At 45.5% G+C, this 115,095-nt stretch overlaps 4 protein-coding genes and 1 pseudogene across 8 annotated transcripts in view; 2 read left to right on the top strand and 3 right to left on the bottom strand.

Moving 5' to 3' along the window:
• Positions 1–2,513: 2,513 nt before the first annotated feature.
• COQ5 (coenzyme Q5, methyltransferase) lies at positions 2,514–18,696 on the bottom strand. Its single transcript, XM_032310834.1, has 7 exons — positions 18,472–18,696; positions 13,167–13,316; positions 10,623–10,844; positions 5,840–5,946; positions 3,668–3,756; positions 2,774–2,885; positions 2,514–2,695 (listed from the first exon to the last, which is right to left on the bottom strand). The coding sequence occupies exons 1-7, from the start codon at positions 18,671–18,673 to the stop codon at positions 2,594–2,596; spliced, it is 984 nt and encodes a 327-aa protein (XP_032166725.1). The 5' UTR covers positions 18,674–18,696; the 3' UTR covers positions 2,514–2,593.
• Positions 18,697–21,264: 2,568 nt separating this feature from the next.
• On the bottom strand, positions 21,265–21,997 carry LOC116571521 (annotated as a pseudogene).
• Positions 21,998–24,109: 2,112 nt separating this feature from the next.
• On the top strand, positions 24,110–66,083 carry RNF10 (ring finger protein 10). Of its 4 annotated transcripts, none has more exons than XM_032309615.1 (17): positions 24,110–24,291; positions 37,034–37,230; positions 45,476–45,675; positions 46,839–46,929; positions 49,693–49,877; positions 49,958–50,094; positions 53,750–53,910; positions 55,546–55,671; positions 55,906–56,167; positions 56,377–56,510; positions 57,938–58,055; positions 58,292–58,393; positions 59,842–59,997; positions 61,944–62,044; positions 64,843–64,900; positions 64,997–65,155; positions 65,794–66,083. In XM_032309615.1, exons 1-17 carry the CDS (start codon positions 24,135–24,137, stop codon positions 65,868–65,870), a joined length of 2,421 nt encoding a protein of 806 aa, XP_032165506.1. In that variant the 5' UTR covers positions 24,110–24,134; the 3' UTR covers positions 65,871–66,083. The 4 variants fall into 4 exon arrangements, with proteins under 4 accessions (XP_032165506.1, XP_032165505.1, XP_032165508.1 ...); XM_032309614.1 differs by having other exon boundaries at positions 55,891–56,167; XM_032309617.1 differs by lacking the exons at positions 61,944–62,044; positions 65,794–66,083 and having other exon boundaries at positions 55,891–56,167.
• A 1,849-nt stretch (positions 66,084–67,932) lies between these two features.
• On the bottom strand, positions 67,933–71,132 carry POP5 (POP5 homolog, ribonuclease P/MRP subunit). The gene is made up of 5 exons (XM_032310947.1): positions 71,027–71,132; positions 70,793–70,935; positions 68,775–68,924; positions 68,509–68,592; positions 67,933–68,407 (listed from the first exon to the last, which is right to left on the bottom strand). Exons 1-5 carry the CDS (start codon positions 71,044–71,046, stop codon positions 68,295–68,297), a joined length of 510 nt encoding a protein of 169 aa, XP_032166838.1. The 5' UTR covers positions 71,047–71,132; the 3' UTR covers positions 67,933–68,294.
• A 38,037-nt stretch (positions 71,133–109,169) lies between these two features.
• CABP1 (calcium binding protein 1) overlaps positions 109,170–115,095 on the top strand; it is a 20,929-nt gene continuing 15,003 nt past the window's right edge. The window contains exon 1 of one of the 2 annotated variants that reach the window (XM_032310748.1): positions 109,170–109,938. In XM_032310748.1, coding sequence (XP_032166639.1) covers positions 109,297–109,938 — 642 coding nt within the window. In that variant the 5' untranslated portion in view covers positions 109,170–109,296. Of the gene's footprint in view, positions 109,939–111,355 lie in introns of those variants that run through there. The other variant, XM_032310749.1, reaches the window with a different exon arrangement.

Genomic DNA, 115,095 nt, shown 5'->3' with positions numbered 1-115,095 from the left:
CCCACGCTCCTCTTGGGAAGATGCAAGGAAGGTCCTGGCATTCTAACCATGTTTTGAGTGTTCACAGGAGGTAACGCTTTTCGTTTTAAACTTTGGATCTCTGAGATGCAATTAGGATTTCTGAGCAGCCAAGCTGCTGCTACATAAGGGGAGGATAGTAGTTGAAATGACTCCATCTTAAGGACAGCATTAGGTTGTAACATTTTGGGGAGATTATTACTACTAGAACTTGGGGTTTTAGGAATCGTAGTGAAGTTGAGCTTGGTTAGGAGTGGGAGCGTTTCAGAGTAGAGAGGCAAAAAAATGTTTATTGGCGGCAATTAAAATGGGAGAAAAATTTTCCCCCTGCTTTTTGTAGGAAAGAAGGATGAGGTTCTGTGGAACGGGAGTATAACTGAGGTGATTTAGGTTTCTATTTATATGAACATACTGAAGATGTTCCCATAATTCATCTTTTTTCTAGCTCCTTTCCCTTTTTAGTGACTTAGCTATAGTTCTATTTGAAGCCCCCCAAAGCTGGATCGTTCTTGTTCCATTAGCCCTACTTCCAGATAGTCTTCTGGCAAGTAGACCCTAGAGTTGACGTAAGTCCACAGTGGCTGGGCCTTGGGGGTATTAATTTGATCAGACCTGTATCTACTGCCTGGAAGTGGCCGCTTTTAACTATTTAATTTTTTAAAATTCAGATACGAAAAAAAAACCACTTTGCCAGGGAGATAGAATTGGGTTGATGGTTTATGAAATTCCCTGAGCGTCTGCTCCTTGTTAATTCTAATTTCAAAGACCAATAGGCTCCAGCTGGCTGAAAAAAAGTAAGCTAATTTTTTTTTAAGGTTTAGCACTTTGTCAAATGCTCTTTTCTCTTCTTTGAGATGGTTGTATATAGATAACTGAAAGCTTTTCAATGACAGAGCAAGGAAGATCTTGTGAGTGAAGGTACATAAATGACCCCTACTCTGCTGGCCCTAGAGGCAGCATGTCTAAAGGCTTTTGAAATAGACTTGAACTAAGTTACCCACAATTACCAAATGGCCAGCCAAGTCACAAGTTGCTTTCTGCAATGTCTTAGCAAAGTCCCTTAAAAACCATGGGCTTAATCCACATTCAGAACATTTGGGGCCTCATTTTATTTATTTATTTTTATTTAAAGGTTTTATTTATTTACTTAAGAGAGCACAGTAGGCAGAGCAGCAGGCAGAGGGAGAGGGAGAAGCAGGCTGTCTGCCAAGCAAGGAGCTGAATGTAGGGCTTGATCCCAGGACCCTGGGATCAGGACCTGAACTGAAGCGAGCCATTTAACCGACTGAGCTTCCCAGGCACACCTGTTTTGTTTTTTTTTTTTTTAAAGATTTTATTTGACAGAGACGGCGAGAGAGGGAACACAAGCAGGGGGAGTGGGAGAAGGAGAAGCCGACTTCCCGCTAAGCAGGTAGCCCAATGCGGGGCTCCATCCCAGGACACTGGGATCTTGACCTGAGCTGAAGGCAGACGCTTAAATACTGAGCTGCCCAGGTGCCCGCTTAGGCCTCATTTTAGCATCAAACGTTGGACTGTATTAAGGAGACGAGCTCTGCCCAGCTCTACCACTTAGTACCAAGGAAAAAAAAGGGGTTAGGCTAGATCATTTTCAAACTTTTTTTTTGGGGGGGTGCTACAAAACCCTCCAAATGTATTCTGATAAAGGAGTTCTCCATATAAAACACGAAAGCAGGGGGTGCCTGGGTGGCTCAGTCGTTAAGCGTCTGCCTTTGGCTCAGGTCATGATCCAGAATCTTGGGATCGAGCCCCACATCGGGCTCCCTGCCCAGCAGGAAGCCTGCTTCTCCCTCTTCGCTCCCCCTGCTTGTGTTCCCTCTCTGTCAAATAAATAAATAAAATCTTTAAAAAACAACAACAAAAAAAAAAACAAAAAAACACCAAAGCAGGAGTTTCCTGGAACATTTATTTATTCTTTCACCAAAGGTTTGTTTTCTTCGTGACAGGCACTGAGGATCTAATAGTAGTTTTCGGTAGAAGAGGACTGAGTGATGACAAAAATGTATTTCCCTCACACTCCCCCTGTCCCAAGAAGAAATAACAAATACACACATTGTAAACTCATTCAGTGGTTCAGTTCATAATTCTAATTGTGATTGTTAGCACTCCGACTTGGGCCTTCGTTTTTGGCCCCAGACTTAGTCCTGAGAGGCTGACTCAGGTACAGCTAGGACACGTTTTGGTTCAAATCATCATTGGGTTCAAATGAGTCATCATCCCTGTGGAAGGCAGCACCAGCAGAGAAGCTACAAACACTTCCAAAAGGAGAAGTACTGCTGGTTTTTACCTTAACCACACATCGCGCAGTCAATAAAAATTAGGAGCTGAGCAAAAAATACAGAGCAAATACCTCTGGGAGAAGCCCTGAAGCAGCTTCTAGTGAAACGTGCAGTAGAATCTGTTTCTTCCACGTTGGGACTGGTCACGTCAGAGCATGAGCCTAAGGCACACGTCCTTAAGAGGGGATGTTCTGCTGCCAGTCTCACTAGCCAGATTATCCTCCAGTTCCAGGCTTTTGACAGGATGTGACTGTTCACACTCCAGAATGGTAAAGGAGTTACAGTTTGAAGCCAGAATGAATAGCCACGATGCCTGATGTGAGACTTTCATAAGTCACTTTTTCAAAACCTGCATCTTGTATCATCTCTTTGAACTCCTCCTAAAACGCAAAGATACAGCAAGGATCACCTGGATTTAAACTCTAGGGCCTTTGTTGTAAAATATCAAGGTTTTGTACCTGAGATGGGAACTGTCGGATACTTTCTACAAGATATTGGTAGGACTTCCAATCTCCTGCAATGACCTCTCCCAGGACAGGAATGACCTGGAAGCTATATAGATCATAAAGCCTAAACACAAAGGCAAAAGAGTAAGATTAGAACATGCCCCCTGATAAGAAGCAAGAAGGTTTAAGCCTGAAGTTATAAATTCAAATGCCTATAGGGGTCAAGTACCTGAAAGTAATGTGGGCCAAGTGCAAGACCAGTAGGGACTAGTGAGGAGGTGGTGACAGGTACAGTTAGAAAATAGCATAAAAGTGGAGAAGGGGCAGGTACTACTCAGCTCTGACTACTGCCATGTGGGAATAAGTGCTCAGCGTTGCCCTATGTGATTCCTCAAGTGAAGCTGGAAACTCACATTTTTATGTGAAACTTCCTCATTTTTAAATATGAACATCTAAGTCAATCTTTTTTTAAAGGTTTTTTTGTTTTGTTTTGTTTTTTTATTCAACACAGAGAGAGAGAGATCACAAGCAGGCAGAGAGCAGGCAGGCCGAGAGAGGGAAGCAGGCTCCGGCTCTATCCCAGGACCCCAAGACCGCAACCCAAGCTGAAAGCAGAGGCTCAACCCACTAAGCTACCCAGGTGCCCCTAAGTCAATTTCTTAAAATACAAAATACATCCGTGGGCCAACTTGAGCTTCTGGTTGCTGGTTTGAAACTTTTTTGGCTTAGGTATTCAGAACTGGCTGACTTCTGAGGTGGCACTGGCCATAGATAGGGCTATTGTGTGCCTTAGAGACTCTGAACTGTGAGCTTCATGGTTATCACTTACTGGCTATTTCTGTCCAGTTTGGGGATGGAAAACCCTTGGCTAGACAATGAGAATAAAGCCCTGTTAACAGTACCAACCTGGATACGAGGGGATTGTTCACTTGACTAAACTCCAGACAGAGAAATCGTCCTCCTGGTTTCAGCACTCGATGGGCTTCCTGGAGTGCCTGAGCAAGACAAGGAACAAGAGAACACACTCCTCAGCAGAACTCAATTCCATGAGGCCAAAACAGCTTTAACTTTGATGGGCATTATAAAAGTTAGCATTTCCTATAGCATGCACATAGATCCCTTGTGCATTCTCAGTGGGTAAGCTGTAGCAGCAGAGATAACCCGACAATATCCTAAATTTTACAGGCATTCTGCTGCCCGTGAAGAGAATGTTACTTGGAGTACTTAGATTGGGACCACATGACGGCCAATTGGAGTACTCAGATTGGGACCACATGACGGCCAATTTCACAAACTGTCATTTATTAAAATCTTATTTCAGGATTTTCTTTTTTTTCTTTCTTTATTTTTTTAAGTAAACTCTTTACCCAACATGGGATTTGAACTTAAAACCCGGAGATCAAGAGTTGCACCCTTTACTGGTCGAGTCAGCCAGGTGCCCCTACAATTACTTATGTAAATCACAATGGATATCCTCTTTGATCTAGGAATTTTACTTCAAGGAACCTCTCTCACGGAAATGCATCTGTTATAGGGGCACCTGGGTGGCTCAGTCCATTAAGCATCTGACTTTTGATTTTGGCTCAGCTCAGATCATAAGATCGGTCTCTGTGCTGGGCGTGGAACCTGCTTAAGATTCCTCCTCTGCCCCTTCCCACCATCCAAAGAAGAAAAAAGGAAAAAGAAATGCATCTATTGTAGAGATGACATGCACACACGTTATTACCTGCAGCGCTGTTTGAACAGCACAAGATTAGAAGCATCTTAATTATTGAGAGACTAAATTATGGAATATCTATATAAATGGAATCTATGCAGCTATTTAGAAAAAGGAAAAGCCAGGGCTCTTCATGTACTGACATGGAAAAATCCCCCAAGATATATTTTTAAGGGGAAAAAAAAAAGCAATGGGCAAAATGTATCATATGCTAATATTTATACAAAAGAAGAAGAAAAAGAAAAACGTTTATTATTCACAAAACTTCTTTGCAAAGGTATATAAGAAACTGGTGATTGGAGGAGGGAGAAGAGGCACTGCATGGTTGGTACACATGGGTGGGAGGCATACTTTCACTGACATGTCCTTTTTTTTTTAAAAGATTTTATTTATTTGACAGACAGAGATCACAAGTAGGCAGAGAGGCAGACAGAGAAGGGGAAGCAGGCTCCCCGCTGAGTAGAGCGCCCGACGATCCCAGGGACCCTGAGGTCAAGGCCTGAGGTGAAGGCAGAGGCTTTAACCCACTGAGCCACCCAGATGTCCCTGACATGCCCTTTAGTACTTTGAACCTATTCAAAAAAATTTTTTAATTAGAAGAAATAATAAACTGGCTGCATACAAGGGGCAAGTCACAAAAACCAAGCTCAAGTACACCATAAAGATGTCTCACTGAAAGCAGAGGAACCAGGTAACTGGAGCCCGTGATTACAAAAACAAAACGTGGTGCCTTGCACATGGTCTTCAAATACTCTGGGATAGAATACTGAAGGAGAAATGAAGAGCTGCATCAGGGAGTGTCTGGCCAGATCAGTCGGTAGATACATTTGATCTCAGGGTTGTGAGTTGGAATCCCACGTTGTGTGCAGAGATTACTTAAAGATAAAATCTTTAAAAAAAAAGAACAGCTGCATCAGATTAAGAGCTAAATGTTCCCTTCTCCCTGTAGAGGAACCCATGACTCTAGATATCTTCTGCCAAAATAAGTGTTCGAGTGCCTTCTGTGTTGGCCTTGGAAATGCCTCTGATCTGCAAACTCACTGGGTCAGACAACTTCACAAGTGAGTGGTAACAGATGGAAAGTCAGAGCATGACTGACAGCTCAAAGATGTGAATACCAACCCAAGCAACAAATGCTTCTATGGGGATCTGCTCTGTGGTTTGTTTTTTTTTCCCCTTCATTTTTGTGACAAGGAAAATTGGCAACTTCAAGGAATGAGGCCCCCAAGCCTGAAAAAGTCATTCCATTCAAAAGCTGGTGGAGAGAAGAGTCTCTCCCTCTTTTCTCATTTTCTGTGGGGCTGCTCTAGGAGATCGAATAGCACAAGAGTCACACAAGCTAAAGACGCAGCCATATATACCTGAATAATGTGTGTGACATTCCGGATCCCAAAGGCGATAGTGTAAACATCAAACTTGTCATCATCAAAGGGCAGTTCTTCAGCATCTCCCAATACCCAAGCAAGTCCTGAAAGAGAAAATCATTTCTGGGCTCAGCATGAGCTGCTCAATTGCACCCAGTGAACTGTCAAACCTGAGGAGGGCATTGTGGGAATCCCCCAATTTGGAGTCAGCCAGGCAGAAGTGTGGGCAGCCTGGACACCCCACTCATGGCTGACTTCTCAAGTGGGGGCCGTCTGTGCAACCTGTGACTGATTCTGGGAGTCAGTGTCAGAATTGAACTGAATTGTTGGACACCTACTTGGTGTGGGAGAACTGGAGAGCAGTCTGGCGCTGGGCAAATACCATATGTGTGGTATTGGAAACCATCACATGCCTGCTTTCATCACTGGGTTCCTGGCGGCTGTCATTGAGGTGCTGTCTTGGCCTGAGAATCTGAATTTCTTCAAGTTTAGCAGGAAGCTCTTTCCCCAGGGGTCTCAGGGTAGAACCTGATGAATATTTAGTTATGCCCACCCTGAAGCAATTTTTACCCAACTAACTGTTTTGTGTAAAGTACCATGGTTAGGATCCCAGGTCTGGGGTTTAGACTGCCAGAGCTTTAATTCTAGCATCACCATTTATTAGCTGTATCATCTCGAATAAACTACTTTGCCTTGGTTTCCTCATCTGTAAGATGGAGTTAATAATAGTACTAACTTCAGAGGGTGATTGGAAGTATTTTTTTAAAGATTTTATTTATTTATTTGACAGACAGAGATCATAAGTAGGCAGAGAGGCAGGCAGAGAGAGAGGGGGAAGCAGGCTCCCTGCTGAGCAGAGAGCCCAATGTGGGGCTCGATCCCAGGACCCTGAAACCATGACCTGAGCCGAAGGCAGAGGCTTTTAGCCCACTGAGCCACTCAGTTGCCCCTCTTTTTTTTTTTTTTTTTTTAATTTTATTTATTCATTTGAGAGAGAGACAGAGCACAAGCAGGGGGAGAGGCAGAGGGAGAAGCAGGCTCCCAGCTGAGCAGGGAGCCAACATGGAACTCGATTCCAGGACTCTGAGATCATGACCTGAGCTGAAGGCAGATGCTTAACTGACTGAGCCACCCAGGTGCCTTGACTGGAGTATTCTAAGTATGGAATTTAGCCTAGTTATACTGGTTCTACTGAAGAATCAAAGTGTCTAGACAATTTTTGTCTGGTCACAAATTCAGAAAACACCCAAGGGAACCCTATAACAGGGTAGCTATGTCCACTAAAGGATCCTGATTCAGCTTTAAGATTAGTCAGCTTGCAGCAAATTAGACATAAAATGCAATATAGAAGGAAGGCTCTATAGAGGAAAGTAAATGAAAACCTCCCTGGAAAAGCAAAGTGGCGGTATTTAACAAAACCCTTAAAAATAACCATACACTGGGGTGCCTGGGTGGCTCACCAGTTGGTTAAGCGTTGGACTCTTAGTTTTGGCTTAGGTCGTGATCTGGAGATCGTGGAGGTCTAGAGATCCAGCCCCGCGTGGGACTCCGTGTTCCATCTCTCTCCCTTTCCCTTTGCCCCTCCCCTAGCTCAAAACACACACACTCTCTCTCTCTCAAATAAATAAATGAATCTTAAAAAAAAAAAAATAACCATATCCTTTGAACCAGCTCTTTGATTTTTAGGAGGATGACCCTGATATCATCCTCAGGGCAACTGTCTGATGGCAGGGTCTGTACTATCTCTTCACATACATTATCTTATCACATTCTCATACTACCGCCATGGAATAGCTCTTATTTTCATCATCATGTTTTAGAGAGCCAAGTTGAGTATTAGGCAGCTTGTCCAAGGTCACCCAGATGGATTGGAACTCAGGTTGTTTTATCCCAGAGCCTGTGTTTCCTTCTTATCTATTTATTTTTTATTATCTATCTATTTATTTATTTGACACACAGAAATTGCAAGTAGGCAGAGAGGCAGGCAGAGAGAGAGGAGGGGAAGCAAGCTCCCTGCTGAGCAGACAGCCTGATGTGGGGCTCCTTCCCAGGACCCTGAGATTGTGACCTAGGCCAATGGCAGAGGCTTAACCCACTGAGCCACCTAGGCACCCCGAGCCTGTGTTTTCAATAGCTGTGGTATATTACCTCCTAATATGGTTTTTATTCTCCCAATTTATAGATAAGGGAATTGAGATCTGGAGAGTTTAAACACTTGTCTGAGGTTATGTAAAAGGGAAAAATGAACAAATGCATGCAAAAATTTACAAATAAAGATGTCACAACGCTGTGCTTTTTTTTTTTTTTAAAAAGATTTTATTTATTTATTTGACAGAGAGAGAGATCACAAGTAGGCAGAGAAGCAGGCAGAGAGAGAGGGGGAAGCAGGCTCCCTGCTGAGCAGAGAGCCCGATGGGATGCGGGGCTGGATCCCAGGACTTCTGGAATCATGACCTAAGCTGAAGGCAGAGGCTTTAACCCACTGAGCCACCCAGGCGCCCCAATGCTGTGCTTTTTAAGCAAGAGCTTTAGAAAAAAGTGAAGGATCAATTGGGGTTGCTGGTTATGTAAACTGGTGATGTGAATCTTTGTCATTCACATCCGTACGAGAGAAAATCATAAAGAAGGACTTTAAGGAATTTTTAATGACATGGAAAGATCTCATGATACAATACTGAGTTAGGGCAGGATACTAAATTGTATATACAGGAAGTCTTCAATTTTATAAAAAGGAAATTATTAGGAAAAGCTAGGAAGGATATACATTAAAATACTAGGAGCATTACTTGATGTTGGAATTATAGGTAACATTTACTTTCCTCTTAATACCTTTGCAAAATCCAAAATTTCTCTCAAATCTATCACTTTTATAACCTATCAAATAATTTAAAAAATATATTTATTTTCTTATTTGAGAGAGAGTGTGTGCATACATGAGAGCACAAGCGGGGGGGTGGCAGAGGGAGAGGGAGAAGCAGGCTCCCCACTGAGCAGGAAGCCAGAGGCAGGGCAGAGGCTGGAAGTCGATCCAGGACCCCAGGATCATGACCTGAGCTGAAGGTAGACGCTTAACCAACTGAGCCCAGGCGTCCCTCAGATAACTTTTTTTAAAGCTCCTGCCCTCAGAACTTCCATTTGGGGAGGAAGTGCTCCACAGAAGATGTAAATCAAACACACAAGAGTGCTACACATAAATATGTCTTTCTCATTAACTTACTCTCCCAAATTAATTTCTAGAATTCTTCTTAGTATCAACTCTTTTCATGGTATAATTTTTACAAAGACATCATTGTTGGACACTGATAAAGCAAGGAGGAAAGATAAGGAAAACGGGCCTATGCAGCACTTAATAATTCATTCGCCAGTGGTTTTGTCTTGGCAGTGAGGAGAGGCTGAAGGGCAAGCTAGCTATGGAAGGGATGATTCCAGAAATGGAACACTGCCTATCACTTCGATCTTTGTTCTCCATTCTTTATGGCTGAGCACCAGAGGGAAGGGAAACACGTTTTTCAGCAGGAGTAAGGAAACATAGTGCCTTTGTCTAAAAACACTAGGGGCTGTCTGCTTTTGGATCAGCACTAATGGTTAACAAAAGAGCCCTTTATCTTGGAGGCCAAGTGGGTGGTGGTCCGTCTAGGCAGTTCGTTCTAGGAGTGGGGGGTGGAGGAGGAAGAATTGAACTAAAATAACCATAGTCACTTCTGGTGGGGGAGGGGGGAGCACAGGAACGCTGATGTTGACCCGAGGGACTCTTATTTTCTTTGTCCCAGACCACTGCCTCATGGTAGCTGCCTGCAGTGCTTGGCCAGCTGGGAAGAGGGCAGTGCAGCGGCTTTGGAAAGCTGGCGCAGCTGCCACATCCTGACTTCTACTTGAGAAAGTTGGGGGGAAAATATTTTAAAGGGTGAAAACAGGGGCGCCTGCATGGCTCAGTGGGTTAAAGCCTCTGCCTTCAGCTCAGGTTGTGATCCCAGAGTCCTGGGATCGAGCCCCGAATCAGGCTCTCTGCTCAGCCTCTCTGCCTGCCTCTCTGCCTACTTGTGTGATCTCTGTCAGTCAAATAAATAAATAAATAATATATTTTTTTAAAAAAGGGTGAAAACAAACAGCAAAATGTGAAATCTACATCTTTAAGCTAGGGCACAAATTGTTCATTTTCAGGCTGTAAATTGTTCATTTACAGGACACTGGGGTCAGCAGGGAGTTGCTGGGAACTGAAGGCAAAACTTCCATCTCAGGGTCAAAGAGCTAAGATCCCAAGACTCAACTCTAATTTGGGATCTGCCACTTAAGAGTTGTGTTACTTGGACAAAGGCACTTTACTCAAGCAGCACTTGGGGCTTTGGTTATCCGCCCTGTCACATGGGGCTGGTAATCAAGCTACCACCCCAGGTTGGCGAAATAATGTACATAACAGAGGTGTTTGGGTGGCTCAGTGGGTTAAACCTCTGCCTTCGGCTCAGGTCATGGTCTCGGGATCCTGGGATCAAACCCCCACATCAGGCTCTCTGCTCAGCAAAGAGCCTGCTTCCTGGGCCCCCACTCTCTCTCTGCCTGCCCCTTGCCTACTGTCTGTCAAATAAATAAATAAAATCGTAAAACAACAACAACAACAACAACGTACATAACACCCTGCAAACTGGATTCAGGCACACAAATTATCTTCGACTCTGGCCTAGCTACATGTTTTTGAAAATAAAGCCCTTCAACATTTATATATCCCATCATATTTCATAAACACACAAACATTTCCACTGTGTCTACTTCTCACAAGACTTACCAGCTTTGTGTCCTTGAGCACGGGCTTTCTGCTTTCCAACCTTTAGCATCTCCTTGTTGATGTCACAGACCACTACCCGGGAACCGCCCAAGGGGTCCTCTTCATTTTGGTACTTTCTAGCAATTTCTTCCCAGGATAAATTTTGCTGGGCCCGTAACTGCCGCTTCAGCTTTCCCTTGTGCTGTGCCTCGACATAATTAAGGAAACGGAATGCAATGTCACCTGTAGGAAGCCAACAGGAGGAGAGATGCAAACACAAACACAAACAAAGCAAAACCCCAACATTTCCAAAACCCAAACAGAGCAACAAAGGTACAGGACTTGGCAGTGTACAAAAATTGAAGTTTCTCTTAATTTCTCTGGTAAATTAAAAGGGAAAAAAAAAACCAGCAATTTTTTTTAACTTCTCTTTTTTTTAAAAAGATTTTATTTTTAAGTAATCTCTCTACCCAATGTGGGACTCAAACTCATGACCTCAAGATCAAGAGTCCCATGTTACACTGATTGAGCCAGGCAGGTGCCCTGTTAACTTAAAATATTCTTAAAAATCCTTTAAAAAATTGCATAATGCATGGACACATTCTTGCTATAAAAGACACACCCAAATATTTAAACTAAAACAGAAACGTTGGCTTCTCTCTCCGTACCCTCTCCAGAGCTAAGCAGTGTTAAGTGCTAGTGCTCAGCCCTTCTAGTCTTTGTCTAAGAATTGTTGCGAAAGCAACACGAGGGTACCGTTACCAGCAAGGATCCCCTCGCCCACCACTTCCCATGCCTAGTTCAGCTCTCCAGACACTGTCTTTCTCAACCCTCTCAGCTGTGTCTTATGTTGGTTCCAGCTCGTTCTTTATTTACCAAATTTATGCTATCTCGCCCATCCTGTCTGCTTGGCTCTATCTTTCTAATATGTTTAGATCACATTTCATAGTCCCTCATAGATTCCTTTGTAAACTAGAGTAACAGACTCTTATTTCTATTTCGTCAATTACAAATGGTACCTCTTGACTCCTTTCAACCTTCTACTGTGAGCACTTTTATACCGTCAAGACCAACTGATAACACACTGTTTGTTCTGAGGCTATAATTACTTCTGTGCTTTGTTGGTTGGAGTCTAAAAGCTGAAAAGTGTGTATGTTACTGTAATCAGGTAAATACTATTTGGGCCAAGACAGTGCTTTCTAGGAGCACACTGCCTTTCTTATAATGTTGTTTGTCTTTGTTTCTCTTAGACTAGTTGTAAGAAATATACCCTTAAGTTCTTCTACTCTCTCCAACCAATTAGGTATTCTCCAGTCCCTTTCCTATATGTTCAAATATTTTATATGAAATGACTTAAAAACATATACAAGGATCATATTAGACACATAGTTGTACAACCTTTCTTTCTCTTCCCACTGAATATGTCTTTGAAAACTTTCCATCAGTATTTATAGGTTTTCCACATTCTTTTAAATAGCTACAGGATAGTTCATAGAATGGATGTATCTTAATTTAAAACAATTTCTTTACTGAGGCAGAAATAGGTTATTTCCCAGTTTTCACTACTACTAAAAATGATGCAGTGAGCATATCTGTAGCTACATATTTTTAAAATGTCTTTTTAAATATATGGGATTACCTTCCAAGTAGATTTTCTAAACGGGCAGTTGGCAGCATGCAGTAATCATGTAGGTGAAGGCACAGATGTAGGCAGGTCTGACCAAACCCTTTCTGAAGCTATATCTTTGTGCAAGGTTTTTCTTTTTCTTTTTCTAAAGACTAGATATGGAGAATTGGAATTGTGGGATCCTAGACTATAAAGATTTTAGATTTTAACAGATTCTGTTAAATGGTCCTTCACTGAGCGAGGTGTCTTACCACCTTCCCAGTTTCCACCAGGGAGAGGACCACATCAACAAAGTCACACATAAACATGTTTCACACATGCAGATGGTTCTACTGTCATTTCTTATTCTATATTATCCTATTGGTATAGATTATCACGTAATTACATGACCCATTATTCTAATGTAATTTAACATGTACATGTACATTAGCCATGTACATCACCAAGATGCGTGAGTGAAACCCATGATGTTTTTCTCCCCAGATACCTAGTGTGCACCAAGTAACAAAGGACCGTGGATAAACAACTAAGCTTTGGATTTCTGATATGATTGTGGATTAGGGAGAAAAGTTTGCCTAGAAAGCTTATGGAATATGAGAATGGGCATATTCTCCCCCTACCCAAAGAAAGGGGGAAAGTGGATTAAAGGTTAAACAGAAAAATAAATTCATTCACACGGCGAAATGTCCCTGGAGTAAAAGAGTGAACTCTTTACTTTGTAGCCCTGTGCATTTTAGAAAAATGATGGGCATAAAGCTGATATGTTATGCTTTTTGAGTGACATTTGGTTAGAAAGAGTAAACCTTTCTTAGAAGTGTACTGACTTTCAATTACCACCTTCAGCCTAATGGTAGATAAACTAGCTCATTCCAACAAGAGACACTTGATTTCTACAAAAGGTACTCAGTGATATTCAAGGATACTCGACTGGACATTACCTGTGCCTCCAGCAACATCGAGCAGCTGGGTCCCAGGAAATGGGTGCATCTTCCAGACCAGCATATCCTTCCAAATACGATGGATACCAAGACTCATCATATCATTCATTACGTCATACTTCTTGGCCACACTTTCAAACACATGATAGACTGACACAGGAGAAATACAACACAATTGTGCTATTAACAAGATTAACTTAGGAAGTCCTAAATGAAAGGGGATGAAACTTTTCTCCCCTGAAGTTGCTGGTCTTTGTCAGGTGTAGTTAAGCTAGACTGCTTGATGCCCAAATCTACCCCTTAATCTCTTTTTAATAAAGGCTTAAGTTACTTCATCTAAGAAACCAACCTCTTTTCTGCTGTCTTAGTTACCTTTATCTAGGACCACTACCCCATAATAATGCCATGCACCTGCTTGGCACTAAGTTAGGTTTCCATTTCTTAGAGGATGGGGGAGGTATGGAATTTTTATTTTATTTTGCTGTTATTATAATAGAAAACAATAAAATCATTAGAAATACATGACTAATGGATGGGAAGGTGTCAACTCATCCCTCCCTGGATCACAGAGAAAAACCTCAGGTACAATTTGGTGGGCAGATGAGTGGCAAGATGTGAGTGAGGGCCAAGCCACACTGCAGAGGGCCCTTGTAAATCTCAGAGGATCAAGAGAGAATGTGGAATCTGGCCTAGTGGGAGAAGGAATTTACTATATAAGGCATTTTAAAGCACAGGCTACATTTAACTTCTTTACACCTGCTTCTCCGCCCATAAGATGAAAAGCTCAGTGCCAGCTCCCGATCACCCTGCCATAAGGCTGAATTAGGTAATGAAGGAGAGATGCCTTGAGTTTCTCAGATGTAATCTGCTGCATAGATCTAAAACATCATTATCCTCTGCTGATTTAGCACTACAGAGCTCTTCCTGAACTCAATCTTGAATGCCTCTCTCAACCCCGGGATCTCCAAGCTTGCTTTTTTGTTTTGTTTTGTTTTGTTTTGGGGGTATTCATGGACACTATAGCTCAACCTATTGAGTATAAGGAATCTTTGCTTTGCATGGTTCTGATATACATGAATTTCAGGGACTGTGGTTTAGTTAGGTAACACCAATCCCCCAACAACATCATTCATGTGCAATGGTGTATTAACTGTGAAGTAAGTGCATAAAGCACAAACTTCTCTGGTAGTTCTTCAGCCCATAAATCACTCCGTAAATAATTGACATGCATCATGGTCAGTAACCAATCCTATCACTTCTTTCGGTTAGCACTTGGTAGGTCACTACACATCAGTCATTCAGTTCACACACAGACAGCAAAGCATGTAGTTGTGTTACCTCCTTATCTCTCAGTTGTGAATACGTGATATTTTACAAAACTAGATAACTGAAAGAGGGAACTGGCCAACAAAAATGAAAGCACAGCAAAGCAATGAAAAGTGGTAATTCTGTAAGTGAAACGTCCATGGGGTTATAGGGGAAACAGCTGACTGTGGCAACGTGATGCTGGAGAGACTCTAGATATGCAGCTGGAAGAACTATGTGAAGATGAACTTACGGACAACAATGAGGATGTGGGGGCGCCTGGGTGGCTCAATGGGTTAAAGCCTCTGCCTTTGGCTTGGGTCAGGATCCCAGGGTCCTGGGATTGAGCCCCGCATCGGGCTCTCCGCTCAGCAGAGAGCTGCTTCCCTTCCTCTCTCTCTCTTCCTGCATCTCTGCCTACTTGAGATCTCTGTCTGTCAAATAAATAAATAAAATCTTTATTTTATTTATTTTTTTTTAAAGATTTTATTCATCCATCAGAGAGAGAGAGAGGGAGAGAGCGAGCACAGGCAGAAGCAGAGAGAGAAGCAGGCTCCCCGCCGAGCAAGGAGCCCGATGTGGGACTCGATCCCAGGACGCTGGGATCATGACCCAAGCCGAAGGCAGCTGCTTAACCAACTGAGCCACCCAGGCGTCCCAATAAATAAAATCTTTAAAAAAAAAATGAGGATGTGGTAGTGATGAAAAGGTTGAATATGTCCCAGAGGAAATGATGCCAGCAAAAAAATCTCACACTAGAGGAATTCTTAGAGATATTTCATGACAGTGAAGGCATAAAATGTTACAAGCAGATTGAAATTTAGAAAGGAGTATGGCAATTTGCCAAGACACAGATAAGATGCTTGCTCCCTATTGTAAATTATATGACCAGAAGGTAGCAAACACTGTTCAAACTACTTTTGGTACATTTTTTTAGGAAGGAATAAAACAACTTAATGTTTCTAGTTTTTAATTCGAATTTTAATTTAATTAAAAAAACAAACTTAAGGGGCATCTCCTGGGTGGCTCAGTTGTTAAGCATCTGCCTTTGGCTCAGGTCATAATCCCAGGGTCCTGGGATCGAGCCCCACATTGGGCTCCCTGCTCAGCAGGAAGCCTGCTCCTTCCTCTCCCTCTCCCACTCCCCCTGCTTGCATTCCTTCTCTCTCTGTCTCTGTCAAATAAATAAATAAAATCTTTAAGAAAAAAAACCCTTAAAATTTAAAAATTCTAATTACATTAAGTTAAAATTAAATCTTAATTTTATAGTTTGTTAAATAAATATTAACTTTACTACTTATTTCATTTCTCTATACATTTATAACTAAGAGTAAGAAAGTTTTTTTTTTTGTTTTGTTTTTTTAAAGATTGTATTTATTTATTTGACAGACAGAGATCACAAGTAGGCAGAGAGGCAGGCAGAGAGAGAGAGAGAGAAAGAGGGAAGCAGGCTTCCTGCGGAGCAGAGAGCCTGATGCGGGGCTCGATCCCAGGACCCTGAGCTCATGACCCGAGCCGAAGGCAGCAGCCCAAACCACTGAGCCACCCAGGCGCCCCGAGTAAGAAAGTTTTTGATGTTCAATAATTTTTAAATTTTTTTTAAGTAAACTTTCTGCCCAAAGCAGGGCTTAAACTCATGACCCTGAGATCAAGAGTCATGCTCCACTGACTGAGCCACCCAGCCACCCACTATGTTCAATAATTTTTAGAGGTCATAGAACAGTTGTAATTTTTCCCATTGATTATTAATATCATTGTGCATGATTTCAGTGCACATGGCCATTTTTACAGTCCTGCACTACTGAGCAGAGGAAAGACTGCCTGTACTTCAATGTTGGGTCCCATCTGGGAGATACATATTTAGTTCATGGTGGGTACCTCTTCCTTGCTTATGTGTGTGAAATGTCATTATATTCTGTAAAGTACAACACAGAGGTTAAGCATTATTATCATTTTGGAAGCAACCCACCTGGACTCAAATCCCCAGCTCTACCACTTACTAGTAGAATCTTCAGCAAGTGACTTACCATCTCTGTTTCAACAGTTTCTTCATCTATGATATCAGGCTACTAGTCTCTACCTTATAAGGTTGTATTTTTTTTTTTTTAAGATTTATTTATTTATTTGACAGAGAGAGACCACAAGTAGGCAGAGAGAGAGGAAGGGAAGCAGGCTCCCTGCCTAGCAGAGAGCCCGATGTGGGGCTAGATCCCAGGACCCTGGGATCATGACCTGAGCCGAAGGCAGAGGCTTTAACCCGCTGAGCCACCCAGGCGCCCCATAAGGTTGTATTTAAAAGAATTAATGAAAAGTATTCCAAAAAGTTTCAAGTCCTTGGGGCGCCTGGGTGGCTCAGTGGGTTAAAGCCTCTGCCTTCAGCTCAGATCATGATCCCAGGGTCCTGGGATCTAGCCCCACATCGGCTCTCTGCTCACCGGGGAGCCTGCTTCCCCCTCTCTCTCTGCCTGCCTCTCTGCCTACTTGTGATCTCTGTCAAATAAATAAATATAATCTAAAAAAAAAAAAGTTTCAAGTCCTTAATAAAAGTTTACTATCATTTTACTTGGATTTTCTTATTTCACAAGCAGTTATTAAGCTTTTAATGTGCATCAGGCGCTGAAGATCTAGACATCAATGAGCCACCGTTCTAGCATTCCGGGGATTCACAGCCCAGTGAAATAGATGTTATTTTATTTTTAAAAAAGATTTTATTCATTTATTTGAGAGAGAATGAATGAGAGAGAACATGAGAGAGGAGAAGGTCGGAGGGAGAAGCAGACTCCCGAAGGAGCTGGGAGCCCGATGTGGGACTCAATCCTGGAAGTCCAGGATCATGACCTGAGCCGAAGGCAGTAGCTCAACCAACTGAGCCACCCAGACGCCCCTAGATGTTATTTTAAAATCAATATTCGAAGAGTTCCAGTAGAGCTATGTATTTAGTAAGGCTGAGGTAAGACATAAGACAACGTGAGTAGCCTTTAAGAGGGTGGGATATTCCACTGTAAATTCTTTCTCTTTATTTCCTGGGTGACCACAGGCCAAGTGAAGGAAACTCTCAGAGCCTCACCATATCCACTTGTTAAATGGGCTTAAAACTTACCCCATTATGAATGGTACAATTGGAATTTTAAAACAGTCCTTTCCTTTCCCATGCCTATAGCACAATGCTGGGCACAAAGCAACTGCTCAACAATATCTAACCTTTACTGGGCAATTACGAAGTGCCAGGCATTGTTTTAAATATTTTAATATATTAAGTAATCTAATCCTCATTATATCTAAGAAAGATTACTATTATTCCTACTTAAACAATTTGGAGGCTGAGGCACAGCAAAGGTTTCCTCCTTCCTTTCTATTAAAAAATGGTCCTACCTTTGGGACGCCTGGGTGGCTCAGTGGGTTAAGCCTCTGCTTTCCGCTCAGGTCATGATCTCAGGGTCCTGGGATTGAGCCCTGCATTGGGCTCTCTGCTCAGCAGGGACCCTGCTTCCCCCTCTCTCTCTGCCTACCTGTGATCTTTCTCTCTGTCAAATAAATAAATAAAATCTTTAAAAAGAAAATGGTCCTACCCCTTGGCAAGAGGTGAAGAACATGAGCTCTGCAGTCACAGATTTGGAATACCGGTTCCGCCACTTACAATATTAAATTGGGCAACTTCTCGTTTAATCTCGAAGTCTCAATTCCCTCCTGTGTAGCTTGGAGATAACAATACCATTGTTTGGAGGCTGAAATGAGAATTGGGAATAATATCTGCATGGTGCCTGGCACATCATAAACACCCAATTTTTGGAATTTAGTGATAATTACTGTGTTTAACCATAAGTGGCATCTAAGCTCTGCGGGGTCAGGCTGGGAGGGGGGGTGGCGGGGGTGCTCTCTGGAGGTCAGGACTGCACAGCTTACGTCATCCGAGTCAACAGGACGTTAATTCAACTCCTAGCTGAGCAGAAGAAACTAGATCGCAGACAGATCCCTCCATCCGCCCTCTCGCCCCTTTCACCTTTGTCCCCCTTCTCCTCCTCCGACACAGTCTCAAACCCGAAATGTGTTTCCGTTGCCTGCTTCTCTTGGGACAAGTGCCGCACACCCAGCGGGCCCCTAGGCCAGGAGCTACGAAACCCGGGGAGCGGGCAGCATCGCATCACCCGCGACCATCTAAGACCGCAGTAGCTCCACAGAGCGCAGCTCCTGTTGGTCGCCATCTTGGCAGTAGGGTGACAGCGCCCGGACAGTACGTAGGGTTGCATCACTAGAGGGCCAACGGCGGCCGGTAGGAGACATTATTAGCCGAACGCGTCCTGAAACCCTTTCTTAGGGAGCTATGTGTGTGACCTCTGGGATCTGGAGGCTGCTTAGTTTTTGAGTACTGGAAATCCCTTCTTCTCCCTCTTCCCGCTTTGAATCTAGAATTCACCAGAATGAAGGGTCCTTATGATAAGGCCACAATCACTTCCCAGCGGCCATATCCCTGAATATTTTCAACCAGCCGTATGAAAGCTAACTCACAAGATATCCTGTAACTCTTGCTTTCTGGTGCAGAAGTAGGAAACTGAAGTATACGGTGTGGTTACAAGGCAGAGGTAACAAGGTCGATTCTCTTAAACTTTGATGGGCCTAAGAATTACTGGTTTGAGCTTTAAAATGCAGATTTGGTGGCCGCCAGGTTGGCTCAGTGGATTAAACCTTTGACTTTTGATTTCGCTCAAGTCATGATATTAGGGTCGGAGGATCAAGCCCCCGTAGGGCTCCATGCTGGACATAGAGTCTGCTTGGGATTTTGTCTCTCTCTCTCTTCTCTCGAAAAGAAAAGAAAAAAAGCAGGTTTCTGGGCCAAATATCAAGAGATTTTGAATCCATACATTAGAGATGGGCATTGGGAATCTTCATTGAACAAACTTCTGTGGTGATTCATTCATTCATTCTTTCTTTTCTTCCCCCCCCCCTCAAGATTTATATCTTGGGGGATAGGCACAGGGAGAGGGAGAGAAAGAATCCAAAGCAGGCTCCACACCCAGGGCAGAGTCCCATACAGGGGTGAATCTCAGGACCTGAGATCATGACCTGAGCCAAAACCAGGAGTGGAATGCTCAACCCACTGAGCCACCCAGGAGATCCACAGACTTATGTGGTGATCCTGATGCAAGGAATTTGCAGACCATTCTTGAGAAACATGTGCTAGATGACTCTGAAAAATAAATGTTCAGGGCGCCTGGGTGGCTCAGTGGGTTGAGCCGCTGCCTTTGGCTCAGGTCATGATCTCGGGGTCATGGGATTGAGTCCCGCCTCGGGCTCTCTGCTTAGCAGGGAGCCTGCTTCCCTTCCTCTCTCTCTGCCTGCCTCTTGCCTACTTGTGATCTCTCTCTCTCTCTAACAAATAAATAAATAAAATCTTAAAAAAAATAAATGTACAAAAGGCTGTTCTTTGGTCTTTATATTTTATGTACCTAAGAAGTTTATAAATGGAAAGGAAAGCTCTAGTGTCTATTTAGTGAGTCAGACCCAATCACCACTCACCCTCCCTCTTCTGCTGTCACAAAGCTACACTTCTAGTGCCAACTGGCATAGCATGTATATTTACTTCAACCCCAGATTTTCATGTTTTTTTTTTTTTTTTTTATGGAAAGGGTAATGTAGACCATCTTGCGCAAAAGAGGATGGAGGTGGTAAGTTTTGCTTGGATTTCTATATGTTTCTGCTTTGATTCTCCTTTTAAATATATGTTGCCTGTAAATATTTCACAAGGAGAAAGCGCCAAGGACCCTAAGAAACTATTTTAAAAACGAAAAATCTCTTCCTGGTTTAATGTGTAGTCTGACAGATGGACACCTACTGCTTTCTTTTTGGAAGAGCTACATGGGTTTTTCTTCTTTCCCTCTCTTTTATTTTTAAAAGTGATAGAAAGAAGGAATGATTCATTCACGTAATTAGAGTTCTCACATCATTGTTAAGGGAAATAAAAATTCATCAAGGAGGGGCGCCTGGGTGGCTCAGTGGGTTAAGCCACTGCCTTCGGCTCGGGTCATGATCTCAGGGTCCTGGGATCAAGTCCCACATCGGGCTCTCTGCTCGGCAGGGAGCCTGCTTCCCTCTCTTTCTCTCTGCCTGCCTCTCCATCTACTTGTGATTTCTCTCTGTCAAATAGATAAATAAAATCTTTAAAAAAAAAATTCATCAAGGAAACTTAGTATGTCTTCCATATCTAGTCATACATAAGAATGGACCTCAGGCTTTGGGGCTGTTCCTCCTAGACATCAAAGTTAGGTTCCAAACCAACATTATGTATTTGTTCTCATTTCAATATGACTTGCGGAGGAAAAACCTGCAAGAGGTGAAGCAGGGCAAGGAATGATGAAGGCCATTTTAAGGAAATTTAAAAATGTGAAATTAGTATCTAATTTTCCTTATTCCAGTTAAAACTGTTAATTTCAAGAAACTGACTTATACATACATTACTTATTAATGTTTTGTATTGCATGCAATGATGGATAAGGAGCTGAAAAGGACTCAATTAGGGGAATTCTAGGATTTTGTCTATTTATTTTTTCATATAGGACTGCTGAAATTCCACTCATCCTTCTTCTATGCTCAGTTCAAGCGACACCTCTCTGGGAAGCCCTCCTCTACCCTCTCCCCCCCAGCTGTTTGTATACCTCTCCTTGGAGCTTTTGCTATAGTCAGCATTTTGTGTTAATTTTATTATAGCTCTTGTTACCATCTTCCCTTGTAGTTTTCTTCCCTACTCTCTCCCTCCCTCTCTCCTTTTCTTTCTTTTGGGTGAATGATATGTTTTTGTTTACAAGTGAAACTCTGGGGATTCAAAATTAACATCCTTGCTAGTGAGCTTGTTACAGAGAGCAGGAAAAGTTTCACCCTTGTGTTCCACATTGTTCCGCTATGTTTTATCCAAATGAACTTTTGTGAGTTGGCTGCCATCCAGTTTCACATGGATTCTCTTGCCCATAGTTTTACTTGGGAAGACTAAGCCCTCCAGGATTGTTTGTTTGTTAATTTATTTATCAAAAAAGATTTTTAAATTTATTTGACAGTAGGCAGAGAGGCAGGCAGAGAGACGGGGGGAAGCAGGATCCCCGCTTAGCAGAGAGCCTGATGCAGGGCTGGATCCCAGGACCCCGGGATCATGACCCAAGCTGAAGGCAGAGGCCCCAACACACTGAGTCACCCAGGCGCCCCAGCCCTCCAGGATTGTATCATGCACAGCTGTCAGAGTTGAACACTTGCTTTTTTTTTTTTTCCACAGCTTTTTTGAGTTGGCTCAGGCAACTCTGGGCGATAAAGACATCGCACTTCCCACTGAACTTTTTCTCCAGTTTATGAAATATCTGGACTTGGATTTTCTGGAAAGATTTCAATTGAGGAATGGGAACAAAAATTATAGTAGCTTTCTGATCACCAACTTAAGTTTCCTTGTCTGTTGTTATATTCAACTCCCTTAGCTGGGCCTTGAGTTTTGAGTTCAATTGCAGCTGAAGGAGAGCTTAGGAGATGCTAGACTCTTCTGTAGCCATTGGTTTCGTGATATTTTGGCTCAAACGGAACATGGCCTCTCTCTTTGGTGAGCACTGCCTAACCACTGTAGTTTCTTATTTGCTTAATTCACTTAGGAAACAATGAGTTTATTAAAGGCCTCAATCCGAATATATTTTTGGGTTTCCTTGTGCTCAGCGCAGTGCCTGGCATATAATAGGTTTCTAACGAGCTGTGGTTAGTCTGAAAAATTACTTGTTCCTCTCTTTAACAATGTGTGTATGTGATCCTACAAATCTCAAACTGCTATGGTTGAAAGGAATCATTAATAATTTTCTAAAGCACAGATGGCTGTGGTGAGATTTCCTAAGTTTCAATGTCCGTATTTGTAAAAATGAAGAACTGCTTATCTCATAGGTGGTTGAGAACACCACATATTCACTATGTGATGGTGGGTAACTGATATAAGCTTTTGGAACCAGTTTCCTTGTCTTTAAATTTGAGTTAATGTGAGGATTAAGTGTGGTAATCCATATAACCCACACGGCAATGCCTGCTAATGATAAGCATTCAATGATAATCCTATTAACGATGAAATGAAATATTAACAATGACATATATATTTTTTCTTGAGAGAGAGAGAAAGCACGTGCAAGTGGGGGAGGGGAGGAGCAGAGTGACAAGGAGACAGAATCTTTTTTTTTTTTTTTTTTTTTTTTTTTTTTTAAATATTTTATTTATTTATTTGACAGAGAGAGATCACAAGTAGGCAGAGAGGCAGGCAGAGAGAGAGAGAGGAGGAAGCAGGCTCCCTGCTGAGCAGAGAGCCCGATGCGGGACTCGATCCCAGGACCCTGAGATCATGACCTGAGCCGAAGGCAGCGGCTTAACCCACTGAGCCACCCAGGCGCCCAAGGAGACAGAATCTTAAGGAGGCTCTGCAAGCCTGGAGACTGAGGTGGGGCTCCATCTCACAACCCTGAAATCATGATATGCGGGGAAACCAAGAGTCAGTTGCTAAACCCACTGAGCCACCCAGGTGCACTGACGATGGCTTATATTAATAAATGACTTATTAAGAATGAAATGAAGTGCTGTATGAAGAAGTGCTGTAAAGTTATATTATTTATTTTTTTTTTAAGATTTTATTTATCCATTTGACAGAGAGAAATCACAAGTAGACAGAGAGGCAGGCAGAGAGAGAGAGAGGGAAGCAGGCTCCCTCTGAGCAGAGAGCCCGATGTGGGACTCGATCCCAGGACCCCGAGATCATGACCTGAGCTGAAGGCAGTGGCTTAACCCACTGAGCCACCCAGGCGCCCCTGTAAAGTTATATTAAATGTAGGGTTTTGTCATTATTTTTACCCTTATTCTTATTGGGAGATAAAATAAGAGCCATAAATACCTTGATATTGATACTAGAATAAGAACTATAAATGAACCAAATAAAAAAATTCCACAGGCATTCCAATGTTTGGATTCGTTATTAGTACTGGTGCATGTTATATTATTATGACTGGTGCATATTTTATTATTATGCACATTAGCATACTCGTTATAAAACCTGAACTACAAGTCCCATCATTCTTTCAAAGGCGGGGCGGGGGGAACCCGGCCCCAGAATAACTGGGTCCGGATGTAGATAGAAAACTACGTTTCCCAGAGGGCGTCACTCCCACATCGCCACTATATATATAGTCCATCCGGGTTCTTCGAGATGCTGTTTGGCGACTCGTCGCCATTCCCGGAGCACCTCGGCCTCGGCCTAGAGGCGAGTGTCGGTCGCTGTGTCGGAGACACACGTCCCCGACACCAAGACAGCCAGCCCTCTCCCCTGCCCCGCGGCGGGAGAGCGTGTCCGGCCGGCCGGCGGGGCTCGCGCACCCTCCCTCGCCTCCCCTTCCCCCGCAGCCTCCGCCCCGCCAGGCCCGGCCCGGACCTCCGAGCCCCGGCCTCCTCCTCCTTCTCTGTCACCACCGCCGCCGCTGGGCTCGACAGCCCCGCCCGCCGCTTCTCTTTACAGTTTGAGAAGCCGAGGAAGGAAACAGGGAAAAAATGTCGCCATGAAGACCGAGAACCGCTGCCGCCGCCGACCCCCGCCGGCCCCGAACGCCATGAGCCTGGGTCCCCGCCGCGCCCGCTCCGCTCCGACCGCCGCCGCCGCCGAGGCCCCCGTTGATGCCGCAGAGCTCCCCCAACGCCGCCGCCACCGCTTCCGACATGGACAAGAACAGCGGCTCCAGCAGCTCCTCCGCCTCTTCGGGCAGCAGCAAAGGGCAACAGCCGCCCCGCTCCGCCTCGGCGGGGCCGGCCGGCGAGTCTAAACCCAAGAGCGGTAAGGGCGGTGGGAGGGAGGGGGGCGACTGCCCCTGCGGCTGGGGAGGATCCTCGCTCTGGTGTCTGCTGGGTCACCCAGGGACAGCCCACTTTCTATTATCGTTTCCTACCTTTGTCCCCTTTTCCGTGGCTCCAATTATTTGAAAATTAAAACTTAATGGGCACTGTACAGCGTCGTTTACGTGAATCCTTGCATTAACCTTGCATTAACACACGAAACAGATGGGTGAAGTAGGTGCTATTCTTATCCCCATTTTGCGGATGAGGAAACTGAGGTTCAGAAAAGGTAAGGTCGCTCAGCCAGTATGTGCCTCACGGCGGGCCTTAAGACCTGGTTGTCTGACTCACCAGTCCAAGCTCCTAAACCACCAACTTGTTCTACCCTTTAATGTTGAGTTAGCATTGGATGGCATTCAAGTTTAAACAGTGGAGGGTGGGGCCCAAGGACTTTTCAAACTCAAATTTCATATTTAATAACCTGGTTTCAGATCCATCTCTCTGTTGAACAGGATTCGTCCTCAGATGGCTTTGTTCCCTGTGGAGTAGTGGTTAAGAGCATGGGCTCTGTTTCAGTCTTTTTAGATCTGCCAGAACTTGAGCTTCCAAGTTTCCTTTTCTGTAAATGTGGAGATGATTAGAATTAAATAAATTAACTTAGGGAGCAAATGAACTAAGAGCTTAGAAGAATACCTGACACCTATTATCCACCAAATAAATACACATCATGCCTATTTCGCTGTGTAGGTTAGAGGCCTTTTACAGGGAAGATTTTGTCATTTTTGTAGTTATGTTTCTCAGTATTATGACCATCATGGTGATGATAGCTACCATTTATTGAGGGCTTACCATGTGCCAGCGAGTGGGGTACGTTTATGCCTCTGTTATTTATACTACAGTTATTAACCTGTCCAGTATGGTGGAATTGTTCTTTTTTTCTTAATTTTATTTTATTTATTTGAGAGAGAGAGATCACAAGTAGAGAGGCAGGCAGAGAGGGGAAAGCAGGCTCCCTGTGAGCAGAGAGCCTGATGGGGGGCTCGATCATGACCTGAGCTGAAGGCAGAGGCTTAACACACTGAGTCACCCAGGCACCCCGGAATTGTTCATTTCTAAAGAAGGAAAAAGCCAAGAGGCCAGGAGTTTAGGTGTTCGCAGAGTCTGGAATCGAATGTTCTCCATCTTACTTCAAAGCCTGTGTACAAATCTCTGCTATTTTTTTTTTTTTTAATTTTTTTTAAATTTTATTTATTTCTCAGAGAGAGAGAAGGGGAGAGAGCGGGCACAGGCAGACAGAATGGCAGGCAGTGGCAGAGGGAGAAGCAGGCTCCCTGCTGAGCAAGGAGCCCGATGTGGGACTCGATCCCAGGACGCTGGGATCATGACCTGAGCCGAAGGCAGCTGCTTAACCAACTGAGCCACCCAGGCGCCCCGAAATCTCTGCTATTTTGTGTTGTGATTATATCAGCAGGAGTAGGAAGATGTTTTCAGTGGAAGTGGAGATATGTGGCAGACAGGTGAAGATTTGAAGTCTCCAAATGTGGAGGTCCAGTTTAAAACTTTTTAAGATTTAAAAACTATAAGGCTTAAATGCAAAGAGGAAAATCACCTGTAAGGCTGACTTGAGTTCAGAATTGATCTGTTGGATATAGCAAACTTTTTTACGTGGTACGCTGAGTGCTTCTAGAAACTAATTGTGGAATTCCAGGTGGAGTCCAGTTGTCTTATCGTAAGAGAATGCCTTAAATATCTAAGCAGGGATTAGTGTGGACTTTCAGGCAGTATTATGTAGATTAATTTGGGGGTTTTGTACTTGTGTAGCTTTATCACAGATCGCTCTAGAGATAGAGGGTAGCAGGCCCTCTTGGCCAAAACTGCTGGTTTTGTGTGGTCTGAGTATTTCTCAGTGTGGTTGATAAATAACTGCTTTTGCACTCTATTCCCAGATGTAAAGATAAAGATGGTGATTTTCTAGCTATCTAGATTGTCAACTAATTTTTCTGGGCTTGCAGTAAATGCCTTGAGTTTATTCTCAAGTGAGTCAGTAGTGAAAGTTTGTGACAATCCAAACAAGAAAACTGAAGTATTTTAAAGCATTTTACTTTGTCCCTGACTTTGTATATGTTATTAGAACTAACTGATTACCCAAGAGGTTGATAGACACTTCTGTTATAGTTTGACCAGAAAATACTTGTCAGGGTTAATGTTTCAGATAAACTTGATAGAATACTTATTGTTGGATTCATTCTGACTAAAGTGATTTCTTTTTATGACAAATACTGTAGAATGCTCTTAAAACACTTGTTCACCTTCTTAATTTAAAGCTTCTGAGGAAGGAAGTAAAAACTCCTGTAAAGGATTTTTTGCTAAGTTTTATAAAATATAGTGTGCCCTCTGGTAGCATTAGGTTTTGTTTAGTATGTTAGAAAACTTGTGCATGTTTGCCATTGCCAGTGCCTACTTTCCTGGCTACTGCTGTGTACCTTTAGCAAATAGGTAGGATAGGTTTGTAGTTGATCAGCCATAATCCACTGCATGCATTTAGGAACAGATCAAAGGCAGAATAAGTAGATATTAAAAATGGCTTAGGAAACGCTGGATATTAGCTAACTTTTAAGGTTGAATTGAAGAATAGCATAAGCTCCATTAAGAACATTATAGCTAAGACCATGGCAGCAGACATTATTTAGGACCTCTTACACAGTGATTCTAGGGAGTTGCTCTAACAAAACGGTAGGCCCAAATTCAGCATAATTCCATAAGAGGTTTCTGTAGTATTTCAGAAGTTGACCCAACACTTCATGTACTCGATTCTGCTGGAAACTGTTGAAAGGACCTCTTGAGTTTCAAAGTACTGAGTTGAAGAAAGAAAGGGGAAGTAAGGTGAAAATACATAACTTGCCTTCTTTTGTCAAAGTAACAAGAATAAGGATTATTCAGATTTTAAATATTTAATTCCCATTTCCTCTCTCCTTTCCCTACTTCAGGTGAAAAAACCCCTGTCTGTTCTGTTTTCTAAACTGCATGACAGAAATGGTCATTTGCTTCCTAGTTACATGTTTAATACACTTGAGTCTTTGTTCCTGCAGTTGGCTTAAGTTTATGCACGCCGGAAATAGGTAAATTTGGCTCCTGGGATTTACTTGATCTTTTCTGCCAGAGTGGCATACCACAGTTTCTTTGCTTTGGCTAATTGCTTCAAACATTCACATAACACTCCTTTTCTTAGGTATATTCCTACAGCTTTGTTCCAATAGTTCTAAGATACAATTCTAAGAACACTTAACAGTGAATAGCCTAGGAATATGGCCCAGAGGAGAAAGGTGGTTTAGGGTTTGGGGAAAGTCATTTAGAAGGAGCAAAGAAAGTAAAAAGAGGCAGGAGAGGTTATGCAGTTTATGGACAAACAATGGACCCTGGCCCAGAACCAGGCTCTTGCCCCATTCCCCTGGGTGGGGGATATACTATCATGGAGGTTAAGGGAAGGTCAGGTATTATGAAGCAGTTATTTTGAGGTTGGTGAATCGAAGCACTATCCTGACACACTTCCTCTTATTCCGGTACCAGGAGCCAGATTACTAGTGGTAATCTGCCTTGAAGAATGCTTCTGGGCTGTAAATGGACCTGGAGATTTTTGATGGCTTTGAAAATTGAGGTGACTTGAGCCTTTAATAAAAACCACTTAGAGAAGTCATAAGAATTTCCGGGCCTTTTGGCTGAAGTCCTTGGTTTATATGGCTTTGTTGGTAGTCTAGGGGGTGCTTTTGACAAGAATGATTTAGATATATTAATAATAGTAGTCTAACTTTGTGCTAACCACTGTGGTAGGCATTTTACAGAAGTTTTCCCTTAATCTTCATGACATTATGAGGAGTTGGGTAGAGGATAAGCCTCAGATCATGGACAAGAAAACTGAGGCTTTAGAGGGGGGTGAGAGTGATTTGTTCAAGTGTTTTTTGTTTTTTTTTTTTTAAGAGAGGGAGAGATGGGGAGGGCTGGGGGGAGAGCAGAGGGAGAGAGAATTTTTTTTTTAAGATTTTATTTATTTATTTGAGAGAGAGATAGTGAGAGAGAGCATGAGAGAGAGAGAGAAAAGGTCAGAGGGAGAAGCAGACTCTCCATGGATCTGGGAGCCTAATGTGAGACTTGATCCCAGGACTCTGGGATCATGACCTGAGCTGAAGGCAGTTGCTTAACCAACTGAGCCACCCAGGCGCCCGAGGGTTTTTTCTTTTTCTTTCTTTCTTTTCTTTTTTTTTTTTTTAAATCCATCCATACTTCCTTCTTTCCTTCTTTTTAAAAAGAATTTCTTTATTTGACAGACAAAGCGAGAGAGGGAACAGGCACCCTGAGAGAGAGAATCCTTAGCAGGCTCTGTGCCCAGTGTGGAGCTCTACGTGGGGCTCGATCACACCCCTGAGATCATGACCTGAGCTGAAATCAGGAGTCAGATGTTTCACCTACTGACCCACGCAGGTGTCTCTCAAGTGAATTCTTAGGAGGTCTGAGGCAGGGGCACCTGGGTGGCTCAGTTGGGTTAAGTGTCTGCCTATGGCTCAGGTCATAATCTCAGGGTCCTGAGCAGGGAGCCAGGTTTTCCCTCGCCCTTTGCTGCTCCCCCTGCTTATGCTCTGTCTCTGTCAGATAAATAAATAAAATCTTAAAAAAAAAAGTTCTAGGCAGTATTTATAAATTGCCCTTTGTATGCAGGTAACTTGGCACTTGCCATTCTTTTTTAACATAAGACATGGTTTATTATATTTTTAAAAATTTTTTAATTTTATTAACATATAATGTATTATTTGCTTCAGGGTTACAGGTCTGTGAATCCTCAGTCTTACACAATTCACAGCACTCACCATAACACACATCCTCCCCAATGTTCATCACTCAACACCCTGTCCCTTCTCTCCCCTCCCACCCCCAGCAACCCTCAGTTTGTTGGCATGTGTCATTTTTTTTTTTTTAAGGTTTTATTTATTTATTTGACAGAGATCACAAGGAGGCGGGGGGGGGGGGAAGCAGGCTCCCTGCTGAGCAGAGATCCCGATTCGGGGCTCAATCCGAGGACCCGAGACCATGACCTGAGCCGAAGGCAGAGGCTTAACCCACTGAGCCACCCAGGTGCCCTGGCACGTGTCATTTTTTATACCACTTCTCTCTTTCTTTCATTAAGAATTACTAATTTCAGCTGGATTTAATTCGTTGTCAGTTGTTTCTATAGTAAGGCCATATGTTGCCCCTCCAGGGGTGCTTGTCAACTACTCCGAGTGATGGGTAAGCAACTTGCTTGTGATTACAGCATGAATCAGCAGCAGAAACTTCCTGGCTGGTTTTCTGACCTCTAGGTTGTGCCACCTGTTAGAACTAGAGCTAGAAATGTTGATGATGCCAAATTATTTAACTGTGGAAAGATTTTGGCCTTTAATTTGGCAATGGAGGGAAAGACTGAGATGTGTTATTTGGTAGAGACCTTTCTGTTAGGGAGATGTGGAAGAACTGAGACATGGATTAAGGTTTCAAGTCTCTTGTTGACTCTGTGATCCTGAGTTCTGGATTTGAGTCATTTAACCAACAGTCTTGTCCCTTTTAGAATGTGTCTTGATAGTCGTCCTCTGTAGTTCTCAGCTCTGGCTTGTGCATCAGAATTTCTTGAGGCTCTTTTTTATTTTATTTATTTATTTATTTATTTAATAGGGATGTGTGGAGCTCTTCCCTAGGGATTCTTTCTGATTTTTTAAAAAATATTTTATTTATTTATATGACAGAGAGAGGCACAGCAAGAGAGGGAACAGAAGCAGGGGGAATGGGAGAAGCAGAAGCAGGCTTCCCTGCTCCCAGGACCCTGGGATCACAACCTGAGCCAAAAGCAGACACTCAACAACTGAACCACCCAGGCGCCCCTCTTTCTGATTTTTTAGGTCTAGATTGGGTTCCTGGGCCCTGGCATCCAGTTTTAAAAGTCTCTGCGAGTGAGTCTTCTGTGCAGCCAGGACTGAGAACCACCACTTGGAAATTTAAAACTTATAGTGGAGAATATGTTTCTGCCAGGAACTTGACTTTTTCCAAAATCTGAAGCAGATCATCTTTATTGCTGTCTCCTTTCAGAGAAAAGAGGACAGATTCTACCCCCCATGTTATTCATATGTGTGTCCTGACAAGTTGTCTATGAGATATACCAAAAACCATACTCCGAATTTTATCTCTGGGTCACAGGCCTGACTGTACCTTCAGTCTTTAGCTGCCTGTTGCCTGGGTCTGGAGATAAAGCCAGACTCTCACTTCAGTTATCTAACTTCATACTTTTAGGCGACTGGAAGACAAGATGATGGAGTTTGTTTGAGCAGCTAAAATCGTGATACATATGTGGTCATTTTGTAATCTGTTTTAGAAATGAGCAGTTCCCTGTCCATCAGAGAGCAGTTCTGTAAATGTGATGAAACTTTCCTTGCCTGTGTGGTAATAAGTGAAGAAATAAAAATAGAACTTTCTTGTTCAAATGTAGAATCTGGCTTTACCTAAATCTATGTAACTATTAGGTGCTTGTATTGAAAGTATTAGGGTCAAATGCAGTATCATCTGAAACAGTCTTCGGTAATGAGGTTTGGAAAATCCATGTTTTCTGTACCTGCCTGTTTTCATAAGCCCTCATTTGTTCTCATGGTGAAGTTAGCTTGGACCCTATTCCTCTGAATTTTCTACTTATTTGAAATCTTATTATCAACTCTACAAGTAAGAACATTTGCGAGAGAACTAAAGCTTCGCTTTCTGTTACCAGTGATGCTGTGTTGGTCAGTAACTGTGGCTGACTGAAATAGTAGGTAAAAGTGTAGTTCTTAAGTTCTAACTTCAGGTTAAACTCTGGTCAGTTTCCCTACCTGGGATTGAAAGGTGATTGGTAGGAGTAAACCTAGCCTGGCAGAGTTTCTGTGACCATCTGCTCTCTGCATTGCTGCCATCGCCTGTGACTGTTAACTCAGCTCCCAGGTTGTGATTTGGTCAGGTTTGGAGAGGATGGCGTACCTCTCATTTAAGCCATGCTGGTGACAGGGAAGTGTGAAGTGGTTGATTTCAAAATTCAGACTTTGATTTTATCAGCTTGTGCTTCCTTTTCTTTCTTTCTTCTTCTTTTTCTTTTCTTTCTTTCTTTTTTTTTTTTTTAAGATTTTCTTTTTTTTGACGGGGGAAGAGAGAGAGACAGCGAGTGAGCGCACAGGTAGACAGAGCAGCAGGCTGGTGGGGGCCAGGAAGCAGCCTCCCTGATGAGCAGGGAGCCTGATGCGGGGCTCAATCCCAGGATCCCGAGATCATGACCTGAGCTGAAGGCAGAGGCTTAACCCACTGAGCCACCCAGGTGCCCCTCTTTCTTTTTTTGAGGGTATCTTTACTTAGGATTTATTAGTGTGCTATAAAATAAGTTGGTCATCTTACCTAGAAATAATTTTTTCTAGGGACTTAGTAGTTTTCAAAATTACCCAAACGGGGGGCGCCTGGGTGGCTCAGTGGGTTGCGCCACTGCCTTTGGCTCAGGTCATGATCTCAGGGTCCTGGGATCGAGTTCCGCATCGGGCTCTCTGCTCAGCGGGGAGCCTGCTTCCCTCTCTCTCTCTCTGCCTGCCTCTCCATCTACTTGTGATTTCTCTCTGTCAAATAAATACATAAAATCTTAAAAAAAAAAAAAAATGGTTTAAAAAAAAAAATTACCCAAACGGTAAGTATACAGAACTTTTTGTATACTTAAGTCAGAATCTTAGAGGGTGAGACCTGAGCATAGGGATCCCCTAAAAGTTTATCTGGGTGATTCCTTCAAACTGGCAGGATTGGAAACCACTTGATTAGGTAAAAGTGAAGCAGTATTTTCCGAAGTTAACTGTCTTAACAGCCTGCACATTGCCTTTCCAGATCTGTTCCTTTCTTTCTTTCTTTCTTTCTTTTTTTTTTTTTTTAAGATTTTATTTATTTATTTGACAGACAGAGATCACAAGTAGGCAGAGAGGCAGGCAGAGAGAGAGAGAGAGGAGGAAGCAGGCTCCCTGCAGAGCAGAGAGCCCGATGTGGGGCTCGATCCCAGGACCCTGGGATCATGACCTGAGACGAAGGCAGAGGCTTTAACCCACTGAGCCACCCAGGCGCCCCTATTCTTTTCTTTTTTTAAAGAATTTTTTATTTGACACAGAGAGAGAACACAAGCAGGGGAGCAGCAAAGAGAGAGGGAGAAGTGCCCTTGAATTACATATTTTTAATATAACAGGATTAAGCTATATTTGGGGGGAGAAACTTTTTGTAGTTTCTGAGGCTCATGGTGGAATCCTCTTGATTTTTAAAGCACCACCTCCTTAAAGTTTGAGCGTAAGCCTAATGATTTCTTCATTAAGAGTCCCCCAACTTCCATTCTAAGTTTCTGCTGAAATGAAAGCCATTAAATTAGTATGCAGCCTTGATTTGGTCAGATTTCCATGTTGAAATAAGATATGTAGTGAATATAGACAAATCTAAGACAGGATGGAAATCTTTTTTTTAAATTTAATTAAAAAAATTTTTTTTGTAAACATATAATGTATTTTTATCCCCAGGGGTACAGGTCTGTGAATCACCAGGTTTACACACTTCACAGCACTCACCATAGCACATACCCTCCCCAATGTCCATAACCCCACCCCCTTCTCCCAACCCCCTTCCCCCCAGCAACCCTCAGTTTGTTTTGTGATATTAAGAGTCACTTATGGTTTGTCTCCCTCCCAATCCCATCTTGTTTCATTTATTCTTTTCCTACCCCCTAAACCCCCCATGTTGCATCTCCACTTTCTCATATCAGGGAGATCATATGATAGTTGTCTTTCTCCGATTGACTTATTTCACTAAGCATGATACCCTCTAGTTCATCCACGTCACAGGACAGAAATCTTTTTAAAATAAAATAAATTTTATTCTGAAGGCGCCTGGATGGCTTAGTCAGCCAGGCGTCTCCCTTCAGCCCAGGTCATGATCCCAGGGTCCTGGGATCGAGTGCCACATCCCCACATCGGGCTCCCTACTCAGTGGGGAGTCTGCTTCTCCCTCTCCCTCTGCGCGCCCCCTCATTTGTTGTCTCTCAAATAAATAAAACCTTTAACAAATAAATTTTATTCTGAGATTAAAAAAAAAGACAACATGGAATGGGCAGAGGGAGAAGAAAGATAAAGTAGTCTTTTTTTGCCCAAAGACTAATTTGGGGACCTCTTCTACATTTAGTTATTTAGATTTATATTGTTTTCAGATAGGTTTCATTTTCCCTTTTTTTTTGCTGATAAACATTGGCACATGTTAAATGTGTCTTGTCAGGATTCTTCTTTCAATTGCAGACCAAACAATCTATGCAGTTCGACTCCCAAGTAGAAAATATGGGGCAAAGAATAAAAACAAGTGTTCTTTCTTTTTTGGTTAAGATTTTATTTATTTGACACACAGAGAGAGAGAGATCACAAGTAGGCAGAGGCAGAGCAGCAGACTGAGCTGAAGTCAGGGGCTTAACCCACTGAGCCACCCAGGCGCCCCCAAAACAAGTGTTCTTTTTTTTTTTTTAATTTTTTTAATTTTTTTATTTTTAAAGATTTTATTTATTTATTTGACAGAGATAAATCACAAGTAGATGGAGAGGCAGGCAGAGAGAGAGGGAAGCAGGCTTCCTGCTGAGAAGAGAGCCCGATGCGGGACTCCATCCCAGGACCCTGAGATCATGACCCGAGCCGAAGGCAGCGGCTTAACCCACTGAGCCACCCAGGCGCCCCAAAACAAGTGTTCTTTATACAAAATACAAATGGTCAACAGATTGAAAAAGTATTTGTTGCTACTCGTCAGAGAAAATAAAATTTTAAACAAGAATTTTGACCCTTCAGTTTAACAAAGTTATTCGACTTGGCATTGTCAATAATGTAGTGACCTAGACTTTTCTCTGTTACAATGTTGTTAAAATGTAAATAAATAGGTACAATGGTTTTACTTTTTTTTTTTTTTAAGATTTTATTTATTTATTTGATAGAGATCACAAGTAGGCAGAGAGGCAGGCAGAGAGAGAGGAGGAAGCAGGCTCCCTGCTGAGCAGAGAGCCCGATGTGGGACTCGATCCCAGGACCCTGAGATCATGACCTGAGCCGAAGGCAGCGGCTTAACCCACTGAGCCACCCAGGCGCCCCAAAACAAGTGTTCTTTATACAAAATACAAATGGTCAACAGATTGAAAAAGTATTTGTTGCTACTCGTCAGAGAAAATAAAATTTTAAACAAGAATTTTGACCCTTCAGTTTAACAAAGTTATTCGACTTGGCATTGTCAATAATGTAGTGACCTAGACTTTTCTCTGTTACAATGTTGTTAAAATGTAAATAAATAGGTACAATGGTTTTACTTTTTTTTTTTTTTAAGATTTTATTTATTTATTTGATAGAGATCACAAGTAGGCAGAGAGGCAGGCAGAGAGAGAGGAGGAAGCAGGCTCCCTGCTGAGCAGAGAGCCCGATGTGGGACTCGATCCCAGGACCCTGAATCATGACCTGAGCCGAAGGCAGAGGCTTGACTCACTGAGCCACCCAGGCGCCCGGTACAATGGTTTTAGAAAGAAACTTGAGAATGCATAAAAGGCTTTAGTGATCATACTTAATCTGCTGATTTCATTTTGAGAATTTGACGTGATCGTAAGCACAGTCCTCTATATAAAGACGCTCCCAATGCTAACTAGTTAACTAGAAACCACCTAAATATATAGCAGTAGGAGATTGGTTATATTCTATTGTAAGTATATGTAGACTGTGCAGCCATTAATTATTCTTTGAAGACTAGAGATGCATGAAAATGCTCATGGAGTAATAGAAGACAGTATATTTTGTAAGTCTGTCATTTTGTGAGAGATGTGGCAAGTGGATGAAATGGAGAGTGAAAGGAAATTATGCACTGTGTCTAAGTTGGTATTCTGTGGATAGGGGCAAATTTAAATTATTCTTCCAGATTTCAAAATTGAACATGTGTTCTTATGACTGGAGGAAAAAAGCAAGAAATATATTAAAAATTTTTTTTTCTCAGATTTTACTTGAGAGGGGGAAGAGAGAGTGAGCCAGGGGGAGGGCAAAGAGAGAAGGAGAGAGAATCTTAAGCACACTCCATATGGAGCTGCAGGGATCAGTCTGACAACCCTGAGATTATGACCTGAGCGGAAACCAAGAGTCGGATGCTTGACTGAACCAGCCAGGCGCTCCTAGAAATGTTTTTTAAAAGAATATGACTCATGCTGATCTAATATGTTTTTAGAACTCAACTTATTTTGTTTTGTCAATTTAATGGCTTCTCAGTTTTATGTCTAGTATATATGTAAATATTATTTTGCTTTTATGCCTTTCGAATGTACCTGCTAGAGCCTAGCCCAAGCCTTTGCACTATAGAATCTCGCTAAGTTGTAGTAATTTAAGGAGAATAATGTCTTCTATCCTGCTTCCAGGTAAAAATACTTTTCCCTAACAGATATAGGCTGACCCCTTTTTCTTTTCTTTTTTTTTTTTTTTTTTTAAAGATTTATTTATTTATTTGACTGAGATCACAAGTAGGCAGAAAGGCAGGCAGAGAGAGAGGAGGAAGCAGGCTCCCTGCTGAGCAGAGAACCCGATGCGGGGCTCGATCCCAGGACCCTGGGATCATGACCTGAGCCGAAGGCAGAGGCTTTAACCCACTGAGCCACCCAGGTGCCCCTTCTTTTCTTTTTTTTTTTAATTAAAAAAATTTTTTTTAAAAGTAGAGTGTATGGCCAATGTGGTGCTCCCAAACTTAGGACCCTGAGATCAAGAGTTGCATGCCCTGTGGACTGAGCCAGCCTGAGTGCCCCAGGCACTTTTTAATCACTTCATCTAAGTGGACTTTTTGTAAGGGCAGTTGTTAAACCCTATAAAAAAGAGAGATATTGTGAACTAAAAATCTCTGTGGTTTCATTTGCATTTGTATCCCTCTTGAAGGAGGGACCCTTCAGGCTTTGGTATTAAAAAAAAAAAAAGTTGGGGGGCGCCTGGGTGGCTCAGTGGATTAAAGCCTCTACCTTCAGCTCTGGTCATGATCCCAGGGTCCTGGGATCGGGTCCCACATCGGGCTCTCTGCCTGCCTCTCTGACTACATGTGATCTCTGTAATAAATAAATTTAAAAAAAAAAAAAAAAAAAGTTGGGACACCTGGGTGGCTCAGTGGATTGAACATCTGCCTTCTGCTGGGGTTGTGATCCTGGGCTTCTTGCTGAGTGGGCAGTCCGCCTCTGCTTCTCCCTCTCCCCCGCTCATGCTTCCTCACGCGTTTTCTCTCTCTCTCTCACTTGATCACTCTCTCAAATAAATAAGTAAATACAATCTGTAACAAAAATAAAGAGCCAAAGTAAAAACCACCTTATTGTGAGTTGTCTTGCTCAAAGCTCTGGTCCAAACCGAGGTTTCTTATTAGAGATTGTGGAAGGGTCTACTTACCTTTATTTTTATTTTTATTTTTATTTTTATTTTTATTTTTAAAGATTTTATTTTCCTAAAACCCTAAGATCAAGAGTTCCAGGCTCTTCTGACTGAGCCAGCCGGGTATCCCTGTTAGTTTATTTTAAAAGATTTTTTTTTTAGGTAGTGTCTACCTGATGGGGATGCTTGAACCTACAACCCCAAGATAAAGCATCACATGCTCTTCCAACTGATCCTCCAGGAGCCCTGTGTATCATTTCTTAACTAATTCTTTGCATTTCTTGCTTTCAGATGGAAAGAACTCAAGTGGATCCAAGCGTTTTAATCGCAAACGTGAACCTTCCTATCCCAAAAATGAAAATTTTAGCAACCAGTCCCGTCGCTCCAATTCACAGAAAAGCAAAACTTTTAACAAGATGCCTCCACAGAGGGGCGGCGGCAGCAGCAAAGTCTTTAGCTCTTCTTTTAATGGTGGAAGACGAGATGAGGTATGGAATTTAAGAATGGTCTTTCTAAAATAAGATGCATGAGTTCTGATTCCGCCCCCCTCCTCCAGGTCTTTCAGCAGTTGGTGAGGAGAGAAACATGAAAAAGTAAATAACCAAAGCAGTCTTGAATAGTTGAGGATTAACTAGGTTTGGAACTTTGCCTCTTTTTTTCCCTTGAAAGTTAGGGAGATTTCCTTGGTGGAAGAAGACATCATTATCCTGGATTGTGAGAAATTACAGCAAATTTGGGGTACCTTACATTGTATAATCCTTCTGTCATCACTCCTGAATTAGAGGTACCTCTTAAATATTTAAGTAATAAAGTGACTTCAGTTAAATTTTTTTTTTTTTTAAAGATTTTATTTATTTATCTGATAGACAGAGATCACAAGTAGGCAGACAGGCAGGCAGAGAGAGGGCGAGGAGGAAGCAGGCTCCCTGCAGAGCAGAGAGCCCGATGCGGGACTCAATCCCATGACCCTGAGATCATGACCTGAGCCTAAGGCAGCAGCTTAACCCACTGAGCCACCCAGGCACCTGTGACTTCAGTTAATTAATGACATTTGCCCTGTTTCTAGCAGAATGCACAATGCTATATCCTTAGTCCCAGGTACTCTGATTTTAGGAGTTTCTTAGGTATCCTTTTGTAAGTCCATAAAGACTTCCTTACAAGGAAGTTAATTGTAGCATTGTTGGTAGTTAGAAGATCTAGGAAACAACTTTAATTAGCAAGGGACTGGTTAAATTGTCTTCCTGTTTGAATGTTCCATATTATGTAACCATTATAGAATAAGACACATTTAATGTATTTATAGAAGAATTCATTCATTCACCAAGAATTTAGTTCTCCTCTGCTGTGTATCAGATACTATTCAGTTTGGAATACAATACTGAGTGGAATATTGTCCCTCAGGAGCTTATATTCCAGTTCAGGGAGATAATAAATGATTATACACTTGAACCTTGAAAAACACAGGTTTGGACTGCATGGGTCCACTTATGTGGATTTTTTTTTTTTAAATAAATATAATACAGTACTGTAAATGTGATTTGATTTTCTCTACCTTTTAAAGATTTTGTTTACTGAGAGAATGTGTGATTAGGGAGAGGGGCAGAGGGAGAATCTCATGCAGACTCCATGCTGAGCATGGAGCATGGCGTGGGGCTTGATCCTATAACCCTGAGATCATGAGCTGATGATCCAAATCAAGAGTTGGACGCTTAACCGACTGAGCCACCCAGGTGTTTTTGTTTTGATTTTCTTTCTTTCTTTCTTTCTTTCTTTTTTTAAGTACATTTTATTTATTTATTTTAAATTTTTTAAAAAAGATTTTATTTATTTATTTGTCAGAGAGAGAGAGAGAGAGCACAAGGAGGCAGAGGCAGAGAGAGAAGCAGGCTCCCCGCTGAGCAAGGAGCCCGATGTGGGACTCTATCCCAGGACCCTGGGATCATGACCTGAGCCGAGGGCAGCGGCTTAACCCACTGAGTCACCCAGGTGTCCCTCTTTTTTCTTTTTTTTTAAGATTTTATTTATTTATTTGACAGACAGAAATCACAAGTAGGCAGAGAGGCAGCCAGAGAGAGAGAGGAGAAAGCAGGCTCCCTGCCGAGCAGAGAGCCCGATGTGGGGCTCGATCCCAGGACCCTGAGATCATGACCTGAGCCGAAGGCAGAGGCTTTAACCCACTGTGCCACCCAGGCGCCCCCTTTTTTTAATTTTTTTTTAAAGATTTTATTTATTTGACAAACAGAGATCACAAGTAGGCAGAGAGGTTGGCGGGGTGGGGGGAAGCAGGCTTCCTGCCAAGGAGAGAGCATGATGCGGGGCTCGATCCCAGGAACCAAGGATCATGACCTGAGCTGAAGGCAGAGGGTTTAACCCATTGAGCCACCCAGGCTCCCCTTGTTTTGATTTTCTTTTCTTTTTTTTTTTTTTTAATGATTTTATTTATTTGACAGAGAGATCACAAATAGGCAGAGAGGCAGACAGAGATAGAGATGAGGAGAAGCAGGCTCCCTGCTGAGCAGAGAGCCCCATGCGGGACTCGATCCCAGGCCCCTGGGATCATGACCTGAGCCGAAGGTAGAGGCTCAACCCACTGAGCCACCCAGGCGCCCCTGTTTTGATTTTCTTAATGACATTTCCTTTTCTGTAGCTTTATTTTAAAAATACAACATATAATGCCTATGATATATAAAACATGCGTTGAGTGTTTGTTATTGGTAAGGCTTCCAGTTAACAGTATGTTATTAGCAGTTAAGGTTTTGGGGGAGTCAACAGTCATACATGGGTTTTTGATTGTGCAGGCAGTCGGTGCTCCTAATGCCTGCATTGTTGAGGGGTCCTCTGTATAGTAAATCTGAAGGTACGTGCTTATTGAATTGACAAAAAGTAGACTGAGAGAGTTAGGATAGAGAATAACAAAGAATACAGTTTTATTTTTTATTTTTTTAAAGAGTTTACTTATTTGAGGGCGCCTCGGTGGCTCAGTTGTTGGGCCTCTGCCTTTGGCTCAAGTCAAGATCCCGGAGTTCCGGGATTAAGCCCCACATTGGGCTCCCTGCTCAGCAGGGAGCCTGCTTCTCTCTTTCCTTCTCCCCCTGCTTGTGTTCCCTTTCTCGTTGTGTCTCTCTCTGTCAAATAAATAGAATCTTGAAGAAAAAAAAAAAGATTTTACTTATTTGAGAGAGCATGCATGAGTGTGTGTGGGTTTGGGAGAGGGAGAGGCAGACTCCCCCCACTGAGCAGGGAGCATGATGTGGGGCTCTATCTCAGGACCCTGGGGTCATGACCTGAGCTGAAGGCACACGGTTAACTAACTGAGACATCCAGGCTCCCCAAGGGTACGGTTTTAGAAGGTGCTTAAGGAAAGCTGCTCTCGAGGAGGTGAAGTTTGAGTAGAGTCCTGAATGAGCATGGGAGCACATCATACAGTTTTGAGGAAGAATGTCTTAGCCAGAAGGAATAACAAGTGCACAAGCAGTAAGGGATTAGAGGTGGTAATGTTTTTGGCTTGTTTGAGGTAAAACAAGTAGGCTTCCCTGGGAGGAGTAGGAGTAGGGAATGAAGCTAAAGAATGGGAAGGAGGGGTTGGATCATGTGGGGCCTTGCAGGACTTTTCCTTTTGTTCAGAGAGATGGGAAGCCATCAGGGGTTTAGGAAGAGAAGTGCTGTAATCTGACTTGGAATTTTAAAGGGGATTGTGGAACCAAGGAGGTTAGTTAGGAGGCTGTTAAGATGTTTCTGGTGAGAGTGATGGAAACTTTGAAACAGAGATAGTTGGTGAGAGGTGTGCCCTTTGGGCTAATGTTTGAAGGTAGAGCCAACATGACTTTTTTATTATGTTAGATATGGGGTCTGAGCAGAGTAAAAAATGAATGTTTTTGGCAGGAGTTCAATTCAGATACCATATGCTGAAGTGTGGAAGATTTCCAGAGAAGTGCAGGGTTTGGGGGTTGTGGGGTGGGAAGGGGAGTTGAGATAAAGAACTTCGTTTTGGAAATACATTTATGTGAAGAGGTTTACTGGATTTCTTTTTTCCTTTTTTTTTTTTTTTTTTTTAAGATTTTATTTATTTATTTGACAGTGATCACAAGTAGGCAGAGGCAGGCAGGGGTGGGGGGAAGCAGGCTCCCTGCTGAGCAGAAAGCCGGATGTAGGGCACGACCCCAGGACCCAGAGATCATGGCCTGAACTGAAGGCAGAGGCTTAACCCACTGAGCCACCCAGGCGCCCCAGTTTACTGGATTTCTAAGTAGAGATAGGCAGTTAATGGGATTTGGACTTGAAGGAAGAGACCCAGGCTAGAGCTAGGTGTCTGTGTGCATTTGGTGTTTGCATCTGTGGAACTAAGTGGGGTCATTAAGGAGTGAGTGCTGCAGAAAGGGAAGAGATTTAAGGACTGAGGCTTGAGTCAGGATCATGAGGGATCAGCAAAAAGGGAGGAAGAGAACTGAAAGCCATTTGGAGAAAGTAGTTAGTTTTGCCCTGTGCGGATAGGCAGAAAATGAGGACTGAAAGTGGACCAGTAGATTTCATAAATAGGAACGTAAGTTGGTTGACTAGTAGATTTGATAATAGGAAGGTAGGTTGTTGGCCTTGAGCTGCTTTGGTGGAGTGGTAAGGATAAAAACCTGATTGGCATAGATTTAGAGAAAATGAAAGACAGGGAGGAAGGAATAGCAAGTTTAGACAGTACTTTCTGGTGGCTTTGCTCTAAAGGGGAGCAGAGGTGAGGCAGTAGCTTGAGGGAGTGTGAAGTCCAGAGGTTTTAAAGTTAGAGAAATTACATCATATCTCTGGTAATGGGATTGTTCTGTGAGGGGGGAACATGATGCAGAGAACAGGGGGAGAATTGCTTTAACAGTGTCCTTGAGTCCTTGAGGAGTTGGGATCTTGTGTACAAGTGGCTTAGATAGGAGCTTTGCCTGTTCATCCTCAGTACACAGGAGGAGGACAGAGTACCTGGTAGGAGGATGTAGGAATTCTTTTTTGATTGTTCTTACTGTCTTGGTGAAATATGGAAGGTGAGCTGAGAGAGGAGCCTTGGAAGCCTTGAGGAATGGATTGTCTGGGTGACTAGGGAATTAAGTGGGTACGGAATTGTCATTTGGTTGTGGTAATATTTCCAGGCAGCCTAAGAGTCTACTTCAGTGAGACTGGTTGGTGTGGTGTGGTTGTGTTCTTGTGTATAACTCTCTGGTGCTCGTATGGAAATACATAAGCAAAGTTGGATTAATCGGGAAGGTTTTGCCAGGTAAGTACAGATGACAAAGAGAAGGGGGTAAATGGACCATAGGATCTACTCCAAGTAAGGAAACAAAATTGTAGGGGTGGGTTGGATCACTGTTTTGGAGATCCTAGTGGGGCTGAAGAATTGTGGATTCAGGCCTGAAGGGAACAAGCTAGGAAAGGAGGGAGTTGCTGCTTGGATGTTGGAAGAGATGTGATTGTTATCCTTAATGGTGTAGATGTAGAGCAGTGCTGTCTAGTAGAAATGCAGGCCACATAAATAATTGAAACTTTTCTAGTTGCCACATTAAAAAAGTAAAGAAATGGTAAAATTAATTTTTATGTTTTTACCCAGTATAGCTAAAATGGTATTTCATGTGTGGCACTGGCAAGTAGTGGTTGCTGTATAGGATGGCACAGATCTAGATGGTATGTCTTGGGAACTGAGTGCCTGAGGTGGAGTGGAGGGCAAGCTAATTGGAGGAGTTGAGGACCAAAGAACTGAGCAGTCAGTGTTTTGGAAGGATAATTTTTTTTTTTTTAAAGACTTTATTGATTTAGGGCGCCTGGGTGGCTCAGTGGGTTGAGCCGCTGCCTTCGGCTCAGGTCATGATCTCAGAGTCCTGGGATCGAGTCCCGCATCGGGCTCTCTGCTGAGCAGAGAGCCTGCTTCCCTCTCTCTCTCTCTCTCTCTGGCTGCCTCTCCGTCTACTTGTGATTTCTCTCTGTCAAATTAATAAATAAAATCTTTAAAAAAAAAAAAAAAAAAGACTTTATTGATTTATTTGACAGAGATCACAAGTAGGCAGAGAGGCAGGCAGAGAGAGAGGACCGCTGAGCAGAGAGCCCGATGTGGGGCTCGATCCCAGGATCCCAGGATCATGACCTGAGCCGAAGGCAGAGGCATTAAACCACTGAGCCACCCAGGTGCCCCTGGAAGGATAATTTATCAGGAATTTTGATGGGCAATATTGGAGAGGGTGGCAGTGGGCCAACTAGGATAACAAGGTGATGATTGAAGGTTGAAGGTGCAGAGGATTTTGCTGAGTGAGCACAAGCTCTTATGTAGGGTTGGGGCATTGAGGGTAGAAGACTGATGAGGGGGATAGAAGAGCCACATGGAAATGAGCATCCAGGGGATGAGAGACAACAGATGACTGGAAGTCCTGAGCTTCCTGTGGTGAGTTACATAAACAGTGGGAGGTGTGGTCTCCTGGGATCTTTTGTTGAGATGAAAGGAAATTGTTTATGGTTTGCCACTTAATTACAAGGGTCCTGTACTATGGTTTATATGCATTGGATATGTCAGGCCATATTGGTTGCCTCTGCAGTGTAAGGTATTTTTCACCATATCCCTTTCTGTACTCTTTAGATTTTCTTTTTTAATGATTTTATTTATTTAGAGAGCGAGCATGAGCCAGGGGGAGAAGAGGGAGAGGGAGAGAGAGTTTCAAGCAGACTGTGTGCCGAATGTGGAGCCTGAGTGGGGCTCTATCTCACAACCCTGAGATAATAACCTGAGCCAAAATCAGGAGTTGGATGCCTAACTGACTGAGCCACCTGGGCACGCCTGTATTCTTCATGAAGTGTAGGTGCTGTTTACTAATCTCTAAATTTGACTAAGTAACAACGCTTTTCCTTTGACCTAGTAATTCCTACTATACATTCAGAAGAAATAATTGTACGTGGACAAATATTTGTGCACAAAGATCTATCCAAAAACAGGTTTATCATAACATTATTTTGTTACAGAAGAGAAACTATGAACAGTGTGTCCTTCATGGGGCATTATAGTATACTTCTATGATGTAGTGCTATATAGTCATTTAAAGTGACTATATGCTAATATGACTGACGTGGCAAAGTGTTTTTAACATCAGATAAGATACTGGATTAGGAAATGGACTAGCTGGGGCATCGCGGTGGCTCTGTCGTTAAGTGTCTGCCTTTGGCTCAGGTCATGATCCCAAGGGTCCTGGGATCGAGCCCCACATCGGGCTCCCTGCTCTGTGGGAGGCCTGCTTCTCCCTCTCCCACTCCCCTTGCTTGTGTTCCATCTCTTGCTGTGTCTCTGTCAGATAAATAAGTAAAATCTTTAAAAAAAAAAAAAAAAGAATGCACTAGCTGACTTATATAAACGGGTATCTTCCATTTCAGTTTGGTAATGTTAAGAGAACCAAAAAAAAGGGGCACTTGGATGGCTCAGTTGGCTAAGCGTCTTTCTGCAGCTCAGGTCATGATCCCAGGGTCCTGGGATTGAGCCCCACATCAGGCTCCTTGCTCGGTGGGGACCCTATGTTTCCCTCTCCCTTTGCCTACTGCTTCCCCTCCTGTTCTCGCTTGCTCTCGGTTAAAAAAATAAATGAAACCTTTTTAAAAAATTTATTTATCTTGTTTTTTAAATTTATCTTCTTTAAAAAAAGAAAAGATTTTATTTATTTATTTGAGAGAGAGAGAGAGCACAAGTAGTTAGAGCGGCAGGCAGAGGGAGAGGGAGAAGCAGGCTCTGCTGAGCAGGGAGCCTGATAGGGGACTCGATCCCAGAACCCTGGGATCATGACCTGAGCCGAAGGCAGAGGCTTTAACCCACTGAGCCACCCAGGTGCCCAATAAAGAAAATCTTAAAAAACAAAAACAGGGGCGCCTGGGTGGCTCAGTGGGTTAAAGCCTCTGCCTTCGGCTCAGGTCATGATCCCAGGGTGTTGGGATCGAGCCCCGCATCAGGCTCTCTGCTCAGCGGGGAGGCTTCTTCCTCCTCTCTGCCTGCCTCTCTGCCTACTTGTGATCTCTGTCTGTCAAATAAATAAATAAAATCTTTAAAAACAAACGAAAACAAAAACAAACTGAAAAAGCCCAACATGATTTCTTCCATCTTTGTGTGCAGTGATATTTCTCCCATGTGGTTTCTTGCCACTTTCTAAACTTCTTCTGAATCTGCCGATTGGGTTTATTTCTGGACACAGAGGTAGTCTGCCTACATGTTCTAATTCTGTCAGTTTTAATTAACAACGAATAGCAGGGTGTGTCTTAGACAGGAGGGCTCTGGCAGGATCCTGAAGCCCATGGCAGTTAGCAGCTGCCTGCGAGCCGCCTCCAGAGTATAGTTCCACAGACTCGCTTTTGCCAGAAACAAACCAAAGAACAGGTAGCTAATAAGAGTGAAGGTGTCGGAGTCCTAATGGACTGTCAAAAGACTAATCCAGTAAATAAATCTTTGTGCTTCAAGAGAGCTAGAGGAGTTCTGTTGGGTTTTGTCACTTAACGGTTAATTGCCTTTTCACAGGGCAGGCTGAGCAGTTTAAGTCATTGTATGTTAAAGGCTCTGTTCCCCCTCTTCACTCCCACCCACATTTTGGTGGACTTTCTGTATTACCCTCTCCTAGGAAGATTGTTTACTTTAAGCCTGTGTTTCATTTAGTTAGCATTTTAAGTTGTGTAGAAGGAGGGATTGTGCTAGTTTCTGCTATAAGTCAGTAATAATCTGAAATGCTTGATTCTTTTTTGTTCTAGGTAGCAGAGGCTCAAAGGGCAGAGTTTAGCCCTGCCCAGTTCTCTGGTCCGAAGAAGATCAATTTGAACCACTTGTTGAATTTCACTTTTGAACCCCGTGGCCAGGCGGGTCACTTTGAAGGCGGTGGACATGGCAGCTGGGGAAAAAGGAACAAGTGGGGGCATAAGCCTTTTAACAAGGAACTCTTTTTACAGGCCAAGTAAGTATGTCAGCTCTTAGGAGGAAAGTGCAGTTGAGCCTCTGGGCAATTGCTGGAGCTGAGAAGCAGCTTTTATTTCTTTAGAAGCAGCTTCTTTTATATTATTTCATGTAAAAATTTATTTATTTATTTGAGAGAGAGAGAGCAGGGTGAGGGACAGAAGGAGAAGCAGACCTCCCCTCTGAGCAGGGAGTCTGACACAGGGCTCCATCCCAGAACCCTGGGATCATGACCTGAGCCAAAGACAGACGCTCAGCTGATTGAGCTGCCCAGGTGCCCCAGCAGAAGCTTCTTTTAAATTGCTGTGGGAGAGAGGTAGAAAAGGATTTGATTTGGTTCTTTTTCTCCTCTCTCTCTCTTTGTGAGGGGGGTGGCAAGTGTTGAAAAACAACTTTTCAAGCGGATGTTATTGGTGCTTAGAAGAATATATTACTTAAATATATTAATAAATGCTAAAATTAAATAATGCTTTCGTGTCATGATGTAGTAAAAGTTTTCTTTTGAATTGGACCCAGATTTGAATTTTATTTTGGTAATTTGTACAAAATTTTATTTTAGTAATTAGGTAATTTGTTTAGCCACTTTTGAGACTCCGCTTCCTTCTGTAAAGGAGGAAAATGAATGACAGGTTGGAGTGTTCGGCATATATTTGCTCGAATACTGATTGCCTTTTGTTTCCTTTTGTGTGTCATTAGTTATAATGTAAGATTTGACCTTGGATCTAGACTCAAGTAACTGGTTAGTACTTTATGTAAATTGGTAATCAAATGATTGAGTGTGAATAGGCTTTCTACTGCATTGAAGATTAGCTGTTCGCCGGGGTTTCTCACAGGGCCAAAGGAAATCTGGCTTCCTCCTGATTGATGGAGCCATAGTCTGGGTTAATTTTAGCCCAAGGGAGGCCTACAGCAGCTTGGCTGGGCTTGGGAGCAGAAGAAACAGAGTTCATGGATTTAGACTCCTTTCTTCTTGCTAAGCTCTGGATTCTCTCCAGAGCCAGGGCTAAAAACTGAGGCTGAACTCCTAGTTCTGTGCTTCACAAACCATGGCTGCTAATGGCCTGTATTTGATTACTAAGTGAAGGAAGTAAATGACTTTTTGGTGATGGCAGGTCGGTGGATTCTGACAGTCTGCCTTTTCCTTGTCTTTTTCCCTGTTTCCAGCTGCCAGTTTGTAGTGTCTGAAGACCAAGACTACACAGTTCATTTTGCTGATCCTGATACCTTAGTCAACTGGGACTTTGTGGAACAAGTGGTGAGTAGTTCAGCTATGTGGGGGAGAGAACTAAAGAAATGGACCATGTGACACAGCAGCTGTTGGCTGGTTTCACTGTTGATACGTTTTTCTGCATGGCCGCACTGTAGACATTCCCCAGAGATCAGTGCTGGTTTCTCCTGGAGTTCATTTTGTGCACTCCTATTGGCTGGCCTGCAGGATTGGGAAATTGGAGGACTCTCATCTAAAAGGTATATAAAAGCAGTGCTATCTACAACCTCTCCTGGGAAGAAGTAACTAGGGAAATAGATGAAGAACTCTGGTTACCCTCCTGACCTAGAATGGGCTCATGGATATGGCTTCATTGGTAGCCATTTGTAATAATCTGTTAGGCCTCAGTCTTGTGACAGGTGAATGAGCCACTAGCTGCACTGCTGTCTAAGCCACTGCTGCATTTTGTTTTCTGTTGAAGTTGGGAGCTTTAGGTATTCTCTTGCTGCTCTTAGCTTATAGAGATGTAGAATACTTTTCAAAACTAAAGGCCTTGGGGCGCCTGTGTGGCTCAGTGGGTTAAAGCCTCTGCCTTTGGCTTAGGTCATGATGCCAGGGTTCTGGGATCGAGCCCCGCATTGGGCTCTCTGCTCAGCTGGGAGCCTGCTTCCCTTCCTCTCTCTCTGCTTGCTTCTCTGCGTACTTGTGATCTCTGTCTGTCACATAAATAAATAAAATCTTTAAAAAAACAAAAAACAAAAAAACTAAAGGCCTCAAAGCCTGGCTTCCCATTAAGTGAAAATTCATAAAATCATCAGAAAATGATGAGTCCAGGGGCACCTGGGTGGCTCAGTCGTTGGGCGTCTGCTTTCGGCTGGGGTCATTATCCTGGCGTTCTGGGATCGAGCCCCATGTTGGGCTCCCTGCTTGGCGGGGAGACTGCTTCTCCTTCTCCAGCTCCTCCTGCTTGTGTTCCCTCTCTCCCTATCTCTTTGTCAAATAAATAAATAAAAATCTTAAAAAAAAAAAAAAAGAAAAGAAAATGACGAGTCCTGTGAAGCCTAAGTTTTATATACATTGGTTAAAAAAAAAAAAAGAGAGGCATAGAAAGTGAAAATCTCATTGACTTCTCTGTTGGAAAATTACTGGTACCTTACTTCTTGATCTTCTGTATGCCTTTGTGTATGTGTGTATATCTTTTTTTATAAATGGGATCATAGGGGTGCCTGGGTGCCTCAGTTAAGGGTTTGCCTTCGGCTCAGGTCACGATCCCAGGATCCTGGGACTGAGTCTGACATCGGGCTCCCTGCTCAGTGGGGAGCCTGCCTCTTCCTCTTCCCCCTGCTTGTGTTCTCTCTCTCTCTAATAAATAAGTAAATAAAATCTTTTAAAGAAAGTGGGATCTTATATTGATTTCTGTCACTTTTTCCCTTTGTGGAACCCCTAAAATACTTGTGTACTTATTATATATGTTTGTGTGTGTGTGTGTGTGTGTGTGTGTGTGTGTGTGTGTGTACATACATATATTTTTTAAGATTTACTTACTGGGGCGCCTGGGTGGCTCAGTGGGTTAAAGCCTCTGCAGTCGGCTCAGATCATAGTCCCAGGATTCTGGGATCAAGTCCCGCATCAGGTTCTCTGCTCAGTGGGGAGCCTGCTTCCTCCTCTCTCTCTCTCTCTCTTCCTGCCCCTCCACCTACTTGAGATCTTTGTCAAATAAATAAATCTTTAAAAAAAAAAATAAGATTTACTTACTGAGAGAAAGCATGCACACATGTGTGCACATGGCATGGAGCGGTTAGGGAGAAGGAGACAAGCAGACTCAATGCTGAGTGGGGATCTTGATAAATAGGACTTGATCCCAGAATACTGAAATCATAACCTGAGTTGAAATCAAGAGTGGGGTGCTTATGGGGTGGCTCAGTTGGTTAAGTGACTGCTTTGGGTTGGGTTGTGATCCTGGAGTCCTGGGATCGAGTCCTGCATCAGTCTGCCTGCTCAGTGGGGAGTCTGCTCTTGCCTCTGACCCTCCCCTGCTATGTGCTTTCTCTTTCTCATTCTCTCTTTCAAATAAATAAATACAGTCTTTAAAAAAAAAAAAAAAAAGGATGCGTAACTGACTGAACCACCCAGGTGCCCCTTGTTATTATATTAAACCATTATTGTGGGTTCCTTAATGATACAAAGTGTTATTATATATCTACTTTTTTATATTTATGTTTATATTTATATTCATATACATGTATGTGCATTTTTAGAAAAAGATTTTATTTACTTATTTGACAGAGAGAGAGATCACAAGTAGGCAAAGAGGCAGGCAGAGAGAGAGAGGGGGAAGCAGGCTCCCCACTGAGCAGAGAGCCTGATGTGGGGCTCCATCCCCAGGACCCTGAGATCATGACCTGAGCTGAAGGCAGAGGTTAACCAACACTGAGCCACCCAGGTGCCCCTGTATCTGCATTTTGGAACACTTCTGTGAAGATGTGTTGAGTAGAAATGTACAGAGCTGTGATGGGAGAGGAGAGAGAGGTTTTTTTTTTTTAAGACTTTATTTATTTGACAGGAAGAGAGATCATAAGTAGACAGAGAGGCAGGCAGAGAGAGAGGGGGAAGCAGGCTACCCACTGAGCAGAGAGCCTGATGCGGGGCTCGATCCCAGGACCCTGAGATCATGACCTGAGCCGAAGGCAGTGGCTTAAACCACTGAGCCACCCAGGCTCCAGCCACTGAGCTCTGGAGAGAAAGATTTTAACTTTGATAGCCCCATGTCAGTTTGAAAGCAGTGTAACTTGTGGCGTTATTTTGTTTCAGCGTATTTGTAGCCATGAAGTGCCATCTTGCCCAATATGCCTATATCCACCTACTGCAGCCAAGATAACCCGTTGTGGACACATCTTCTGCTGGGCATGCATTCTGCACTACCTTTCCCTGAGTGAGAAGACCTGGAGTAAATGTCCCATCTGTTACAGTTCTGTGCATAAGAAGGATCTCAAGAGGTGAGATGGAGACATTTAATAGATTAGATCCCCCTTCTGCTGACTCCTTGCTCTTTTCCATCTAAATGTCCATGTTACAGTGTTGTTGCCACAGAGTCACGGCAGTATGTTGTTGGTGATACCATTACAATGCAGCTGATGAAGAGGGAGAAAGGGGTGTTGTTGGCTTTGCCCAAATCCAAATGGATGAATGTAGACCATCCTATTCATCTAGGAGGTGAGTTCTGTTAATTTAGGGGGCAAATAATTTTGGGTACATCCTTCAAGGCTATTGTGAGTATATCTTTCCATTAGAAATTGAGCCTTTGAGCAGGCCATTTCTAGCATTTCCACATCAGTTTTAGGATTCTGGTAGGTTAGAGGGGAGTTTGCAGAGTGGCTTAACTCTCTGAAAGTTTCAAGTATGGCTCAGTTATATATTTTAATGTTTTTAAAGATTTATTCATTTATTTGAGAGAGCAGGAGAGAGCATGAGGAGAAGCAGGCTGTCCACTGAGCAGAGAGCCCAGTGCAGGGGTCAGTCCTGAGACTCCAGGATCGTGACCTGACCTGAAGGCAGCTGCTTAACTGACTGAGCCAACCAAAGGCCCTCAGTTTTTCATTTTGTTGAAATAGTGGCTGGTCCTGAGGATTCCACAGTCAGCAGTCTGTGCACCTGTTGTCCAGGAACTCAGTAGTCTAGTAGAAGAGACATATGGTGGCCAAGCAATTAGAATAGAATGTGAGAAGTACTCACAGTGGGGAATGTGCACAGGGTTTTATGTCCTGCATTCCATGCAGAAATTAGTATTTTTTTTTTTTAAGATTTTATTTATTTATTTGACAGAGAGAGAGATCACAGTAGGCAGAGAGGCAGGCAGAGAGAGAGAGAGGAGGGGAAGCAGGCTCCCTGCTGAGCAGAGAGCCGGATGGGAGACTCGATCCCAGGACCATGACCTGAGCCGAAGGCAGAGGCTTAACCCACTGAGCCACCCAGGCGCCCCTAGAAATGAGTATTGATTAAAGTGGCATTTCAGTATCTGGGCTAAAGATACTTCTCAATAAATAGTATTCAAACAGTAAAAAAAAAAATAGATCCCTGTCTTACACCATTCATAAAAATCAACTTCTCATGGATTAAGTAATCGAATTTTTAAAAATTAAAAATTTTTTTTTTAAAGATTTTATTTATTTATTTGTCAGAGAGAGAGAGGGAGAGAGAGTGAGCACAGGCAGACAGAATGGCAGGTAGAGGCAGAGGGAGAAGCAGGCTTCCCGCTGAGCAAGGAGCCCGATGCGGGACTCGATCCCAGGACGCTGGGATCATGACCTGAGCTGAAGGCAGCTGCTTAACCAACTTAGCCACCCAGGCATCCCAAAAATTTAAAATTTTTAAGAAAAAATATGGGACAGTATCTTTATAAATCCTCAGGTATGGATGAATTTTTGAACCAGGATAAAACTGTATAGATGTTATAAAAGAAAAGCTAAATAAATGTGATTTTATAAGAATGAAATCTGACAAGATTCCTTAAAGTCAACTGATGAAAAACTAAGGGAAGATTTACACATTTTTAAATTAACTAATTAGTTTAAAGATTTTACTTGTCAGTGAGGGAGAGCAAGTATTCTATGAATTATATTAACAAGCTAGGCTAAGCATGTACAAAGCATTTTCCAGAAAGGGATACTGGAATCCTTCCCAAGAATTATAAGAGATTTAATTTTGCTAAGAGTTATGCAAATCAAAATGGCTACACATGAAAAAGAGAAAAAAACATTGGGAACACCAGGTTTCGCGGGGTGGGATGGGTGGGGAAGGCAAATGAGTTCTTGGTGGTCTTTTGATGGGAGAAGTTTGATAGTATTTAAAATTTGATAGTATTTAAAGTATTTATGGGGCGCCTGGGTGGCTCAGTGGGTTAAAGCCTCTGCCTTCCCGGCTCGGGTCATGATTCCAGGGTCCTGGGATCGAGCCCCACATCGGGCTCTCTGCTCAGCAGGGAGCCTGCTTCCTCCTCTCTCTGCCTGCCTCTCTGCCTACTTGTGATCTCTGCCTGTCAAATAAATAAATAAAATCTTTAAAAAAAAAATAAAGTATTTAAAGTGATAGTATTTAAAGTTTGATAGTATTTAAAGTATTTAAAGTGCACAGGGGCACTTGGCTGACTCAGCTGGAGGAACGTGGCTACAATTGTGAATTTGGACCCCACATGGGGTGTAGAGATTACTTAAATTAAAAAAAACAAACAGAAAACCCACAACCTTTGATCCAGCATTTATACTTAAATATCATAAGGAAATTATTCGTATCAAGGAGCATGTATAAGGATTTTTTTGTTCCAATGTAATATAAGTTGATAATAAGCTAAATATTCCATGAGGAATTTACTCAAAGTAGAGTGTATTATTCTGTGGAACACAATACAGAAGGCAAAAATTAGGTCTGTGTGGGGCACCTGGGTGGCTCAGTGGGTTAAAGCCTCTGCCTTCGGCTCAGGTCATGATCCCAGGGTCCTGGGATCGAGTCTCCCATCGGGCTCTCTGCTCAGCAGGGAGCCTGCCCCCCCCCCCCCCGCCTGCCTCTCTGCCTACGTGTGATCTCTGTCAAATAAATAAATAAAATCTTAAAAAAATATAAATGAACATGGGTATAAATGTATAGAAAAAGATTTGATGACTACATATTGAAATTTGCAAATGGTTATCTCTGGGTGGGTACTAGGATGGGAGGGTGGGGAAATGGTATTTCAAGGGTTTCTCAAAAGATAATATTATCTTAAACTTTTGAAAAAGTACAGGAAATATGGGAGAGGGAAGTTAAGGAAATAAATCCTCCATGATCCTTTTATGCAGAGGTACCCCAAAATTCTAGATTTTTTTTTCTGTGCATGTATACTTCTGCAAGATTAGGATTAAATTTTCTAGTTTGGTGTCTGCATTTTATTCATGTAATGTGAGTATTTCTACATGTTAATAAATGTCCTCAGAAAACCATTTTTAGGGCGCCTGGGTGGCTCAGTGGATTAAGCCGCTGCCTTCGGCTCAGGTCATGATCTCAGGGTCCTGGGATCGAGTCCCGCATCGGGCTCTCTGCTCAGCAGGGAGCCTGTTTCCCTCTCTCTCTCTCTGTCTACTGTGATCTCTCTCTGTCAAATAAATAAATAAAATCTTTAAAAAAAAAAAAAAAAGAAAACCATTTTTATTTAAAAAAATTTTTTTAAAGCTTATTTATTTTTTTTTTTAAAGATTTTATTTATTTATTTGACAGACGGAGATCACAAGCAGGCAGAGAGGCAGGCAGAGAGAGAGGAGGAAGCAGGCTCCCCATTGAGCAGAGAGCCCGATGCGGGGCTCGATTCCAGGACCCTGAGATCATGATCTGAGCCGAAGGCAGCGGCTTAACCCACTGAGCCACCCAGGCGCCCCTTAAAGCTTATTTTTAAGTAATCTCTGTATCCAACATGGGGCTTGAAAGCACGACCGGGAGATTGAGTCGTGTGCTCTCCCAATTGAGCCAGCCAGATGCTCCCAGAAAACCATTTTTAATGTCTGCAAAATTCCCTTTAGTGAATATGCCATCATGTCGTTAACTATTTCTGTATTATTGGACATACTGGTTGGTTGTATTTTTGGTATTATAGATGATGTAATTATTGAATATTGTTCGGCTAAATTTTTTTTTAACTGCATATTTTGTTTTCTTAGATTACTTGTAAAATGGGGTCAGAGTTAGAAACCTTGTATTAAGGTCATTATTAAATTGTTTTTAGAAAATTATGCTAAATTACTTCCATCTTTACAACAAAGGTATGTGTAAAAGTTGCTGTGTAGCCAGGTGGTTGCAAAGCTTTGAATGTTGCATTTTTGTGATCTCGCTGGTTTTCCTGTAGATGAACAGCACAGCCAGTACTCCAAGTTACTGCTGGCCTCTAAGGAGCAGGTGCTGCACCGGGTGGTTCAGGAAGAGAAGGTAGCTCTAGAGCAGCAGCTGGCAGAGGAGAAGCACACTCCCGAGTCCTGCTTTATTGAGGCAGCTATCCAGGAGCTCAAGGTAAGCCAATGCCCTGGAAACAAGGTAGGGTGGTGGGGATAGGTTACCTCAGCCCCACATTTATGATAATGAACAGGGAAAGGCTAAAAAAGACAGTTTGCTCTGGGATTTGGTAATGGGAGGGAAGGGCTGACGTAGTGGGTATTTTTTGTGTGTTTTTTTGGGGTGGTACCTAGTATTTTTTTTTTTTTTAAGATTTTATTTATTAGGGGGAGAGAGAGTATGAGAGGCGAGAGGGTTAGAGGAAGAAGCAGATTCCCCACTGAGCAGGGAGACCATTGTGGGACTTATCCTGGGATTCCAGGGTCATGACCTGAACTGAAAGCAGTTGCTTAACCAACTGAGCCGCCCAGGTACCCGGTACCTAGTGGTTTGTAAAATGCTCTCTGGAGCTGAAAGAAAGAAGTTAAAATGATGTTGGAGTTAATTGAGCCACTGAAGTCTCTTTGATTAACTACCTTCTGAGTTAAGCAAGGTAGGCTTTTTTTTTTCCCCTAAAAAAACACTTGGATTTATTTTTAGAGATGTTTTATTTGAGGGACATTTTGCAGAAAGTAGGATGGCCTATGTAGCAGGGCTTAGGAGTGCCTGCTGAGGATTTGGAGCAACAGGAATTCCCCAGAAACAGAATTTCCTAAGCTCTGTACCCTTTAATAGGCATCAGAATCCCTGGTTGTTGGGCTCCACCCTGAGAGGTGGAGTCTGTCAAGTCTGGGCTAAGTAGGCTTAATAATTTGCATTATCATGAGTTCCAGGGTGTTTTTGATTTTGTTCATCCTCAGACCATATTTTGAGAATTACAGATCTTAATTAGACCAGTGAAAGCCCTTGTTTACTGAGTGATTGGCATGTGACAGGCCCTATGCAATGGTACTATATTTACATTTATCTCACTTAAGTGTCATTTCCTGGTGTGATAGATATGGCTGCCCCTTTCATAGATGAGGAAATGGAGTCATGGGTTAAGCAAGGTAATTTACTTGAGGACATATAACTAAAAAGAGGTGAAGCTGGAATTCCTGTCTTTCCTGAGTCCTCCTTTAGCAGGGTACTCTGTATTTCATTTGGGTTTTTTCCCCCTATAATGCAGAGTATTTGTTCTAATGCATTTCAGAGAAGAAAAACTATATAGAAGTAGAGCAGTCCAGGTTTAGGTGGGGGTTGGCCATACCCCTGCCTTTAGCACTGGGGCTTTTGAAGCGTAGCTTGTAAACACAAGAAGACTAGTTCTCTGTTCTTGGATTTTTGTTCTGGAAGCTTTTGTGTTGTGTTGTCAGTGTGACTGCCACAGATTCTAAGCAGAATACCATCCCATTTGGGTACCAAGTGCTTTTTGCTTCCTGTTTCCTTTGAAGAATGAGGATTTTAAGTACTAGAAAACCAGGCACCCCTGGCAATTATGTTTTACGACCAAGATTGAAAATAGTCAAAATAATCAAAATATATAGGACTAGATGAAAGGAATGGTGTGGAGAAAAAGCCACAGCGGGGATGGGAGCAATGGGAGCACTATTCCCATTGGGTCTTGTTGCCTTTTAACTTACGCTCCTGTTGGGAGAGTCCATTGTAAGCCCTTGCTAAACTCAGTGTTTCTGGAAACTTTGCTTTCTCTGGTCTTCTCTCTGGCGGTCTAAGACTCGGGAAGAAGCTCTGTCAGGATTGACTGAAAGCGGAAGGGAGGTCCCTGGTGTTGTGCCTGCTCTGGAACAACTGGTGCTGATGGCTCCCTTGGTGAAGGAGTCCGTTTTTCAACCCAGGAAGGTTAGTGTGTCCTTCTTAGAGGCTAAATGGCTGCTGTTCTTCAGTGTTGCTGTTTAGGTGGCAGGTGCTGGACTTTGTGGGGGTGGGGGTGCTGTGAGTATTTTCTGTGTGCTTATTAGTTCTTTACCCAGGGATGTTCAGTCAGTGACAGCTAAGGAAGACATCCGGAGAACTTGGTTCCCGTGCCTACCTTGCCACATAAACTTTCTTTTGATATAGAATTTGTCCCAACAGGGTGTGCTAGAGTATCTGTCTGCTTTTGATGAAGAGACCACCGAAGTTTGTTCTCTGGGCTCTCCTCATCCTCTTGCTCTCCCTCTGGTGGAGGAAGAGGAAGCAGTGTCTGAACCAGAGCCTGAGGCCTGTGATGACTCAGAGTTAGCAGATGACAGTCTGGGAGAGGGGACCATTTGTACTGAGTCCAGCCAGCAGGAACCCATCACCAAGCCAGGCTTTACACATCTGAGCAGCTCTCCGTGTTACTACTTTTATCAAGGTGAGTGTCCCTGAGAGGAGGGCTGGGTTGCCATGGAGAGGTTTCAGCGAGGTGACCTGTCCTCTTAGCAGAAGGAGGTATTGCTGCTAGATGTGCTTGGGTCTGTTGTGCCTTTGGCTTTGGGGAGGGAGAGGCAGGCCTAGCTGTGTGGGGGGCCCTCGCTTGAGGACCCGCCAAGATTGCTGTGTGAGAGAGCCGCTTGTCTTCAGCGGAGGACGGGCAGCACATGTTCCTGCATCCTGTGAATGTGCGCTGCCTTGTGAGGGAGTACGGCAGCCTGGAGCAGAGCCCGGAGAAGATCTCGGCGGTAGTGGTGGAGATTGCCGGCTACTCCATGTCCGAGGTAAGGTCCTACCTGCCCCGAGGCTTACGGTTCTGGGGTGCCATCAGAATGATCTCTTTGACATGGGCCTAGCCAGCCCATGCACCCAATCCTTCAAGGATTGTAGCTTTTGTATTTGTCTATTTTTGTCACTGATAATTGTCCCCGCAAAGTTCTAAGAGATTAAACGGTGCTCCCTTACCATGTTGGGTTTCTGGTAGTCACTACTGCTCTCTGCTCAACAGGTTCATTTATTGTGGTTTGGGAGTACAGATGTCTCTCACTTTCATTCAAAATGAGTGTTTTTATCTTTTTCCTTATGGCTTGGGAAAAATGTCCAAGGAATCGAAAAGTTCTTGGAAGCTCTACACTAGGTTATACAAGCTTGAAACACATTTCTTTTTTAAGATATTTAAAAAATTTTTATTTATTTGACAGACAGAGATCATAAGTAGGCAGAGAGGCAGGCAGAGAGAGCAAGAGAGAGGAGGAAGCAGGCTCCCCTGCTGAGCATAGAGCCCGATGCGGGGCTCGATCCCAGGAGGGATCATGACCTGAGCTGAAGGCAGAGGCTTTAACCCACTGAGCCACCTAGGCACCCCTTGAAACACATTTTTGGCTTAGCAGACAGCTGTTAATTATTGTCTGATAATTTACATATGTGTTTTTACCCTTTGAGAGTTACCCCTGTGTTGATCACAAAATTTGTTACAAGCCTCAAAATAAGAGACTCATTGAGTACCATAAACTTTACATCAAACATGCAGAAAATGGGGGTGCCTGGGTGGCTCATTGGGTTAAAGCCTCTGCCTTCGGCTTAGGTCATGATCCCAGGGTCCTGGGATTGAGCCCCGCATTGGGCTCTCTGCTCAGCAGGAAGCCTGCTTCCTCCTCTCTCTCTCTGCCTGCCTCTCTGCCTACTTGTGATCTCTGTCAAATAAGTAAATAAAAATCTTAAAATAAAAATAAACATGCAGAAAATGAAAAGAAAAATTAATGGCCTTCAATTTTTTACTATTTCAGGCCAACCTTTATTAGTAGGGAAATCTGCTTTATTTGCCTTCCCAGTTACCATTAATTCTGTCCATGGATTCTAGGTGTTTTGCCATCCAATACTCTTTAACTCCCCTTGTTCTCCCCACCCCCCCTGCTTAATTGTGGGCCCCAGAAAATCAGAAATAGCTGATCAGCTTTAGATTATTTATTACCAGTCTCAGTTTATTCATTTGCAGCACAAACCTAAACACTGCTTTTGGTTGCTCATTCTACCTCACTGAATGTTGACTGACAGTTTCTGTTTGGCTTTGTCAAATGGTGATAACTTGAGTACTGCTCTTTGAACCCCAGTGGTGTGTGTGAGTGTGCGTACTGTTGGCTGTCTGGGGTGGGAACCTCTGCTCTGAGTCTGGCTCGCTGTCAGTTGAGTTTTGGTCCCTTTTGCATGGTAGGATGTTCGACAGCGCCATAGATACCTTTCTCACCTGCCGCTCACCTGTGAGTTCAGTATCTGTGAATTGGCTCTGCAGCCTCCTGTGGTCTCCAAGGAAACCCTAGAGATATTTTCAGGTAAGAATGCACCCACTCTGCTTCTTTTCAGAGTGGAGTTCAGGGGTTCTTCTGACTGGAAACCCGGGGTGGGAGGAATTAAGGAGCTCCATCATGAGCCTCCGTACCTCCAGAAACACTCCATCCATTCATCCAGTTGGCTGTCTCTTTATGTGGCCTTATCTACTAGTCACCTGGGAGGAGTTAATGGCCAGGTTTTCTTCGTTCTACCTCCTCACCATCTGACCAACCCACAGATGACATTGAGAAGAGGAAGCGTCAGCGCCAGAAGAAGGCTCGGGAGGAACGCCGCCGGGAGCGCAGGATTGAGATGGAGGAGAACAAGAAACAGGGCAAGTGTAAGTTCAGGAGCTCCCATGGTTGACTAGTACAGCTGTGCATCATCGGAGAGAGACTCAGTGCTTGGGCCCAGGACCCAGACTGCTTGGTTCACATCTTAGTCCTGCCACATGTTTTCAGCTCTTAAATCTGAATCATGAGGGTACCCCCTTCATAGGCTTATTTGAGAATTAAGTGGGTTAATTCTAGTCAAAGCTCATAGCTCTTAATAAGGGATGAGATTAAATTCATCCTTGGCATAGTGGGTGAAAAAATATGTTCTGGGAAGAGAATTGGAATCTGAATTTGGTGGATAATCATCTCCTGTGCACTCTAGATGGAACATTAATCCCACCTTTGTATTAAAGGGACATCTATACCTAGCTTAGCATGTCTCCTAAGGGGTCTGACAGAGTAGAAACCTTGACAAACTAGGAAATACATGCAGGAGGTTAGATTTTCATACCAGTAAGTGCAGAGCCTTTTGATCTGCCACTCCAACGTAAGCTTCATTGGACCCAGGAGAGTAGTGTGACATGAGGGCCTGCTTATCCTCCAGGAAGCAAAGAACTGAGTCCTCAGCTCGGGAAAGGACTTCACTGTTTTTGACTACATTCAGTATGGTAAACACACATTTTACTTCTTTGAGGCATCTGGGTGGCTCGGTTAAGTGTCTGCCTTCAGCTTAGTTCATGATCTTGGGGTCCTGGGATTGAGTCTCACTTCGGGCTTCCTGCTTGGTGGGGAGTCTGCTTCTCCCTCTCCCTCTCTCCCCTGCTCATGTTCTCTCTGTCTCAAATGAATAAATTAAGAAAAATCTTAAAAATTTTTTTACTTTCACTTTTTTTACTTCTTAAACTTGGATAACTAGGATAACACTGGGGTTCCAGTGTTATATAGCTGTTTGGCACATTTCCCAAATGTTTGAAAAACTGGTGTTTCAGGAATGAGCTTTTTTTGGTTTGCTTTTTTTTAAATTATGGAAATATTCAGAGACAAGTATATAGAGTAATATGGTTAAGCTGTATGTCTATCACCTGGCTTCAGATAGGAATAGTTAGAACAAAGATTTTATTTATTTATTTTTATTTAAAAATTTTTAAAAAAGATTTACGTATTTCAGTGAGAGAGGAGTACATGCACAGGAAAGTGGGGCAGGGGAGAGGAAGGGGGAGATAGAGGGGGCAGGGCAGAGGGAGAGAATCCCCAAGCAGACTCTCCCCTATGAGGGGAGAGCCCACAGGGGGTCTTGATCTCAGGACCCACACGATTAAGACCTGAGCTAAAATCAAGAGTCAGATGGTTAAGCCTCTGAACCACCTAGGTGTCCCAAAATTTTGGTTTTAAAGCTGTTTACATCCCTTTTTTAAAAAGACTCTTGGGGGATTCATTCTGACTGTCCTCAACTGTTGGAAAAGATTTGAGGAATATTCTAAATGGGTCTACCATTCTCCTCTTTTCTTTGCAGACCCAGAAGTCCACATTCCCCTAGAGAATCTACAGCAGTTTCCTGCCTTCAATTCCTATACCTGCACCTCTGATTCTGCTTTGGGTCCCACCAGCACCGAGGGCCATGGTGCCCTCTCCCTTTCTCCTCTTAGCAGAAGTCCAGGTTCCCAAGCAGGTAAATGAGTTGGGGTTTAAAGAATAAAGTTGGCCATCAGCCACAGACCTTAAAGCAAAGTCCTGGTATCTGAATGTACAACTCTGACCTACTCAGCATGGTGGGATCTTTAGGTGACTAACATTACTTTAGGTAGTTAATATATTTCTGAGATATGTCAGATTTTACTATTTGATCCACGTTTTGTGTTTGCTGTACTGACTGCTTTTTACCCTGCTGTCTTCTAAAAATGTCAAAACTTCAAGGTAGTTCATAGGGCGGGACAGTTAAACTTAGATTCTTCCCTGTGACCCATCTGTTTTATTTCTAGTTTGTACCTGTGATATAATCCCCTTGTATGCTTAAGCATCTTTGTACATGTCTCTGTTGTAGCATTGCTTATAATGGAGGGGGGGAAGCCTATGAAATCTGCTGTTAAGGTAATGGCTGAATTGTAGAGCATTTATACTCTACTGTGAAATACTTTATACCTATTGAAGAGGGGAGTAGCCGTCTTCATGAACTAATGCGTGGACCTTTAAGATGAAAGGACATCGTCAAATAAGACGAAATATGATACCACTTGTGGGTTTTACTTTTTTTTTTCCTTATTTTTTTAAGTAGGCTCCATGCCTGATGTGGGGTTTGAACTCATGACCCTGAGATATAGTTGTATACTTTTACAACTGAGCTAGCCAGGCACCCCACATTTGTGGATTTTAAAAAAAGAACATAAAAACAGCATTTCGTTATGGGTTCATATATCTGAATGTGTAGAAAAATACTGAGATGATTACCTAATCAAACAGGTGATGGTGTTTTACTCTAGGGAGTGAGGTCAGTATTTAGTGGTTGTTCAGAGGCTTTTGCCTTTTAAAAATACTTTTTTAAAGAGAGAATGTATTAATGTATATCAAGCTAAACATTTAAGAGTTAATCATAATTTTGTTTCAAAGAGCTATCTTTTCTGATCGTCCTCCTGGATGGTAGTTTTTGATAATTAAAATAAATTTCTTGCCAGCCATTTTAATAAAATGTCCAAAGCAGAATATTTAAAGCTCTTGGTGATTTTCTTGTGATCATTTGCCTGTCACTTTGCAGATGGAGAAGCGTGAGGCTAAGGCAGGGGCTTAGTGACAGGAATGTGACAGAAACCTGCATTGTGACAATTATGCTCTTTAGTTTGAGAGCTGCTATACAGAGCACTATGGCAGAACATTGACCACATCATCTGTGATACCAAAATTGTGTTTGTGTATGTGCTTTCATTATACGAGCCTTTCTGAGGAACGGACTTTAATGTCCTGAGGAAGAGCAGTTGGATGGTGCTAGGAATAGCCCTGGCTGACTGCGGGACGGCCTGCCACCTGGAGAGTGACTAGGCCCTTCCCTCCCAGCAATGATCAGGACAGTGGGTAGACCTGTGGGAATTGCTCACCTCGAGGTCAATAAGGATGGAGAAGACTATTATCTAGGGCTTATCAAGGAAAAGCTTGGATCTTCATACTGGATTTTGTTCGTGTATGTGTATTTTGGATTCCAACTGAATATTCCCAGGTCAGAGACATCTGGCTGGACCATAAAGGCTGACCTGATTACATTTTATCTTTTCCTTGGAACTTTTTCATTCACATAAAACTAGTCCACAATAGTCCCCAGTACCTAGGCCTGGAGAGTCAGCTGCTTTGGAAAGGGTTTTTCTTAGTGTGGGAACAGATGCTGCCATGCTTTCTAGTATTACTGTGAGTACTCCGCTTTTTTCTCCGTGGATCACTAGTGTGAATAGTGGGGCCATGTTCTTGACTTTATAAGAAGACAGCAGAGTGGTAATTGGATCAGGTTCGCTTTTAGAGGTGGGGCTGGTAATTATCCAGACCCGATTCAGGGTTCATCTTTTCTCTCTTGTTAAGAATAGACTAGCTCTTTGGAGCTTAACTTACATAATCAAGTCTCTGGTTTCCTTTCAGACTTTTTGCTGACCCCTCTGTCACCTACTGCCAGTCAGGGCAGTCCTTCATTCTGCGTTGGGAGTCTGGAAGAAGACTCTCCTTTCCCTTCCTTTGCCCAGGTAAATCTTTTGCTTGTATTGTAAAACAGCCCAAGGATATCTAACATGAACTCTGCTTGTTCTTTCTGGAAATCCTTTCCGTTGGAGGAGGAGACTTAAAGGTTAATGTTGCATGAATGGTAATAGTCATGGAAAACTTTTTTAAGAGGAAATCTATTGGATTTAGTCTCAGATGTTACTGTATAGACTTACCAAGGAAAGAGACCAAGAGTAGCTAGGGAGAATCAGAGCTTCAGTTATTTAACAAATCATTAGATACTTGGGTAATGAGCACTGTTGTAGGGGCTGGGGAGACATCAATCAATTTTAGCTGGTCCCTAGTTCTAGGGCCTTGGATTTAGGTAGTGTGTATCTATTACATATAGTAAACCATTCCTCTTCACTTTGGGAAAGGAGAGGTTGTGGTTATCCTATAACTAGCCAGACCAGCTTTCTTAGGCAGGTGGGTTAGAGGAACACTAGGCTAGTGACACTTGTTGTCAGATCTTTTTTTCTCCCCCCAGTAATTGAAGTATTTTTATTTTATGTACAACGAGTTAACATCAAGATAGGTCTTTTGGAGGACCCATTCAAGAAAGTTCACTGAATCCAATTTACTGAAGCCTGTATCCTTCCCATACTGATGGAAACACTGGTGGCACATACATGAGACCCTACTTCCGGATCTCAGACCAAGTGGGTTTGAGTAGACACAGCTTGCTCTCTCAGATGCAATGAGACAAAATGAGTCAGATGACTTTTTTAATCTTTAAAACACAAACCAACACTCAGCATTCCTGCATTGAGATAACTAAGTTCAGATGGATGGATTGCTTGCCAAGCACCCCCATTAGAAGTTAGTATTAACTTTTTTGGGGCTAGTTTGGAATCATTAGCTTAACAGTTCTTTAGAGCAGGTGATAATGGATGTTTCTCACAACAAATGGCAGTGCGTGTTGAGAAATAAGCAGGAATTGGACTTTGGTAAGGAGAGTCCTGAAGTCAAGGAGAAAGAAATAATTGAGAGCAATCCTGAACATTAACTGGTAGGCTTCAGAAGTGATAATTATGCAAGTGGCTCCCAGGAGTTATGTCAAATGCTTAAGTTTGTTGTTGTTGTTTTTAGTTTTTTTTAACTAGGTTTTATTGCTTTTGCTTTTGCTTTTTTTCAGAATTAAATGGTGAACAACTTCAAACTTCAATGTGTTGAAGGAATAGCATAATGAACGCTTTTACCTTTCATCTGTGTTCACCAGTTGTTAGCATTTTGCTGTGTTTGCTTTCTCTTTTTATGTTGAAAATCAGTTACAGACCTCATGAATGACAGTTTACCACCAAATATAAGTGGCCCCACAAATGACATTCTTCTTTATAAGCACAGTTGTCATGACCACATCAAAGAAATTCAGCTAACTGAATATCTCATTGCGTATGTCTCAAGGGTCCTATATTGTTTTCAGTCACGTCCAAAGATTGCTCATTGCATGTATTTGTCAAGTCTCTTTAGTGTCCTTTGATCTATAACAGTTTCTTTAGCCTCTCTCTTTTGTTTTGTTTGATTTTCTTCCTACGGCATGGATATTTTTGAAGCATCCAGGCCAGCTGTTGTATATAGAGTCTAGAGTTTGGATTTGTTGGTTTCTTTTTTCGTAAGTGGGTTCAGGTTAAACATTTAAACATTTCTAGCAAGAATAAAACATAGGTGGTAGGTATTTTAATGACCTTTTAAGAATAAGGTGGTTCAGATGTCTTACTATTTGGACTCTGAACTCCCAGGGAAAAGATCATCGAAGTGGTACATGATAAAGAAATGTTATTCAGGGAAATCAACCTCTGCAAGTCCAACGCCATTTGAATAATACTGTACCTCACTTTGGGATACACACTTTAGGACAAGACATTCCTATTTGAATCTTGTGGGGCTTGTCTCCTGGTATTTTTCCAGGAATAAAATTCCCCTTGCTTTGGGTGCCTGGGTGGCTCAGCGGGTTAAGCCTCTGCCTTCTGCTCAGGTCATGATCTCAGGGTTCTGGGATTGAGGCCCGCATTAAGCTCTTGTGACCTCTGTCAAATAAATAAATAAAAGCTTAAAAAAAGAACCCAAATTCCCCCTGCTTTGAGCATTAGCATGTGTTGCAGATGGGACTCACACTGGCCCTTGATAATTAAGAAACTGGCCTTGGCCAGACCAGATGAAAGAGTTCCTCATTCAGGGGCAGGATGGATTGTTCTGATTTTACTGTACATGGAGGCTAGATCTAAAATTTTATAATTAAGGAGCTGTTGGAAAAGCAAAGACTGAAGGGTAATTAAGGCTGTTGTGGCAGTTGCAGGATAAAGTTAAATTTATTGAACTGGTTTTCTTGGCCTTTAGTAACTGGAATTCGATAGCCAGGTGGTTCATTTTGAAATTGGAGGGTACTGCACACTGCTTATTCCAGGAGGTTTATGTTTTTAGGAGTCCCAAGAAGAGCGGGAAAACTTACCAGAACAAGAGAATCACACAAAAGTCAGGATTGTCAACTTGAGAGTCTGAGTAAGAACCTATTGTGCTGTCATGCACTATTCTTCAACCTTTTTCAAAGGAATAAAACAGGCTTTGGTCTTCCACCTTGGGAATTTCACTGCTAGTTCTGCTGGTCAGGTTATAGAGAACATGACCAAAATAGTGCATTGAGGAAAGAAGTATCTGGAAAATCCTTTTTTCCCAAAGGTGATAGTTCTTTGACCTTCTAGCTAGTTAGTGTCGAGACACAAGTCTAGAAGAGAAATTGGACTGGTTACTTAAATTCTTGTCTCTCTTCTTTCCCTCTTGGCAGATGCTGAGGGTTGGAAAAGCAAAAGCAGATGTGTGGCCCAAAACTACTCCCAAAAAAGGTGAGAATGACCTTCTGGTGGAGGGGAATTTGGTCCCTTTCAGAAAGTTAAAGTCTCTAGAATCCTCTCTAAAATTCTAACACTGGTATTTTATAGATGAAAACAGCTTAGTTCCTCCTGCTCCTGTGGACAGTGATGGGGAGAGTGATAACTCAGACCGTGTTCCTGTGCCCAGTTTCCAAAACTCCTTCAGCCAAGCTATTGAAGCTGCCTTCATGAAACTGGACACACCAGCTTCTTCAGATCCCCTCTCTGGTAAAGGCAAAGAAATGTGTGCTCAGTACAGGGCTGTCATTCCCGCCTGCATCTAGTGGTGGACATCACTGATTAGGCTCTTTCCTCTGAGCCTGTAGGGTCACATGCTAGTGTCAGCTAACAGTCCCTTCCTATGTCAGGTAGGACCTTTTCGCCACCCCACATAAATTCTTGAGGCCTGGATGTGAAATTCTGAGAAGGTCTTTATTTTTTCCCTTCTAAGACATAGTGGAGAGGAGATTTTAGAATCCTGTTTGGTAGAGGGTAGCTAATAGTTGGAGAAGTCAGGCTTGAAGGCCACACCACTCTGGCTATTCAGTGAGACAAGAACATTAGCATTTAGGGTGTGTCTTCTCTGTGCTTGGCATTGTGCTCATTTTATTCTCCCGACAACTATATTAAATGGGTAGAACTGTCACAGGTAGAGCAGATGAAGAAATGGGTCTAGGGACGTAAAGGGATTTGCCCAGACAAATAGTGCAGCATGCGGGGACTGGTGTCCGGATCCAGGCAGTCCTCACCCTAGAACCTTCGCTGCCGCTCTGGACTCTCAGGAGTGAAAACTGGCTGTAATTGTCACTAAAGCTGGAGGCAGGGGGATAACGTTCAAAGCTAAGCTCTTTCTTGTTTCCATTTAGAAGACAAAGGAGGAAAGAAAAGAAAAAAACAGAAACAAAAGCTCCTGTTCAGCACCTCAGTCGTCCACACCAAGTGACACTACTGGCCCGGTTACCTTCTCCATCTGGTTTTCTTTCTTCTGTGCTTCTGTTTTGCTGCTGTAATTTTTAAGTATTTGAGTTTGAACAGATTAGCTCTTGGGGGGAGGGGGTTTCCACAGCGTGAGGGGGAACCAAGAAAATTTTAAATACAGTGTATTTTCCAGCTTCCCGTCTTTACACCAAAATAAAGTATTGACACTCTCAAGAGATCTCTTCCTGCCTAGATTTTTAGTTTGTTACCAGGGTTATTGTTTTGGACCTATGTATAATTGGTTTTTCTCAACCCAAGTAAGTTTGAGTCCCTTCACCACCCCTTGGAGCAGCCCACAGCCCACTGCTCTGCTGACATGTCAGGGCGTCACGGTTTCAACATACCACTCAGCACGTCTTTTAAAAATAGAGCCTTTCCTGTCTAGTTTTCCTCTTGTTAAAGAAACAGAGGATGGGAATAAAATGGATTTAGGACACCCAGCTTGAACTGCAGTTTTTCTTCTGAGAAATGGCCAGGATGTGGCTGCTTACCTAGGTGCTAGAAGGTTTTACAACTTCTATGTGGCTCATTTGGCAGGGAAAGCTGGAATTGTCAACTAAAGCAGCCCTGGAACCTGCCAACTGTTAGATGAAGCTTTATTTTGAGTGACAGTGGCCTGAGTTGTAGGAGCAGAGGAATCTGGCACAGCTGGAGGCAGAGCTGAACAGGTTTGAAAGCAGAGGTGGTGTGCACTGCCTCCCTGTTGTCTAGAGCAGTCTGTGCCTTGGTTGGAGTGGAATTTGAGTGATGTGAATTTTGCTGCTTAATAAAGTGACCTCTAGGTATAATAGCATGTGAAGGCAAATAGTTGCAATAAATCACCTGCACAAGCAATGTGAGCTTTCTGGGTTTTTAAAGTTCATTACAGGTTAGCTAGACATACTTCTTAAATAGGGTAAAGTAACAGCTACTGTGAGCTTGAGCACTCTGGTGTCACAGGGTCTCGGTGTCTTTCCTAGTGTCAGGACTAAGGGGTTCTTGAGTTGGGCTTAGCTTTACCTGTCATTCTTAAAGAGGTTCATAAATCCTGGGACAGGAACCGCCCTGGGTGCATGAGCGTGCATGAGCGTGTTTCAGCCCTGAAGATAAGGGGACATGTTGAAGCAAACATTACAGATCTTTCTGTTAAATGTGTAAGGGACTTTGAATAACATCTGTTTTATTATACAAGATAACAGATCCTAGAAATGTCATTGGTAAGTAGTGGATCCAAACCCTCCAAACCTCTGTGAGTGAGGAAGTGTTACTTGGTTTCAGGTGGCCCAGCAGGGGTGAGACAATAGGGAAGGGCGAACTGCAGAAAACTACTAGAAGTTGGCAGCTGCTGCTTGGCTTTGTAATGTCAGGCAAGGCCAGGTTTTGTCACACACCTCTCCCCCACCCCCACCACCCCCTCTGGTAAGAAAAATGCAAGAACCATGTTTGTTATCCTGTTACCTGATTAAGGATTGGTAAGGAATCTGGTATTTTTAAGGTCAGTATGGAAACCAGCTATAGATTTGTGCCAGTTTAGCTGCCATGTCTCACTAATACTTTTACTCTAAATAACCTGGACTGCTTAGGGTTCATCCACAAGACCTCAAGTGGGAGGCTATAGATCTAGCATCACAGGGAGCCAGTCTTCCCACTGAGGCCAGGGATAGCGGGGGAAGGAGACCTCCCAGCCAAAGTGGGAGCCAAAGATTTTTTTTTTAAAAGATTTTATTTATTTATTTGACAGAGATCACAAGTAGGCAGAGAGGAGGAAGCAGGCTCCCTGCTGAGCAGAGAACCATCCCAGGACTCTGGGATCATGCAGGGCTCCATCCCAGGACCCTGGGATCATGACCTAAGCTGAACACAGATGCTTTAACCCACTGAGCCATCCAGGTGCCCCCAAAATGAAACTTCTTAAGTATACTAAAAGGCTGCTATAGAAGTGAGTGTATTTATTTTTTAAATTTTATTTGAAATAGAGCAGGAGATGGGGAGAGGGAGAGAGGGAAGAGAGAGAATCCGAAGGACTCCATGTTGAGCACAAAGCCCAACTTGGGGCTCAGTCCCACAATCGTGAGATCATGACCTGAGCCAAAACCAAGAGTCGGATGCTTAACCGACTGAGCCCTGGTGCCCTGCCAAGTACATTTATTAAACATACTCAGCCAGGCAATTAGACAGATATGTCTGTAACTGCTGGGGGTTCACCACCTGCAGGACCACTTAACCCGGCAGCGCTAGGTAAAGGTGACTTCAGTTTAAGTGAACAAGTCCTCTACTTTGAGCTGATACCTTGGCCTCTGGTGAGCAGTCATCCACTTTGCCAAAATTGTAGCAGATGCTGCTGCCTCCCAGAATGTTCTGTTCCAACAACTGGGCCCTGAATCTCGGGCCCAGCACAGCGTGCAGAGGTTCACTCCACTGCTTCAGCAGCCTCCTCCTCACCACTCTCCGAAAGCTCCTCATCTGACCTCTCCTCTAGTAAACAGCTTCTGGTGACAGACTTCTGGATAGCTTGTCGTTCTCCTGGAAAGGCAGGCAGAGCAGGGATGAAAGAGGTCTTTGGGAGTCCCCTCTTTTCAGCCAGGCTAGTTACTGCTCAGTGGGCACTGGCTAACGTTGCTTACCTTCGTCGGTGCAGTTCTGCAATAAGATCAACAGCTGTCTCCTGTTGTAATGAATCAGGAACTTCTGGCATGTTCTAATTGTACCTGGCACATGAAAGAACTCTGTGGTCAACAGCTCATGAAAGGTGTCTGTCTCAAAGACTTTCTGAGCTGGGTGAAAGCCTCCTGTTCTTGGCAGGAGAGCAGGAAGACCTATCTGCCTGTCAAGACTGAACCCTGGACCTGTTACTATTGGAAATCAGCGGCCATACCACATGCACCCCTACCTCCCACGTGTAAGGTGTTGAGAAAACACGGGTAACGGTGTCCTTTGTTCTCCAAGTATGTGATGAAAGGAAGAGCTGAGCACACGAGGTGGTAGAATTCCTTCCGGCATCGAAGTAACACTACTCCAGTATAGGCATTGAGGTATCGCACTACAGCAGGGGAAAAAAAAAATATTTTGGGAAACTCTGGATTCATTTAAAAATCTTAGAGTAACTGAGCTTCTACTATGTGCCAGGCAGTAGCACTTGGGATGCATCAGTGAGTAAAAAATTTCTGAAGGAAAAAAACCCTTAGGACACACATTTATTTATGAAAAAGGGATAAACCACACCAGGGCTTTGCACACCAATCAGAATGAATTTGGAATTTTTTTTTTCTCCTTTTTTTTTTTTTTTTAAGATTTTATTTATTTATTGGACAGATTACAAGTAGGCAGAGAGGCAGGCAGAGAGAGAGGAAGGGAAACAGGCTCCCTGCTGAGCAGAGAGCCCGATGTGGGACTCAATCCCAGGACCCTGAGATCATGACCTGAGCTGAAGGCAGCGGCTTAACCCACTGAGCCACCCAGGTGCCCCTGAATTTGGAATTTTAAATGCTCTTCTAATTCACTGATTAGCTGATAAGTGGGGCTGGGACTGGCAGAGATCCATCTTCCTTCAGGGGAAATCTTGGCTAAAAAAAGTTATTTTTTTAAGATTTTGTTTGACAGCACAAGCAGGGGGAATGGCAGGGAGAGGGAGAAGCAGGTTCCCCTTGAGCAGGGAACCTGATGGGGGCTTGATCCCAGGACTGTGGGATCAAGATGCGAGCCAAAGGCAGATGCTTAGGTGACTGAGCCAGGTGCCCCCTGAAAAACAGGTTCTATTGCAACTGGGTTCTGTAGGTCTTTTTTTTTTTTTTTTAAAGATTTTATTTATTTATTTGACAGAGATCACAAGTAGACAGAGAGGCAGGCAGAGAGAGAGAGAGAGAGGGAAGCAGGCTCCCTGCTGAGCAGAGAGCCCGATGCAGGCCTCGATCCCAGGACCCTGAGATCATGACCTGAGCCGAAGGCAGAGGCTTAACCCACTGAGCCACCCAGGTGCCCTGGATTCTGTAGGTCTTGAAGAGGTTGCGAATGACCCAATGTAAATGAACTGGGCCTATGTGCATGAATTCTCCGGTATTCAGTTTTAAGCAAAGGTTAAAACATGTAATGAATTTAAACATTAAATAGCGTGGCTGGGGAGTTTGGGTGGCACAGTCGGTTAAACCTCGCCTTCAGCTCAGGTCTTTCTTTATACCAGGATCTTGGAATGGAGCCTGCTCCTCTCACTCCTCCCTGCTGCTGCACTCTCGCTATTTGTCTCCAATAAATATCTTTATAATCGTTAAAATAAAGCACTTAAAACTGCGTCCTTGTCAGAAGAATCCCCTCTCTCATCTACATACGATGGTGGGTTCTGTATTTCATCTGCTGTATTAAGGGTTTTGTTAAGCCGCTGCCTTCGGCTCAGGTCATGATCTCAGGGTCCTGGGATCGAGTCCCGCATCGGGCTCTCTGCTCAGCAGGGAGCCTGCTTCCTCCTCTCTCTCTCTCTGCCTGCCTCTCTGCCTACTTGTGATCTCTGTCTGTCAAATAAAATAAATAAAATCTTTAAAAAAAAAAAAAAGGTAATTTTGACAATTTTCCCCCCCATGGGATGTCAGTGTAACCAAGTAACTTAACTCGGAACTATACCCGTCCTCCCCCATTTAATTCATTACCTTGCTCAATCACAATCCTAGTATACACACGTGAAATTGATAAAGCCGATTCTTTCCCAAAGTGCCACCGCCTTCTGCTCTCCGCCTAACCTCGAACTCACGCAGACTCGAGCTCAGACTCCGATTGGCCTCAAGAGGACATACTGTACAGTGAGGACTGTGTATCGGGTTTGGAAGCTCCTGCCGTGTCCCGTACTCTTTCTTTCTCCCTCTTCCGGCCCCCGTTCCCTCCCAATCCCGCCGTTCGCCTAGCTCCGCAGCACTCTCGTACCCGCGAAGCCGATGGAGCAGGAGGCTGCGCCGAAAGTCCCGTGCACGCGGGCGATCGTGTCCCGTATGAGGCCTCCCAGCACTCGGTCCTCCAGACTCAGGCGGCAACGGGGGTCATCAGAAACCACCTCGCACAGCAGGTACCTGCGGCGGGCAGCAGAAAAGTGAGCGCGCCGGCCAAGGCCGCGGGGGACCCGGTAGGGGAGCAGATGTTGGGCAGGCAGGGGACCCTTACCTGTGCTTAAACCGCACCATGGCGGCCTCCGCGCGCCGGGGCCCAGCTCCCAAACCGGATATCTGTGGTTTTGCTGGTGGCCAATGGGAAATTACCCTCCGCAGTCTTGCAACCAGTCAGAGAGGAAGCAGGGTAAGAAGGCGGGGCTAGAGGGTTGGGAGGCAGATCCCCGTGCCAGTCTCCCTTAAGCCCTACCTCCCTCTACGTTTGTAGAGCGCATGCGTCCTTGCTCTCCGCCTTGCTGAGTTAGGTGTTTGGGAGTGGGGTTCTGCGATCTAAGGGCGTGTGGTTGCGATGGGTGTTTCTGCAGCATGCCGAAGTTTGCAGTTCTTTGCAGGTGCATCCGCTGCATTTGGGGCTCTCGGGATATGTACTCTCTATTACCTTGCAATCAAGTAGTGTATGCGCTTATATTCGCTCCCTAAGCTAGACGGCGGGACTTTTGAGGGCGAGACCCTGCATTTACACGCCCGGGATTGACACGGGAAATCGGGCCCTTAGTTTCAGGTTGGAGATCGGTTTAATTTTTTCGTACAGCCAAATATATTATTACTATTTGGGTCTTTCAACAATCTTATGGTAACCGGAGTATTGCCTCGGCTTTTGTTGGCAAAAACAATCCGTGATTGTTATATTTTACTTTTTTTTTTTAATAGAAAAGTACAAAGAAGGAAATAAAAATAATCTCAACACCGAGAGAAACTAATTTATCATGTAGTGTATTTACTTCCTTTTCTTTCCCCTTGTGCCATAGGGCCTCAAAGTGAAGTCCAGGGACCGCTGGGTTTTCTGAGATTCTTTCCAGGTTTCCCTAATGTCAAATAACTTCCATTGTAATACTAAGATGTTAATTGCCTTTTTCATTTTCTCAGAGTGGACAGTTTTCCGGAGACTATGTGACATGTGCTGATATTATCACTGATGGCTGATGGGATTTTGCATTGTGTCCTAAACACTTAGTTTTGTTATATTTACTTGGAATCTTTGCATTTCTCAGTTTTAATATCCATGATAAGTATCAATATATCCTATAAAAACAAAAGCTCTTTGGGATCCTCAATAATTTAAGCACATACAGGGGTCCTGAGATAAAAATCTTAGAACTGCTGCCCCGTGTTAAATTACATCTTTCTTTTTTTTTTCCTTATTAAGAATAGGATCAAACTGCTTAGCACTTTCTTTTGCTTGAGTATCCTTTTTTTTTTAACAACTGAATTATTGAGGTGTACTATGCATAAAGTACATATTAAGTGTAAGGCTCAGTGAATTTTTACATATGTGTAGACTCTTGTAACTACCACCCAGATTAAGAGGGAGCATTTCCACACTCAAGAAGGTTCCTTGCTTTCTTCCCAGTCAAAACCTTCCTAGAAGTGGCCTCTGTTTGACCTTTATCAAGATAAGATCAGGTTTGCCTGTTCTTGAACTTTATTTATTTTAAAATATATTTAAGGGCGCCTGGGTGGCTCAGTGGGTTAAGCCGCTGCCTTCGGCTCAGGTCATGATCTCAGGGTCCTGGGATCGAGTCCCGCATCGGGCTCTCTGCTCAGCAGGGAGCCTGCTTCCTCCTCTCTCTCTCTCTGCCTGCCTCTCTGCCTACTTGTGATGTCTCTCTGTCAAAAAAAAAAATATATATATATGTATATATATATATATTTAAAAAAATATTTTATTTATTTGACAGAGAAACATCAAGAGAGGGAACACAAGCAGGGGGTGTGGGAGAGGGAGAAGCAGGCTTCCAAGCAGAGCCAGGAGCCTTATGCGGGTCACGATCCCAGGACCCTCGAATCGTGACCTGAGCCCAAGGCAGACGTTTAATGGCTGAGCCACACAGGTACCCTTAAAGATTTTATTTTAAGATATTATTTTTAAAAATTTATTTGAGAAAGAGAGTGGGAGAGAGCACAAGCAGGGAGGAGGGGCAGAGGGAGAGGAAGAAGCAGACTCCCCACTGAGCAGGGAGCCCTGTTTGGGGCTGGGCTCCATCCTAGAACCCTGGAATCATGACCTGAGCTGAAGGCAGCCCCTTAACTAACTGAGCTACCCAGGCACTCCTGTTTTTGAACTTTTTATAAAAATCCAACAATATGTTTCTGTGTGTGTGTATGTGTGTGTCTCCTTTTACTCATGATAACGCTGTAAGATTCATTCTTGTTTGATTGTGTTTTCATGCCAACCATTCTGCAATGTTATTTTTCAGCTGCACAGTATCGAACTGTTTGGATATAACACTGCTAAATTAGTCAATGTGCCCATGATAGACATTCAGATTAGTTACAAATTTTTTGTTATACCCAGCACGCAGGTGCACAGGTTTGTAACTTGATCTGTTTTTTTTTTTCTTCAAGATTTTATCCATTTATTTGACAGAGAGATCACAAGTAGGCAGAGGCAGGCAGAGAGAGAGGGGGAAGCAGTCTCCCCAATGAGCAGAGAGCCCGATGGTGCAGATCCCAAGACCCTGAGGCCATGACCTGAGCGCAAGGCAGAGGCCTAACCCACTGAGCCACCCAGGCGCCCCTGTAACTTGATCTTTATATCCATCCCTACTTGTGGAAGTGTGTAATTGGCTGGCCCTGTGAGGTCCATGAAGGGAGGCCAAGTATTTGCAAAATCTGGAATGAATCCTCAATTTTCCCATCTCTCAGCTCTTTGCCACCTTAAAGAAGGGATGCTGAGGAAGGAAGGGGAGAGGGGGAGGCGGGGTGGCGGGATGGTGGGGTGGCGGGAGGGCAGTGGCTCTGCTGAGAGACCTGTGTCTACGCTGTTTCTCCTTAACCTAAAACCACCTGTTTAACCAAAACGGTCTCGCCAGTGTCCCCCCGTTGGCCAGAAGGGGGCGTCAGAGGCCCGTTGTGCGCGGAGAAGAGCCCGAGCCTCAGAGCACCCCTTCCTCCGCCTCGCGTCCCTAAAATAACTCCAACATTTCCTAGCTTTCAAGTCATTTAATCCCAACACCGCGTCCATTTTATTGATGTAGTTGGGGCTCCGACCAAAGTCACATCCAGAAAGGAGCTGGATTAGAATTCGAACCCAGGGCCCTCCGGCTCGGGTCCTTACTGTCGCCAACGCGGCTGCGGCCTTGTGCACGGTTTTGCCTGTCCCTTCTCTGTTTCCCAGCCACTTGCCGCCGAGGAGGTTAATTCACGTCCCCAGACCTGAGTTTCCTCAGCTGTGCAACAGGATGATGGTGGCTCCGCGCTCACGAGTGAATAGGGGATAAACGAGATAGCGGGGGCGAAACGCCTGGCTCGGGGAGTGCAGAGTACACGCCGTTTGTGTGAATGATCTGCTCCTCCCTCCCGCCCCGCTCCCCGCCCCGGGCGTAGCCCCGGGAGCAAACACTCGGGGCCCGGCTCCCCCGCGGGCCACACGGGGGGTCCAGACACCCGCGGTGGCCCGGCGGCCGGGGCGGCGGCGTGGGCGGCGCAGCCCGCTCCCCGCGGTAATTAGCCGGTGCAGGCTCTGGCTCCGCCAGCCGCTAATTACACGTCTCCTAATGAGGCCGGCGGCTGTTTGCAATCACCCGGGTCCCCGCCGCGCAGCGCGGGAGGCCGCGGGGGGACCCGCCCGTGGAGGCGTGGACGCGCTGGGCGGCAACGCGCCTGTGCCTCTGCGGTGCGGGTCCCCGGGATGCGGGCGCGGGGCGGGACGCTGCCCGGCAGTCGCTCCTCCAACCTCTCCCACTGCGCCCGTGTTGTCCCCACCTTGCAGTGAGCAAGGCAGCAGAGGCTCGGACTCAAAGGCACAAAACTCAGGCGGGGATAGGCTAATCGTGATCTGACTCCGAAGCTGGGCACGTCCCTGATTCAGCTTCTTCCTGGATGGGTGGGGGTACTTGCTGCTGTTACTCCTGGGACTTCTCTGAAAGGGTAGATCCCAGATCAGATCAAGGACGGGAAGGTGGGGGTGCTTGGGAAACTTCCTTCCAGTGCCTCTCTCTCACCCGGGAGTTCCCATTTGCCCTTTGGGATCAGACACAAAATGGAATACTAGCTTGGGCAAGGCCTTTAAAACTTACTTGGCAACCTAAGTCACACATCCCGTTTTCCAGACTGGGACATTTGGAACGTTCCCTAGGACGTGGTTGGGGCAGCTGCTAAATCGTTCTCTTCAGATGGGGCTGGGGAGCTACCACCGTGTACCTTGTCCCCAGGCCTTTCTCGGGTGGTGCCCCCAGTAGCTGCCTTTTTTCTTCATCTGTATCTTCAGGGCTTCCATGTATTAGGCTGTCTGTGCTGGGCACTGTGTAAGCACTTCGTGTTTGACTTCATTCAGGACGACCCCTGGAGAGTAGGTCCCATTCTTCTGAGAGGTCAGGGAGCAAATGACTTGCCCAAGGTCACACAGTAATTTTAGCAGACAAAAGACCTTTTCTGTCTCCCCCCACACACCTGTGCTCTTAACCCCTTGCTCTCTACCTAGGTCTGGGACCTAGATGGATGTTGGGAGAAGGCGAACCTGACTATTGGGGTGTCATTCTGAGTTGACCTGGGCATTCGCGGGTCCCTACCAGGGTGTGGATGCTGCCATCGTGGATGGTGGTAAAGGAAAATTGTATCGCTTCAACATTTTGTTAAGCAGCTGCTGTCATTAGGGGCTCCTGCCGCTCTAATCCAATCAACCAATTCCCTGTAAAACCTTTATGGGAACAATCTGTATAAAATTCAACTCTCCATCTGCTTGGCCTGGAGCTTAGGGAGCTGCTGCGTCCTTCAGGTTTGGGCGGGGGGGGGGCCGGCAGACATGGCCCTCTCTGGGCCTCAGAGACAGAACACTGCATCGCACTCCTTCCTCGTCCATACTCACTGCCTTGTGGACCTCCTTCCCCCTGCCCTGCCTGCTGCGAGGGTTCACTCATCCAAAAATTAATTGAAATTACAAGGGCACTACGGTTTGACCCAGCAATTTCTTCGCCAGGAATTTATCCCACGGAGATTCTTGCACTTGTGCCAAATGACAGGTGAGTGAGGATGTGTCTTGCAGTATTGTTTCTCATAGCACAAGGCCATCTTGATTGTCTGTCGGAAAGGATCCGCTGTATGTGAGTCTTTATGGGACAGCCGTGGGCCAGAGAATGTTCTGAGCACTTTACATGGATTGACTCATTTAACCCTCACAGCTACCTTTACATGAGATATTTTAATTTCAGTAACTCATTGACAGGTGAGGACACGGAGGTCCAGAGGGAACCAGTAACTGGACCAAGCTTCACATAGAGAGTAAGCAGCCGTACCTGGCAGCCCAGATTCTAAATCCCTATGCGAATATAACTTCTCTGTCTTCGTGTGCATGGAGAATTTCCAAAAAGTGACCCCAAAGCAACTGATGGAAGGTGCCTCTGGGGAGAAGAATTGAAGGTGTGCAGAAGGAGGGGAACTCCCTTTTTCTGGGTTCCCTTTTGTATCGTACTGTTTTACCAGGTGCCAGTGTTGGTTTCATGATTTAGAGGAGTCTCCGAGTCGCCAAAGCGTGGTATTGCTAACCCTTACCTCAACCCTGGGAGTGGGTAGTATCATCCGCATTTGGTAGGCGAGGAAGTCGAACTCGCTGCATGCGCTGGCCAGCTGCATGACTGGGAATGACAAGGGGGCTTGACTCTCAAGCCAGTGCTCATTCCCCTAATTTATATTAGCCCCCCGGGCTTGCAAGTTTCAGAGGGAAGAAAAGCAAGGTTCAGAGCGTTAAAAGCATGGACGCTGGGGCCAGCTTGCCTGTGCTCAAGTCCCGACTCAGCCACTCACCATCTGTGTGACCTTGAGCAAGTCATTCACCCTCTCTGAACCTCAGAGAAGTTTTCCTCTCTGTGAGGATTAAATGACTTACCTCCATGTCAAGTGCTTGGAACAGGGCCTGTCTCCTCACAAGCTCTCAAGAAATGTGAGGTATTTTTATATCATTGCCCCGAACGCTGGCTCCCACGGTTTCAAGCTCAGAGCCGTCCTCCTTGCAGCTGGTATGTCCAGCTGTGGCTGTTCTGGTCCTTTCCGGAAAGGGCCAGGCCCAGCTGCCCTGTGCTCCAGCCTCTAGCGGAAGTCCTTGGGAATTGGTTCTCCTGGATTATCCCCTCGTGGTGGCCGTGATCAGAACTGATCACTTGTCGCCAAGAGCTGGAAGAAGGGGCAGAGCCGCAGGGCTGGTGTGGCCCAGATCCAGGGTGAGGCGGCGACGGGCGGCCTCCTAGTTCGGGATGTTCCCAGCGCCTTCCCACCACTTATGCTTGGAGGGAGAAAGGCCTCGAAATAGCTGTTGCTTCCCCAGCACGGCGCTAGGCCAGGGACAGGAATAGACATCTGGGGGTGGCCGCCTCAGCTTTCCTCAGGGGCCCTGGGGAGGGGGACAGGAATAAGCAGAGGCCAGACGCCTCCCCATGTGGGGAGATAACCCAGTGGTCAGTATCCCAGAGACCTCCTGTGACAGTCCAGCCCATGGAAAGTATGGCCTTGGCCAGGGCGGGCTGGTCAGCAGGCCCCCAGCCTCGGCCAGACAGTGGCTGGAGCCTGGATCCTAACTAAGGCCAATAGGAAGTGGCCTTCCCCACTGGCTCCTACAGTTCTTTCTTGGCAGGTGGGGAAACTGAGGCCCAGAGAGAGACTCACGTGTTTGAGACTACAAAGCTGCTTAGAAGCCAAGCTGACAGGAGAAGCAGGCCTTGAGAGGTGTTGGGAGGCAGTCTGGGTGGTGGCTGGAGGGTGAAACGGCTCAGACTTTGTGGGTCCAAATCGAGCCTCCGTTTCTGAAGCCCTGCGTGCCCTTGGGCCTCAATCTCATTACATGTAAAATTCACGTCATGATAGTGCCCCCTCCTTTAGTGGTCGCGAAGACTGGACGAGTTCATACTTGTGTACTGTTGTGATGATTATTGTTTTGTCTCCAGATCCCTTCCTCATTCATTCCTAAGGCATTGGCTGAATGCCTGCCGTGTGCCAGGCACAGTGCTGGGCCCCGATCCTGCAGCTCAGCATGTGGAAGAAGAGACCAGCTGCCGTTTCAGGGAGCCTCCCGTGTGCCAGTTACTGCGCTGAGCGTTTTTACCCATATCGTCTTGTCGATACCTCTCTGTGAGGAGCCATTACCGTGCTGTATGTCATGGACGAGGGGAATGTGCTCAGAGAGGTGAAGTCACTTCTTCAGGGCCACACAGCCAGGACGTAGCCATCAGGATCTGAAACCCGAGCTGCCCGCCTGTGTAGCTCATTCAGAGAGCCACTGCATGTCACTGTCTCTTTACTGGGGAGACAGACGAGTCAGACAAGTTGTTCCCATTGGCACAGTCAGGTGTTGGGTGCACGCGAGGGCTCTGCTCTCTCAGCCTTGATGGTTGTTACCCAGGCCCCAAGACAGTCCTGTATGAGACGTGCGGTGGTCCCCAGCCTGCACTTCCTAATTCCCCTGGGTTTCCTTGGGTACTTGCTATGTGCCAGGCCTGTACTAGGCTCTGAGAACACAAAGACAACTTTGTCCTTGCCCTGAAATTGCTCACCGTGCAGCAAAAGACAGGTTGTTAAAATGTCACCAGCAATTCGGAGGCAGCTACTCCCATGAGGGTTAGAAAGGGGGCAAGGTATGCTGAGGAGGTATCTAACTCAGTCTGGGAGATCAGGGAGGTGGTGATGTCTGAGCTGAGGCCCAGAGGCAAAAGAGAGCCCAGAGAAGAGAAGGGGAGTAGGAAAGAGTGTTCTAGATAGAGACAGCTGTGGTAGTGATGGGTTATAGGAAATCTGAGTGGTAGGGGCTGAAGGTGTGGCTGAAGGGCTCCAGGACTGCACAGATGGATGGCTCGGGGCACCTGGGGCCTTGCAGCCCACACTAACGGGCTTGGCTGCTATCTGGAAGGCTAGAAGTTTCCCTCCGGCTTTGGAGGAGGGTGAACCTCAAGAGACTGAACTGAAGGAGGGGAGCCAGCGAGGAGGCGGCAGCTGCCTGGAGAGAGACGAGAGAGTTGGCCTAGGGTGCTGGGGGTGGGCGTGGAGAGCCATGGGTAGCTTTGTGAAGTTTTTAGACAGATTTGGTTATGTATCGCTGTGTAATAAATCACCCCCAAACTTGGTGGCTTAAAGCAAAGACTTATTTTTTTAGGATTCTCTGGGGGTGATGGGGCTGTTCTGTTTCATGTGGTGTCAGCTGGGGGCACTGGGGTGACTGGAGGGCTCGCTGGCTGCCAGCTGGGAGTTCAGCGGGGGCTGTTGGCTGGGGGGGCCCTCAGTTCACCTCCACGCAGCCTCTCCAGGGGGCTCATGCTTCTCACAGAGTAGCAGGTGGCTTCTGAGCCAGGCTTCTTAAGGCCTGGGCTCAAAAGTCTCAGAAACATTACTTCTGCTGCGTCCGATGGGTGAAACCCAGCCCTAAGACCAGCCTGATTTCAGGGTTAGGGGAGCATCACTCCTTCCTCTCCTCCTCCTCTTCCCCCGCCTTCCTCCTCCTCCTCCTTTTCCTGCTCCTGCTTCTCCTTTTCCTTCTCCTCCTTCTGTACAGTTTAATGGGATTTAGGGCATTCATGACGTTTTGCAACCAACATCTCTCCCTAATTTCCACTGGCTAATCACCTCCTAAGAACACTTGATCCCTGTTAAGCCATTACTCCCCATCTCCTGTTCACAGGTCTCTGGCAACCTGCTTTCTGTCCCTCTGGATTTGCCTTTTCCAGACATTTCCTGCAAAAGAAATCCTATAAATGAGACCTTTGTGTCTGGCTTCTTTCACCCAGCATCATGTTTCCAAGGTTCATCCAAATTGCACCCATGGGTGCTCATTCCTGTTTATGGCCAAATAATTTCCTGTTGTATGCATAGACCGTAATTCATTTATTCATTCATCTGTTGATAGACGTTTGGGTTGTTTCTACCATAATGTGAATCATGCAGCTGCGAACGTCAGTAAATAAATATCTTTCAGGTATATGCCTAGAAATGGAATTGCTGGGTCATGCAGTCGCTCTATGTTTAACTTTTCGAGGAACTACCAAGCTGTTTTCCACGGTGGCTGAACATTTTACATTTCCGCTGGCAGGTATAAGGGTTCCTATGTCCCCACATCCTTGCTCACACTTACTGTTTTCTCTTTATTTTATTTGTTTAATTATTTCTAATTATTTTTATTAACATATAATGTATTATTTGCCCCAGGGCTACAGTTCCGTGAATCATCAGGCTTACACATTTAGCACGTACCCTCCCCAATGTCCATAACCCAACTTTATTTTTATTTTTATTGAAGCCATTCTAGTAGATGTGAGGTAGTAATCTCTTTATGGTTTCGATTTGCATTTGTTTAGTTACCCATGATGTGCAACATTTTTTTTCATGTGCTTTTTGGCCTTTTGTATATCTTCTTTGTCATTCTCTTACTTGGGTTGTTTGTCTTTGGTTGTTATCTTTTTATGTATTCTGGATACTAAACCCTTCTCAGATACATGATTTGCAAACATTCCCTTCCATTCTGTAGGCTGTCTTTTCATTTTTTTTTTTTTTTTTAAAGATTTTATTTATAGGACGCCTGGGTGGCTCAGTGGGTTAAGCCGCTGCCTTTGGCTCAGGTCATGATCTCAGGGTCCTGGGATTGAGTCCTACATCGGGCTATCTGCTCAGCAGGGAGCCTGCTTCCCTCTCTCTCTCTCTGCCTGCTTCTCTGTCTACTTGTGATCTCTGTCTGTCAAATAAACAAATAAAATCTTTAAAAAAAAAAGATTTTATTTATTTATTTATTTGAGAGAAAGAGAGAGAGAGAGAAAACATGAACTAGGAGGCAGGAGGGGCAGAGGGAGAGGGAGAAGCTGACTCCCTGTTGAGCAAGGAGTCTGATGTGGGACTCGAAACCAGGACCCCAAAATCACGACCTGAGCTGAAGGCAGTTGCTTAACTGACTGAGCCACCCAGGTACCCTTGTTTTTTTAAGTAGGCTGCCACCCGGCATGGAGCTAGGCTCTGGGGCTGAACTCACGACCCTGAGATCAAGACCTGAGCTGATATCAAGGGTCAGACACTTAACTCACTGAGCCATCCAGGTGCCACTCACTTTTTCTTTTAAAGTTTAAGGAAGTTTTAAAATTTAAGTAAGCTTCATGCTCAATGGGGGGCTTGAACTCATGACCCTAAGATTGAGAGTCACATTCTCTGCCAGCTGAGTCAGCCAGGAGCCCCCTTTGACTTTCTTGATAATGTCTTTTGATGCACACAAATTTTTGCTTTTCACCCCATTTATCTATTTTTCTTTTGTTGCTTGTGCTTTTGGTGTCAAATCTAAGAACCCATGGCCAAATCTGAGGTCATGAATATTTACCCTTATGTTTTCTTCTGTTTTGTCATTTTAGCTCTTACATTTAGGTCATTGATCCATTGAGTCAACTTTTGTCTATGGAGTGAGCTAAGTAAGGGTCCAGCTTCCTTCTTTTGCATGTGGTTAAGCTCTATGTCTTGGCTGGAGGTCAGCATGACCTTTTAGAGCGGGGAAGGAATTGTTGGGGTTTCTCCTTGGAGACAGTTCTGGGGATGGGTTGGCTGTGAGGGGTTGTGGAAGGAGGGAAGAGAAGAAGGCATGCGGAATGACATCCACGTTTCTGATCTGAGCAGATGAGCAAGACTTAGGTGAAGGGAAGAACTCAGTCCTGGACATGTCGAGCGTGAGCTCCTTAGCATCTAAGCACTGAGAGCACTGGAGATCGCATACATGATAAATGCAATATGGAAGGACCCTAAAGTTTTCATCCATCCAACAGATAGTTACGGGACACCTAGTACTGACATTGGTAGCATTCATGTCGTGCTAACCGTGGGCCAGACACTTAACACTTATTAAAAAAAACTGAGCTCTAATGGTCATAGTATAAAATGAACAAACCCAAAGTACACAGTTCATCAAATTATATATATACCACCTCCCAGGTAAGACTATAGAACATTTCCAGTCCCCAGAAAGCTCCCTCTTGGGCCCATTATATTTAATTCTCACAGTGACCCTGTGAGGCATTATTCCCATTTTTTGGATGAGGATACTGAGGCTTATAGAGAGAGGAGAAGCCACCTTCCTCCTCTTTGCCCAAGACCACAATGTGGATTCTAACTCTGGCCTATAGGACTAGGCCAGGCCGAGGAATAGTCCACACTCTCACTTGGCTTGGACTAGACTCCAAGGCCTAGGGGATCCCTGAGGGCAAGGGCAAGGCAGTCTAGCCTCTGCTGGAGGACAGGAGGCCCTCAAGGGTGGATCTGTGGGGAGCCCAAGGCCAGGGGCATTGGGGAGGGTGTGGATTTAGGAAGGGTGGTGAGAAATGGTCCCCATCGGTCTTGGAGGTGGCCGCTTAGGGGAGGTGCCGCAACAGATGAACAGCAGGCAGGCAGCCCAGTTGAAATTCTTTCCCAGCAAGAGACCCTGGGGGAAAGCTCAGCTCTGCCTCGACCAAATTGGCCTGAAGCGAGGAAAGGACGGTGCCCCGCCTGTCAGAACCTCTTTAGACTGTGCTTCTCTCCCGGGGCATCTCCTGTGTCTCCTCCCTCCCTCCACGTGTCGGCCTGCACCGCTCTGACCTGTTCTGTCCCTCCGCTCCCTCTGAAACTGACCTCCTTCCTCCTCTTTCAACCTGTTAAGCTCCTAGCTGCCTCAGGGCCTTTGCAGTCAGTGTTGCCTCCATCTGGAACCTTCTGCCTCCTGGACTCCCATGGCTGGTGTCTTATCAGGTGTCTCAGCTCAAATTTTACCTCTTTAGCGTGCTCCTCCCTGAATGAGTTGCCCTATTTAACTCTGTCCCCTGCGAGCCAGCACACGGGAGCCAGATGGCCTAGGTTTAAATCTCAGTTCTGCGCCTCCTAGCGGTGGGGCACTGGGCAAGTTAAGCGCCAGCTTCCTTAGCTGTAAAATGGGGACAGAGACAATCACACACACCTCATAGGACTATAGTAAAGATGACATTATTTAACACCTGCTCACAGTGCTTGGCCCCTATTAGGTGCTTTACAGATATTTTCTATCATGCATAGAGCACTTGTCCCATCCTGAAATTATCCTGGTTGGGGGTGTTTACTTGGTTTTTCCCATTTCCCCCAATTAGAATGTGAGCTCCCTAAAGACGGTTTCATCGTGTTGTTCGCTGCCGTGTCTCCAGTACCTGGAACAAAGTCTGCCTCACAGTAATGAAATTGGTTGAATCGTCAAGTGGATGATTTAATGGGGCTCCTAGGCAGACCTCCAGACATGCCATGACTGCTCTCAACTCCGGCCCTTTGCATTTGCTGTTCTCTGTGCCTAGACCCATTCCCCAGATGAAGGGAAGGGAACATGAAGGAAACACTGCTTTGTGGCTGCCCGGGTCTCTTTTCTTTCTTTCTTTTTCTTTTTTTAAGATTTTATTTATTTATTTGAGAGAGAGAGCATGCATGTGTGCATATGAGCGAGCAGGGGAGGAGGCAGAGGGAGAGAGAAAGAGAGAATCTCAAACAGACTCGCAGCTGAGCAGGGAGCCCAGCGAGGGGCTCGATCTCACAACTCTGAGATTATGACCTGAGCCGAAAAATCAAGAGTTGGATGGTTAATCGACTGAGCCACCCAGGCACTCCTGCCCAAGTCTCTTTCTTACTCTCCTCTTCACTGCCTCTTGCACCAGGCACTGGGAGAGAACAGCAAACGAGAACCTAGACTCTCCAGGTCTGCAACCACCTGCTTCCAGCCCCTTGTTCAGCAGCTGAGGAGTCAGAGGCCCAGAGAAGGGAAAGGACTCAGCCAAGGTCATATAGTGAGTTGAAGGCTATGTTCTCCCCAGTGGACCCTGCATGTCTCACCTGGAGGTTGTTTCCAGCACCCATGCTGGATCTGCCTTCCCCGAGGGGGCCTGGAGAGAGGTAGTGGGTGGGGGCTGGGCCCTGTCTGTGGACTAGCGGACTAGGCGGGAGCAGGGAAGCTGGGCCCAGTGAACCAACACGCTTCTGACTTACCTGAATCAGGCTCTTGACACTTGTACTTATTAACCATGCAGCTTTGGGCTCTCTGAGCCTCGGTTTACCCCCTGGTAAGATGAGGAGATGGAAGCCTACCACCCTGCCTCCTCAGGGTTGCTGGAAAGATTCCTATTAAATATTCTCATACATCCATCCAACGTTCTCATACATCCTGATTCTCACCTACCCTATAGGGCAGGTATGAATTTTATCCCCATTTACCAGGTGAGGAGGAGGACTCAGAATGGGGGAAGAAGTGACTTGCCCAACATTCCACAGCCAGCAAGAACTAGAGCAGGGATTCATACCCGGGCAGGCTGATTTTGGGGCTCACATCCCTAGCCAGATGTTACAGCGCTGGGCGCGCAGTAGGCACTGCACAGATGGGGACCCTGGGAAGACCTTGCTTTCCCGTCAGCGCCGTCTTCTAGGACAACGGCTCCTCACTGCAAACCATATCTTTTTTCTTTATTTCCCTCCCCCTCCAATCCCTGCTTGGAGACACAAGCCCTCTCGGCACCCTCTGTCTGATGGATTTTCGGATTATCCCCATCTTGATTAGTTCCAGAGCCTCCCAGCGGAAGCAGGAGTTATTTTGGGGTCTTGATGGCTCCCTCTGGCTGCCTCTGACCTCCCACCTCCCCCCACTCCCCCAGTGCAGACACCTCTCCCGTCGACCGCAGGGTTCATTAGCTACTGTTCGGGCTGCTTGCTCTCGGCCCCCTGCAGCTCTCAGCTCAGACTCCAGCCGCAACACCTGCTCTCCGCTCCTCTCCTCCCCTGACCCACAGCCGGTCCCGCCTTCCCATCGTTTTGTCGGGGTGAAGGATGCCGACTCTTTCCTACTCCTTGGCCCCTGACTCTGCCTCATCGCGGTGACCCTCCCTTCAGTTTTAGGGTTTTTCCAGACTTGAGCAAAATCTCACACACCATTTGGACACAAATATTTTTGGCTGGTGATCTGACTCTCTGTTCCTGTTGGAATGCATTCCCTTGTGTCATTCAGCCTGGGTGGGAGTGGCTCGAAAATTCCCAAGGAAACATTTTATGGGATGCAGGTCTTGTCACAGCTAATAAGAAAAATTTCCAAGGGGATGCAGGACACCCCCTTGCCGCTGCCGCCATGTTATGTCACAGGGCGTGGGGCTGACGTCACAGGGACGGGGCGTGGGCTCCGCTGTATCTGTCTGTTCTCTCTGCTTCTGGCTTTCTCTTCCAGCTCTGTGCTCTGCCAGGGCCGCCCGCAGGCCTTGCTTGCTTTTCAAAAATAACTCTTGAGTCTCACTGAGGTGGGGGGCTGCTTCCTTGGTGTCCCAGGCTGTGTGTTAATCCTTCCAACGCAAGACTTCCTGAAGCCAACTCTGGGCTGGGCTGGGGAGCTTATCAGTTGCTTGGCTGAAGATTCAGCTGCTGACATCCTGTTTTAGTACCGATGGCCTTCAAGGAAGTGGGACGAGTGAGACCCTCCCGGTGCCCCCCAAGTCATTTCATTTATTCACTCATTCATTCATTCATTCATTCAAAAAGCATCTTCAGTGACCATTGCCTACAGAGCACACCTCTGAGTGGCCTCTGTTGCTTTTCCATGTGTTTCTGAGTTATCTCCTTGGTCCTCTTCGAATTTCTACTTTGTTCTCTAAAGTAAGTGGCCAGTCAGTCCCAGAAGGAAACAGATGGCACGTTCAAATTGGATAATTGAGGGAGGCTGAATCAAGGGACTAGTTAGGCGTCAGCGGGGTGTCGGGGATTCACAAGGGATCGTGTGTTCCCGGGCTAGTTACAGTGTGAGAGCTCCTGCCTGCTGAAGCCTGGCTGCCAAGGGAGCAGTTCCCCAGCTCAGAGGGGTTGTATGGAAAGAACCACCTTGAGGGAGAAGCTGTGACCTTTTGCTGAGGACCAGAGCCAGCCTGAGGTGGCCTGCAGTGAGGGAGCGCAGGAAGAACTATTCTGACCTCACTCTTCCCTTGCCCTTGCATATCTCCCTGGGGCTCGCTATCGGCCAAACCTGATGAAAAGCCAAAGGACAGAGGAGACTGTTGAGTCTGAACAGGTCAGTCTCCACAGGCACAGAGCCGGGTGGAAGAGGGTGAAGAGAGGTTCTAGGCAGGTGCGTGGAAGATACTCTGTTTCTTCCCTCCTAGTAGGCATCATAGGTCACATGGATAAGTGCTCAAAAATGTCAGCTCTTACCATTAGTGCTTATATTAGTTGTTCACTGGTGCGTGACAAGTCACCCCCGGACTCAGCGGTTTTAAAAGCTTATGAATATTTCTTACCTCACCCAGTTTCTGGGGTTCAAGAATCGGGAGCAGCTGAGCTGTGTGGTTGTGACTCATGGTCCCTCCTGAGGCTGCGGTCAAGCTGGTGGCCAGCCATCTGAAGGCTGGACTGGGAGTGCAGGATCCAGCTGGCTCCCTTCCGTGGCTGGCGAGCTGGCACTGGCTGTTGGCAGAAGCCCTCAGTTCCTTGCCATCCAGACCTCTCTGCAGGGCTGCTTGAAAATCCTCATGACTTGGCGGCTGGCTTCCTCCAGAAAGAGTGAGCCAGGAGCAGAAGTCTCAATGAGTTTTCTGACCTAGTCTCCAAAACCACAGACCATCATTTTGAAAACATCCTAGGGGTTACACAGGTTGGTCTATTCAATGTGGAGGAGGCTCCATGGGGGCAGGAGCCCTCGGAGTCCTTCTTAGAGTTTGGCGCCCACAGTTCATAATACAGTTGCTCATTTAATCCTTTCAACAATCCTATGAGCTTATCTAATGAAACAAAATGAAACAAAACAAAAACCTAACAAACATGGGGCAACTGGAGGGCTCAGATGGTGGAGCCTCTGACTCTTGTTCTCAAGGTCATGAGTTTGGGGGACATGGAGCCTACTTAAAAAACAATAAACAAACAAAAAAACAAAACAAATCCTATGAGATAAGTATTATTGTTACTACTATTGTCACTTTTCTTTTGGGAAAATAGAGGCACAGAAAAATGAAATAACGTGCCCAAGATTATGTAGCTAGTTAGTAGCAAAGCCGGGAACTCAACCCAGGTGGTCTTTAAAATAATTTTTTTTTAAGATTTATTTATTTTAGAGAGGGGGAAAGAGAGAGAGCACAGTGGGGAGGGCCAGAGATAGAGGGAGAGTCTGAGGCTGACTCTGTGCTGAGTGTGGAGCCCGAGCCGGGGCTCGATCTCATGACCTGGAGATCACAACCTGAGCCAAAACCAAGAGTTGGATACTTAACCAACAGGTGGTCTTTTTTAGAAAAATCAATTTTATTGGGGTATAATTCACATACAGTAAAAAATGCTAATGGAGTTATAGAACATTTTTCTACCCACCCCCCAAATTTTTCCTCATGCCCCTTTGTGGCCATTCCTCCTGGGCTCTGCTGCAGCCAATCACTGATCTGCTTTCTGTCTCTACAGATGGTCTTGTCTGTTTCGAGCTTCATATAAATGAAACCACACAGTATATTCCCATTTGTGACTGGCTGCTTTTGTTGAACAAAAATGTTTGCAAGGTTCCGGTATATTGTTACATGCATTGGTAATTTTTTCTTTTTGTATTGCTGAGTAATATTCTGCATTGATATAAGAGAAGTCCCTGACTAGTTTCCTGTTCAATGTCACTTGGGTTGTTTCCAGTTTGGGGCTATTCTGAATAAAGCTGATATGGACTTCATGTTCTTCTTCTTCTTTTTAAAGATTTTGTTTATTTATTTGACAGAGAAAGAGATCACAAGGAGGCAGAGAGGCAGGCAGAGAGAGAGGGGGAAGAAGGCTCCCTGCTGAGCAGAGAGCCCGATGCGGGGCTCCATCCCAGGACCCTGAGATCATGACTTGAGCGGAAGGCAGCGGCTTAACCCACTGAGCCAACCAGGCTCCCCAGACTTCATGTTCTTTGTATGGACTTGAGTTTCATTTATCTCAAGTAAAGAGCTAGTGGAACTGCTAGATCAAATGGTCAGTGTATATTTACCTTCATAAGAAACTGCCAAACTTTCCTAGTGTAATTGTGCCAGTTTATACTCCCACCAGCAGAGTATGTGGGTTCCGGTTGTTTCATATCCTCACCAATATTTTGTATCATCGGTCCTGTTAATTTTAGCCATTCTAATCTATTTATATCTTTCTAATTTATTTTAATTTAATTTATTCGAGAGACAGAGAGAGGGTGCGTCAGAGAAAGCATGAGTGGTGGAGGGAGAGGGAGAAGCAGGCTCCCCATTGAGCTGGGACCCCAATGTGGGGCTCGATCCTAGGACCCTGAGATCATGACCTGAGCTAAACGTGCACACTTAACCGACTGAGCCACCCAGGCACCCCTAAGCTGTGTATATCTTATTGTAATTTTAATTTGTACTTCCCTGTCAACTAAAGATATTGAGCATATTTTCATGCACATACTGGCCATTTGTATGTTCTTTTTTGGGAAGTATATGTTTGATTCTTTTGTCTCTGTTTCACTGGGTTATTTGTTTTCTCATTATATAGTTTTGAGAGCTCTTTATTGTGGACATAATTTCTTTGCGAGATATACACACACAACACACATACACACACATGCACACACATAAAATGAACATTTTCTGTAAGCTTGTGGCTTAGAGTTTCATTTTTTAATAGTATATTTTGAAGAACAGCAGTATAAAATTTTGATGAAGTTCTATTTATCAATTAATCGCTTTTGTTATTTGTGCTTTTGTGTGTCCTAAGAAATTTTTGTCTACCCCTAGGCCACAAAGATTTTCTTTTATGCTTTTCTCTAGAAGTTTTATGGTTTGGGTTTTTGCATTTAGGTCTCTGATCCATTCAGAGTGAGTTTTTTATATGGTGTGAGGTAGGGGTCACAGTTCATTTCTGCTTTGGCACAGGTTTATTCTAGTGCTAGCTTCTTTTCCCCACTGAATCATCTTGGCACCTTTGGCAAAATCAGTTGATTGGATGTGTATGGATTTTTGGACCTCATTCTGTTTCACTGATCTATATGTCTGTCTTTAGGCTAATACCACATTGTTTTGATTACTGCAGACTTATAGCAATTTTTGAAATCAAGTAGCCTCAGGTGTTGTAACTTTGTTCCTATTTTTCAAAATTGTTTTGGCTCTTCTAGTTTGTCTGCATTTCCACATACATTTTAGAATCTACTTGATCATTTCTACCACCATAACAAAAAAAGCTGCTGAAATTTTGATCAGGATTGTACTGAATCTATAGACTCACTATGGGATGAAGTGAAATTTTATAGGTGAATGTGGTATATCTCCATTTATTTAGGTCTTTTATTTCTCTCAGATTTTATAGTTTTCAGTGTACAGATCTTGCATATTTTATTAACTGTATCCCTAAATATTTTATATTTTTTTGATGCTAATGGAGATGTTTTCATGCATTTAACTTCCCAATTATTCATTGCTGGTATAGAGAAATGCATTTTTTAAAAAAAAGATTTTATTTATTTATCTGAGAGAGAGACAGTGAGAGAGAGCATGAGAGGTGAGAAGGTCAGAGGGAGAAGCAGACTCCCCATGGAGCTGGGAGCCTGATGTGGGACTTGATCCTGGGACTCCGGGATCCTGACCTGAGCCGAAGACAGTTGCTTAACCAACTGAGCCACCCAGGCTCCCGAGAAGTGCATTTTTATATATTATCTTGTACCCTTTCATTTTGTTAAACAAAGTTCTTATAGTTTTGTTTCGTAAATTCCTAGGATGTTCTATGTGTGTAACTATGCCATCTGCAAATAAACACAATTTTTTAAGATTTTATTTATTTCTTTGACAGACAGAGATCACAAGTAGAAGACATGCAGGCAGAGAGAGAGAGAGAGGAGGAAGCAGGCTCTCCTGCAGAGAGCCGGATGCGGGCTCGATCCCAAGACCCCGGGATCATGACCCAAGCTGAAAGCAGAGGCTTTAACCCACTGAGCCACCCAGGCACCCCATGCAAATAAACACAATTTAACTTCATCCTTTCCCCATTTTTTTTCTTCCCTTGTTGTCCTGGGTAGGACCTTCAGTCCACTGTTGCATAGAAATAGAGCATATAGGGGTGCCTGGGTGGCTCAGTGGGTTAAGCCTCTGCCTTCGGCTCAGGTCTTGGTCTCAGGGTCCTGTGACTGAGCCCCGCATTGGGCTCTCTGCTCAACAAGGAGCCTGCTTCCTACCGCCCCCCACCTACTTGTGATCTCTGTCTGTCAAATAAATCAACAAATCAATAAATAAATCTCAAGAAAAAGAAAGAAATAGAGCAGATATTCTTGCCTTGTTCCCAGTCATGGGGTAAAAGTGTTTAGACTTTCAGCATATGCTGGCTTACAGGTATTTTGTTTTAAAGACTGAAAATTTTAAGAAAATTTCTTATTTCCTTATTTATTTCAGATCTTATTTGTTTGTCAGAGAGAGAGGGCACAAGCAGGAGGAGAAGCAGGCAGAGGGAAAAGAATGCTTCCCGCTGAGCAGGGAGCCCTCTGTAGGACTTGATCCCAGGCTCCTGGGATCATGACCTGAGCTGAAGGCAGACGCTTAACTGACAGAGCCACCCAGGTGTCCCTCTTTTTTATTAATTTTTAAAAGATTTTATTTATCTGTTTGAGAGAGAGAAAGAGAGAGTGAGTGAAGGGAGGGGCAGAGGGGGAGAATCTTTAAGCTGAATTCTCGCTGAGCATGTCACGGGGCTTGATCCCATGACCCATGAGATCATGAACCCAGCTGAAACCAAGAGTCGGACACCGAACCAACTGAGTCACTTAGGTGCCCCTAAAAAAATTTATTTTAAGTAATCTCTTCGTGGGGCTCGAACTCATGACCCAGAGATCAGGAGTTGCCTGATCTACTGATGGAGCCAGCGAAGTGCCCCATCTGTAGGTATTCTGAAGCTGCCCTTTAGCTGGTTAAAGAAATTCTCTTTATTTTGGCCCTGCTCAAGTTTGTTTTTGTTTTTAAATCATGAATGGGTGTTGATTTTATCAAATGTTTTCTCACATCAATTGGCATGATCATGAAGTGGCCCCAGATACATCCTTTAAAAAAAAAAAAATTGAGGTGAGATTCACCTAACATATAATTAGCCGTTTTTAAAGTGAGTGGTTCCGTGGCATTGCCTAACCACTGCCTCTACCCAGTTCCCAAACACTTTTCTCACCCCACAAGGAAACCCTGTCCCCATTAAGAAGTTACCCCCCATTCCCCCTCCTCACAGCTCCTGGCAACCATCAACTTGCATTCCATCTCTATGGATTTACCTATTCTGGACACTTTGTATAAATGCGGTTGTGCAATATGTGACCTCTCATGTCTGGCTTCTTTGACTTAGCATAACATTTTTGAGATTGGTTAACACTGTGGCATGTGGAAGTATGTTATTCCTTTTTTATGGCTGAATAGTATCTCATTATATGGAAACACCACAATTTCTTAACCCAGCTGTATTCTTTTTTTTTTTTTAAGATTTTATTTATTTGACAGACAGAGATCACAAGTAGGCAGAGAGGCAGGCAGAGAGAGAGAGAGAGGGAAGCAGGCTCCCTGCTGAACAGAGACCCTCCATGTGGGGCTCGATCCCAGGACCCTGAGACCATGACCTGAACCTAAGGCAGATGCTTAACCCACTGAGCCACCCAGGTGCTCCTACCCCCCTGTATTCTTAACCATTATTCTATGATGTCTTTCCACGTGCCTGGTGTTGTCATTAGCTCTCCAGGGACAACAGAAAACAAAGAATTAGCCCTGCCCAAGTGGAGCCGAAGTCTCTTCTGGAACTTAGTATGCTTTCTGGCGATCGTGTGTTTCCATTCCTGGTCACACTGAAGGCCCTGTACATTCCTGCTCATAGCGCACCAGTGTTTAGCTCACTGTTCAGATAGGTGTTAATCTGGGTAGGCTTCATGGAGGAAGCAACTTTTGAGTGGATCCTTGAGGTTCGAGGAGGTGAGCATTCTCCTTGAGCCCACAGTGATTAATAACCATTGTTTATCAGACTCATGCCATGTGCCACATATTGTAATGAATGTGTTAACTTTCCAGGGTCAGCCAGCTACTGAGGGGCAGAGGAAAGTTTGGATTTGAACCAGGACCCACTCCTGGAAGGACCGCCTTGTACTGACTGCCTTTCTAAGCCTCACTCCAGACTGGGGTTGGGGTTTTTTCTTTTCTGTATTCTATCTCCCCTGTCTTTCTGCTTCTGGGGACATCTGGATGGGACTAGAGAGTGACAGAACGAAGGGCAAAGCCTGGATCGGGGCACCCCACGTCTTGGGAAGGACTCTTCAGCTCCTACCCTGCCAGGTCCTTTGGACTTAGCTGAGACCTGGGCCTCTGGGGCATCCTCTGTCCTTCGCAGCACCCTTTCCTCCCCCAGCCTCCCTCCTCCTCCTTCCTTAGCCCCTCTAGCTCATCGGGCTGTGCTGGAGTCTGTGGGGAAAGGAGCAGGATTTTGGCTAAATATAAACCAGGCTGTTCCAGTTTCCAAATAGAACAAAGGAGCAGGGTGTTAAGTTGATTTTTATAAATAAAGAGAGAGGGAGTGAGAGAATATTTTTTCGAGATGTTTAATAAAATCGCCTGTGAGAGGCAGGAAAATCACTGGGCTGCAGTGGGAGGGTTTGGAGGAGGAAGGGGGTGAGTGAGAGGGTGGGAAGTGCTTCCTCCTTCCTGCTGTGATCCTTGCCAGTGTCCTTGTCCTTTTCCTGGGACCAGAGAGAGACGGTGGGGCAGAAGGGGCCCGAGAGGCAGGGGAGGGACATGAGGGTCCCCGGGAGGAGGAGGAAGAGAAGGACAAGGAAGGCTCATAATCATAACAGCCACTGCGTATCGAGCAGCCACTGTACGCCAGGTCCTGGGCTAGACGTACGCATCATCTCAGCAAGTGCGCACAAACGCAGAGAAGCTGGGATGCTCGTCATTGGGTGCTCTGCGATCTAGCCCCTGCCTACCTCTCTGACCTCATCTCCTCACTCTCTCCCCCTGGCTCACTTCACTCCCACCATGCCAGCTCCAACACCAAACTCATTCCCCTCTCAAGGCCCACGTGCCTGCACTTCCCTCTGCCTCAAGGTCTCATGGCCGGCTCCTTCCCAAGGTTCAGAAGAAGGGACGCCACATTTTCCTGACCACCTTGTCTGAGAGTTCACCCTTGCACCTACCCCAGTTAGGAGCACACTGCCTTGGTTCATTTTCTTCATTCACATAACACTTCTTCTTTTTTTTTTTTTTCCTTAAGATTTTATTATTTATTTGGGGCACCTGGGTGGCTCAGTGGTTTAAGCCTCTGCCTTCAGCTCAGGTCATGATCCCAGGGTCCTGGGATCGAGCCCCGCATTGGGCTCCCTGCTCAGCAGGGAGCCTGCTTCCCTCTCTCTCTGTCTGCCTCTCTGCCTACTTGTGATCTCTGTCTGTGAAATAAATAAATAAAATCTTAAAAAAAGAGATTTTATTATTTATTTGAAAGAGAAAGAGAGCTTGAGAGAGTGAGATCACAAGCGTGGGGTAAAGGGAAAAGCAGACTCCCTACTCAGTAGGGAGCCTGATGCGGGACCTCGATCCCAAGACTCCGGGATCATAATCTGACCCGAAGGCAGATGTTTAACCGACTGAGACACCCAGGCGCCCTCACATATCACTTCTGAAATTATTTGCTTATGTCTCTCTTCTGCATCCACCAAAAGGAAAGCCCCACGAAGGCAGAGGTTCTGTCTCCCTAATCCACTGCTATGGGACCAGGGTCTACAGCAGAGCCTGGCAGATGGTAGATGTTGCTGAATATGCATTCACTAGAATGAATGGATAAGTGAATGAGGCTCAGAGAGGTAAAGTGACTTGCTCAAGGTCACACAGCTAGGAATGACAAAACCAGAAGGGAGCCCAGATTTGTCTGACTCCCAAGCAATGCCCTTTCTACTATTTTAAAGATATATTTTTGAAGATTTTATTTATTTATTTATCAGAGAGAGAGAAAGGTCAAGCAGGGGGGAAAGCAAGCAGAGGGAGAAGCAGGCTCCTTGCTGAGCAGGGGCTGGGATCATGACCTGAACAGAAGGCAGATGCTTAACTGATGGAGCCACCGAGGCACCCCTCTACTATTTTATGTCTTGAGCATGGTGGAAGAGGGGACTTGAGGGGGTGTCTCTAGAACCTGGGGACCTGGGGCGATGACCAGACACAACCCTGGAGGATCAAAGTAGGGGTGCCAATGAAGCCAAATTGTCCCCATCACCTTCATCTTTAAACGATGTGTGTGACACATAAAAATTATTATGCAGATCTTTTTGGGAGCCGTTAGGCAGAGAGTTTTACTCAATAGCACCCAAAGGAGAGCTGATCTGTGCTTTGGGGAGTGGCAGAAAACTTCTCATCTCAGGAAGTGGAAGGGATGCCAGGGGAAGCAGAGATATTTTGCACTCCCACCCACCTGCTCCCCTTCTCCCCACCGCTCTACTCCCAGTGCTTTGTCACGTGGGGGTGGGCTAGGAACAAGCAGTTGCACATGCCCCCGGGGCCTGAGGGGAGGTGGCTGTGCCTTTTCTGCTGACGTCAGGTTCTGCCTCACAGGTACTGTGTGGCTTGGACAAGTCACGGCTCTCTCCGAATCTCGTTTCTTCCCCTGTAAGATGGAGATGGTGACGTTTGCTTGGTTATGAAGATTAGGGATGCAGCATTACATGCCAGGAACCTGAACTTCAAACCCGTGGTAGATGCTCAGCAGAACAGGTGAAAGCTGCCATTTTCTTATTTATTATTACCTTTCTCTGAGTTCTAATCTAATTACTCACAGGGACCATCCCTCCGTTAACTGAATAACTACTATATCCCAGGTTCTGGGCTAAACAGGTCGGGTATCGTGTTGCATCCCCATACCATTTCCAGGAAGTAGGCACTATTATCATTGTCTTCATAATACTATCATAATAGCATATTATTATCATCTTACTATTATTATTATGGGTGAGGAAAAGGGGGCGTACAAGGGGGAAGTGACTTGCCCAAGGTCACACAGCCCAGAAGGAACAGCCCTGGGTCTGAAATCCAGGTAGACTCACATCAAGATCTTGGGCTTTTCAACAGTACGCCATCCTGCCTCTGAGGACTAGGGAATCAGTGGGTTTTTCTGGAGCTATGAGAGGTAGAGCCTGGGACAAGTGGGGAGTGACAGGGCCACAGAGGGTCATGGTGAGAAGCAGAGGCCTGGCCTTCATGAAGAGGTCTGTGAGGGAGTGGGGGGTGGTGGGGTTAGGGAGTGATGCTGCAGGTTGAGGGGCTGTGGCTCTGAGCCTCTGACTCACTCAGAGCAGCTTGATTCCCAGCCACAGGGGATGCTATTTATAACCTGCACGTTCTAGCAGCCTCTGGAGCATGGAGCCTTGCAGGTACCTGGGGCCCTTCTCCCAGGGCTGTGTGGCAAGGAGGGGAAGGCATGTGGAGGGAAGGCCACCCGCTGAGCCTCCTTTCTCCTTGGTCTGGATGCTCTGATCAGCACAAAAGGCACATCCCAGTGAGTGAGTGACCCGTGGCTCACTTGTCATCAGCAGAGTGCCCAGCACCTAAGACGCTTGAATGACTGAATGAATGAAGAGCAGCAGCTCCAGGCTTCTTGTTGTTGTTTTTTAATTATTCAACTAATTAGAGAGAGAGAGAGACAGCAGAACGAGAGAGCAAGAGAGCACATGCAGAGGAGGAGCAGAGGGAGAAGAGGGGAGAAGCAGAAGGAGAAACAGACTGCCCCGCTGAACAGGGAGCCTGATGCGGGACTCGATCCCAGGACCCCGGGATCATGACCTGAGTTGAAGGAAAAGGCTTAGCTGACTGAACCACTCAGGCACCCCTGCAGGGTGGTTTTTTTTTTTTTTTTAATTGGGTCAGATCACATCATTTCTCTGCCCCAAACTCTCCAGTACTTTTTCATCTCATTTGGAGTAAAAGCCAAAGCCCTCATTAGTGGCCTAAGAAACTCATACACAATCTGGACTCTGCATCTTCTGACTTCCTCGCCTCCCTCCTGCCTACTTCACTCTAGAGGCCTCTTTGCTGCTCTTGGGAACATACTAGTGTGTTCCTGCCTTGGGGCCACTGCTCTGTTTCCTCCTCTTGGGATGCTCTTCCCCCAGATACTGGCATGTTTTCCTCTCTTACCTCCTTCGGGTCTCTTCGCAAATGCCCCCTTCTCATGAGGCCTTCCCTGACCATTCTGCTTCAAACTGCGCCCACGCAGGGATGCCTAGATGACAAAGTCGGTTAGTGTCCAACTCTTGATTTTGGCTTAGGTCATGAACTCAGGTTCATGAGCCCTGCATTGGACTCCCCGCTCGGTGCGGAGCCTGCTTAAGATTCTTTCTCTCCCTCGGCCTCTGCCTCTCCACCCCACCCCAGTGTGTGCACGCGCACCCGCATGTGTACTCGCTCTCTCTCTCTCTCAAAACAAGAACAGCAACAACAAAAAAAACCCTGCTTCTATGCAATACACTCCTTATTCTGTTTCCCTACTCAGTTTTTTTCCCATGACAGTTGCCATTATCTATTATAGTACATGTATTACTAATATCTCCTTTTTATTGTCTGTCTCCTTCTATTAGAATGTCGGTTCCAGAGAACAGGAGTTGCTGTCTCTTTTGCCCACTGCTGTATCCCTAGTGCCAAGCACAGTGCCTGGCGGTTATACAGAGCTCAGAACATTTGTAGACTGCATGAGTTCACAGAGATTTTCATGGACTTGCTGTGTAAGCTTGGACAGCTCACTTCACCTCTCTGGGCCTCAGTCTGTTATGGACTCTGTGGCCTTTAAGTCTGGACAATCCGAGGGCTCTCTCCCTTCAGCCCAGCTCCTGAGGGTTTTTTTTTTCAGAATGAATACTTGCTAGAAGGGGAACTGGCCAAGGCCCGGCTTGATATTTTTCTCCCAGACTAGACTGCTCTGTGCAAAGTGTTCAAGCCTGTGAGCGGGCATGTGCCAGCACTCTCGTATCTGTGAGGGGCTTTGAGCAGATGCATTTGTGTGAAGCAAGCCTCAACATGTATTTGGGAACCTGGTAGAGATAGGGCATTCCAGCAAAATGTCAACACAGGTCCTAATTCTGTCTTCCTGCTTCTTTTTGTTTCCAAAGAAGCAAAAAGTAGGAATTTCCAAGGGCATGGCAGACCCTTCTCAAATGAACTAATGGAAACACTCACTTCTCTGGAGATGCAAGGAAAGAGCTTGTTGGCTGTGAATCCCCATACCTGTAACAGGCTGTTTCCGCTTCCTCAGGACCAGCTGTGAGGAACCCACACTAGAGCTGCCCACCTTCCAATAAGGGAAGCCCGCAGAACTGCGAGCTTCAATGGGGATGCCAGGCCCATTTTTAGATCTCATCTGTTCTTAATGGGAGATGGGTCCAAACTTCCCCAGGTTTCTAGAATAATCCCTGGCAGGTCTTCCTCCTTCATCTCCTCAGGTCTCTGCTCAAATGCCAACTTTTCATGAGGCCTTCCCTGACCATTCTGCCTAAAACTGCACCCGTGCAATACGTTCCTTACTCCCTACCCTGCTCAATTTTTCTTCATGACACTTGCCATTAACTAACACACTGTATAGATTATTGGTGGACATTAGGGTATATTCACACACTATCCCATAATTACACGATCTCTTCTGCTTTGGCACACCCCAGGCCTACCTAGCACAGTACCTGTCATCTGGTAGGTACTGCTACATTTTTGTTGGAAAGTTAATCTTCATAAGTAATGGGCAGAAGGCAATATTGTCATTTTACAGATGAAACAGAGGCTAAGCAGTGACATGACTTGCCCAAAGTCACACAGCCAGGACATGAATCCTGGCAGACAGCTGGCTCAGGTTTAACAGGGGAGGAGAGAGAGTACTCCTGCCCAGGGGCCACCACACTTTGGGAAAATTTGGCTTTCAAAGGATAAGCCAGGGTGTCAGAGGGTTTGGATATTTGGGAGACAGAGAAAATTGAGTTCAAATCCTAGGAGGGCCATTAACTGTGCTTTCAGACAAGTTCCTGGTTTTTACTACACAAGTCTCAGTTTCTCCATCTGTAAAACGGTCACATCAACCCTTAAGACTACACAGAGCCACTGGCAGTGTTCACTGAGATATTTCAGCCCAATGCCTGGTGCCGGTCTAGGTTCAGTACATCCCATGCCCACCCTGACCTCCCAAGTAACCTCGCAAACCCCTCTCCCAGTTTCTTCATCCCTCCAGCGGACCAGGTTGAAATACCCCAAATCCGGGCTAGAGCAAAGAGATCACATGACGAACAGTTCCCCCGCGCACGCGCACCTTCCACGTCACGTGGCTGGGTGCCACACAAGTGCGCAGGTGCGACGCAGGAGGGAAGCCATGCTCCCGCTGGGCGACATGGGACTATTATGTTCTCGTCTCGGCTGGAACTCCAGGTCTTGGAGCCCGTGGATGTGCGCTTGATTGGGAGAGAGAAAGCAAAGACTTTCTAGAACTTCAGGCGAAGTTCTTTTGGCCTTTTTTTGAGGGAGACTTTGCCCTGTTCCTGGGGCCAAGGCAAACCCCTGCTAGGGGAGTTGGAGATAGGGCCACCGTGAAGCCCGCCAGCCCTGCTGGGCGACCCTTCCTCGTTCGGAGGAAGAGGCACCCGTGAGTGTTCAGCCTCTGTCTGTTTTTCAGCACTAGGGATACAGTGACATAGGCCCAGCTGGGGAGACAGACATTCCCTGGGAAGTGTAAACTGAGCGGAAAGCAGAGGGAAGAGTCTGAGTTAGTCTGAGGAAAGAAGGGAGAAGAGGTTGCAGACAGTCCTAGGGACAGAAAGGCCAAAGGCCTTCAAGTGGGAAGAAGCCTGGCTGGTCGAGAGTCCTGAGGCAGGGATGGTGGCCACGTGAAGAATTTTGGACTTGATCCTAACCAGTGGGAAGTCATTGAAGCTGCGGAATAATGTGATCTTTATAGTCCTGCATTGAATACTTTGCCTTTCCTTCTCATTCCAAAAAAAAAAAAGGATTTTTGAATTCCACACCTGCTATTCTAATTTTTTTTTTTTTGAGAAGTAGAGAATAAGAGAACAATGGACTACATATATACCTCCAGAATTAAATGTGCTAACAGATGCAAACTGCTTAGCATTCTATATGTGCTCTATAAATGGTAGTTCCCTTATCTTTCCTCTAAATTCCATTCCACAACTTCTCCTATTCCAGGAGCACGGAAGGAGACCGACCCTCCCTGCAGACGATAAATTTCATTTGAAGTATCCCAGGTGGATGAAAAATCTGGATTGGTTCAAAAGATCAAAAGGTGATTATTTTTCCAAATGATTATTCAAATATTAAGCGTGCCTCAGTTGTACAACCTGTGTTTTGATTTATGGAAATAAAATTCATATTGAACTTCTTTAGGAGCAGATTTATCCCGTAAAATGAGATCAAATTGCACAAAGTGAGAACCCACCTCTTTGTTGTTTCTTACTAAGATCACCGCTTTTCTGGCCACATCATAGGCTTTTGAATATTTGTGTGATAGGTTTAAATACTGGAATATGTTTTCTGCTAAATCTCAAGTTGGGGGCCTCAGTTCTGCGGTTCTTGCTTTATAGTTGTTAACATGAATTTTGATGACATGAGAAAGCTTGTTCTCTGAATTATATTTAGCTCATACAAACTCTACTGCACAATTATGTTGTAAAGAGGAATTAGGTTTTATCTTTAAGTTGTTATTATAGCCTTGTGAGAAGGTGAACGTTGAGAATAAGTATAAAGTAGTAGCATATCGTATTATTAATTTCGCTCCTTTTAAAAACACTGCATGCAGGGCCTAGGACAGACTGACACCAATGGTAGGTTTATCAGTCAGGGTCTGTAAGAAACAGATGGCACTCTCAAATTAGATAATTAGGGGAGGATTTAATAGACTATGTACAAAGGTCAGTAGGGTGTCGGGAAACTGTAAGGATAGTGCAGTAACCAGGAGGCTCGCCATAGCGTTGGTCTTTATCACTTCTCGATCTGAATATTGAAAGAGGGGAGAAATGATGGAACCCAGAAAGAGGACCCCCTTGAGGAGGAGCGGTGATGTGTTGTTGATAGATACAAACAATCTTATCTGATCCCGAGGTGATCTGGTATGGGGGAACTGCAGCGGGTGGGGTGGGAGGACCCTTTGACCTTACCTTCCTTCTGCCCTCCAGTCTTCTGCTGTGCCCAAATGGAAGCTAAGAGGACAAAGGAGTGAGTTGATGTAGATTTTTAAAACATATTTATTTATTTATTTGAGAGAAAAAGCACAGAGGGAGAGGGAGCAGCAGACTCCCCACTGAGCAAGGAGCCTGATCCTGAACTTGATCCCAGGACCCTGGGATCATGACCTGAGCCAAAGGCAGATACTTAACCCACTGAGCCACCCAGGCACCTTGCACCTTGCACTGATGTAGTTTAGAAAGCTGAGCACCCCAGGGCAAACAGCAGGATGGGTAGAAAAGTGGATCTGAAGGGGCAAATGGAAAATATCCGGTAGAGAAGACTTCATTTCCTTCTTGAGTAAAGACTTGACATTTAAATCTTGGTATTTTAGTAAGAAAAAAACCTTTAGGAACAGCATTATAGTAGTGGGTTCAAGGTTATCATTCACTTGTTCATTCTTCTACCATAAAAATACCATAATAAGCATTGTGCTGGGCATTTTGCGAGAAATCCAGCAATGGCAGAAGAATCCCAGACATGCAATGCATTTTCCTTCTTGATGCATGTTTGTAAAAAAAAAAAACTTATTATCAAAGTATAGTTGATATACAATATTCTATTAGCTTCAGGTGCACAGCACAGTGATTCAACAATTCCGTACATTACTCAGCTCTCACCAGGATGAGTGTAGTCACCATCTGTCACCATACAGTGTCACTGATGCATGTATTTTTAAGAACACATCCCCACTCTATCAAAGCACCTGTTCAGAGCTCTGAATAGTAAACATGACCCCACTGGTCTCAAAATTAGATACTGCTCCCCCAGAAGCAAATGAGGTCAGTTCAGGCAAAGCGGGCAGGTTCTGAGTCTCTGGGGAGGCTCCTGGCTGTTGTGTTCCTTGCCATGTTGGTAGCTACTAGGTCATAGTGAACAGTCATTTTCAGGCAAGGGGAGCAGAGTAGGAGTTATATCAGTGCTGCTCTGGAAGCTGGACTTGCTCTTATGAATGGAGTTGATTGTGGTCTCACATGTTCTGAATCTGTGAAATCATGCCCCTCTTTAATGAGGTCCTCTTGGAGGAGGAGGGAGCGGTCTCCTTTCCTGACAGGGCTCTGACAAGCAAATCAATTCGTTCCATTTGTTTCCTCTTTGAAAACAGCAATCCTCCAGCATTACATAATCTAATCTTCATGCCTCGCTGGTTTGTTCTGTCCTCCTGAGGAATTGGCAGATGGTGCCAATGCGGAGACCCGCGCGCGCACGCCTCGCAAGCCTCATGGTAACAGGAGAGTTGCTCACAGAGGCTGTCTCTTTGCTGTGGGGTCCCTCGCTGGCATTTGTTTCCCTGGATCAGTTTGCTCTTTAGCATTCCTCAGGCACCACTGGCTTCTTGCCCTGGGCTCTCATTCCAAGATTAATTGGAAATGCCGAAAGCAGATAAAAAGAGAACAGAAAGTGAAGTTGAAAGGGCAGAGAATTTGCCAGATCTTTTCTAAAAGCCCTCCTCCATTAATGGCTGAGTGTCTTCGGGGTTTTAGCTCCAGACCTTCGACTTCCTCATCCAAGCCCAGTCCCTGTCCCCGTCTTTGTTGCTGGGTTACACATAGCCCAGGGACAGGGCTGGCTGGCTGTCAGTGCTGGGGGAGCAGAGATGTGCTTCAGAAGGTCTCTGAATTTCTTTTTCTCTCACGGTGACTCATACACCAGCAGGAATGATTATTCTCCAGATAGGGCAGTTGCCTAGAATCCACCTTCAGGCCAATGATGTCAGCCTTGCCAAAGGAAAATTATCTCGGACTCTGTAAGGTGAGGAGCCTTCCCTCAAGGTCCTGTCAGCCAGTGCCGTAGTGTTTACATGTCCAGGCAGAGACACTGCATGTCCATCTCCTCTGAACACGGGGAGCTTGCAGCTTCCGAGTTAGGAGGGGCTTCTCAGACATCCCGTGCTGGGGGATGTATCTGCCGATACTGGGGACTGAAAGTCAGCAGATATGTGCTTGTATGGCCTTTTGATCGTGAAATACCGACATACTTCCACATGAGTTGGCAAATAGTTCTATCTTTGAGCTCCCGAAGCCTCCCATCCCTCTGCTACTACTTAAGTGTACAGACCACAGGGTCTCACTTTGGGCGAAGTCATGAGTGGGGCTGCCATTTCCTGCGGCGGTGTTGCGTTTCCTTTGCTGAACCCACCTTGTTTCCAACCCCACGGTACCAGGAGGTCTCCTTGCCGTAGGGCCAGGCACAATTCCAAGTGCCACAGATGTAACCGCCCTGCTCACAGTCTGCACTGTTGGCTGACTCTGGTTTTGGATGAAACCTCCAGGCAATTAGAGCATAGAACCCTTCTGCCTGTGGCAAAAACAGACCTGGTCCCTAAAGGTCACGTGGACTTTCCTGCTGGCCGGTCACTCGGGATCCAGGTTGTAGACACAGACCACAGAAACAATCTCTCTGAAGGGAAAAACCAGACCAAACCGTGTCGAATCTTCTTTCAATTCCATCGCTCCCACCCCCACCCACGGCCGAGTCCAAGCACAGGGGACTCATCTCTGTACAAACAGTAATGTTTTGCTGCTTTTGATTTGTTACTCATGCACTAAATATTAGGTGAACATCTACGATGTGTCAGTCACTACGTTGGGTGCTAAATAACCGTTAGTGACTGAAACAGGCCTGTCTCTGCTTTCATGGAGCACACAGTCTGGTGGGGGAGATGGGTAATATAGGAGGCCACCATGCTCGGAGCACTGTCAGGCCACCCGAACATGGGTTGCATTTCAGCTGATGGAAACTGCACGGTTGTAATGGTGACTTCCAGTGTGTTGTATGTGGACGGTCTGTGTGGTACCGTGTTAGAAGAGTAAGGCATGGGGGTGGGGGGGGTCATGACTCCTGCCTCCCTCCACTCAAGAGCTCAGAGAGACTGAGAAATGCTCTAGATAAAGGAAGGAAAGGGAGGACTCTTCTGCATGAAACCGATGATCCTGATGTGTTTTAACATTTGGAGATCAGATATACTGTTCTTAGAGGATGGTAACCAGTCCTGGAATGAATTCAGTCACAGGGATGAAAGGCACAGCATACAGAATATAGTCAGTGGCACTGCAGTGGCCTTGTCTGGGGTAGTAGGTAGCTACATGAGTGGTGAGCACAGCATGACCCATGGACTTGTCAAATCACTCTGTTGTACGCTGGAAACTCACGTAGCATTGGGGGTCGACTATACTTCAACAACAACAACAACATAGATGGTAACTTCTGACCAGTCCTGTGAAGCAGACAGAACTTCCTTCATCTGTACTTTCTCTCTCTCCTTTGTCCTTGAAACCAGGAAACAGAATTTGCTGGATAGGATGAGTGGTACAAATTGCACCCACAAAACCGTGGAGAGCTAATGGCCTACATAGGAATCAGCTCATGACAACCTTGACCTCACTGTCAGAGGCTCTTAACCAACGGATTTCAGTTGCTACGATTTTGAATATCGTAATTGACATCCCTCCAACAGTCCAGTAGTTGGTTCTACTTGGCAGTATTAGTGATTTTTGCTCTATTCTTGCTTGTTTGATTGAACTTTTTATTGATTTGTTATTGATTTTTTATTTATTTTTAAGATTTTATTTATTTATTTGACAGAGAGAGACACAGCAAGAGCAGGAACACAAGCAGGGGGAGTGGGAGAAGTAGGCTTCCTGCTGAACAGGGAGCCTGATGTGGGGCTCGATCCCAGGACCCTGAGATCATGACCTGAGCTGAAGGCAGACACTCAATGACTGAGCCACCCAGGCGCCCCTTATCTTTTTATTGAGTTATGATTTATACATGGTGAGATGTACAGTCTTACTTGTATAGTTCAGTTTTGACATATGCATATATTCCTGTAACCCACATCCCTTTTCATTTTATTTTAAAAGTCTTGGAATCCTCTTAAGTGATGAACATTTGGGTCCAAAGGCAGATTTCTGGAAAGGAATCCCCTATTCAGTCCACCGGCTGCCCCTTCTCTGTGAAAAACAACAACAAAAAATTCTCATCCAATCCTTTCCTAAGTTCCCCAATCACCACAGAGGACTTAAAGCCATAAGAACATTTTGTAATCCCAGCTTTCTGAAACCTAACAGCGATTTTGTCATCTGAAAACAAGGGAGAGATTAAGTGCGGAATTTGATTCTGACAACAGCAGAAAGGAACGAGCTAGACAAGAAACGTCACGGAGAATTAATTCAGACACCACTGTGCAAACGCTCCACAACCTTTTCTGGACTCTGAATATGACACACAGTCCTGGTCAGGGAAGCACAGTTTTTTTGAGAGGAGTTTGCTACAGGGACGTGACATTATCAGGGCGGGATGTATTAAAGCAGATGTACCATGTACATTTTTCAGAATTTTGCCTTTACCCTGCCTTACTCCTTCTGAATGGCCTCTTTTAGAAATAAGGCATGCAGACAGCTAAACACACTGTGCCCTCTACACGGCTGCCACAGTCTCAGACCCATCTTCTCGAATTAACTGCCCTCGTATGCTGGGATGTCTTTCCAGTGTTCCAAACACAGCTTTTCTTTTGCATCGCTTTGACCAAGGTTTATGCAGTCAAATAATATTACAACATATAATTATTTAATCATTACCATTTGTATAACACTTAAGGGCAAGTGAGACGTTTTATGTGAAAAGGTTCTTGAAGCACTAAAGGTGTATATAACCCATATGGGTTATTTAAAAATTATTTCTCTGAGACAGGATACTTTGCCGTAATTGTATTCCCATTGTATCTCACAATCAGAAAGGCAGGCTGTTCTCCTTTTCCACATCCAGAACTTACCCTGTCTTGTTTTTTTTTTTTTTTTTTAAATATTTTATTTATTTATTTAACAGAGAGAGACAGAGAGATCACAAGTAGGCAGAAAGGCAGGCAGAGAGAGGGGGAAGCAGGCTCCCAGCTGAGCAGAGAGCCCGATGTGGGCTCCATCCCAGGACCCTGAGATCATGACCTGAGCTGAAGGCAGAGGTCCAACCCACTGAGCCACCCAGGTGCCCCCAGAACTTTAGAAAAGACAGGGAAATATTTTCTAAAACATTTCCTGAATCTGACCCTGCCTCTACATTTAGTCCTTATTACCTCCCCAGCCAGACTTAAAATGCATAAAGAAAGGCACAGTGGCCATTTATCTACGGCTCTCTTCCTGATGCTCACAGGGCACGTGGCGGTGGGGGCACTCACTCATTTTTGTGAAGACAATGCTAATTCGCTCAGGTCCTTCTAGTCCACTCCACGATGCATCAGAACACAGTTCTGCCTGTGTCCTGTATATACTTGCAAAACCTTCAAAGACTCTATTGTTGATAGAATAAAGGACACACACCTGAATGTCACATTCAAATTCCTTCGCGGTTTAGTTCCAAGCACCTTTCCAGGCTAGTCTTCCAGCCCTTGTCCACTGCCCTCAACACACACCCCCACCCTCAGTCCCCAAATGATTCCCAAACACACCGTGGAGGCCCATGTTCCCAGACCTTCACTGAAGCTGTTCCCTCTGCCTGGAATGACCTTCCTTTTACCTTCCTTATTCACCTGGTGGAATTTCACTTCTCCAGACACAGCTCAAATGTCACCCTCTCCAACGCCTTCCCCAGCTCCCCTAAAGGTTCTGTTTTGGTGCTCTCATACCCAGCTTGGCATTCCCTTATTGCCTGTCTCCCATTACATTACAGTGGCTTTCATCCTTTTTTGATTTTTCTGTGAATTCCTTGAGAGCAGGGACTGAATCTCACTGTCATTCTTTAAATATCTCCCGAATCTGACCACTTCCTACCACCGCCCCCACCAGTCGTTCTAGTTAAGCCTCCATCCTGTCCCACCTGTTCCATGTGACAGCACCTGACCGGATCCACGTTGCCACACTGCTGTCCAACAGAGGACGCGCTGCAAAACAGCCAGTGATCTCTTAACAAGGTAAACAACCATATGCCCCTCCTCTACCACAAACCCACTAGCAGCTTTCCTTCACACTTAGAAAAAACCCAAAGCTGCCGGCTGTCTGGCCTCTGCTTCCCCTCTGATTTCATCTGTACCACTCGCCCCCTTGCTCACTCCAGCCCCATTTGTCTCTTTGCTTCTCCTTGACGATGCCAAGCTGTTTTCTCCTTGGGGCTTAGGAACCATCTCCCCTCTGCCAGGAAAGCTCTTCCCCTAGATGCATGCATGGCTTGTTGATTACCCCGCTGTTGTCCCTGCTCAGATGTCCCGTCCCCAGGGAAGTCCTCCTTAATCACCCTGCATTACACCCTCCTATCTTACCTGCTTTATTTCTCTTTATGGCACTAAATGCCACCAGTTTGTCACCATTGATTTCCCACGCATTTATGTAGTTGTTCATTTGTCAATGAGGAGAGAGACTCTCTGACCATGTCTGTTGGTACCTAGAACAGTGCCTGGCAAATGACAGGCACTCAAGTGTTCGTTGAATGAATGGATGAATCTTTCTGTCCCAGGTGACTAACGTGGTGCCTGGTTCTAGAAATCCTTAAGTGAATGAACAAATTAGCCCATTTTACAAATGAAATGGAATCTTGGCATATATCCAGGATGATCCAGGATCTGAGTGCAAGTGTTTCATCCATTTGTTCTACGAGCATTAGCTTGATTGCTTTTATTTAATATCATAGGTGATGCAACTGGGTTTATCACATTTTCAGAAATTGCTTGGTGACAGAGGTCAAGAATACTTGAGGGGGGGTGCCTGGGTGGCTCAGTGGGTTAAAGCCTCTGCCTTCGGCTCAGGTCATGATCCCAGGATCCTGGGATCGAGCCCCGCATCGGGCTCTCTGCTCAGTGGGGAGCCTGCTTCCACCTCTCTCTCTGCCTGCCTCTCTGCCTTCTTGTGATCTATCAAATAAATAAAATCTTTTTTTTTTTTTATCAGAGAGAGAGAGAGGGGGAGAGAGCGAGCACAGGCAGACAGAATGACAGGTAGAGGCAGAGGGAGAAGCAGGCTCCCCGCCGAGCAAGGAGCCTGATGTGGGACTCGATCCCAGCACGCTGGGATCATGACCTGAGCCGAAGGCAGCTGCTTAACCAACTGAGCCACCCAGGCATCCCACTTTTTTTTTTTTTTAAAAGAATACTTGAGTGGGGGGCACCTGAGTGGCTCAGTCATTAAGCATCTGCCTTCTGCTTAGGTTGAGATCCCAGAGTCCTGGGATCAAGCCCCACACTGGGCTCTGGGCTCAGCGGGGTACCTGCTTCTCCCTCTCCCACTCCCCCTGCCTAAGTTCCGTTCCTCATTGTGTCTCTCTCTGTCAAATAAATAATTAATAAAATCTTAAAAAAAAAAAGAAGAGGGGCACCTGGGTGGCTCAGAGGGTTAAAGCCTCTGCCTTCGGCTCAGGTCATGATCCCAGGGTCCTAGGATCAGGCCCCACATCGGGCTCTCTGCTTGGCAGGGAGTCTGCTTCCTCCTCTCTCTCTGCCTGCTTCTCTGCCTACTTGTAATCTCTGTCTGTCAAATAAATAAATAATATCTTTAAAAAAAAAAAAGAATACTTAGGGAATTTCAGAAAGATAACCAAGAGTTGTTATTCCAAAGACTTGGCCTCCCGTCAGCTCCTGAGGGAATCTGATAAGGTATTTTCTTTCCTGTGATTTATACAGAATGTACACTTGCTGACTGAACCCAGATTATTATTCTGAGGGCTGGAACAGGTAAGACATTGACCCCAAACTCTGAGAGGGTGGGCCCTCTACAGCCTTCATACTGGAGCGGATGTTGCATTGGGGCTTCTCGGCTGCTGCACCCCAGCCTGCCTTAGTGTGTGCCTCAGAAACCCAGGTGGCTTTGATTCTGCAGTTCCGTCCGTTCTGGGTGAGCTGGGAAAGATTTGCCACACTTCTCTTGTTCACTTTGGTCTCTGGCAGTTGCTTTTCTGGCCCATTTTGTTTGTTGTTCTTAATTCCTTGCATATGGAGATATAAAAGAAACAAGCAGTGGCCACCCTTGGCACGGTCAAAGTGTAGCATATTGGCAATCTGTCCATCAGTCCTTTTGAGGCCAAGCGGTGACCACATTTGCCCGATTCTCATGCATGGATGGCATCAGGACCAGAGACCAGAACAGGGAGAGCCTGGGAGGTTCACACCCCCCAGGTGTGAACCCCCCCCCCCCCCCCCGGCCCCCGTCAAATCTCAAGTATCCCATTACTAGACAAGAGAGGCAGATGGGGCCTCAGGAGGTGCAGAGGGAAGGGAACTAACCAGCTCCCTGTGTACTCTGTTTCAAGTCCTTGTCCAGGGCCCTTTACATGCATGGTGTCATTGGATGTTACCAAGGAGTTAGTTAGGGTTGTTACCTGCATCTAAGAGAAGAGAAAAACAAGGTTCAGAGAGGTTGATGACACTTACCAAGATGGTAAGTGGCAGAGCTAGGGTCTGAGGCCTGTGTGGCTCCCGGGCTACTCACTGAGAGCAGGGGTTTTTCTAACATCTAGAAGGAGGAGGAGGCGGGGTGCGCAGGGGTGGGGGGACAACAGCTGGAGGGGCAGCAAATGGGTCCTACCTGAAACTCGGTGATCACCAGGCCCTGCAAAGTCCAGGTTATACAGATGCCACCTGGCTTCTCTTCTGTTTTGAAAACAGAATTCTCTGGCTGTTGAACCAGGGTCATCCTGGTCGCACTCCACGGTGTGGAGTGGGTGAAGTACTCCCTAGACACTCCTTCCAGCAGTGTCCTTCCACGCCATCCTGGCTCCCGTGTCTGCACGTAGTGCCGTCATAGGGTGCCTTCCTCCTCCTTAGGTCGCCAGTTTACCGCACCTCCTCCTTGCCAACTTGTACCCCCTGGGGAGTGCACCCCGCCCGCATTTCTGGAGATTCCGGCGGCACCGGGTCACTGTGGGAGTCTCTCCGGCGTGTTAAGGGGCACTGCCGGCCACCAAGGTCCGGGCATCTTTGGGGCCATTTGCCAAGCCCCTTCCCTAGCGCTCCCGGCGCGGCGCCGCAGTGCCCCCTCCGCCGCCAGGGGCCGCCCGGAAGCGGGGCTCCTCGAGCAAGGGGCGGGGAAAGGGGCGGGGCGCAGCGGTACCTGGGCCGCCGAGGAGCCGGGGGTGGGCTCTCCGGGGACAGCCGGCGGCCCCCCCAGATCCGCACCGCCAGCCGCCGGGAAGCTCGGGGCTCCGGGCGTAGAGGCTGCGCTGTCACATGGGCGGTGGCGACGGGGCCGCATTTAAGCGGCCGGGGGACGGCGCCCGCCTCCAGCGCGTCCTCGGGCTTGGCTCCCGCCGGGCGCCCCGCTCTCTGCCCGCGGGGGGCCCCGCGCCGCGCCGCACCGCGCCGCCCCCGCCGGGCCATGCGAGCGCGGGCCCCGCCGCGATGAGCTCGCACATCGCCAAAAGCGAGTCCAAGACGTCGCTGCTGAAGGCGGCGAGCGGGGGCAGCCGGGTTCCCCGCCACGGCCCTGCCCGGGAGCCAGGGCTGCCTGGCCGCCGGCTGCCCGGCACGGGCCCGGGCACGCCGCCGCCGTCCGGGGACCCCAGTTCGCGGAGGCCCCTGTGCCGGCCGGCACCGCGAGAGGAGGGCGCGCGGGAGAGCAGGCGCGGGCTCCCCCAGGCGCACTGCAGGCCCCGGGAGGCGCTGCCGGCCGCGGCGTCCCGACCTTCGCCGCCGTCGCCGCTGCCGCCGGCCCGCGGGCGGGATGGGGAGGAACGGGGGCTGTCCCCGGCGCTTGGCCTCCGGGGCTCGCTGCGAGCCCCGGGTCGCGGAGACTCCGCTCCAGCCGCCGCGTCCGAGGCAGACCCGTTCCTCCACCAGCTGCGCCCCATGCTCAGCTCCGCCTTCGGCCAGGTAAGGGCCGCGCCTCCCGCCCGCGCTCCCGGGAAAGGCGCTCGGGACCCTGGCACGGCTGCGCGCCCACAGCCCTCCTCCCGCTGCCCGCGGCCCCCGGTCACGCTCCCTGTAGTCGTTCCGCAGCCCTGCGCCCTGGCCGGCACTCCTCCTCCCCCGTGCCTGATTCAGCACCCTGTGCGCTGTCCACGCTCCCGGCCTCTTCTGGGCGAGGCACCAGCGTCTCGCCGCCCTCCACCCGTCAGAACAGGCCAGTCTTGGAAGGGAACGACCGCCGCAAACCGTCCGGAGACTTGCAGGGGTCAGCAGGAGCGCTCGGAGCAGGTGGCGCCAAATCCACGTATTTGGTCTCTTGTCAAGACTGCCAGTGAGCGACCCAAAGGAGCAAGGGGTTTGGAGTCTGGGGCATAAGAATGACTACCTCAGGGCACGCAGCCTTGCTTGGGGATGGGGGACACTAGTCATGGGCTGTGGTGGTCCCAGAGATCTGGGAAAAGTTAGGAGAGCTAGATGGAGACTCAAAAATATGAGAAATGAGAGACGTCTGGGTAGGCAAGGAAGGGCTACACAGAGCTGTGGCTCAAAGCGGTACTTCGGGGGTGTTTTAAGGAGGTTGTCACTCCCAGGATGTCACTAGGATGGCGGTTGGGCAGGTGTCAGGTCGCAGGACGTGGAATAATAACAGCCTCGCCTTAGTCGATATGCATTCTAGGGTCAGAAAAGTCATTAAGGGGTCACCAGTGGCTACTCTCTTTCCTCTAGGCCTTTCTCTCAAGGGTCCTGGAAAGCTGAGCTTCTGTCCTCTCATCCAGGTCTAATCCACTTTGGGGTGTGCTGCTGGGGAGGGAGGTTTGCAGAAAGGAACCTGTGAACTCCTGAGCAAAACCAGGGTTGCCTCTAGTTCTGAGCCCATAATTAATTCAGACTCATTGGCACAGCATTGAGGCCGTTCTGCGGCAGCTGAGGAGGGAGTAATGCAGAGGTCTGATGGCAGAGTTTGCATGGTGTGTGGAGGAAGAGGGGACCCTGAGCATTTCTGTGCTAGGATGTAGTGTAGGGTAGCCGTTTGAGGCTCCTGGCTCGCCATGCAGGGTCAGGATTTCAAGGAGGCCATGTGTGTTCTGCTTCAGATCTGCACATCCCTTTTCAGAATACTACTCCATGGTGGCAGAGGCCGGTTGAGGTCTGACATGAAGGAGCTGCACATGGATTTGGGTTGCATGGGGCTGCTGTGCGGTGTGACAGGGCAGTGGTGTGCGGCTTTGTTCCTGTGGGGAGCCCTCGTTAGCAGAGTTAGCTGGAAGCCGTTCTCCAGAGTAGAGATGTGGAGGTAGAGCTTTGGGCGTTAGCGCAGTGATGTGTCGTGCTGGAAGTTCACGGAGGTGGCTTATGTATGAGGTAGGAGGCATCAGGTATCTGGGCGGGGGTCTGTGGAGCGGGTCTGGGTTGTGGAATTGGTGACATCTGGTCAAACGTGTATCAGATATTTGGGGGCATCTACTTTGCCCAGGCATTTGCGGGACATGAGGGAGACACCAGTGAAAAAGACAGATGGGCTTCTGGCTATTGGGAGCTTATAGTCTAGCAGTTTGTGAGGGGGGAGTCACTCGCACAGAATCACTCACTTTCTGGTTATTCATTTTGTTGCTGGCATGACTGCGTTCCTAGAGAAAGAGCTCTTCTTTTTCCAGTCTTAACAGAATTTGCCTGCCTGGGCTCTTTGTGAGCTCAGAGCATTTCAGCTACCTGGTTTTCTTCCTCCTTCTGCTTTCTTAGTCATTAATGAACACTGTCCTCCAGTCCAGTGTTCTGAAATGTCACCAGGGTCACCTGAGTCAGGAAGAGCTGGAAGGTCCCATCAAATATTTACCACCTCCCTCTGAAAGCTCTGGTCTCTGGAGCTGCAGACTTTTTCTGTAAAGCTCAGCACGTTGGGTTTGGGCTTCCTGCTGACAGCTCTAAGGCATCTGGTTGAACAGCAATGACAACAGAACCGAGCCTGAGACTTTTGGGTCAGAGTCTCTGGTCTCCTGAGACAGAGAGGAATTTGTCTTTCCTTCCCTCCTCTGCGCTGAGATTTCTGTTCTTAGAGACTGGGCCAGGACCAAGAGAAGGGACATGGGATCAGGAATACGGAAAACATCAGATAGAAATCTGTTTAAGGCAAAATGTCGTCCTGGAGAGGTCTATTTCTCATGTCTCCCAAGGTCTTTTTTTTTTTTTTTTTTTAATCTTAAGTGAATTGCTTAACCTCATTAAGCTTCTGTTTCTTTATTTGCAAAATAGGGAAAATCATAGTACCTCACTGGGTTTTGGGGGAATTAAATGGGAAATGGAGGTATATACAGATTTTGGTCCAGAGCAAGGGCTCCATCGATATTAGTTATTATTATTGTTGTTGTTGTCATCATTGTTATTGTTGATTAACTACCAAGTGCTGTCCAGGACCTCCTTCTTTCCATTTGTAATGTGGTCAGGGAGAGTTAGTACTCAAAGTGACACTGAAGGGACCAAGATAGACTCCCATATTAGGGGGAACAGGAATTAAGATCCTTTCAGTGACCTTCCAGAGCACCCTTACTGCCTGCAGGCAGATGGTGTGGTGTTGAGTTGAAGTCGTAACATGGTAGCTTGGGAGAAAGTAGAGTTGTAGGTTCCAATCCCAGTGCTGTCACTTCCCATTGCTGTGACCTTGGGCCTCTTCCCTCTCTCTCTCTTTCTGGTCTGGGTTTGTTCATCCAGAATTGAGATTGACAAAAACTGCCTTACAGAGCTATTGATGAGGGCCACACAAGATTAACTATGTCAAATGGTCTGGGTCCAGTAGGTTCTGGAAAAAAGGGCAGCCTTCATTCACATTATTAATAGAGTGACTGAATATGGACCTGTGTAAGTTACATTGAAAGCTGTCTCTGAGCCAGGCGAGAAAGGCCATTAAAGGAAGGAGCTGAATGACGAGGGACCTTCCCTAGTACCCTCTGCATGGCCAGCTAAGGACATGTCACCTAATAGCCTAGAGAGATGTGGTATCAGACATTAACTCAGAATAAGCATGATTTGGGGCAACTCTTGGCGTTGGGACTTGTAAAACTATTTTAAGAGCAGTTTTTCTGCTCCTTACTCTAGAGAAGAAACAGCCCCTGTAGAAGAGGCATATGTGTATAAAACCCACATCTCTGTCCCATCCTTCACCTTTTTCTCGCTCTAGAGACATCTCTCCCAACTTGAATAGACTAGCCCGATTTCCAAGCTGCTTTGCACATAACACGATCGCAGTATCTAATAGGTGAATGAATGACAAGTGTCTTTAACCTCTGGTCTGCAGAGGTGTATTAATTCCTACAGCTTAGATGAGGGAGAAAGACCATGAGTTTGGTCCTAATAGATTCTATCATACTAAGCCTTTGTTCCTAGGATGAGGGCTGTGTATATTATTCACTCTTTCCTTGCCAAGTCTCTCCCTACTTGGGTGAGAAGCACCTACTGCCTTTCCCCTGGGGCCTGGGGAAGGGGAAAGAGGTCAGCTTGGGGTTGATATCAATCTTGCAGAGTCCTCCAGGACAGCTGCGTTCGCCTCTGGCTGTGTGGGGGAAGCAAAAAGGGTGCTTGAGACCTCAGACGAGACCTCATTGAACAATTGCCCTAGTATCTTCTTAGCCACCCGTGAAGGTTGGCATTCTCACCCTCCACGTTAGAGATGAGGAGACAGTATCAAGAGGGGGGAAGTGGCTTGTCTAAAGGCCACACAGTAAGTAAATGGCACGACTGTGATCTCTAAAGAACCAGTTGGGTGGGAAGTCACCTGAGAGTGTTTCCTATTTGTCAGAAGCATCCACAAAGCCCCTCTCAGGTTACGACCCAGCTTTCCCTGAGTGTGTTCACCCTGGGTGTCATCTAAGTTTGAAGACTGGTGATAGAACTGATCAGGGCTGGGGGCCAGCCTCCCTCCTAATCAGGAATAATCAGCACCGGGTTTATCCTTCTCATCCCTCTGATCCTATTATTCCATTCCAGAACTCGAAGTGTAGGCTTCCGGAGGCCCAGGGGCTGCTGCCACATTGATGAGTGCCAGGAAGGTGGGGCTATGTGATGTGCTTTGCTCCTTAGAGAAGCCACTACCATTCAGCCCTTTTTAAAAATGCCTGCTAAAGGTCAAGCCACCTGTTTCTTCCAGATCGCAGTTATCCCTGTCACTCAGGACCACCTCGGCCTGACCTGCCCAGTTTAAGGGAAGCTCTGAGTTTGAACCCTTGAGTCCCTTGCTGCCTTCAGCCTCAAGCTAGGGTCAGCATCCTTCCCTGTAAAGAAGGGTGGGATTTATTCAAAGTGCATGACTTTTCCCTGGGGTTCTGTTTTTGCTGTTTCCTGTCTCCTGCTTCCAAGGACAGGCATATTCCAAGGTCGGCAAGCGGGTGCTGTGATCGGGGCTGGCCTGCAGGGGGCAGGAGTCACCAGGTTTGACGGAGTGGGTGTTCAGCTGAGTATGGAGAGGTGGGAGCAGCTGGCCCTGTAAGATCAATGCTGGGCCGAAAGGGGCACCTTCTAGGTGGCTGGCAGTGTGCCCAAGCCCTTTGTGTGTATTATCTCATTAACTCCTCACAACATCCCTAGGAGGGAAGGGTTATTAATGTACCCATTTAATAAAGAAACTGAGGCACAGAGAGATTCACAAGTCCTCAAGGTCATAGAGTTTGCTAGACAACAGGGCAAGATTTGAACCCAGGTCTGTCTACCCCTGCATTGCAGGCTCTTAGCATCCGTGTCTGTGGTCCTCAACACTGGCTTCAGATTAGAATAACCCAGAGCACTAACCACCACCCCTGTCCAGAGTTCACCTGCAGCTATTATATCAGAGTCACCTGCCCCTGGCACTGAGACTCTCTGCTTGACACTGTGCTGCTTTTACATATGTCTGCCCAGGTAGTTAATATGAATTGGGTTTGTACCTGGAACCTAACCTGACTTCCCTCTGGGGTCCCTGGTGAGTCCCAGCTTGTCAAGAGTCTGCAGATGGCTGGTTTCCTGGGCTTGACCTCCAAGTCTTTTCCGATCCCCTACAGACTAAGTCACATTCTTCTGTCTCACGTTCTTGGAGGTTTTGTGTTTCCTTCCGCCTTCATAGCATTTACCTGAAACGTGATTCAGTAAGTGCATTCA

Source organism: Mustela erminea, chromosome 13 (genome assembly GCF_009829155.1).
Source record: "Mustela erminea isolate mMusErm1 chromosome 13, mMusErm1.Pri, whole genome shotgun sequence".
In the NCBI taxonomy this organism is placed as follows: Eukaryota; Metazoa; Chordata; class Mammalia; order Carnivora; family Mustelidae; genus Mustela; species Mustela erminea.
Note: the sequence above shows the minus strand (reverse complement) of the source record. Positions and strands in the feature narration are given on the sequence as shown.

Bases quoted from the DNA above. Each gene is read 5' to 3' on its own strand.
- COQ5 (XM_032310834.1), bottom strand. From the start codon at position 18,673: ATGGCGACCAACAGGAGCTGCGCTCTGTGGAGCTACTGCGGTCTTAGA. The intron at 10,845-13,166 runs GTAATGTCCAGT...GGCTTCCTACAG, and splicing joins CGATGTTGCTGGAGGCACAG to GTGACATTGCATTCCGTTTC. The intron at 5,947-10,622 runs GTAAGTCTTGTG...TTTCTCTTTCAG, and splicing joins TGCTCAAGGACACAAAGCTG to GACTTGCTTGGGTATTGGGA.
- RNF10 (XM_032309614.1), top strand. From the start codon at position 24,135: ATGCCGCAGAGCTCCCCCAACGCCGCCGCCACCGCTTCCGACATGGAC. The intron at 37,231-45,475 runs GTATGGAATTTA...TTTTTGTTCTAG, and splicing joins ATGGTGGAAGACGAGATGAG to GTAGCAGAGGCTCAAAGGGC. The intron at 58,394-59,841 runs GTAAGTTCAGGA...TTTTCTTTGCAG, and splicing joins GAACAAGAAACAGGGCAAGT to ACCCAGAAGTCCACATTCCC.
- POP5 (XM_032310947.1), bottom strand. From the start codon at position 71,046: ATGGTGCGGTTTAAGCACAG. The intron at 68,925-70,792 runs GTACGAGAGTGC...CCCCTGCTGTAG, and splicing joins CTGCTCCATCGGCTTCGCGG to TGCGATACCTCAATGCCTAT. The intron at 68,593-68,774 runs GTAGGGGTGCAT...TTCATGTGCCAG, and splicing joins CAACACCTTACACGTGGGAG to GTACAATTAGAACATGCCAG.